Source organism: Hypomesus nipponensis, chromosome 13, assembly GCF_054491055.1.
Source record: "Hypomesus nipponensis isolate SF chromosome 13, ASM5449105v1, whole genome shotgun sequence".
Classification (NCBI taxonomy): Eukaryota; Metazoa; Chordata; class Actinopteri; order Osmeriformes; family Osmeridae; genus Hypomesus; species Hypomesus nipponensis.
The window spans coordinates 14,433,350-14,577,528 of NC_140373.1; the positions used below are offsets into that span (position 1 = coordinate 14,433,350).

At 42.2% G+C, this 144,179-nt stretch overlaps 1 protein-coding gene across 16 annotated transcripts; it reads left to right on the forward strand.

Moving 5' to 3' along the window:
* The first annotated feature begins 363 nt into the window (after positions 1-363).
* Positions 364-91,554, forward strand: tcf7l2 (transcription factor 7 like 2). Of its 16 annotated transcripts, none has more exons than XM_084669429.1 (15): positions 365-1,018; positions 1,191-1,257; positions 1,414-1,538; positions 31,689-31,790; positions 38,971-39,030; positions 73,583-73,715; positions 76,567-76,669; positions 77,644-77,730; positions 82,296-82,436; positions 82,520-82,715; positions 83,028-83,135; positions 83,794-83,857; positions 84,560-84,610; positions 85,806-85,878; positions 89,297-91,554. In XM_084669429.1, the coding sequence occupies exons 1-15, from the start codon at positions 830-832 to the stop codon at positions 89,763-89,765; spliced, it is 1,968 nt and encodes a 655-aa protein (XP_084525555.1). In that variant the 5' UTR covers positions 365-829; the 3' UTR covers positions 89,766-91,554. The 16 variants fall into 16 exon arrangements, with proteins under 16 accessions (XP_084525566.1, XP_084525555.1, XP_084525556.1 ...); XM_084669430.1 differs by lacking the exon at positions 85,806-85,878 and adding an exon at positions 86,435-86,507; XM_084669431.1 differs by having other exon boundaries at positions 83,809-83,857.
* The last annotated feature ends 52,625 nt before the right edge of the window (positions 91,555-144,179 follow it).

The window sequence follows — 144,179 nt, forward strand, 5'->3', positions numbered from 1 at the left end:
CTGCAATATTCCAACAAAAATTGAACGATTTTTTCCATAAAACCATTACACATTATGTAGTAGCCAACAAGTATTTTTTGTTATTTAGCCTAACTGTAAACAATTAGCCTACCTAGTTTATGGTGGTGAGATTCATAACTTAGTTGGGGATTGTGTGTTATTGCTTTTTACAGTTAAATTCAAGTTTGTTCTCAAAACATGCGTGGTAAACTTTGACCCCTAATTCCATGACATATCAAAAAAATCTACATTGGAGAAGAAAATATCAGCAAAGGAAGTGTCCTCTATTCATTTTCAGTGGGAGACCGCCCATATGTTTAATCCGCGTCTACAAGTAACTCCTATCTTCCGCCTATTTTGCTATTCCAGCACAAAAGCTAACAGGGAAGCTTCACTGTCCTGCTCCCAAACTACCTTCACTCGCTTTTCACTGCACACTCGTCCGCCGGCTTCTTCCAGCCTTTTTTTTCCTATTTATGAAAACGTCACTTCAAGTCCCTCCCTGTTTGAATCTCATTAGTTTCTTGTGTGTTTCTCCCTGTCAATAATCCTGAATCCAGACTCTCTCTATTTCCATCCCTCTCTATCTGTCAATCAGCGCCGCCTTTGAACTGAAAACCACTCCGACCAACTTCAACTCACTCAATCCGAGCGGCTCAGCTCCATCTCCGGCTTCTTTTTCTGCCAAGATTCCCCTCTTTTTAGTTTGTACTAACCGCCAGTGCTTGGAAAACGCCAATACAGACCCTAAACTTAAACTCGGATTCTAGATCACAAAGATCAAGGGTTTAAAACTTTGTGTTTTTGCCCCCCAAAATTGCTCGGGAAAATGCCGCAGCTCAACGGCGGTGGAGGGGACGATTTGGGTGCGAACGATGAAATGATTTCCTTCAAAGACGAAGGGGAACAGGAGGAAAAAATATCGGAGAACTCTTCGGCAGAAAGGGATTTAGCAGATGTCAAATCTTCTCTTGTAAATGAATCAGAAACGAATCAAAACAGCTCTTCGGATTCGGAGGTAAGTGACAAATAATCGGAATCGATTGTCCACTCTCGGTTACCTATTTCTTACAATTTTGCCCATCTGTAGACTATGCAAAATATGCATTGATCCGCGATATTAGAAAGTGTAATATTCCCCCATGTTTTACTTTCTTTAATGCAATCCCCATGTTTCATTACATTTCAAGGCGGAAAGACGGCCTCCGCCTAGATCTGAAACTTTCAGAGACAAAACAAGAGAAAGTTTAGAGGAGGGTGAGTTTGTGCTTTTTTGTTCACGGTCTTGTCTCTTGGATTTTTACACAATTACACCATCAGAGCGTGCCTAGAGTATTTCTCCAGGAATCTGAAATACATTCAAAGTTTTAAAGACACTTATAAAAGTTTTGTTCTTTTCCCCCGCCATGTTAGCTGCGAAACGGCAAGATGGAGGGCTGTTCAAGAGCCCACCGTACCCGGGCTATCCATTTATAATGATCCCCGATCTTACAAGCCCGTACCTTCCGAATGGATCTCTTTCTCCAACTGCACGCACAGTAAGTTCGTTTATATACACCTATGTGGATACATGGATAGAGACACACAATCTAATTTCAGCCGTACGCGCCTTATCTGGTTTAGGTAGGCTATGTTTTGGATGTTAAAACGTAGCCAAGGCAGAAGTTTCACAACTTCTTACGAACTGTACAATGGAATGCATGCCGGTTGCAACGTTGTCTGCCGTCGTTGTTTTGTACAGTAGTTAGCATGCTAAATATAAGGGATGTTTTATTGTCAAGATACATTTAATACACAATGTAATCTGCCTAATAACGACAGCAATTGTTCTTATAATTTCCGAAATAAATCATTATTAGTATTCATCTTAATAAGAATCGTTATTGGTTCCAGTTGTTACAAATAGGCTACCCAAAACAATCAGATTTGCATAGTCATTGCCTTTTTTTCAGTTGCATATCACAATTACCCCCAACACACTAAAGTGCAATCATACAATTTTATCAAGTTTGGAAATGAAAATACCAACCTAAATTCTTCTGGAGGGTTGACAATAGCATAGAAGCCTATAAAAACAAAATCGGTCCGAACAGTTATTTTATTACTCAATTTGCGCGTGTCAAAAAACCTATAAAAACATAGACAATGTCTTGCTGTACGATTATTTGAAACATTTACTTACAACATATATATATATATATATATGCAAATATTTGTTTACAAAAAATATATAGATTTACAATATTGTTGTAATCATACATAATGCTGCATTGTAGACGAAGCAGAAGCGTGTGGCCATGCACGGAAGCTTGTGGCATACATGTTTTTTAGAAGTAAATTCATGTTATCAGAGATAATAAACTCAGCTGTAATTATGCATACTTACTTATTTACTCACCACCACACCAGTCCCACCGGGCAATAGTAATGGTTAAGGACTTTGTTTTTGTATTAGTTTTTTATAACTCATTTTAAATGGTTGCAACAACCAGTCACTGTTCTAAGATCTCATTTTACAAGGTTAAGGCAAAGACCAGGCATTACGAAATATGATCTTATCCCCCATACAACTTCAGAAAATGAAAGTGATATTTGATTCCTCAGTTTAGAGCATTGTGTGCACCTTGCAATTAAACACATGTGATGCGCAATAGCCCCTTCCCTGTCTGTAACCTGTTTTGACCTTCATTTGAAGTCTGGATGTGAGAAACTAACATTTCTATGGAAAATTGTTGGCTAATAAACCTCTATATATTGGGAGCTCAAATTAATCAAATTTAAATTCTATTCCATACCATATTGTGTAAACATCTTTCTTCAACCACTTTTCCATTTGCATTTTTACACAATCCTTAACTTGAGGCTCAGTTCTTTTTGTATATACAATATATTAATTGCTATTTTCCTCAACATATAGACTACACCAGGTTATCTCTGCGTAGTCAACTGCTGAATATGAAAGCACATTGCATTGAAAGCACGGGTAGACAAAGAGTCTTGGTCATATTCTTCACTTTGTTTTTCCCCTGAAATTAAAGATTTTTTTTCTCTGAAGTTCCAAATGACCTGATTGATCAGTGGTATTTTTTTAATCTGATCCTTCTATATTTCATACTCTTAGGTTATTTTCGGGTGTGTTTTCTGTTGTAGGTTTATAAAACAATGAAGGATTGCAAGTGTGCAATCACTTTCCTCGCAAAGTGATGTTAACGTTGAGCTCTTTTTTCCATTGACTTGAGTGAGGACTATTCTGACCTGTGTTTTTCAGGCTTATATTGGAAGCATTACTGCACTAAGCAAGTCCACTTCATGAGGTCTGCTACCTTTTAGCATGTCTTTGAAGTGGGTGGCAGTTGTGTTCATAAATGTATTACTTTAGCCAAGCATAAATAATTCACCTATCCATTGATTACCTGTCTTCTTCTCTAACAAGTCATAAGGGTAACTGAATATGATTTGTGGGGTTGTTGTGATAAGAAGTGGCTTATTTTGCTCTATTGTCATACAGGGCTTTTATGGAGTAGCTGTCTATGTTTTTTTCTTTATGATAATCACAATATAATGAACATCCCTTTTTTGTCAGACGTCAATGTTCTGTGTTGCCATGCTGCCATGTTTCCTGTGGTTGAGTTATAGCTTGTCTTTTTTTTACAAACACGTGTGCGGAGGTTATTACAATTTGTCTGACCTCAGTGGGCTATAATGAGAAAGTGTTTGTTTTTCCAACCACCTAAGTCTAAATAGCTGTACAAAGCTGGGTATCATTTAACAATTTGACAAAGTTTTGCCCAGGGTATTAGCCTTCCTGGCCTGTCCTCCTCCCCTTTCCCTCCCATCCCTCTCACTCCCTCCCTAAACTGCACACAAAGACATGCTGGATCAGTGGGAGCAGGTTGAATTGGTGAAGTGGCCTGGGCAGCTCACCCTAGGTGCTCACCGTTTTGTCTTGCATCTCTCTTTCTCTCCCTCTCTCTCCCTGCGTTGTGCCAATGCTAATGCTTCATGGGGCTTGCTAAAAAGGCGACGGGTTAACTCCAGCATGGTAGGCTAATATCACACATCAACAGGTCTAGAGAGAGATACAGAGAGAGAAAGGGGGGGTGGATGGATGGATGGACAGTGTGTGATGGAGAATAAGGTCTGGTTGTCCCACTCTTTGGCATTGGGGCTGCAGGGCCAAAAATCTGCCTGCTTTATTTACTGCCTCTCAGACTTATGAATGTTAAGATATTTGACGCCACCCCTGGCCCCACAATTCCCCAGGCCTGCAGACTTTTGGCAGAGGTATTGGGTTTCAACGTATAATTACCAGTAGTTTAAAAGAACAAAAAAAGACAGAGATAATGCAACACCCTGTCTTCACTGCTTTATTTAAAGTGAAAAAAGATTATCCCGAAACCCGTGGCTATTCCCCAACAAGCCTGGCGAGAGACATTGTGTGGTTGAAACAATAGCTTTTTGACAAAATATTTTTCTGTTTGTGTCAGTTTTATTGTTGCACCAATGTGTCTCCTATAAAAAAGTGCTCCCAAACAGTCATTTAAACGGATTTAACATAGTTGTGGGTAAATGGTCGCATTGTGGGACAATTGCTGGAATGAATACCTGATTTAGTAGTAATAATTGTCACATTACCTTTTTTTTGTAGATATACTGCAATGGCCTGTATTTTACCATTGATAAAGACAGTATATTCATAATTATAATAATTATTTATTTTATGGATTATATGTGTTATGATTGTGTGTTGAATAGCTTTTGCCTGTGAGGTGACGGGAGATAGTTTAATGAGGATTTAGGGGATAGACCCACACCTTATCAAATTGGCTTTACATGTTAATAGGGCCTAATTGCTATCCACAGGGGGTTTGCAGCCGTACCCGGTCACATTTTGTGCTTCTGGCCGCAAAATGCATTCTGAATTTATTTAGAGGGTGGCGCTTCTTTTGTCTTGCAAATCACCGTTGTTTACAAAGTATAGCGGAAGCAGCACCACTCTCTCTGTTCCTCTTCTCTCCTTTTATTCTTTCCTTCCCTGTTGCCTTTCTTTTCCACTGCTCTGTTTCTTTTATACCATGCAAGGAAAAGAAAAGGTCCTTATTTTCCCCCAGCTCAATAAACACCCATAAAAAAATCCAATCTGTTTTGTATTTGAGTGCGTTAAGTTGGGCGAGCAAAGTTTGGCACCATTAAACAAAAATTGGGGCCTGCTAGACATTAGCAGCTCGCAGCACATTCTCGGAGCTTAATTAGTCCAAACTGTAATTGTTCACTGCCTGCCAATAGGAGTAATGCTCAGGAAAAGTGGAGTTGCACTAAATCGGCCCAGGGCTTTTAAAACAATAAATCACTCGCATATTTGTGCCGTGATTCAGATGGAGGCTCGACCTCTCCCATCTCGACATGTGGTAAATTGTAAAGTCAATGAATCGCAGATGTAGAGAGAAAGAAGGGAGGGGGCCTAGGGAGAGAGAGAAAGAGAGGAGAGTACAGTAAGGTTTTGTTAGCGCTTGGTGGATGAATGGAAAAAAAATTGAGCTGTAAATATTTACTGAGATTTTTTTCCCCTTCTCTTGCTACCAGGGCTTAATTGTCTTGGTAGTTGGTGTTGGCAGGCTGAGCTGTGTGAGAGTGTATGAAAATCGCTCTCCATCAATCTATTTGAAACACCAAACAGAAAAAAAGAATATGTCAGTCCAACATGTTTGTGGGCGTGTTCAAATTAGATTTTTAAATGTTGTGAAGTGAGTAGCTAGCTCCCTAGTGGTAATAGTAGCAAAGGAAGGGTTCACTACTAGAACACTAGTTTGCTGGTGTTCACTCTGCACAAACACTTGTTTTGTATGTCTTTATCTATAGTTGAATAACTGATCAAATCTATCTATGTAATTGTTTGTTAGTGAAGGATTTGTAATTTGATGTGGAGCTTCAAATAGTCTGTGGTTCTATATGCAACCCTGAAATGTAAACGTAACGAGTGTTCTTTTATAGAACAAGACAGTTTCATGCAACATGCAAGTCACTTTCAATACTGTGGTATTGAAAGTGAATCCCCCCCTCCTTCCACCCAACCTCTAATTTCCTATCTCTGGACCACAGTGCTGTGTTCTATTCTGTCTGGGGGAAAAGCTGCATTGGCTTAGCAGCTGTGGACTGGTGGCCCCCACACACAGCCCCCTCCACACACACACTCCCACATTCTCTCTCTCCCATGCATTTCCATACAGCTCAACACAAAGATCTTACTGTACATCTGGAATGCAACTTTTGTCAACTGTTAAATATAGGCTAGGTCTTCTGCATACCTGGGGCTTCTTTAAACATGGAAATCACATTATTCTTTATTATTTGTCTGTGCACATGTTGGACATACATTGCTGTACATTGTTGCTATATCCAAAACTGTATTAAGTAAGGGGGTATGTTTTAATCCACTTATTTTTGGAAAAATCTTACTTACTTCTATATTTTGCTTTCATTCATAAGTTTTTTTTAGCTCCTAGACAAAAACCCAAGTTGGTTGCATTGGTATGTAGTGCTAGCTAATACATATGTTTCCCTGAACTAGATGCATTGAACTAACTGCATTTTATATTAATAACAATAAATTCTACTGTGTAACTGAATTTTGAGAACTGACCAGAACACTGAAATGGACATGGACATTCACATTTTCAGCTATGTATTGATGAATGAAGGCCTACATTTTTTAAATACACATTTAATTAAAACAAACATTCTTGAACATTTCCAACACATTGCTAAGGATAAGACCTGTTGGTATCTAAGTATTTTTGGACTGTATGCGTAGTCTATTTAGTTAGCCCATTCATAATGCCGTGGTAGTGTTTGCTAGTGTGTGTGTGGGTGGGTGGGTGGGAGGGGGGAGGGTCACACAAAGGCTGGTTGAATAGGGCGCATAATTGCTGTTAATGCTGGGGCAATGAGAACAGCGACAGTTCCTGGTTAGATGTCCAAACAATAGTGCCCCCCAGGCCTCAAATTTATCTTCCCAAAAAAAAGCAGCGGGACCCAGAGAAAGTGGGCTGGGGGTGAGTTTATTGCCACGCTTGACAGACAGGCCATGTGTGTGGCTTTTTTGGCTAATGAATCTGGCTAGTTCTCTCCCACTATTCACCTCCTCCTGTGTCTACATCTCACCATCAAACTGTCCACCCTAAAAGTGTTGAGGAGACGGCAGTGAGACAATAAAGGAATTTGGCAGTGCCAGGTTGCCAAGTTTTTTGAACGGAGTCTTGGAGGAGGGTCATAGTGCACTGAGGCTGACGTTCTCTGTTGGAAACCCCCTTTATGACTAGTAATAGAAGTGCTTTAGTTTCAACTGATATGTGAGAGTGTGTGCCAGCACAAGCATGGGGTGTGTCGGCATGCAGGTGTGTTTAATGATCACGTTGGGCTATATGATGACTAGCAATGCCATTATCCAGTGAACACCTGTGGTAGGCCAACCTTTTTATGGACGTGGCAAAATGCTCTTGAATGTTGAATCATGAGAAAAAATACATGGCATGTTTGGCTCCTGTCATTACAATGGTAAATTTCACACAAAAATATGCAGTGAACATCCTGTTACGTTAATTGTTAGTTTGTTTTAATGAAATATTAACTATGTAAAAGGTATCTGCCTGTCTGTCCTCTTAAAGTGTTTTCTAATATTTTTATTTTATAATTTTCCATGTATACCAGTAATAAGTTAAAACATCTTTGGAAGCTCTTGCATGCATTAAGCACATAATTGAGAAGTGAAAGGTGATAAAACTATAGTCCATGTATGTTTAATCTTATAATTAAACTTTTAATTGCAAGGGATTAGCTTGTTTTTGTGCATGCAAGTATGTTTGTGTGTGTGTAAGAGAGAGAGCGAGAGAGAGGGCAGTGATAAGGTGATTGTCTGCTTGAGTTTTGTTAAAAGAGCTAGATTTCTGCTAGGAACAGGAGCGAGGTTTGTAGCCAGAGCAGAAATAAATGAATCTACTAATCTCAGGATTATTGTAGGATTTAGAACAAAATGTTGCAGAGATTACTGTATGTAAAAAAAATGCACAAGGCTAATGAAATCTAAGCCCTTTATAGGTCTACACAATGTAGATCATTTTATGCTTTGCGTACCAATTCCAGAATAAAATTACTTTCAGAATTTCATCTGTCAGCTTTTAAACCAAAGTGCTCCAGTTACAGACAATAGTATTACCACTCTTAAAACAGATGTGTGTACAGTAGATAACATTTTATGCAAATTGCACATGTTGTGTGTGCAGCCTATAGTGCACTACACTCCTAGGGTGCTGTGGCATACTGTAACAGTAGGCTAAAACATGTATGGGATTGTGGTGGTGTCAGGTTTTCTCTGTTTGCGTGTGTGCGCCTCCATAGAATGTGTTGCTGTAAGTCCTCTTCCAGCACCACCCCCTTGTTAATGCAATCTAGTCTGCCAAAAGGGATTGGTGTCAGTGGTGTTTGGGGTCAATTCCAAAAGTGAACAAATTGACTCCTGCCATTGAGTGAATTGTCAATTGCCACCCCCAAGGGGTAAAAGTGAATTGAGTGAATGTTTTTACAACTGGCCTGAGGTGAGATGAGTGGCCTGCGCTCTGCCGGAGGGGACTGATGCGGACGGGGCACCAAATGAACTGACGAGGTGCCAAATTAAACCTGCTGTGGTAGGGGGGGAGGGGATATTTGATTGAATGATGAGTTAGATGTATTGGTGGTTCATGTGTGGTTAGGTTGTATCAAGAAATGAGGAACAACATTTTGCGGGGGTGGAAGACCATGTGATGTACGTCACAGTGCCCTTTAGAACGAGGAGTTTCTTTATCTTGCTCTTACTGCCTTTTTATCTTTATGGGCGTCAGGCTTTGCATTTTTCAAATATCAATAAAGATAAATGGCTGGCTTTGTCATAACGTGGCAACATTTTGGGATGGAAACTTTTCCATTTTAACCCTTAATAGTCCAGGAAGCTCCCAATCCTATTTAGGTGATTAGCCTAGCTTCTTTAAAAACAACCATAACCATGTAACCCTAAATGTTATAATGAAGAAACCAATGAATGGCCATGCAGGGATTCCATTGTCAATTCAGTCCATTCTCTGTCTGTAAGAGCATGTATTTGACAACAGAGGATGACCCTTCTTATGTTAAGCCTAGAGTTCTCAGGTCAGGCATCTTGCTCAGACGTTGCATTAGAGACCAGCTGCTTTAGGCTGGGCCTAGGCGCTGGAATGCTCCGCTGTTTAAACAGTGGGTCATCTCAGCGCAGGCCTGAAGGACCGGAGGGAAGGAAGTCCCTCCATGTTTACATAGCTGAATTGTTCTGTGGGCCCCAGAGTGTCTAATGCACTACTGTTCAAACACTCACAAGTGTACGGATGACCCCCTCCAATAGCAGTGTTCACAGCTCTCGGAGAGCCCTAATCCCCTCTGTGAGTGTGTGTGCTTACACACTCACATGCCCTATTTACTTTTTAGGTACTACCGCCATTGGTTGTTGTTGCTTGAACCTGTAGGTTTGGATGATTGATATAGTACAATTGCAAGCCTCAATTCATCTCAACAAACCGGGGAGTTTGGACAGGGAGAGAGAGAAAGACAGAGAGATGGAAGGGCCTATATGCTCCAACTTATCCACCAAGCAGCCAGACATTGACATACGGTAGAGTTATCAAACTAATTGTTGTTTGAATTACCTGTTATGATCCGATGACAAATCTCCTCCCACTCCCATCACTGGAGCGGAAAATGTAGCTGGGATTGGCATGATGTTAGCAAGTGTGTAAACCTATGCTTCAACAAGATGGATAAATGCAATTATTGGTCAGACCTGGAGAGGGGAAAATCCATTTAAAGCCTGTAACACTAAGCAGGGGCCGTGGTTAATTCATTTGGCCAATTTACGGGTGATGTATGAGTGTCAAGGCACATTAGTCAGGGAAGGTGGGGGTAGGAAGGGGTGCAGAGAGGGTTTGGTGTATGTGTGAGGGAGGGGGAGACGGTGAATGTTTTAGGGGTGAGTGCCATAGAGATGCACTGCAAGCAAACAGCCTATTTGGGAATTAAACATCACCCCTTCCACCAGACCCCTTCCATCTAGCCTTCTCTTACCCCAGCCCTCTCCTTGCCATTTCGGCAGATAATACAAATGGAGCCTAAACAGGGAAATTACAAAAAGATGCACTGGTTGGCTGAAAGCAGGATTGCTGCGCAAATGAGGCAGGGAGAGGCGGATTTGGTCTGCTGGGTGGCAGGCTGAGCACCAGCAGCATGGCCATACCAGGGCGGGCCACATAGCTCAATCAGGCCAAGTCCACTGGCTCCAACACCCAGCCTGCTACTCTGACCCCAAGACCCCAACTATAGATAATAGCTGTAGTACTTGACTGCACTTTTCCACTGCATGGTACCGCCTAAACTCAGCTCGACTCCACCCAATTTTGTAATAAGGTTATTTGTTTTCCAATGCAGAATAGTACCACAAAAGCTCTCATCGATCAAGAATTAAATGAAAAAATCAAAAATAGTCCAAATAAATAGGGCCCTCTCTGGAAAAAGACATGGTTGTTTGTTTCCTTGTTGTGGCCAGTAATAGTATAATTTTTTATTTTATCAAATGAGCATAAGCCCTGTGGTCATTGAAAGACATTGTTGTGGGTGTAAGTTTCATACTTACACCCACATCAGTGCTATCAGCTGTAGCCGGTCTTGGACTAACTGTACGACTCAATTACACACACTCTGACCCAGATTGACTGATACTCCGAGTAAACTCAGGGGAGTTTACAATTAAATTACAATTATATAGTGGATGCTGATGTTTACTCTTGACAAGCAGTGCTCCAGCCTTGCTAAACTGCTTCACCTATTTGCTGTTCACTCTCCTCTAGATAAGGATACACATATACAACATCATTTTTTTTTTGGGGGGGGGGGGTGTTCAGTTCAGCCTGAAAGTATTTTTGTTTTTCCATTTCAAGTTGATTGGTGGTGGTCAGTTCTGTCCACAGTAATCCTCTTCTGGGACCAAAACACTCGACAGTTACGCAAGTTGAGCGGTATGCAAATCTGGTGGTTACAGTCATGTAGGGTAGCGGATGAGAGACTGGGGAAGTGTTGGTTTACAGCGCCTAACCACGGAGTGAGTGGGAGCCAACTGGGGGGGGGGGGGGGGTGAAATCAGAGACATAAAAGGGTTTGGCCCTTCTCACCATGATTCAGAATATTCGTAAGTGGTAAGGATCACACTAAATGGCTCTTGGTTTTAGAAGATCTCTACTGCTCTGAGTGTGTGTGTGTGTGTCCATTTGCTGTTAGTCGAAGTGTATGTTGGCGTTTGTCACCTGACTGCGAGGCAGCCAACTTCAGGAAACCAGAGTCAGTGTGAATGCTGGGACTTGTCAGAGACAGGTGTTGATGCTGCCGCCCACCCTGCCACTTTGTAGCAGCTGTGCAGTCAGTTTTTTTTTGCTCATAGTGTGGGCCATTGGAGAAATACTGGAGTAACATTCTTCTCCCTCCTCTGTGGGGACCAGTGGGAAGGCTTTGCTCTTGTCCTGCAGCTGAATGCTGTTAGCAGGCCAGTAGATGCTGTTACTGAATATTGGGCTTTGGCATTTGACTTGCTATGAAGGATTTTGTCTGCGTTTACTGTCATCAATGGAATATTCTAGAGGCAAATTTACAGCACTTCTTTAATTGTGACCGTAGCATGATCTCCTACATGATCCCCCTCTCATCCCCTGAAACATTGCAACAGGAAATGCTAACCTTCAGACCGGTGAGGTAGATATACTTGTGAATCTCCCTTTCAACTTCCTTTGAGCCTTACATTTGCCAGCGATGTTATGCGGCTTTCTAGTGTAACACCACCCTCCCCTACCCCGTATCCTGCAACTTGGCCTGTGGTATCGCTTTGCGGACCCTTGAATTCCCAAATCCCTGTTAAAGAAAGCACAGGTTTTTCAGTTGGCCATGTTGTCAGTAATATCCAGCCTTTTTTCTCAGTGATTCCCCCATTCCTCTTTTCCTTCACTTTTGCCCGCACACCCGAAGAACAACTATAGCCAGCTCTCTGTAGGCCAATGGAATTCCTCACCAAGACTCAAAAAAACAGTGTGGAAGTTTTCTGTATGCTTCTAGTATCGTTTGACAGAAGTAGACATGCCACTTGATACAACTGTTCCCATTTAGTGTGGGGCTACAGGTGTTATTAGTGTCGCCAGAGGGACACGTGTTTTTCACAGCCATTATATATGGATTCAGATGTAGCCTAGTCTTAAAAATGACTCAACTTGGCAGGCCAGTTTCAGCTTGACACATTTTCCTCCTCCTCCCATGTTGATTTAGCACTTAGTGATTCATTACAATGGAAGGACTGAGTTGTGTGTACTCGTTGTTGTAGTGTGCGCTTTGCGAGAATTTGTTTTGTGTTGCACTCCTGCGCTACTTGTCGTCCTGACAGTACAGATACATAGTCCTTTTACCAGTTCAATATGGCTCCTCCCCTTCATGGCATGAGGTATGAGCCTGTCATAGAATATGACACTCTAGGGTGCAACCAGGGACCAGACCAATCAGGGCAAGATATCTACCCAGTGACCAAACAAGTGACCAATCATCCCTGGGATTTACAACCAGTCTGACCCAAGCATTTATCTTGGCTTTTCTTTGGGTCCATATGGAAGGAACGATTTTTAAAGACATCACCGTCAACACCAGTGTCAATACATGTATTGATGTCTATAATGATGAGATAGTGTAATGGTGGTAAATTCTTAACTCGACTAAAATAAGGATCTGCATCAATATCAGCAGGTGTCTGGAGATCAACACTGGAGAACCATCCGTTTTCATTGTTGGATTGAAGTGTGCTTTGTTTCTTGGTTTCTGAGTCGACAGGCCAGAGATTGAGATGCTCGGTTAGCTTCAGAGATGTTGCTGACCTCAAATTGTACACAGAAGCAGGAATTGGCTGGAAAAGCTGGGAGGACCAACGAAGCATCAGTAATGGGACGACACTTAGTGGAGTGCGCTAGCTCGCTTGCTCTGGGTTTTTTAGAAAAAAGAGACAATCCCTGAGATTCTTCCAAAGACAAACTATGTCCTGGAGGAGAAACCCATAAATCAACCTCAGTTTCATTCTTTTTCAAGAGACAAATACTTTCCTCACTTTGGGTTTACCTTACAGGACTGGTGGGAGTGACGGTAGTTCAGCATGGGCCTCTTTTTTTGATCTATCAATGGGTTGGTTTTATTTGCAATGACGTAGTACTGTCAACTTTTTTGTGAGAACTAACACCAAACATGCATGTGTGTTCTTCTTGCCTTTTTGATCTTCACCACAGATGCTGTGCATGTACACATCTGCTTTTCTATCCCCCCCCCCCTCCCCCCCACTTACGGCACAAATCCTGTTTTGTGGTGTTTTTGTGTGCCGTAATTTAGCAAACAACATCAGTAATGATTCAATTGGGCATAAAGTAATGGAGAGGCGGCCTACTTGCCATCTGTTTGGTGAGATTACTGTTTCTGTGTAATTAAATGTCTGACCTTATGACCATGGTGGGAGGTATTTGAGGGGACTAGCAACCACAGGGATTGGCTATCTTATATGTGAAAAATTGAGATGATTAGGGACTGGGGGTTTGTAGAGGGTCTTAGTTGGGCACTAAAGATTGTAGTGTGAGACTAAAGTGGCATTTCCTTTACAAGCATGTGTGCTTTGGACATAAATGCACACTCACACAATGACACACACATACACACACACACAAAGGCCCAAACATTGCTCAATTTGACTAGGAAGAGGAGACGTGCAAAACCTTGGTGATCCCTGTGTGCATGTAGTGTAACCAGGAGTGGTGGGGAGATGTAGGGGATTGAGGTGGTGCCGATGCCAAAGGGGGGCTGCTTTAACTCTGATTTCACGTGTGGTTTTGTTTTGACTCCCGAGGTTCAGTTTCCCTTGGACAGAGTCCAGAGACTACAGAGCCTGCTTCTGCTCACTCCTCTCCTGCAAGCCCAAAGTGAAGGGCCTGTAAGGCCTGAAATTGGATTTCAGATTTGATCTGGTTGCGTGTAGTAAACAGGACATTAAAGACAAGGAGGAGGAACTAATGAATGTGTGTGTGTTCAGATTTTGTGTGTTGTATTCATATTTCCCATTGTGGTAATACACACCCAGTTCAGAAGAGGAACCAAAACAACTAAACCATGATTTCATACACACAAACACACAGGATGTGTGGCAGAAAAAGATATCCGAAAATGCTACCAGTGTGGTCAGGGATGGCGTCTGCAATACTTGTGCCAGGAGCGGCAAATTGGTTTGGAAAAAAGAGACAAGGGTCTAAACAAAAATAGCAGTTTTAATTACTATGGTTTGCTATGGCGCGGCCACAGTGTGGCTGGCAGGGCTAGTTTGCCACTGGGACAGGGACGTGGTGAGCCTCCAGGGAAATTACAGGGTGCTCCGGGTAAGAAATAGAGACAACAGCCTTCACTACCAACCTTCCACTGAAGTTTGCTCCTTTCAAACTAGATTTTTCAAGTTTGCTATCCTGTTTATTGCCCCCAGAGATAATTGGGTAGCCACTCCTACGTTCAATGTCAAGATGTATTTTTTAAGTCACTTACGAATACCTTGTCAATATTTCAGTCAATAAACTTGGGTAGAAGTAGTCGGTCACTGTGAAGAAAAAAAAACACTTTCCAAATATTGTATGATAGCAATATTTTAGGACATGACATTGACCTTTTTCTTCTTGCTTTCTTCGAGAGATTTTTTTCCCTATATAACTTTTCAGACTTAAGTCTATCCTTTCTCTTCGTTCTCTCGCCTTCTCAGTCTCCCTCCAAACATCTCCTCCTCACTCCCAAAATGTGCTCTGATTGCCTTTCCAAAATAGCAATACGTTGATTGCTTTACAGAGATGATGTAAGCCCCTGCCCTAGGGTACATCAGGTTGGATTTCTCCTGCTTTATCTCGTAAAGCCTAAATTAACAGCTGGTTTGGTTTGAGTTCTTCTGGATCTGACTAAAGGATTAAGCTTGGTTCTCATGTGAGTCAATCTGGTTTGATTTATTGCAGGTCTATCAAAAAAGATCAATGGGAGCCCTTTTGAAAGTAAATCCTTAATCGCACTTTGCACTTACATGTCATCGCAGTTTTTTTCTCTTTCTCTCCATCCTCTCCTTTCCTGCTTGTTCTCTCACTCCCTCTTTCTCATTCTATCCCTCCCCCCTCCTTGTCTAACGCCTTGGAATATTTTTATTTATTTTTTCTCTGCTCACCCTAACCCACGGCTGGTTGGGAGGGGAGCTCTAGCGATCGGGCCCTGTCAATGGTATTCTTGCTGTATTGCCAGATGGATTTTTCCCCTTGCTCATTAGCTATCCGTCACCACGAGGCTGACTGAAGCCAAGCTTTAGCAACAGAAGCCCCGATCACAACCGAAACGTGTCCCTCCTGCTCATTCTGTTCTGTTTTCTCAAGTTCATTCATCCGTGGCTGTCTTCTCTCAGTGCAACCATCGCTCACTCCTTGCTCAGGCTGTTTAATAAGATAGATTTCTTGCCCACCTTTCTTTTGCAAAATAATCAACCATTTGGAAATGGTTCAATGGATCAAATACATGGGCCTAAATCTTTGGAAATTACTGTTTTATAGTCTAACTTTTCCAGTGTGGCAATGCAAGTTGGCCCAATGTTTCCATCAGGATTTGTTTTGATTGTCCTTGAGAAGGGGACTTCATATCAGACAAATCTGTGCTTTCTGTCAACTAACCCCCTCATAGCATTCAAATTCTCAGAGTGACATACACTCAAATACATGAAAATTCCCAAACTACTGAGTGACCTGGCAGCTGTTGGGGAAACCAGATCCAGTCATGTTTTATATCCTCACTTGTCCGTTTCACCCATTTTCTCGAGCTTTACTTTCTCTCTCTCTCTTTCTCTTTCTCCTCTTTCTCTGCCTCGTCATTGTACCTCCAGCCATTTTTTCACAGTATTTGAATTTCCTATGCTCCTTCTCTACTTTTCTCAAGGCCATAGATCCAACCATAGAAGGACGGCCCCAGTGACATTGATACTGGCCGAGTATTTAGATGTATGTGTGTCGGATACGGCCACTGCATGTACATGGTGATGTGTTTGAATGCTCGTATGAGTCACAGTGTTGTAGTCAAGACCAACTAAACTGAGATCAAGTCATGACCAAGACCAGAGTGTTTTGAGACCAAGACTTTGAGGGGTCGTACCCGAGTCAAGATGAAGACCAAGGCAGGGCGATACCGAGTCAAGACCAAGACCAAGGCAGGTCGAGACCGGGTCAAGACCAGACCACTCAAAATACACAAACAGTAGGGTTTTACTAGGTACTTCACATCTCTCTCTCACCCAAGTGAAGGAGCGCAGTACCACAGTGTTTAATTTATAATTATTAAGTCGGGAGAGGTGTGAAGCTGACATGAGTTAACGTTGGTGTAACAACTTTTTATTCATCATTAGCTACATAGCTTTATATGGCCTTGCTCGTTACCACAAACAAAATCTGGCAAGCAACTGAAACTAACGCCCTGAAACATACAGAATAGTTTTGGTACAGAGGCAGATTGCAAACGTTAGGTAGCTAGCTTTGCTAACGTCACTTACGCCTAGATTACCTTTTTTTATGTTTTCTTTCTAAATGCTGGTACAAGTTGATGTAGGCCTAGTCCCAGCCGTCTCAGTGAGCATCTCTTTGCAGAATTTACACAAGCTGTGTGTTTTCTTTAGTAAGTTATTGTAAACTCTTTGTGGTTCAGGTAACCAAATTTAATTATAGCAGATTTGGCCAACAACAGACAGCCACAGTTTCACCCATCTTCCTCATTCACTTTTGGGGTTCGAGGAGGGGTTATGGGTAATTTCAAATGAGAAATTAGTAAAGTTATTGGTTGCATTTGAAGTGTGACGTTTTACATCCAATAACAGTAATGATATTAGTATAAATTAAACAATGCACAGGCAATTTAGTGATATTCCCACATTTGTAATAAAATCCTGAGTCCTCTTTGTCTGAGACCGAGACAAGACGAGACGACACCGAGACCTTCAAAATGTGGTCTCGACCAAAATGTGGTCTTGACCGCATTTTTACTCGGTCTCAAGAACTACAACACTGATGAGTGGTTAGCATTTGTCCATGGCCATCTACACCTAGTTGTCCCATGGAGAAGCATTTTAGAAGGCAGCTGAGGAAACTCGATGAAATGCCCTGAACCTAGCTCTTTCATCCTCATATGTCATACATCTTCTAGATGTTGCATGTCTTGCTCAACGAAGAGTGTGTGGCGTGGTAGCATGGTCGATGTCAAGTTCAGGTGTGTCCTCCAGGCGGGCTTGGCTAGCTGGCAGAGCAGGGTGGTGGGGTGGGAGGACTGTAGCAGGATGAGATCGACAGGATATGTGGGAAGGAAAGGCTTGCTGTCAGCCAGCTGGACCTCTTAATCCTATATCCTTAGGGAAAGGGTGTGTTGGTGGGGGGGGTGCGTGCACCTGTGTACATGTGTGTCTAGTAAAGGTTTTCAGTTTCAGTACACCTTGCTCTTGCACAGTGTAAGACCCAGCCACTCCTCAAATGTGTGTGTATGTACTGTGTGTCCGCAATTGTCCACACCTTTACTGTGAGCGTGAATGCTTCTGTGAGAGACACACAGCATTTAATCTCTACTGTGTTTACTGTAGTCCTCATTTTAACTGCACACTGTATATTTATGTACAGGCTCACTCCCTTGATGTTGGAGAGGCAATGGGGGTTGAAAGTAGGGGTAGGTCCCACACTGCTGTTGGGGGGATTGAAGGTACAAGTGGAACAAACACTGCCAGTGCCCCCCCAACTCTTACACTCACCCTCTCAGTATCACATACATTCTCTGAAACACAAACACACTTATTGTCAGCTAAAATAGGATAGCCGATTGCATCATCCCCATGTCATTCATTAGATGCAAAACATACTATTTAGCTACATTCAACCACATTCCATGCAAGCTTTCTCTCTCTCTCTCTCTCTCTCTCTCTCTCTCTCTCTCTCTCTCTCTCTCTCTCTCTCTCTCTCTCTCTCTCTCTCTTTTTCTCTCTCTTTTTTTGGCGTAGACTTTTGCATATATCACAGGCTGGCAGGCTAAGAGCCTGGGACTTCCCCACGCCACACTCCAAGCCTTTGATCCTTTGCTTTGGAGGTAACATCAAAAGGAGAGGCATAGAAAGGCAGCTACTACTGTGAAGTTCAATGTTCAACTTGATGGCTTGGCTGAGGGCTTTTTTTCTCTCTCCCCTCCTCCTGCTGCTCGCGTTGCATCCCTCAGCTGACAAAAACACACAGTTTATTAGCCACGTTTTTTGTCTGGTCTGTCTATAGTACACCTTTACTTTCATTGTGTCTATCCAGAGCAAAACAAGACCCTGAAAAATCTTGTACAATTCTTTAACCATTTTCATAATTACATATTCTTTTATTTATTTTTTATTTGTCTTGGGTTTAATTGAAGTTCAGTTTAGCCCATCTTCCTTAATGTGTAGATGACATGCAGCGCCCTATATTGCAGAAGGTTGCATCAATGCTAAGTCTTCTTGGGAGGACGGGTTTGGGGAGAAGAGGAGAAGAATATCACTCCATATTGTTTGCAACATGTGTGTTCCAATGGATTCGTCCGCCTTGTGTGTTTCCTGATATGAGTGAGAGAGCTGTCAGGTTGTGTTAAGGCAAGAAGGGAGCCCCCTCTGTTTTAAGCTGCTCCATTGACATGGATGAGAAGCCTCATTCCATTGTTCAGTGGAAAACAATAACCAAATTTATGATGGCCTAGCTTAGTTGGCTGGTGAATATATAGCTCAAAGGAAGTCCCTGCTACACACCCTAAAGAATGATTGAAGAATGAATACTTCCATTTCGGGAAATGTTTGTCGATATTGGGCAAGCGAATTGTGTGAACTTCCTGAAGTGGAATGAAATGACAGATTATGTCTTCCCTGTCTCACTGCGTGCCAATTAATAATAATAATAGATTTTATTTGTAATGCACTTTACATTTGAAACAAATGGTGGTGAAGTGCTGCAATTATTAAAGGCGTGTGGCCTTCTTTTTCCCTGTCACACACAGGCATCTCTCTCACTCTCTGTCTCAATCTCACACACACTTTTTACTCTTTACCCCCCCACACACACTACTAGGGGGGGAGGGGAGGTATATCATTAGCCCCTGTTTGCTGTAAGGCAGACAGGAGCCAAGCTCTACCTTATCTCCGTGTCAATTACATTGTGTGTGTGAAACATCAGTTGTAATGATCTCCATCCATCCAGCCTGTGTGTGTGTTCAACACCCGCCTTGCCCCCGAGCTGCAGTTCCCCAGCTAATAGATGCAAAATTAAGCTGATCAATAGATGGCCTCAGCCTCGTTATTGACGTATCATTGCGGCGTGGGATTTCTGTCAGACTGTATGGTAGGAAAAGATATGAGGACGAACCAAGGGAGGGCTGGCTTAGATGATGAGATGGCTTAGGCTCCATCAAGATGCATCTTGTATAAATTATGTAAACAAGTTGATTTAGCACACTTTCCTTATCTGCATATTAGTTTTCTCTATTTATGTCCCTTTGGACAGGACCAGTCACCCACAAATCTTTTTGGAATATGAGACAGGAGACTTGTTTAAATGACTATATTAAAGATTCAGCAATAATTGGCTTGTGTGCCCATGCTTGGTGTGTGCGCGTGCATGCTTGTTTGTGTGTCTGAGAGGGAAGACCATGCGATTGAGCTAACTTGTAATTACCCATGAGAGCTGGTATATTTGTGTGGCAGTGGTGTTTGTCGTGAATTGATTTGGAGGTGAGGTGTGTGTGTGTGTGTGGGCTGGATATGGGGGACACTTCTGCTGGATGGCCTATGTAGCTGCCTCCCTGACCCTCCTGGGGTCCTATTGTCATGGAAGCATCCTACATTTTAATGAGCTCCAATAACCACCTTATTACTCATGTATTTATTAAACCGTGTGTGTTTAGTGAAAAAGGGCTATTATTTTTATTTTTAAGGTAAACAGAATTATTTGTGTGTGTGTGGTTTCATTTTAAATTCCATCCATACCTGACCGCTTTTAGGGTTTAAATGTTATATGATGCCGTCTCTGAGGTGCAAGTCTTCTAGCAAGTGGCCTAAAACCATTTAGACTTTGGAGCTGAAGCTCTCGGTATAAAGCCTCTGACATGCTCAGGGAATGGACCTCATGAATATGGATGTTGCACTGCTTCCAGCTGTGTGTGTGTGTGTGGATGCCTTCATCTAAGTTGTACATAGGTGTGTGTGGTCAATGATTGTGTGTAGAGTGAAGGATTTCAAATCATTTGTGATGGATAACCGTGTGTAGGTGTAAAAAAGTTATTATTCTGGGCTTCACTGTAAGTGTATTATAAAGCACAAAGTCTCAAGAAGGGCTGAAAGGTTGTGAACATATCCTCTCTGAAGGCTTCTCCACATCAATACAATATTCTTGTACGATTCATGCAGCCAGCGAACATTGAACCAACATTCCCAACACAGGTCACTGGCCACAGCTTTGCCCCACTTGAGTTGTCTGAGCTATAGTTTTCCATTTTAACTTCCCCCTATAGACTCATGTTTCCTTACAAAAGGTACACCTATAATATACATGCTACAGACCTATGTAAGCTACTTTACTCTAACAGAAAGTACCTTGCGTAATGGACTTGGACATACCTAGGCCTGCTGTGCTTGCCCAGCTCACATAGCCTGTAAGTAGGTCATGGTCTACCAGACTCCTGACCTGGCATGTCCAGGATCTGACCTCCAGTTTCTTATCTTTGCCCTGAACTTGTTTTAGACTAGTCATCACTAGTAAGTAATAAGAATTAACATTGTACACTGCACATATAGGTGTTGTATATTAGCTATACGATATAAGATGATACGTATCAGAGAGAGAGAGTGACAGAGTGTGGTGTTAAATATGTTAGTGCTTCTGTTCATTAGTAACCCTGTTTTGGGATTAGCAGGCCTCTGCCATCTTCAGACTCACCAACCCTATTTAGAGACTGGACCAGCGATACTTTTGATGACAGTGAGAGGGAGTTCAGAATTAAAAGAAAGTTTTCTTTCTGAAGCTTTCGGATGAAAAGCCAATATGAGTTTGGAGCCATACTGGGATGTGTGAGACACATCTTTCAAATATATCGATCACATGGTGTGTCTGATGGTATGTCTGATGGCTTAGTGTGGTCAACTATTCTTTGAATAACTTTTGATTGGAGTGCTCCCAAGTTAGAAGTTGTTTTGATATTCTTTGATTCTGTTTGTTCAAATATTTTTTTAACAAACAAAAACACATTTTTAATCTGATTGTTAGATTATTTTTATTTTTAGGGGGGCAGTATATTGCTCAATTTCATGCAACCTTTCTGTGAATCAGCCACTGTTTGAATAACCCATTTGTCCACACCTACTAGGTAAACAGTGTCAGAGCGAGACCACACATCTCATGAACTCATGTTTGAGACTAGAGTTAACATCACCCGTACACAGATAAGCGACCACAATTTCAGTTACTTCATCACAGTAACAAAGGTTTCAAATGATATCTGTATACATACGGTATATATACCTACCGTATTTTTTGGAAATAAAGCTGGGGTTTATACCCCAATTTTAAATTTTTCTTGTGGTGGTCAGCCTTATTTTTTGATGCGGCTTATAGCAAGTTTTTATAACAAAACAACAGTAGAAACACTTTTTTCGTGAGTGCCAACCCGTTAAAGAGTAGCGACGCACATATGTGATCCCTCAAATGCGGGTCTCAGAGCGTAACGTCGCTTATACCATGGCCTGGGTGAATAATCGATTCCGATTGGCTGCAGGGGTGTCCATTATCCGGTGATTTCAAAGAACTATATTGACTTCTATACTCTTTGGCTGTGTTCACACTTGACTTATTTTTTCAGAAAAATGCGCTGCCTTCAGCGCCTTTTTACATGCAATCCTATGGGAAAATGAAAAAGGCAGACGCCTTTTAAAAAACTTCTAAAAAAGTGCTGCATCTGACGCCTTTTTGAGTTCAATTTTCTCAACTTTTAGAAAAGTGCTGATTGACGTCAAGTGCCTTTTTGACAGCTGACCAATCAGGACGAGGAGAGTAGGTACGAATGTACCTTCCCTAGTAACCTTCTAGTCGAGTCGAGTTACCTAGTTATGGCTCCTCAAACGCCTAAGCTAAAGCAAGTAATTGCATTTTATTGACCATAGTAGCTAGCTGTCGATAAGTAACCAACGGAAAATAACGGATAATAATGTATCGCTAGAATATGATTCCCGTTCAGGTTACAAAATTCTCGTCAGAAAGGCGCTTGACGTCACCCAGTGCTTTTCTGAAAAGGCGCTCCAAAGGCACCCAGAGGGCACTGAAGTCAGTGCTTTTTTCTAAAAAAAGAAATCAAGTGTGAACACGGCCTTTGGTGATAAACGGACACCTACTATGTAGTTGCAGCAAAACTGTCTGCTCACTGTTCTAAATGATTGTGCTGGCTATTATATGAACCTGTACAAAGTGTCTGAAATAAGTAGGCTAACCATAACAGGGACGGAGTCAAAGCCTCCATTTACAATTTTGAAAGACTTTAACAAGCTAACATGTCATTACAACAATGAGTGACATCACTATTTCTTTTAACCTATTTGCTAAATGTAACTTTTCTGAATTTTCAGTGTCACGTAACCGCTCATCTCACATCCCATTCGCTATTCACCTCGCTAGTAGGCTACTTCAGACAGCCGCTACTCTACACATGGCCGATTTATTTGATTTGTAAAAATCTTTATTTGATTTGGGGACAGACATGGCTGGATAGCTGGCTAGTCTTGTTGTTAAACATACTGTCGAATTATAATGACTGTTTGGCGAATATGTCAACTTTGATGCGGTCATCTCACATCCATTTGCTATTCAACTTGCTCCACAGGCTGCAGCTGTAGCCTAGTACTAGTATGGCCGATACTTTGTTCGTGAAAATCTTGATATTGATTTTGGGACAGTGACATGGCTGGTTAGCTAGCAAATCTTCTCGTCAAACATACTGTGAAATTATATTTACTGTTTGTCAACCGTACACAATGTTATTGCCTTTGAATCTTGCTAGCATAACATTAGCTTTCGGGCAAATAGCTCAACCAAAGGAAAGCCAGTGTTGGTTCAATGAGCTGAGCGGACTAGAAATATCAGAGTTGGCTAACGTAAAATAAAAAAACATTAGATTTCTATTCCAAAACGCCTGAAAACATAAATTAATGTTTGTAAAAAAAAAAAAAATCGTTGGCAAGTGACCATGGTATAAGCGGGATAATGCCCTTCGAGGTGTACAATATCACCTGATAATGGACTCCGCTGCACGTCGGACGGTTCACGCATCTGCATCGTCCATTATCAGGTATATGCATAGAGTTAATATAACTAGAGTAAGCTACTTTTGTCTTCCAAGATGGCGTCCCCATTCATTTCTATGAAAAGTGCTCAGTGAGCAGTGAGGCAAGCGAGAGCGCGAGACTGGACGAGGCCATCTTTCCACTTCCGTGTCTTCCGGTCCAGCTTTAAACAGTGGCTCTTTTTTTCCCTAGCTCCAAGACCTTGTGCACGCTTGCAACTAGCTATGCACGTCATACTTTGCAACAACCTGTAGCGAGCATAGATGTAGATGGTTACGAGCGTGTGAGCAAAGACATTGCAGTTGCAGAATCTATGGGCAGAATGGGGTACAAGTCCGATAAGAATCAGACACATGATGCAAACTTAACGGAAATGTATTCTGTCACTGTATTGTATTCCTTTTACTTGTTTTTTAGAAATAGACTATAGGGCTAAATATAGGGCTATTCTAGATGGAACTCATCGCATATGTTGCTTTTGTTCTTCGTGATATGAGTATGATTTCCAACGCATTGTATCGGATGAAATAAACTGTTAACATGAACAGCTCCGTCATTGTTCTCGCCAGGCAAAGAAAGCTTAATAGTTATTTTGGTAACCGAAATCTTCCATAATGCAGACTTACCATAGCTTACTGTCAACTTTATATTTATATGAAATGCCACAAAATTCACACTGCCTTCAATTTCCGACAGTGTCGAAATGTGACCTGTGTTTTATATGTTCAATCTAGAAAACCAAACGTCTATTAATGGATATAACGTGATCTAACAAGACGTGTTAATAATGTAATAAATAAAAGCTCAAGAAGTGTGTCTAAAATATACTTTATTGAACATTTGCCTTTGAAGTGTAAGTGTGTAAGTTACAGAACACAAAAATTAACATGCAATGTCCGCTCTGTTTTCTTTTTGATTATGGCATAAAATGTGCAGTCTTGAAGAAGAAAATGCAAATGCAAATAGGATGATTGATTACTAATTTCATTTATGAGTCAAATCATGCAGCCACATTCTTAAAATGAAAATGCATTTCTGGAAATGCATTTTCATTTTCAAATTTGAGTCCAATAATGCAGCCACATTCTTAAAATGAAAATGCATTTCTGGAAATGCATTTTCATTTTCAAATTTTACATTTCAAATTGTCGCGCTGAATTTGCAGGGAATCGTTGAATTTGCGTGAGTTGGTATATGTTTTCCTTTTTTAAGTGGTCAGAGAAGGAAAAAAACATACCTAAATAGTTTTCAAGTGTCACAATTATAAGATGGTAAATTGGATGTCTGTGGGGGGCTATTTCCTTCACTGACTGTCTGTGTACATTGTTGGGTTGAGTTTAGCCGTGAAAAAACAAGTTAGAAGAGGTCTTTGGAAAAGGGAGGAGGGAGAGAGAGAGAGGTGGTGTGGAGCAAGGTTTTGGAGTGGGTTGGCGCCCCGTGCTGTCAGGGCCGGTGGAACCCCCTAGCGGTTCTGGCTTTGGAGTAAATACAGGCCCAGCGGACCCCTGCCCGCCCCGGGGCACTCAAACCCCAGGCCTTCCCACATTCCACTTTTATTTTCCTGGTTGCAAAACGCCTCCGGCTATCAGAGCTGGTGGGGCTCTTTTTTATTTACTCATAAAATGTGTATTAGAAATACTAAAGCAGTCATGAAGGACGTCGACTCACTTTTGCCCAGTTTTTGGTCTGACTTCTCAACTCTTTCTCTTGGTCATTTGCTTTCACCCTCTCCTGCACCCTTTTCACCTCCACTGTCTTGATTCTAGACGTAAGCTATTTCAGTATGTACACACAGTTGTGTAGACACACACGTGTGCACATACACTTAGAAGTGCATAGAAGTGTATATATAGGTATATCCCAGTGGGATTTCAAAGGGTCTGGACTGCATTATATATTCCCCCCCTCACAATTATAGAAAATTGCCTTTGCCCCAACAATTGGGTGTGTCTACATGAGCATAAGTCTGTTTATGTTGTCCCGTGCACCTGTGGTGAGAACAAAGACACCCACCAATCAGGGGGAAAAAGCATGGCATTTTCTGGAACCATCTGAAATATGCAACCCCCCCTTAGCCGTGTATAATTGCTTGCCTCCTTCTTGTGAATAAAAATTGTAAGTGAGGTTATCCTGCTAAGTTTTGGAACCAAAACCTTCCTTTGACTGGGTTTTTTCCACTCATCTTGTTCATGGCAGACCTCAATAAAGCCCTTTATTACTGTGGATGTATTGGGTATAATCTGCAAGCTGTCAATTCCATCTCCCCAGAGATAGTGAACATGCTGATGGCTGGGTCAGTTGTCTGTCTGTTTGTCTGTCTGTGTCTGTCTGTCATTCTGTGTGTGTTGTGTTTGACGGTGAGTCTGTGTGAATGCACATGTGTTCTTCACTGTACATATGTGTGTGTGCATGTGTTTAACCCAATGCTCATGTGTGTGGGTGGCTGTGTTATGCCTAACTTATGAGGCATCCCCCCATAGCCACAGATGGGCTGGGGATCTGCTGGGATCTCAAGAGCAAAACCCATGCTCCATATGCCTACCTCCTCTATGCCCCCCCCATATCCCCCCATGCACACGCACACACTTTGTCTTTCTGGCACGCATACAAACTGTAATCCGTTTCCGTGTTTTTCTATCTGCACATCTACATCTTTTCTAGTTGTAGGCCGTTATCGGCGTTAACGTGCTGCGTTAACGTGAGACTCTTATGGGGCGATAAAAAAAATATTGTCGTTAATCTATTCTCAAAGTTGGGTTGGGAGCTGGGTCTATACTACGCAAGCTATGATAACTTCACCTTGATATTTTAGCACAGATGTATACCTAGCCGAATTGCACTGTAGGGGGCGAGAACGAGTCTTCGAACCTGTGTGTATGCCTTGTGTATGAAATTACCACATCAAACATGATGTGCAAACATGGATGCAGCTATGAAGCCACCGGGTTTGCTTCAGGGAAAAATTATTTTTAAGAAGCTTCCCAATGGAAACCTCAACAACACTAAGGTTGTTTGCACCCGCGATGCGGAATTAGTTTACTGTACGAGTTCTTCCAGTCTCAAATACCACCTACACGTAAAGCATCCATTAGCTAATGCGGAAGATGCTGGGCCAAGCACTGATGCAGGGGAAGAGTCGTTGTCACTACTATGTTTGAGTGCAACCGAGTTAAACCCGTCAGCACAGCTCTATCAGCAAAGCTAACAAAACGTCCTCGCTCACCTGGCTTGAGAAACACGTTCTCAAAGACTTACATTTAGTCATTATTTGGGAAGCACACATATTCTGAAAGCTTTCTCCGGAATTCAAATGAGCCCTTTTAATCTAGATTAATCTAGATTAATTCCAAGATTACAGTGATATTAATCTAGATTTAAAAAATTGATCTATGTCCACCTCTAATCTTTTCTCAATCTTCAACCCAACCTCTCTTGCTCATCTTTCTCTCTCGCCCCCCCCCCCCCCCCCTGTCTCTCTCTATCTCCTTCCCCGCCCCCTTGCTTACTCCCTTGTACATTGTTTACGTGGTTGGAATGCCAATGGTGCCCCATGCACGCCCCTGCAAAGGGGATTCACTTCATCCTTATCATCCCGCCGGGCCCTCCGGGGATGGGCCTGGTGTCATGAGCCACTTTGGCACATTAGGAGCCCTGTTTGTCTGATTGGGGGAGCAGCCTCTGCTCTTAATCCAAAACTAAACGAACAAGCTGCTCACACACCCATCCCTTGTGTTACAATGTGATAGAAACATCCGATGGGCTTTCAAATCAGGACAGGTTGCCATTGAGCCAACAGCAAATACGGCTCTATATCTCAATTTTAATAATTGTACTTTTGAATCACATTTTATTGTATTTTTTTATTACATATTACAGTTTTTCTGTTGTTTGGTGTAAGTAGTGTGTATTTTCACATTTATAATTGATAAGGTGTGAGAGGGAAGCTGGTTTGTTTAGGGTTGTGTGGACGGTATAAAATATCAGGGCCTGGCCGGAAGTATTTCATGTGAACTCGCCTCACCGTTGTCTGCCGAATGGTTAATAATAGAGGAGGGGGTTGTTGTGTAGACGTGTGAAGATGATGAGCGAGCGCACACAATGCCCTTCTCCCCGTCTCCTGCTGTGACCTCCCTCTGTCTAACCGATGGCACTGGCCTAGGCCTTGTCTTGTTTGCATTGTGATGACAGTTACTATGTGTCTGGGTCACGTTCAACAGCTCGCAACATGCCAAGCCGCGGTCTGGTGGCAGTCTCTCCAATATGGGCGAGCAGGCCAGCCTGAAGTGTCATGAAGAAGGGGGGGGGACTAAAAATAATAAGATGCAGTGAAATGAGTAGGCTTGGGGACTTTTCTGTAGAACTATAGTGGAGCCTCAGCCCTTCTTGTGACTCTGCCCTCCCACCCCCTCTCATTTATGTGTCTCCCTTCTGCTTGTCACTATGGGAAATTTCCAGGCAAAGGAGAGGGGAGAGGGTAAGGGTAGAGTGAGTTAACTCTGTGAGAGCCTTCAGAGGACTCCCTTGTCTTTCACTTCATCAGAGACAATTGAGTCATTCAGCTCCCATTGTGGGGCTAGCCTGGGCTGGGAGGGGGCATGGGGCAAGTATTTTTGGAGGGGAATGGTTACCCCCCCTTCCCCGGCAATACACAACGTACGGTACCCTATGTGCCTCTTGGTGGGCTGCAGGAGGAGGAAAAGGGAGGGAGGGTCGAGGGGAAGGGGTCAGGATGGGTGAGTTATCCTGGAACTCCAGAGCAATTTGTCACATCAGAATGGCTCTTCAGTTACCAGGGGAGGGAGTGGGAAGGGAGGGGCTTCCTCCACCACATTTACATTTAGACATTTAGTCATTTATCAGACGCTCTTATCCAGAGCGACTTACAGTTAGTACAGGGACATTCTCCCCGATGCAAGTAGGGTGAAGTGCCTTGCCCAAGGACACGTAATTTGGCATGGCCGGGAATTTAACCAACAAACCTTCTGAATAATAATGTAATAGCCCAACTCCCTAACTGCTCAGCCATCTGACCTCCACATCATAGCAGGAGAACTTTTTAGCCTGAGAGTGGGGAGGAGGAGCTGTGCTGCAGAGAGAGGTCAAGGGTCACGGCCTACTCAAGCCCAGGCGGCATGTCCGTCAGCAGGGGCTTGTAGAAGGTGGTTGGGTAGAAGGTACAGGGGCAGAGAGGGAGAGAGGAGCAAAGGAAGGGTTGGAAAGTTTGGCACTCGCCAAGACTCCCTTTTCCTTGGCATGCTTGTAAAAGCTGCAGGAGGGATTAGTGTGTGAGAACATTGCAATTGCAGGCTGAAGTGGAGATGACTGTCAGGACAGTTCCTGTAACCTGCTCTTTCCATCTCACTGTCTCTGTATCGTCACTCCTCTCTCTATTCCACACTTTCCTCTTCTGTCTCTTTCTTTCTTCCTCTTTCTGTTTCTCTCTCTGTCGCTGCTCCAGCGCCACACTCGGGTGTATCTTTTCACCCCTCACCTCCAACTCAATGGATGAGGTTTAAGGGAGGTCCCCTTTCTCTTGGCCTTCCTGCAGTTGTTTATATATTTGCAAGTTGTGTGCATTTGGGGTTTGTGCGCTCCCTTTGGACAATCATTCTGTTGTCTAGCCCTTCTGGCGACATGATGACATTCCCATGACTGAAGTCCGACTTTTAGATCCTCTTCTACCACCAGCATTGTCCAGAAGTCCCCCTGGCAGGCCCACCAGTGGAAGCTGTCTGGAATTACCTCACAGATGATGGTTCTGCAGCCACTCCCCCCCCCCCCCCTTATTCCTTCATTAATTTCAGTAATTAATGCTCAATGATGGGGGTCTTAAAAAACAATAGCTTAACGACTCGTCTTTTCCACTCATGGACACACAAACAGCAAACAGACCTAGTTGCAGAAAATCCCTCCTGGGGGTCAAAAATGAGTGGTGGTGGGAGCCAGGCAAGTTGAGTTTAACTATGCTGAGGCAGAGCAAGGACAGGGAGTCAATAACTCCCTCAAGCTCCAACCACAACCAGGCACCCTGTGGTGAACTTTTCACTAATTACCATTGATTTAGACACAGTCTCAGAAAGGGGTCATGACACACATAAACACAGATGCACGCACAGACATGCACTTTCACTCCCTCTTACTGACTTTGCAATACACTCACACACTGATGTACACAACAACACTCTTGTTTATCCAACATTCCTGGATGTTGTGCTTTTCCTCACACATTCATATTTAATACCAGTATTTTACATTGTTTCATTGTGCCTTAGGTAGGAGCCTTCACCCTTAGGAAAAACCACCTTAAGTGAATACAATATTGGAAATTGGGAGTGCCAGTTTTAACCAGTTTCAGAGATTTGTGATGAAATGGCCATGTTCTTTTTCTGTTTTGGTCATGCTGTGGGGGTTGGATAGAATCCCTGCAACTGGATAACCTGATAATTTCTGAGACCAGAATCCGGTGTGGTATAGGAGGTTGCTTTTGAGTTAAATTCGAATTAATTTTTCTATCTCTGGCTGTCATGGTACTGAGGGCTACATGTGTGGTCCCCAAGTTAGACAACAAACACAAAACTCCTGAAATCAAACCAGGCCTACTCTGCTTTCTCTAATACCTTCTCTTTCAAAAAGTTAGATTTTTGTCTTGAGTTCTTGCTTTAATTATTATATTCAGTTTTACTTATTCTATTTGCATTGGACAATTTAGCAGTGTTCATTTTACTCCCCTTTAATATTTTTAACAGCTGGTATTCTCATACTTAACTGGCATGCATGCAAATTCCGGGAACTCCCACGACTATCACACAGATTGTTTGAATGCCTATTTGAATTTACTTTCCGGTGGTAAGCGTTTTCCAAAGGTCAATGATGTTCCACAGTGTGACCACATACCGGGTTCTATTTTTCACAAGGGGACAATAAGGGTCCCTCTGACCTCCTCAACCCCCACCAAAACTTAACCAATGCTAAGGCCTCACTTAATGTGAGGTGCAAAGAACTTCTCTGGCTTGCAGACTAGGTGGCCGTGACATTGATAAGCGTGGCTTACAGAGCATAGCAGGGTCAACCTTACTGGATCATGGGGTTAGAATGGAGTGGGAGCATTAGGGATAGCCTAAGGACACATGCATTTACTCATAGAGGCCCTGATGTGCTGTATTTAGAAGTTGATTAAATAAGACGAAGCAAAGGATAGGCCCTATCTACTTGTGGAGTTAACATAAACTGTAGGTCCAGTATATCTATTTATTTCATATGATCCATTTAGTTTTCATAATATTATAGGGGAAATAACTTTGCTTCTTACTCTAGAATCAGTGAAGATTAAGAAATAATCTTGCAGTGTTGTATGGACTTTGGCATCCACCATATTTCAGTTCAGGTTATGATTACGAGACTATGATACTTAATTTTATTATCCCTTGCTTTTCCTTCTCATCATTGTATGGAAGGATAATTTATACAATCGATTATCTTCCAGAATAAGTCAGCATGTGTGTTATCGTCATATTTTGAAACGGCTCCGCCTAGTTTATGACACAGGCGAACAAATACATGTGTATTCACTGTATCTGTTTCTCTCCAGCTGTGTGTGTACATGTGTGTTAGTCCTGATAAAGGTCAAATCAATCATTCACTGGTACAAGTAACTCAGTTGGTTGACTCATAGCATGCAGAAACACCAGGGTTCACTACTTTATGGGTTCCAGGCAAAGCCAATAAAAGTCATACTCATCTCAAATAATCCCATGTATAACATAAGGAAATCAATGCAAAGTCATTTTCTTTTTTTTTTCTTCAATGTAAATTCCACCAATTGCCTTATTTGGAACTGATCCGGTTCTTCAGTTTCCCACACGATTAAAGATCAGAACCAGTTCCAAATCAGAACCAGACCAGTTGTGTGGAAAACATGACTTTGCATGGACCACAGGTTTACTATATAAACTCCTCTTCAATGTAAACTTCCTCAGACACTTGGAGTAACATAAAATATACATATGTATATTTTAGGACTGTCATATGCCTCAAGAATCCTTGTTTGCGTTGCTGTTGAGTTTTGGTTTTTGCTTTCTGCACCATGTGGTCATTAAGAGTCCTGTTTTGCTTTGATGTGTTTTTATATTATTTTGCTTTCTACATTGTTAACATGTTTTTTCTTTCTTTCTCCATTCTGTTTCTTTCTGTAATTCAGTACCTACAGATGAAATGGCCCCTGCTAGATGTTCAACCAGGAGGTCTGCAAAGTAGACAGACACTTAAAGATGCCAGGTCCCCTTCACCGGCACACATCGTTGTAAGTAACCCCCCGATTAGTACTTTTTACATTTCTCAAGCTTTTCTTCCTCTAAGAGGGAAAGAAAACCCTTCCTCTTTGTGTATAACTCTTTGGGAGTTACATACCCCCTTTTCCAACCAAAACCTGTTGTTGAATGGATGTCAGTGAGTAACTTTAAGTAGTTTTAGATGTTTGTCTTTCCTGCAATGATGGTGTCAAACCAAATTACTTGATTTTCAAGGATGTAAGTCCTGAATTAACAACACTATCTACTTTGAGGAAAGAAAGCTCACTGTAGAAGGGCTGAGTAGGCAGGAGCAGTGGAGTTGCCAAAATTGCAGGTGTCTTGTTGCTCTTTGGATGGCCATGCCACCACTGGATTAGTTTATAGCGACTATGGGCCCTACCCAGCGTTTTCTCATTACTTTCTGTAGTTGCAGATACAATTACATGAATGCATAGCTCATGATGACCCACACCCTCTGTGCTGGACTGAGTACATTTCGAGGGCAGCGTGGGTGCAGAAATGCCAGTGCAAACTTCAAAGTGCAAAGGCGAGACACCTTACTAGGCAATGATGAGGGCATGGAAGTGGCAGAATAGCCCAAATTTTATTTTTCCATGTTACCACCACCTTTTTAGAATATAGCTTATGATCTTTCACAGGTTTCACGGCTTTTTGGTGGGAAAGTGCAGCAAGTTGTATTTATCAGGTTAACAATGCAGCAGCAGTATGTGTAGAGGTTTGTGTAAACATACTGATCCGAAACAGCTTACCAACTTATTTTTATTGATGATTTATTTATGATTTACTTAATGTAAATCATTGTAAAAGAGAGTTCCCTCCACATGTTGCAGCTGCAAATTAATATTTGCAATAAAGGAAAGCAGACAAAATGACTGTCCATAACCCTGTCTAATGTCCATGGCACTACTGTAGTCTTAAGGTCAATTATTTACACTGTATAGGTGAAGACCAAAAAAATGTGGTATTTCCAGGATTTTTCCTGGGTCAAAATGGGTCTTCGGTGCAAAAAAAATAAAAAAAAAAAAATATATATATATATATATATATATAGGCCTATGTATATATATACCTTTTTTTCTCCCCCAACCCAACATATTTTTGTCCTATTTCCGCAAAGCAATAAAGTTAGGCTACTTACAGACACCTTACACTCAAAATATGTTCTAAATGGTATAAATGCTGCCAATTAATAATTGACGTAACAACTTACTGTAAATGGTCAGTAGCCTAGCCTATCGATAAAGGTTGGCCACTCTGAAGCATGTACACTGCCTGCTTCATTTGATCTTGATAGGCTAAGCATTCTGCAGCAAACAAAAAAAAGAAACCCACTTTTTATTAATTAAAACTACTTCAGCATAATAATGCACCTTGAATACAAACCTGAGCAAGGGCAGAAATCGCTACCGAATCAACAGACATGTGCAATTTAGCTAGCAGGGGAAGAATACATACAACGAAAATCACCAGTTAACTTGATTTAAACATGCAAGGACTATAGACTTATACAATAACAGGCTCACATAAACTGACAACATAAGTTATAGGCTATGACTTACAGTTCTCAAAGACGCACACACGCAATCTCAATTGCGTTGTCAACCGCGTGTCCTTGCAATTCTCCGACATGCACTCTAACAATCACTGCTGATACGACGGCCAAAAATGTTGTACAGCCTGATATCTGATACCGTGGCGGCAGAAATTTTGCCAAGGAGGAAACACTGCACTATATATTATCATTCCAGGTTAAGAATACCAATGGAGGCTGCGTTTGAAATCATAAATCAAACTTTTGTCAGCATTTTGAGTGGAAATTCTATTTGCATTTCTACAGGTGTATTTGTGCACGTCAGGCTGGCCCTCGCAGCGGAATGACAGTTCAGTGGCCACTCGGTCCATTCGCGCACCTCACAGTTGCGTATTGTTCAGACAAGAAGACACGCTTATCAACTCGATTACTATTGATCAAAACAGAACGAGGGTTCGGCTGTAGCCTGCTTGAAACATGCTGTTGAGAGCATATTCTCTGACATGCATTGCACACGTTTTTTTTCTTTTCATTGCAGACTTTTTTTTGCCTTTGGCGCTCGGGATTTGTCATTGGCGCTCAGGAAAACGGCTTTGGCGCGCGCCAAAATTTTCTCTATGCAGGAAAAACCCTGATTTCATAGGCCAGACAGTTTTTTTTTATGAGACCCAATAAATACAATTCCCTATGGTTTTCAGTTGAACTGCTAAAAAAGGCTGGCAGACCCTTTGGTCTTTTGCCCATTTTAGCTAAGCAGAGCTAAAAATAGGCAACAGGCCTGTTTATTGGAAACAGAAACCCTATCAAAAGTTATGTTCAAGACAAAGAGATGGCGATGACAGTGACAAAACAACCCATATCCAGCCCTCTTTATACTTCCCCTATTATGCCTGCATTTATATTTATACTAAGAAGTTAATGGGGCCTTTCTTGCTGTTATTGTAAGAAAAAGTAATACAAATGAACTAAAAGCCACCTCCCATAAAACAACAAAGCTGATAATACTTTTATTCTGTCAATACTCAAAATACCTGGAACCTCATGTCTTATGGTTGCTACTGTACCATCAAATGTCTTGTACAATTGCTGTGTACTTTTTGTATGTAAATTAATTATTTCATTTGAATTGATCAGTACTGTTCATGATTGTTTGATTAAGGACCATAGGGTATCAAAGAATCAGACAAGTTGATCAGTAGGTCATAAGACTGAGGGCCCTATTTTAACGATCTGAAACGCAAGTATCAAATGCGAGTAACTTTGTGGGCGGGACTGTTAGCGCTGTTGCTATTATACCGGCGGGATAAATGACTCTTGCGCCCGATGCAAATCTAAAATGATGGGTTAGTCTGAATTAGCTACATTACTCATAGGTGTGGTTTGGGCGTAACGTGCCATAAACCAATCAGTGCGTCATCTCACATTCCCTTTAATAGCCGGCGCACTTGTTCCATGGCGGATTGCTATTATAATGGCGGATTTGCCAGGCACACGCCAGGAGCGGTTCAAAGCCAAGGACACCGACGTTCTCGTCAAGGCTGTAAAAGATAGAGAAGTGACATTGTATGGGGATAGGAGAAGAAACCCAACCAAATTAGCTTTGGTTAAACAGGCGTGGAAGGAAATTGCCACAAATGTTACAAATCAAGTTCACATACATAGAGATTTCTCATGAAAATCTTTGTAATCATTGACATGAAAGAAATGTAACACAGCCATACAATAAATCAAAACAATGTAACACAGCTTCGCAGGAAGAAGACCTGGCCTCGCCAGCAGTGCCCACGGGCCAAGCATGCGTCCTTAAAACAGCATCTGAATAATACGTCACTGACTTTAGACTACATTTTTCCTGGTCTGTGGCAGAATTGTTTTATGAACCTGCAAAATAGCACCAGGAAACGTTTGCGCTGGAACACGCCTCCTCTTTTTGCTAAACCGCCCCCGGGAGCGCAATTTCATTCCCTAATTTACCGATGTGCGTCTGTGGAGGGAAAAGTCCTATGGGAACTACCTGTAAACTAATGGAGTTTGGATGATTAAAGGAACATAAGTGGTAACTCCACCACCTCGACCCCCTTTGTTGTATTTCACCATCTCAGCTCATCAAAGCCTTGATTTCATTTGGATTTTTTGATAACACAGATGATCAAAATGTTTCACTTTATGGGACCCTTATCAATAAAATTGTCAAAAAACGGTATTAGTATTTTTTCTCACTTCCAAATGGGGAATATGACCTAGGCACCTTGACCTCTGAAGGCTAAGAAAGAGCTGTCTGCACCATATTGATAAGACCTCACTGAAAGGATTGAGAGATAAGGAGAGTGATCCAAAGTTTAAGTGACCCTCCAGTAAACTAAACCAACAGAAAGTCAGGGACAGAGATGTATATAGAAAAAAAGGCACTGCAATGGAGAGAGACAAAAAGACTAAAGGATGTTGAAACAAAAGCAATAACTACACACAGTATGATATCAGGCAAGTCACAAGAATGGGAGACATGCTAGTAGAGACCATTGTTAACCATCTAATAGGTTGGTTAACAATGAGGTGTTCTGTTGTTGGAGAACAATTGGGGTCACCCATGAAGGGAAAAAGGAAGTTACCTCACGAAGGCTCGTCTTTATCTGGGGTGTGTGCCCTTCTTTGCCACGCCCTCAACATGTTGAAACCTTTGATGTGTCAGACTGCCCCAATGGCGGGCCCTAACCACTGCAGTTGAACTTGTATGCCATTGGCTGAAAGTTATTATTTATTTATATACCTATTGATGTGTTTTTTGAGAGAAAGCCAGGGAGAGACAATTTAATCTCATGCCTCATGTTTCTGTAGGCCTAATAAATAAATGTCGATAAACTAGAGCTTTCGAAGTAAAACACAAATTCTAAGTCCATTCTCCAAAGTGACTGAAAAATGTAAGTCAGATGCCAAAAATGTTGTCCACTATCTGTAGACTCTGCTTTCCATTTTACTGATACAGTTAGTTGAATGCATATGAACAGGATGTAGTTTAACATTGGATGTTTTTTACTACATTTGTGGAAAACGTTAGATTGGTTATGGTATGTGTTTGTTTCTTCTGGGTCCTGGTTGTGGTTTTTAGGAATGTCCCAGTGAAAGATTGAACAGAAGAACGCTTAAAACAGTACTAGGACACATTCTACAGAAGTAGCAGCATAACCCAAAATCACTTTGAAGTTTGTTATTGATAGACTTTATTACGAAAGTGATAAGGAAAATCTAGTCTAGAAGGATGCAATAATACTTGTATTTGAATATTTATAGTCCTTAACCGTTCAGAATTCTAACATTTTAACGGTGTTTCTTAAATTGACATGCTATGAACTGGGACAGAAACACAGACACACACATTTAAACATGCAGGCACATGAGCATGCACACACACATACGCACACACGCACAAGAATCTTTTCCTCAGTCTTGTTTGGGCTGGACAATGTGTCCATTGTTTCCTGGGTTTTCTCTGGCAGCAGGGGATGGTTAGAGTGTTAACTATTTCCTAACCAGGCCTTGTGTGTGTGTGTGTCAGAAAGGCAATGAGGCAAGTATGCGAAACTGGAAAAGAGAGGGAAAGGTATGGTCTTTTGTGCCTACTCCAAGTGCATGTTAATTAATTAGCTTTGGGGAAGTGAAGGAATCTGACTGTTTTGTGAGGTAAGACCTCCCACCTGAGGCTTTACAACTGACAAACACTTCACTTTCATTCAGTCCTCATGGATTCTCTATGGAAATTATATTCGATAGAAGGCCTCAAGGTTATCCACAAATGGACATCCCTTTCTATTTATGATTTTAGAAAAAACCAAACAGTTCTGTATTGTCTGTGACTTGTCCGGAAACAACCCACAATGACTTTTCAGTCGCCTTAGGTGGGCGAGCTGGGTTAACGTGTCACTTCCAGAAAAAACAGAGCAGGGGTCTTGTCCACTCCTCTATCTATGTTGGCTCTGAAAAGTGTCTTGTTGTCGACTCTGCACCTGGGCTGCCTGGACAATGGGTCTGAGGGGCTGGGAAGCCTGGTGTGAAGCCCTGGCCACCTCCACAGTTAATGAGCGCTCCCAGGGTCAATGACAGGGGGCACTGTCTTCTATGTTTGAGGAGGGAAGCTGCTTTCTCTATCTTCGCTGCTTTCTCTTTCTCCATTTACTCTACTATCTATCTATGTATCTGTCTATCCCTCCATTCCCTGTCCTTCCCCCCACTTTTGCCAGACAGGTGATGTCAGTAGTTGAGTTGAATGCTGTCTGTTCTTGTGGCTGTGCCCAATGTGTTGGTATTGGATAGTTAGGAGAAGACACTCATAGACATGGCCTCACCCTTAGACAGAGAGCTTTGTTCCCACCTACTGATGGCTCTGCCAGTCATCCGCTCTTGTTCACTGTCTCCGACCAGACACAAGTGCAGTGTCACGCTGACATAATTTCATGCTTGGTGGCAAAAACCTTGGATGAGATCAGTCATTGCAACAGAGTCAGAACCGGACTTTGGTTCAAATTACACTTGCTTGTAGACTGCTATTGTCTCTTCAGCACTGTCTGCTTGTTTTCATTTACATCCCATTTATTGTGACAGGGAAAAACACAGTTGTTTGGGTTTTGTTGGTCTTTTTGTTTTTTTTGAGGACTTAGGGACCTTGCTGCAACCAGCATTTTGCCATTGGAGGAAATCTGAATAGAAACTTTCATATCTGTGTGAATAGTTATGAGATCATTGTTCTTTTTACCTGTAAGAAGTATCCAGCCATTGCATAACCTCTGTTAACTTGGACCACTATATGTTATGTGCAACAGGGTTACAGACACGCAGACTTGAGGCAGCGTGTGTGTGTGTGGATGCGTGCGCTCACACAAGTGCTGATCACAGTATTTACTGTCGGCCCACTGATAGCAATTATCTTGTTGGCCACAGGGTCAAGCACAAATATGACCTATTGACCTGGATAGCTAGGAACATGTACAGTAGCCTAGTGTGTCAGGGCAGAGTATGCTGAACACTTCTGCCAAAGAAAGTTTTGGTGAATCAGTGAGGGTTGTGTGAGTGTGTCTGAATGACTGTGATTTGATGTGTGTTTGATTGTTTCATACAATCTCTTTCTTCATTTATCTTCCTTTACCTCAGTTTTTTCTTCTTCTTTGCATGCCTTTTATTTCCGATTACTGGAGTCATGTAAGAGCTGATTTGGCTGTTATGCGCTCATACGCAGATTAAAATCCTCCATGTTCAACCTCACCACCACACCATCCCTCCGGCCTTCTTTAGAGTCCATGTATGCTTGAGCCGCCAGCAAGGCTAGGTAGTACAAGGCTAACAAATAGCCAGATAGTGTAACAGCCGTGTAAACACAGCAGAGCCACAAACACTCATTCTCTGTGTAACATGTAGAATCCAGCCATGCACAAATCCAGGAGGAAAAACGCCAAGCCAGCGGAAAAGGAAATGGAAGGTTAAATAAATGAATAGGAAAAGTATGGACAGGAGTGAAATAATACTTTGCAAGGATCACATTTTCTTTTTGAATTCAGACCATAGCAGGCTAGGCTAAAGGTGTGTGTGATGTATGTGTGTGAGAGCTGATATAATTGTGTGACTCGGGAACATCCATCTTTGCCTTTCAGGGGCCCTTCTGCTTGGAATTCCCCGGACAGTCAGATCTGAGCCTTCACCAATTTCAGTTGGTGAGAGACCTTTGACTTCCAAGTATCTTGTAGCTGGTTGATGCCAACAATTAACAACTTACAATGATGATTTTTTATGATTAAAGTAATGCTTAACTTTGATCTTGATGATAATCATGCTATGCTGTGCTTTGTTGTGCTGATTGCGTGCTGCTGCTGTGTTTCTGACTTGCTTTGTTATTCTGGAAATGGCATTGCAAATGTTTTGTTCTATGATGGCTAAATCTACTCACATTAACAGAGGACAGTATAAGCGCAGGTCCAGTGTTCTTAGCTAAACAGTAGACAAAAATGTATATTTCCTTTGGGAAGTTTATGAATAACCATGAAGTGCGCTTGGTAAGCACCTGACCATTGTTGCCCTTACGTGGAGCTGGCTGTAGTTCACTATCATAACTTCAACTATGGTGCAGATGGTTTTGGATAGTTTTACTTCAAGGTAGGGCTAGGCAGTGGTCAAAAACTGAATTGACACTGAGCACTTACTGTATAACTGCACCAAAGTATGTTAGAGCTGTTCTGTTTAAAGACAGTTTAGAATTATACCTATCTGGAGACTTCTGCTGTGTGTGTATGTACCAATGCTTTCACAATCCCTCTTTTCAGATTTCTTTGTCATATGGTCACACTATTAGTGACTTATTTTTGCCATGCCTTCTCGTTATTCTGCTATTTTGTGTTCTTATTTGAATCTTCTTCCGGAATAGATATTTTTGTTCTCTGTCTATCTACATCTCATAGCAGCTGTCTTGAAGAGGATTCTCTTTATAATCAGCATCTGTGCTTGAATGCAAGCCAGTGTGAAGTTGGTGTGCTATTTTGTGTATATGTGTGTCTGTGCGTGTCTGTGCGCGTGTACATGCCCTGGCATCATGCATGTTTATCCATGTACGTAACAAACTGGTGTCTTTGTTGAAGATGAAGGTCGGGGAGTTTAGACAAAGCCATTTAGTTTCACATGATTTTCCTCAGGTCCTTCAACAGAAATATTGAAAAATATTCTATCTGATATATACCTTAATTTCCCTTTTTATTCCATCTTTTAGTAGGGTGGGACCACTAATGCCTTAATGCGCTGTTGTTCTCTCTCTTCACAACAAACAGTGGCAGGGATGGTGGGAGTGAATGGAGTAGAATATATTGTGTTATCCTTGATCCGCAGAAGTGACTTTTGCTGGGGAGATCAATGGGCAAGTGGTATTGCTTAGCTCATCGCCAAAAGCTTTACAGTAGGCTCGCAACCGAGTAGAAGAGGGTGCAATTGAAAATCAGAGAATACATTTATTTGCCTTCTTTTGTGGGGTCCCATCAATTAAAGGGAATGTTCGAATGTCCCCCCCCAAAAATACATAATTTTCCTCTTACCCGTAGTGCTATTTATTCATCTTGATTGTTTGGGTGTGAGTTGCTGAGTGTGGGAGATGTCTGTAATGTAAATGTCTGTTGTAGAGATGTCTGTCTTCCCTCCCTTTTTCCACGAAACTACACCCACCAACCAACATGTAGAAAACAAGTGTGCATCTACTCATGGACAAGAGGCTTGTAAGATGTAAAAATGTGCTTGTGTACTCTGGTTAAAAAACGGTTAAGCAACATAGGTTTTAATGTGTCCCTCATAGTCAGACATTGCTAACGAGATAACCATCCAGCTCAGTGGAGGACACCATTCATGTTTACATGCACTGTCACAAGCACCAGCCTCTCGTCCATGAGTAGATGCACGGTTCCAACTCACAACAAGGTCTAACAATTATCTTGAGTAACCGGCCCATGATTTCTGGACATTCCGAGACATGGCTGTTGAGTTTTTAAAATGTATTTTTGGGGAACTTTGAGGACCACAAGACTTATCCAATCTAGTTCCATTATCTTCAAGAGAAGGCAGACATCTACGGCCAATATCTCCAAAACTTTACAACTCGCACCAAAACAATATAGATGGATAAATAGTACTACAGGATAAACAACTTTTTAAAATGTTGGGTATGAACCATCCCTTAAGTTTAAATTTCATGGCTGATCTATTGTTTTTAGGTTCTTCCACTCTTATCAAAGCCATAGCTGTTATGAAGAAAGAGAATCTTGCATGGAAACATCTTGTAATTATAGCTTAATTTGGAGAAAGACTGCCCTTCTTGCATTTTTTCTTTTTTCTATTCCTCTTATGAAGGTGTTTGTGCCAGAACTTGTTTGACTAGATAGCTCTGTTGGGTGTGTCTGTGCATGTGCACCTTAAACATGTGTTTGTCTGCCTAAGGATTCCTGCATACTTTTGATGTATGTGTTTCTGTCTAAGGTGTGTGTGAGTTTGTGTGCCTGTAGTCTGAGGTAGGTCATATAGGGTTGTCTTGTATAGTGGGTTTTATAGATAAACCACCAAATCTACCAATTTCACTAAAGCTTACGAGTGTATGTGTTTGAGATATGAACTAAGCTTCAAAGACTGTCACCAGAGTTCAAACCTAACCTTAATTTATAACTCAAATGAATATATGTGACAGGTGCTGGTATTTTGGGTGTCACATTGTAGGTCACACTTCCCGCAGACAAGTAATCAGTGGAAACAGTAACTGGTGAACCACAACCATATGAACAACGGCGCTGCAACTGCGCTAGCTATCTTATGTAGCAAACAACTTGTTGGCTAAGAAAAGCATACAAAACGCATGGCTGTTGATTCTCTGCATGTTCAGCTCATAACAGCTACAGCTGAAAAACATGACACACAAAAACATGAACATGTTTGGCTACATATAACTAGATCAACTCACAGGCCCTAAACAGGACAGATGGATCGATTTTGAACTTACTTGTACTTACTTTAAGTACAAAACATAACGTTTCATGGCAGATGATGGTTTTGTACATTTGTTTATTTCCATTATGCATGTACTCCAAGATAAATTAGTCTATTAGATTTCCATTATCAATTGTCTTACCATCTGCGATACGTATATCACGTACGTATAATTAGTTGAGTGAAAATGGCATCCGCCATAGTAACAACCTTAGAGTAAAAAAACATAATGCCACAGATCTTTCTTTATGGGTGGTGGCTTGGACAATACTAAGTGACAAGAGCCAACAAAACCAAAGATGCTAATCCAACTCAACCTGCATCACGCTCCCAAAACTCGCATAGAAAACTGCCTTAACAAAGTTACTTTGCTGTTTGATTATTCAATTATCCTAAAATTGTTGTATATTATTGTGAGTGACTTCTTCAACACATGCTGTAATATAACTATAAGATTGTGATATAATATTTAAAAAAACACCAGCATGTGTCACATGAATTAAAATGATTGCTGTTGGATGAGACTGGACAGTCCATGCTTAAATATAGATATAGCAATGTTAAAACTCTTGTCTTCTACTTTATCCAGTAAAATGTTATCTCCTTGGCCGGCTCTGATTGGATTCCGAGGCTAGGCCCTGTAAACGATGAAGAGTGTGTTCTGTACACTTGAGGCCGCTTCAAACTTGTTTTGACAGAGCTCCAGGTGTCTCATTGTTGGACCTGCTATGGTTCAACAGATTTATCAATTAGCACTGGGGCTGGGGGCATTTTTGGGTGAGAAGTGGGGAATATGGGAGACGTAGGAGGAAGAATTTAAATGGGGAGGCGGGAGGTTCAACGGTAGGGGTAGTGTTTCTCCAAAGGAGGAGAAAAATTCAAAATTACAAGAAGGCAAGAGTAAAAGGACAGTGACAAAGACATTTGAATGGAATTGGCTTTATCATTGCAATGTGTCCTTTCGCTTGAGTGTAACTGTGGAGAGCGTTTCCACACACAGTCTTCCACTGGGTGAATCCTATTGGATCATACACATTGTTATTACTCTCCCAATATTTGTTTGTGTCTCACACAAGGCCTGCTCCATTTCCAAGAAGCTTGCATATTAACTTAAAAAAATGGTGTTTAGTGATTTCAATAAAATCCCTTGGGTCGTCTGGAAAGTTTATGGTAGTATGTCAGTATCACTGCCAGTATGACATTAATGAAGAAAAAACATAACTTATAGAAAAGGGTGCATGTTGGCTGTAAATACAGTATAAAGAATATTTATTTTTCAGTTTAACTGGAGACTTATTATAGTTTGGAGTCATGTTGCAGCAACAGTACACCAGTCAAGCTCCATGACACATGTATTATCTATAATGCATAGAACACTTTATTGACTTAAGCCTGTTTGTCTTGAAGTGGGGAGAGAATGACAAAGGATTTGTAGGAACATTTATTCAACAATTTCTACAATCCGCATGTGAAATTATACAGATTGTTATATCTTACCAGGGATGTAAATGATTAATTGAAGTTCCAATTAATTGTCAATAATAATTTGATTGACAGTAATTCATTTGATCAACCTAGGCCATTTCAATTTAGTATCACTAGCCGTATGGCCAGAAGGGTGGTTTCTGCCCAGTTAAGTTATTTTTAATGACAGTGTGTGGGCAAAAATGGGCTTTGGTGGGATAAACATACACACGTGGACAAAATTGTTGGTAGCCCTCGGTCAATGAAAGAAAACTCACAATGGTCACAGAAAAAAACTTTTATATGATAAAAGTAATAATAAAAAAAAATTCTATGAATGTTAACCAATGAAAGTCAGACATTGCTTTTCAACCATGCTTCAACGGAATAAAAAAAATTTACTCATGGAACAGGCCTAGACAAAAATGATGGTACCCCTAGAAAAGACTGAAAATAATGTGACCCCTTGTGACCAAAGGGACTTGTTAATTCAAGGTATGTCCACTAATTAGCATCACAGGTGTCTACAATCTTGTAATCAGTCAGTGGGCCTATATATAGGGCTCCAGGTAGTCACTGTGTTGTCTGTGACATGGTCTGCACCACACTCAACACGGACCAGAGGAAGCGAAGGAAAGAGTTGTCTCAGGAGATTAGAAAGAAAATTATAGACAAGCATGATAAAGGTAAAGGCTATAAGACCATCTTCAAGCTAGATGTTCCGGTGACTACAGTTGCACATATTATTCACAAATTTTAGATCCATGGGACTGTAGCCAACCTCTCTGGACGTGGCCGCAGGAGGAAAATTGATGAAAAATCTAAGAGACGGATCCAAATGGTAACAAAAGAGCCCAGAAACACTTCTAAAGAGATCTAAGGTGAATTTCATGGTCAAGGAACATCAGTGTCAGATCGCACCATCCGTCGTTGTTTGAGCCAAAGTGGACTACATGGGAGACGACCAAGGAGGACACCATTGTTGAAAACAAATCATTGAAAATCTAGACTGGAATATGTCAAACTACATGTTGACAAGCCACAAAGCTTCTGGGTGAATGTCCTATGGATAGATGAGACAAAAATTGAAATTTTTGCCAAGGCACATCAGTTTATGTTCACAGAAGGAAAAATGAAGCATATCAAGAAATGAACACTGTCCCTACTGTGAAACATGGAGGAGGCTCTGTTATGTTCTGGGGCTGCTTTGCTGCATCTAGCACAGGGTGTCTTGAATCTGTGCAGGGTACAATGAAATCTGAAGACTATCAAGGGATTCTAGAGAGAAATGTGCTGGCCAGTATCAGAAGGCTTCGTCTCAGTCGCAGGTCATGGGTCTTGCAGCAGGACAATGACCCAAAACACACTGCTAAAAACACCCAAGTATGGCTAAGAGGAAAACATTGGACTATTTTAAAGTGGCCTTCTATGAGACCTGACCTCAATCCTATTGAGCATCTTTGGAAGGAGCTGAAACATGCCGTCTGGAAAAGACACCCTTCAAACCGGAAACAACTGGAGCAGTTTGCTCATGAGGAGTGGGCCAAAATAACTGCTGAGAGGTGCAGAAGTCTCATTGACAGTTACAGAAATTGTCTGTCTCAAAAGGTAGTGCAACAAAATATTAAGTTTGGGGTACTATAATTTGTCTAGGCTGTTCCATGAGTTTTTTTTTTTTTAATAATTCCGTTGAAGCATGGTTGAAAAGCAATGTCTGACTTTCATTGACCGAGGGGTACCAACCATTTTTTCCACGTGGGTAGCATAGCAGACTCCACAGGTGATTGTGTGGTGCACTGTCAATAAAATATGGCAATTCTGATCATTAGAGGAAGCTATGTAATTGTTGTAAATAAAACTACATTAAAAAACTAGAGCCTTAAAATCAAAAGATGAAACGAGCAACTAGAAGTATGGTTTGAGATTACTTTAAAAAAAGTTAATGTTCTTTGCAAATACTGTGACTGTGTTAAAATATAACACCACAACTACGCCAATGATTCATCACCTGACAAACATACATCCTACCGCCATGTCTAGTGGTATGTCTTTTCAACTGATCATTACATTGATGTTAGCAGGAAAATACTGTGATGAACATCAGGCAGAGAGGATAACATGAGATTTGCCTGTTAATAGAGAAAGATATGATGCAAATAAATATAGTTGATTGTGAAGGTTTTTGGGGCTTCAGGAATTTGGTGGAGCTGGGATACAGCAATCCATTTGCACAGTCACTGGGTGCAGAGAGTTTCTGTCAGAGGCAACAACAAAAACCTTAAATAAGAAAAATCTATTGATTGATCTTTAACAATGGCAATGTTCAAAGCACATTTGCAACCCTATGCTACATCACTGTCAGACAGGCAATACACCATCTCACACAAATCCACTGCTGAAACTGGTACCCCCTTGTGTTCAAGCAATTATGCCGTGGCTTGTGTCTTTCTTGGGTGTTGTAGTCACAGTCTGGGGATTCAGGCTTGCTCCCCTGTGTGAAGACCCATATCTAGCTCAGTGTATTCCTACAACCCCTTTCTACAAAAACTCTTACCCTGAAAATAAAAATGTATTGTTACAGCTGACTACGCATTGAGAGTTAAAGTTAAACACCTTCAGTGACTGACTGAGTGACTGTGTGTATGGAATGCTGACTATTTCCTGGGAGCACTAAAGCTGCCCTGAATTGGGTTTCGTTTTAAGGCAAGAAAGCGACCGTTGGGAGGATTAGGGAACATTCGGTATCTGCTTTCTCAATAGTTTTGTATTGTCCTCTCTCTCCTTTTTTGTGCATTGTTTTCAGATGTTTGTCAGCCCAACCTATGCAAGACTAACCTCCAATATATTTCATGTTGTTCTTCTCAGCAGTTCCAGTGAAGACATCTCTGAAATGTATTTGCTTTTGAGTTTATGTATTTATTTTCTTTCCTCTCAAGCCAGTGTAATTAGTGCAGCCTCAGTGCTAGGCGACTCTTTTGTCTCTACAATTCCTAAATAAAGAAGGAATTATGGCATGCATACATTTTTTTTCTTTTAGATGGTGTCATATGTTTTATTTAGGGCATCTCCACCAGACAGGTGACGCTGCTCACATGCTGCACACATGCGTCTTGTTTATCTTAACAGCCTCACAAGAATCATATTGCCTATGAAAATGCCTTTTGGGTGATCATGAGTACTAATATAAAGGCAGGGCTGTACATTCCATCTGAATTGGTATGGCAGATAAGTTGTACAATACAGCCAATAAAAAAGCACCATTCAGACATCCAACTCTGGCCTGGGAGGTCATTAAAATCAACAAGGAAGAATTGTCTTCAGGGGAAAAAACGTAAAACATCCACATAACTATGTAGAAAAGCTTCTATATCTGTCAAAAGATACTTAGATTCCATACATTATTAACATTATCTAAATGCATTATTTGTGTTTTTGTTCATTCATTCGTCTTGTTAACATAATAAACAGCGTGGAGAAAGCATGGCCATTGTGGGCATTGTGACAGTTGTGTGCAAGATTTGAATAAAGAGCACAGCTCAGTGATTTCAGCGAGACGGGTGCTGTTTTGTGGCCGCACGACAAGTTCTCCTTCCAGAGCCTCATTAAGGGACAGTGACGCGATGATGTAGAAACTGTTATAGTTTTACCGACCTACCTTTTTCTTTGAAAACTGTCACCCTCTCATCTGCAACATGCTCTGTTCCTCTATAACAAGACGTCACACACACTTATTATTTTTGTGGCTGAAACCAATAAAATATGGCTTGTCCACAGGATTTTGGGAAGCTTTGTTGGAAAACCCACCTATTGTTTTTTTTTCTCCCCCTTTTCTCCTGTCTCTCTTCTTTGGCTCAAACATCATGGTGAATGGATATTTTAAATGGAACTTTTGGAACTGTCTCCATCTTGTGTTGACATGGCAGACAAGTGACTGCCTGGTGTAGTAATGGCAAGTTGATTGGTGTGTGGCGAGGCACGGATAAATCAACTGGGAGCCTCAATGGCTCAGTTGATTCTCACTAGTATTTATAGACATACCTGAATTTACCTCTTTTTCTAGAACTTTTTACCTGTTTCTAGCGAGAAATGTTGGCATGTTGGACAAAATACCTAATCGTTCTGTCATTTGACTTGACTTGGTAAAATAGACTTTATATCCCAAGCCATGCAGATATTTTTGTCTCAATTAACGTCATTTGACACCATTAATCAAAAGTTTTATCAAAGAGTTTTATCAAAAGAGACCCCTTTTGTTATGTTTACCTTCACAGCCACTAAAATATTAGCTAATGTCAGTTTGGATGCTCCATGCTCTATCTTATTGAGACAACATGATTCAGTTTGTCTGCAAAAGCACAGGGATGACCCTTCCCACACATCAGTCCATGTAGACTGTATATTTGTATTTGCTATAGACAAGACAGTGAGGATCTAAGTATAAGGGCTGGTGAGCAGGATCATATTGAAGTAATTGTAATACTTAGTGTTTTTTGTGTCTCTGTGTGAGATGGTGTCTCTTTCTGTGTTTCATTCCCTGTTTCCCTCTCTCTCTCTCTCTCTCTCTCTCTCTCTCTCTCTCTCTCTCTCTCTCTCTCTCTCTCTCTCTCTCTCTCTCTCTCTCTCTCTCTCTCTCTCTCTCTCTCTCTCTCTCTCTCTCTGTCTCTGTCTCTCTTTGTCTTTGTCTCTGTCTCTGTCTCTCTTTGTCTCTCTCTCTGTCTCTCTGTCTCTCTGTCTCTCTGTCTCTCTGTCTCTGTCTCTCTTTCTCTCTCTCTCTCTCTCTCTCTCTCTCTCTCTCTCTCTCTCTCTCTCTCTCTCTCTCTCTCTCTCTCTCTCTCTCTCTCTCTCTCTGGGCTGATGGGCAATGCTGTGTAATTTATCTGGAAGGCTGCTACTGAGCCCTTTATGAGAAGAAAGGACAGAAGCTGGGTCCTAGGTCACTTAGTGTTGTCCGGTAAATAAAACTCCACATTGGTATAAATCAGCAGTGAGAGAAGAATATGGAGAATGTATAAGTAGATAAATAAGTAGAATCTTTTTCACCATAGTCTCTTATGGAGTCCCTCCATTAGCCATGATGTGTTCTTCTTAACTCCATCAAGTAAGCGGACGTGGCACACAAACTCACTGGCGTATGCACGTACTGCAGTGTGGGCCTGCCTCTCTTGCAGTTTTAATTGTTATATCTCCTCACCCTTGATATGAGCAAAAAGGGAGGCCTCTGCAGAGCCTGGGACTTCAAAGGCTACCTCCCCCAGTCTTACAAGTTGCCCGTCTCTTTGGAGGAGTAGGCTCTAGAGAGCAGAAGGGGGGTTGGAGAGGTGGGTTGTAGAGGCGGCGCCAAGTCCTGGCTGGAATGAGTTTGATGGGCTAATTGTAGCCCCCAGTGGACACAGCTGCACATCACAGAGAGGACTGGGTAAGAGTGTGGAGCACTGGATGAGAAGCCATGGCAGTTCACAACATGGGAATGAATGGAGACTGTAAACGAAATAAGATATTTCTGTCTCCTGTTCTGTCTCCCCTTTCTCTCCTGTCCTCCATGTTTTATCTTCTGGAATAATTTCAGACTTACCATTGCAAACATTTACATTTATTCATTTAGCAGACGCTTTTATCCAAAGCGACTTCCAAGAGAGAGCTTTACAAAGTGCATAGGTCACTGATAATAACAACAAGATAGCCCCAAAGCAATGCGGGTAGCCAAAACAAGAAGTACACATTGTGAACAACCAAAAAAAACAAACACAATTTTTTTCCCCCATGTTACCTTTTCTTTTTTTCAGTTCCCTTCTCTTGTTCATTGAATAATCTTGCTCTTTTGTATGTTTTTTTTTTTCTGTGTATCTGCTGTTTTATATCTGGCAACAAGTAATGCATTCATTTTGTCTGCCATCCCCTATCCATGTGGATAAACAGTTTCTTCAGGCACAGTGGCACATGTAGTTGATTGCCCTATCAGCAGGCCTTCATACTGCAGCAGGTTAGTCACTGCATTTAATGAGCCCACTGACCGCATGCAGTCAGAGTCAGAACCAAACACAAACTAGAACAAAGGAATTTGTGTGACACAGATGCACACACAAACACGCGTTAGTCTGACGACTATTAGTACCACTACTACCAACTAGCGCTACTGTAGCGGTGATCAAAAAAGATTCTTCGCAGCTTTGAACCGTTCTCTTTTTTCACCCATCTGCATCAAAAAGAAATCAATAGCTGAAACTTTGAGAGAGCATGTATCATTTTTTCTTCTCTTTCTCTTACCCGCACCCCCCACCCCCACTCCCTCATTTCTGGTGGTTTGTACATTACACCACTAGAGTAAAGCACAGTTAAAAGGAGAATGGCGCTGGAGATGACACCATCAAGGAAGTTTCTCGTGTATAGAAGGGCCCCGACTGGGTGGAAGAAAATCAATGGGATGGAACACACTTCCACACGCGGAAACGGCACACTGGGAGGGAGAAGGAAGAGGTTAGGGAGAGGGAGGAGGGGGTGTTTTTGGACACACAAAAAAATGCATTTGTTTTAGCAAAAGATGGAAAAGAGAAGAAAGAAAATAAATATAACACTTTAGATCTTATGGAAAAAAGACTGCTTTGATGAGGTTGAGTTGAGCGGTTAAGGTTTGTTTTATCCAGCTGTGCCAAAGCGCATGTAGCTGTATTCCAGGTCTCTTTTAGTGTGGGTGCAGAAAGACTACTCAAGGCATGTTCTAGGGTATTCAGTGGACACACCACCCTGCATGAGGCAGAAAAATGGATCACATCATTTTCTGTACGTTTTTTTACTCTCTAGATATTAATTTGAGCCGTCCACACAACTCAGAATGTAAGAAACATTTCTCAAGTCAATAACCACTATTAACGGGTTAAACACAAAGTTTTGTAGTGGAACAACTACTACTGTAATTGCCTGATTCGAATTGGCTGTTGAACAATACAAAACGTCAATTACTGTTGTGAAATTCCAGAAACACAAACCAGTTTTGATCCCACATTGTATTTGTAGTAGTCACTGACACCAACATTTAAAAAAATCCTTGCTATAAGGCAGTGATATCTAAAAGGGGTTTCTTACAAAACCATGATTGCATCAAACAACAGCATAGCGTAAAATGTCATACATTTTCAAAGAAGGTAGCAGTATGTGCTAGGCTTAAGGCTATGGCAGGCCTATGGCAGAAACTGTTGAGGGAATTGGGAGAGGAAAAAAAAAATGTCTAGATCCAGAAGCTTGTAGATCAGGTAAGTTTGTCTAGTTGGTATCTTGGCATAACTGCATCATCCAACCCCCAAACAACCAAGGGGATATGGCCTGCTGAAGGGACCGAGAAGGAAATGGCAATTCTCACTTTTCAGTTTTTATTGTTAGGTTTCCTGTTTTGAAAGCCATTAAGGAGCTAATTTCCTCACAGCAAGAGAGGAGATAAAAAGCCCTGGCCTTTTGAAACGTGTCCAAGCGCAAACGTAAAAAAGATGGAACGATAGCTATCTGTAAACATCCCCGCCGAGGGGTCTGAGGAAAAGAGAATTGTGAGCAATGGCATATTCACACGCTGCACAGTTTTGATACGATGATGACTGATGAAAGACTTGCCGGTGTTTTGTTCCATCACAGCTGTATTGCTCTATTCAAACCCACACAAGGATCCCAGGGCAAGGTCACATGACTGCCCCCCCTTCCAAAATGCTTTGTTACATCTGCATTCAAACAGTCTTGGTTCCAGTTTGAACCAGTTAGCATTATTTCAAAACTGATGCATTTGTCTTTGCTCCTTCAATTTACCCATAAATCCTGTTTTGAAATGTATTTTATTTCTAACATTTATTTTTGCAGGGATAGCGCAATATTAAAAAGTAATTTTACCTTTAGAGTTAGCTAGCAGCTCATTTACATCTGTTGTCCCTTATACAGGTACATTACATGAAACAGTTATAAATAAAGTCCATGAATGTAAGATAGACAAATTCAGTATGTTAACTACAATAAATACTAGGCAATCATTGGTGCTAAGTGCTGACAAAGTTACAGAGTATATATATAGATATGATAGCAATGTAATAAGTAACAGGATCCCAGGTAATATACTGCATCATTTTATAATCTAATATGACCAGATATAATCTCTTGACATACTGGAACTGAGATTTGTGAAAAAGGGCCTAACCTTCTCACACTTGCTGCTACTTTCACAGTGACAAAGACTATTCCTTCCATCTATCTCTGAAGATTGACTGATGTCACCATGTACTGTACAGTTGACCTCTGTGACCTGCTGACCCCACCCTGCTCTCTGTGGAGCTTTGACAAGCAGCTAAAAAAACTTTCAAGCTTTTTACTTCAACCTTTTTATGAAGTTAACATTTATGGTAAAGACTGTTTAGTCTGGACATCTGTCAAATGTAATGTGTTATGGTTGGCTGGTGTCTGCTCCAATGTGCTTGTCTCCTGAGACAAATACCCCGCCTCCCACCCCCTCACACCCTCAGAAGCATGCAGTAGTTTGTTGCTGTGGTGCATTGTCCACGTGCTTCTTCCTCACTGCCCCAAAGGCTGGCCAGCCTTCTTCCTCTTAATAAAATTGACAGGCTGTAATTGGCAGTAATTGCACCCTTCGGGCATCGTCAAATGGGGGTGTTGCTAAACAAACTACAGGGACTGCAGGCTGGCTAGCTGTCTATGAGAGTTGAAAGTGGGTGTGTAAGATTGGCAATGTGAACTTGTCATTTGTCGGCCTGCATATGCATGATGCTGCGACATCCAGGGTATGCAAGTGTTATGTGTATGTGTGTTTGTGCCATTCCAAAATGTAAGTCATGATACCACCAGGCTTCTGAATAGACATTGATATGAACACTGATACACTTCTCACTAGTCACTTTACACACTGTCACTTTCAGCTTCTGGTTGCACTCAGCAATATTGCACTATTGTACTTCACTTGTCTTAGGTAAGCATAGGTTTATAAGGTTAGTATAGGTTATTATGTGTATTATGTGTATATAGAGGTTCAGTATATTGTATTGAATATTGTATATTATTTGTATATTACGTTTTCTATATTTGAGCTTATAATAGATCTAATCTATGTTCTGTGTACTTAAGTTATGTTATATGTGTTGTCTAGTCCTTAGAATTTCAGTACCCAGTCTGACCCTATGTTGTTCTGTGCATCTGGCAATACAGGACTTGAACTTGATTATTTTCTTCTTTTCTACACAAATATGAGCAATATGTACAATGTATGCACACTGAAAGTCTAACAGTCTGTGGCAACACCGTCCTTCCGCACAGTGAGCCAACAAAACAAGAGTCCACAAGCCTGAAAATCTCATGCATTCAGCAAAGCCTTATTACCTGGCTTTGAACATCTGTGTTCTCCGCTGGTAAATCGAGTTTGACAGTAAAGGTGTCTATTTACCTTTTTATCCCTGTAATATGGATGAAAAATAGAGACAATCCGGTGCATTAGATCATGTGTCACGGTGGGTGGAGGAAAGCCAAATCATGATGGGATGCTGATGTGGCAATGGCTATTTTAGACAACTTCATCCTTATGGCACCTCCTTCTGGTTAACGTGCAGGAGTGACGTACCAGCAGGCTTCTTCTCAGGGACATGTTTGGTTGATACTCTTCGCAGGGCCCTCCCTGGGGTCACTGAGCACTATCGATTGAGAGCTCCAGACACAATTCAATTATTGAAATGGCATGGCCAAGCATGTGTGTGTGGCACCAGTGACCTCAAAACCTGGTGGCGAGAAAGATGAATGGAGATAATCACATTGAGCGTAGCACCAGTCTTGCTTTTACGTCAGTGTGGGACTTGCTTTTGTGGGCATTTGTTCCTCTTCACCTCCTTTTCAGTTGTTTATTCCGTCATTTCACATTCCCATTATACTGGCCCAGTGGGTTTCGCATATTCTTTTTCCAGTGTTAGATGTTTGTGGGAAGCAGCGCATTATGTGGCTATCTGTGTCCATGATTATAGTTATTTTTTTAAATGATCTCCAGTACAGTTGTCTATGTTTGTGTTTGTGAGAGAGAGAGAGAGAGAGAGAGAGAGAGAGAGAGAGAGAGAGAGAGAGAGAGAGAGAGAGAGAGAGAGAGAGAGAGAGAGAGAGAGAGAGAGAGAGAGAGAGAGAGAGAGAGAGAGAGAGAGAGAGAGAGAGAGAGAGAGAGAGAGACAGAGAGAGACACAGAGACACAGAGACACAGAGACACAGAGACACAGAGACACAGAGACACAGAGAGACAGAGAGAGATTGCAATAATGGAGTGTACAAGACAGCCCACGGCGAGCGAAAGGGCCTCATTCTCTGACCTTCTGCTGCTCTGGGCTGACTCGCAGACTCTCATTCGACTGCTCATTCCCTTTTAGGAAAAGAACCAGAGCACATAATTAAAATATATGGCCCAACTGGGGCCCAAATATATAAACTTTTGAAAAATATAGAGTACCACCAGACCAACCTCCCTCAATCAGGGCCTGTGGTGAGTGATGGACTGCAGCAAACAAAAAACGTGTGTCCAACATCTCAGCAGTTTGAGCAGCATGCTATAAAAGGATGCAAAAAAACACTGTAGTCTCTCTGTGAGTCGGGGTCATTGTGGGCTAAGCACAGTGTGTACTACGTGCGTATTGTCTCACATATGTTACTGCTGTGTACACTGTTTGTGAGTCTAGGATGCTGCCCCGCTCACTGACCCACAACTGCCTTTCTTCACATGCACCTTTCAGTACCGTAATATATGACCACACTTTTAAAGGCAATAGTGTGTGTCAAAGAGGACACATTTTGCTGCTCCTCAACAATGGGACAAACACACACACTCACACCTCACTCGTTTCAGGATTTTTTGTCACCCTCTAATGATGACTATCCATCAATGAGAGGGGGCTGTGCTTGGGAAATGAAGATGGATTGAATTAGTGTTAAAATGAGATGGTTGCTGCGTTTTGTAGACCCCTTAATTACAGTGTCAGGGCAGTTGAAACCCTTCAGTAGCCCCTGAGAAGGGCAGAATAAAACATTTGCTCCAGTGATAATATTATTAAGGTATTTTGGCAGATTCACTTCATGTAGTTCCTAATAGCAAGTAACTGGTACTGATTGTTTAGGAGAGGTGGGCTTGTGTGTGTGGGAGAGAGAGAATGAGCAAATGGAGGATGAGTGGGGGAGTAAGTGATATATCTGATGAAGGGGAAACCATCTTCAAGATCATTCTGCACCCAGTGTGGACTAGGACGTTCATGGCTGTCAAGAATTATTGGAGGGCGAAACAACCAGCATAAACCAGTAAACAAACTTATTGAGTGAGTCAAACAAACAGATTGAGTTCAACAAAGCATCAATTTTTTGCCTTGTCTCTGTGGGAAATGGAAATTGGTCTGAAGTGTTTGTAATTAAATAAATCTTAGAAACACCAGGAAATAGCTTAATTTCATATTGAGACACATGACTCTGGGATCTTAGCAAACCAATTAACCCTGGCGCAGCTCATTAAAAAGCTACTTTCATGGCCAGGAGCAGCGACTTATCTGCCAACACGGGACATGAAAGCACACATTTGTAAATCCCAAACTCCTAAAGTAATTGGAAAGGTAGATACGCAGAATAGTAATCAAGTGACACAGCGAAACTTTAATGGACCTAAAGAAGGAGTAATTATAAAAGGATACAGACGTAGCCATTGATGGGCCCAGTTTTTACAGTAGCAACAATTAAAATCTATTGCTTGTTCAAACCCAGGAATATAACCTACACTTTTTCCTTAACCCTTAACATTGATGCAACTAAAGGTATCCTTGGTGCAAATGAAGGGAAAGACAGTACAACAGTACAATCCCCAGATGCTTTTTTAAACTCTTGAAACTGTTGTTTACATAGCAGTTCAATACATGTACAAGGTAAATAAGGTTGAACCGCATACAAAACGATTAACTGTTGGCTTTTAAAATGTTTTTAAGTGATTGAATGAAATACTATATAGTGTTTCTTTTATTGCAATTCCATTTCATTCATCCAAACAGGAAGAAAAGTTTATTATTTGTGTGTTTGATAAACAAATGCTGAAGCTTACTGGATATTGTAAAAATGATATATATAGACTATAATAATGGAGAGCACAGAAAATATGAATATTGCTGTAACATTCAGGTTAAGAAAGATACAGATACACTTAATTTGCCAGTTAAGTGACATCCATTGACCTAGCTGTAGCCGGGCCGTAGTTGTCCAGGGTTTCTGTATTTTTGACCTCATTGAAAGTCCATTAGTGTCAGGCCATGAGAACATTAGTCAGTCAGCATTTAACTTGGAGGAAGCGTAGTATGCCCAGACCTGAAGTGATATTACAAATCACTTACTGCTAGTTTTTTGTTAAAATAATCTAATAGGTTAATGGTACTAAGAGGTACCATTCAGCTTTGTTCATACATAGTTATTTGTGTTGCTGTGTGTTTGCTGGCTCAAACAATGAATCCAAGTCTCCTTTTCTCCTCTCGCTTGCTCTCTCTCTTTCTCTCTCTGCCACACACACACACACACAAACAATCTCTGTCATCTGCATCAAAATTATTACAAGGAGATAAACACCACCATTTTATAATTTTCCTGGTGTTCTAATCGGAAACAGGCCTGTGAAATTGCACGAGGCAGATGATCAAATCCCTTTTTAATGGGAATGATCAGTGTTGTATGTTCAGTATTCATCTCGCTGAGGTATTACAAATCCCACCTCTTATTTAGCCAGCTTGTTTGTTCTGCGCCATATTTCTTTCTATGGTTAAACCAAGCCAGAAATTGACCTAAATTTGTCACCATGCATTTATTTGCCACAACAGCTTAACTGATTGTTAAATCTAGGATTTACCATTTAGAAAGTTTATTTGAGGTTCAATGATACTGTAAGTTTTGATTGAACAGGGTAAGCATATTGGTTACTGTTATTTTTCTTTATGCCACCCGTTTTCCCTTGGCAAGAAGGTATACAGCATCCGAAATCTGATTAGCCTCCATTATAAAGGGTGATATTTTCATCCCGCTGATTCTCGGCACTGTGTCAGAGCACTCCGCCGCTTCAGTACCGGGAAAAGCCTGCTCTTCTGACAGATAGTAGATATCCCCACCGTCGCTTGTTTAGACATCCCTGTCTTTTGTGACACGGAAGAAAAGACAGGCTAGAAAATATAAAGCAACCAAATAATGTCAAAAGATCAGAAATCAATGGCTGAAGGAACGTGATCCCCCCCCCTCCCCTCTTGCATTATGAGTGTCTTTCCGTTGCCACTAAAGTTGCTTTTGTTCACCCTCTTAGAGATGTAACTCAAGCATGAGGAAGCTGTCTGACAATGTTTGGATATCAGCAGAAATAGCCTTTAACTTAAAGGTTACTATCCAAGGTTTATTGGGTTTCATGTTCATCACATTTAGGGGAAGGAAAGTTGGACACAGAATGGTTTATTAATGGACTGTTTCATATTTCTGTCAATTTTGTGATGTAATGCATGATTCAAAAGTAGGAAATGATCCATTGAGAGACTGTATTTAACATAGTAATAACATTTTTCAGTTACTTAGGAAATTAGGTGTATTATCCAGTGATTTTAGAAATAATGTGGAATTTGATTCTACCATTTCTTAGTACCAAGGACAATTACTTTTTCATTAATATCCAATGGTAAAAGCTAAAACTATTGGAACACAACACAAATCAGAATCAATACACCTTACATTACATTATTATTTTTTAGTTGTTTGTAATTTTTGGTATTTGGTTTAAATGTTGTAGGACATGTCATCATTTCACTTTAGGTCAGTTGGCAGTTATTTTATCTCTCTTTTCCCATCCTGACAAAATGTGGCAATTCTGGAAACATTTATTATACAGGTTGGGTTTGGGTAAGAGCACATGGTTTCAACTTCTGTAGCAGTTGTGATCTCTTATAATGAAAAAGAGGAAACATGGCACCACTATGCTTTGTGTTGTCAACTGAGGCCAAGAGATAGACACAGAAGAAAATAAAATAAAAAATTCTGGACATTTCTCGAAGATAAATTTAATTTATTTGCTTTTTGGAGGTCTTCTTTGAAAATCCAATTGTAATGAGCACATTCAGAAACCAGAGAATAGATTTACCCTCAGCTTCAAATAAGTCGGTGTTATCAGACTCTGTCATTCACTACTTCCCATTTTCGAGCTGCTAATTGATGTTTTTGATGTTGGCGAGAAAATTGAAGAAAATGTCATGTGTGAACCAGCGCGGAAGTTAATAAGATTGACTTCGTTGCTGGAATTCACAATGAGCGAAGGAGTGGCGTGTAATGGGGACCGCTGCGAATTCGCCCAGCCATCTTCGGGGGGATGAAATCGACACCCTGCATGGTATAGACCTAATGCGGTCGATATGGAGAATTTCGGATGGGTCGCCCTTAATCTTAATCTGTATTTTCTTGGCTGTTGTTTTTTTTTTTTTTTTTTTTACTTTTCTCTATAGATCTGCTGATTCGTACGCACAAGCAGCTGTTTATCCAGAGGGCTCCTGCCCTGGACCAGGCCCAACATTTCTGTGGAATAGTCTCCCAGGGTTACCTCCTCCCTCACTTTCAACAATTCTCATTCTTACTGCTGGTTTGAGTCTTAAAAGCCACAGAGCTAGAAAAAAAAGGTTAGATTAAGATATCTCTTAAGATTCACAAATATCAGTGTGGGTCATTGCATATGCTTGGGCAATGTGTAAAAGAGCTCAAACTCAAATCCCTTTGAATAAAAGGATAGAAGCACCACCATGGTAACTCCATCTTGAGCCATTTATCGAGCGTTGACTGAAAGCCGAGCGGTGGCCATTGTTCGCCATTTTATTTTTTAGTGCGTATTTTGCTTTTTTCCTTGCTTCTTGTGTTTTATAAATCCAAACTGTTGCGTAAATAAATAAATGATCTCAAAGTTTTTTTATCTAACTTTCTTTAAATATAAGTATTTATTTGCAGATTGCCATTACGGTGAGGTGTAATAGGGTTTTGAGTTTTTAATTAGGATGTGGATTAGTCGAGTTTGGTTCAGTGCATCTGATTATTTTCACCCAACCTTTAGGGTAGAGCTAAACCCTAATACGGCCAATACCCCCAAGCGTCCTCTTTTTGAAGACACTGAACAAAAAAAGTGGCCACCGCTAGCGTTCGGCCCTCCGAGGATCGTGGGTAAGGGACATTTATCTTGGAATAGCCAATTAATTCCGCTGGCAATGATCGGTTAGAGCTTCTTCCCCCCTATTCCTCTAAACACCCACCCTCAGCCCTCTACTCGCCATTTGAAATGCTAACACAATGAAATATTTTCTATTGGCCTGTGTCCCTCGGCTAAGCCACTGCCGCGGGCCGAGAATTTAATCGACTGATGAGACCAGAGGCAGGCCCGATAAAAGGTTACCTGTACGTGACATGCACTCCAAGTAGCTAGTACTACCTTCAACTTGAAAGTTCTGTAACTTTTATTTGACTTTTTATTGTTGGCAAGGACACTTGTGTATGGTCACTGAGGCTATAAATTGAGCAAGACTTCAGTCTAGTTTTTGTTAAAAATAAAATAAAAAATTGTATCACTGAAAACAAAACGCAACACATTTTGAATGAAGGAATTTCTTTTGTTTGAATTTTATTGTTTAACGGTCAGTGTTTTTTAGACCTCTTATAAATAAATTTTTCTGCTAAATCGTAAGAGGAATAAATCTAAATCTAACACAAATCGTTTCAAACGACAGCTGGATTTTATTAATTTATAAAATGCAGTTTACCAAAAGCTTTTATTAACTACAGCTTGAAGATACGGGTTTACGTAATGAAAGTGAGATAAACGAATACATTCTATGTTACGCTGTAACATGTATTTTATTTTCATCACCTACAATAATTGCTGAACAACAAATATTCTTTATGATTTGGTTAGTATTTTAGCTAAATTATTTTTGCATTAATTGATGTGAGTTTTGTGTGGCTATGCTCAGTGGGAATGGAACAGAACATGTACACCTGCCACAGTGTAAGACTTCAGAGGATAAATAAGGTTGACTGCACAAGGGGAGGAACTGAGGCCCTTCTCAAATTGTTAGTAAAAGATATATGAGCAGAGAATAGGTATAGATGCTACTGTATCCCCCAAACCCATCTTTCAAATACACACACATACACACGCACACTCTCTCTCTCTCTCTCTCTCTCTCTCTCTCTCTCTCTCTCTCTCTCTCTCTCTCTCTCTCTCTTTGCTGTCTACGAGGACTGAGGCAGGTGACTCCCCATGGCTGCGGCTTCATGACAACATGCCATTAGAAATAGCAGGCCTGTTGATCAATCCTGCCGACATGACAGCTTGCCGCGAGGCCTGGCTCTTTGAGTGCCGGTGCTGCAGCAGCTCCCACTCCTGTTTCTCCCCACTAATTGGTGAAAGTTCTCTTATATATGCTCATGGCGCAGGGCTCTTTTTCCCTCCACCACCACCTCTTCTCCATATCCCTCTTTTTGTTTTTTGCTGCCCCCCCCCCCCCCAACACACACACAAAATCACAATTTTCGTTTTTCACCTAATTATTGTCACAATGGATGTGATGATTTTTACTTAGATATTGCAAGTGAGTTAAAAAAGTCTGTGCCGGAGGCCTGGTTCGTTCTGCGGGAATACTAAAGCTTTAGATTTGACATTGACTCTTGGTAATGCCCTCCAACAAGAGATTGGAAGCCTCAAATAGCATTATTGTCAGGTTATAATTCAACAGCAACATCAAATCATTTGTGTGCATTAACAGAAAATATAGTGCGTGGAATTAGGGGTGTAGGTTTGTTTTAAAATGTGAGGAGGGACAAAAAATATATAAAACTGAGGATGCAGCCGTTAAACACAATTTTCTTGATAAAAATGGGGGGGGGGGGCAGCTTGGAGAATACATTTGTTATTTTATTAAAATATAATATATTAAATATTACCAACATAAAATTCAATACCAATTTAATTGTCTCGATCTACACAGTAAACTAAATATTTGCGTATTTTACCCTCTTGTTTACACAATTTGAACAGTGAGATGTCAAAACAATTGTCAGGAAATCTCTGTGTGCCTGCTGACTGTCACAGACTCACTGTAACAGAGCTGCATTCTAATCCAGTGGCATCTCTCCCCCATCAGTCTTTACCAACACCCACTTCCATTTCCTCTGAACTGTATAAATGGGTGCTGGGGGAGGGGGATAAACACACATTAAATGTTTAACTATGTCCCATTTGTCATCTGTTTACTATTAATTAAACGGCACTCCACGCGCTGGTACGCACGCTCACACACACTCACACACAGACCTCTCAAGCACTACTCTCTGCACAAACACTGTCCAGCCAATAATTCATTAAGGATTTTTTTTTTTCAGCCCTTTATGTTGCATGGAGTAGAAGCTAAACTCTTAGTTTTTGTATATATTGAGTATTGTAGTGGAATGAGTATAATGAGAAAGTTATCAGTAGGTTCGACCATGCTTTTGATATATGGTATTTTTTATTGCTTTGTATCAATTGGTTTACATCTTGGCATATAATAAGTAAGCCAAAAACATAAAGTACTACCACCACCCAGTGGCGTAAAGTGAAAAAATTTAACGTATATGATTGGCAGTGTGCTGCATCTAATGCGGGTGTGAATATTTCCCTTGAGGGGTGTGGGGGGCTTTCAACCACACAAAAGCATGACTACTTCTAGAACTGTTAGCATTGACAAAAACATACTCTTGGTCAAGAGCCTCCTTTTATCAACAATACATTTAAATGTCATCAGCTCCATCTAACAAGGACATGATGGATCATTTTATGTGTGAGTGTGCATTATTTTGATGCCTAGCCGTATGCGATGTGTAGTATATTGGAATACCACAGTAATGATGTGTTTGGGTTCATTGCACATTCACCACTCTATGCTACTGCATTCTGTGTTGAATATCCTCATATTGTAGAATCTGGTGTGTGTTTGTGTGTGTGTAATACTGTGCCAGTTCATGGGGTTGCTGTAAAGTGATGGAGAAAAAGAGCCGGCACTAAAACCCGGGCCTTGGGTGTGGGAGAAAGGAGAGGAGAGTGGAATTGGGGGTGCCTGTGAAGCCCCCTCCAGATCCGAAGCAAGGGTGGGGGGGATCAAAGCAACTTGTTTTATGTGGCTCGTGCAGTACTTTGAAGTTCCTGAGTCACCTACAGCACTCACTTCATCAAGTTCACTAGTGTCTTAATAGCAGATCAATAAGTTTCAAAGTCAGAGAGTTAATTTAATACTGGTGCTGATGTGATCATGCTGGGCCACAAAGCTGCCTGCTCGATGCTCTGCTCTCTGCTTCCCTCTCCATCTTTTCACCTATATTAGACCTGTTTTACACTTTAAACATGCGTAAGGCCTTGGAAGGCTTCTCAGCTTTGTAAAGACGAGCTTTTGAGAACACTTAATAGGGTTGTATTCTGTCGCATAAATTGTACATTATCCATAATTAACAACATTTTAACAATTATTTAATAACTAACTAATGATTATATACAAATTATTTATCAGACAAGTGGTATGTTCAGGTAATTTAGTTAAAATTATTTATAAAATACAAAATCTTGTCTAACCTTTAGAATGTACAGTATGTTATTCGCTCACTTTCATACACTATGAACTTAATTTAAACCTATGTATATTGGTTACATTTAGATGTATTTATTTTGTCAGATTGACTTCCCCAATTTGTGGTCCATTGCAAAATTTCTGTAACTTGTTAGTAGCAAAGTATTTTAAATTGTCAAATAATGCAATTTTACTCAAGTAATCAAGTAAAAGTATACAAAGTAATGAAAATCTGGAATATTTTTTAATTTGACTCCATAAAAAATTCTTGTTTTGCCGACGGCTTTTCTAGTGATGTGAAATTGTAAAACATTGAGCGGTCCTAAGCCGCTTTTTTATTTGTGGTTTAAGAAACTACCATCTGCATTTTAAACCATGGTAGGTTGTTGGGGTCGGAGTGGTACCTTGACACAAAAGCTCAATTTAGAATGTTCATTTAAGGGTTGCTAATGGTATTAGGGGTCCAACGCGGTGGTCGGCATGGGCAGTCATTCCAAGGTGCGCGCACAGCTTGACCCCCGACCTGGACCAATTCACAGGGCCAGTAGCATTTGTGCCCCACATCTGTCATATTCCATGCATGCCCCTCTAAAGCCTTTTCACAATATTGTATAGTTTTATTTTTCACAATAAAAACAGAGAAATGGTAGCGTGTTTAAAAAAGATTTGTATTTTGTGGCCCCCTCCTTTACACAGGAAAGAATACGACAAAATCTGGTCATTTAAATAACAGAGAAAATGACTTGAGTTGTGTGGTACAATGAACAGTCAGATGTTCATATTTATAGGTTGAGAGTTTGTAGAATGTTTATAGCATTTTTTTTTTTTAAATTATGCCATCGTTTTTATGTCTTTTATTAAGTGAAATGTAACTATATGGCAAAGCTTTTAACAAAACAATCAGGTAAGGATATTTCTGATCAAGAAGATCATTTAAGCAGACATTTTGAACTTATTGATCACAACTAAAAAATATTATTTCTGGTGATTATTGTCATGCCGTTTCAGGGTGTTTGAATTTGTACAGTACTCTCTGAATTCAAGTCAATGGGATAAGGTTGCCTTTGTTCAGCCATTATGGTGTTTTACTGTGGTATCCACTATTGGGGGGGAAAATTCTGAAGTTTGTGTTAAAATGCTGGTAGCGGATGGCACTGGTTAAAGCAGCCTGTGTGGTCTTCAGAGGTCGGCACTGTTGGGCTCTGCGGAGAGCGCTGGAGGTCCAGGGTTTTGATAAAAGTTTAATGGCAAATTTGAGCAGTAATTATTTACAGCACATATTCTCTATCTCTTATTTCTCTTTAATTCCTGTTAGAAAGCAAATACAGGATTACAAAATCCAGGCTTTAATCGATGTATAAAAAAAGGATTTTATAAAAATATGTTCTTGATAATACATTTTAAACTGTGGTCACAGAAAAATATTATCAACTTTAGATTTAAATCTTTTAAGTTAAACACCAAAAATAGGGAGGCATAAAATATCTATCTTTCTCTCTTTTTTCTGACGTTCCTCCAGCTCATGCACAATGAAATCTTGCTTCATTAAAAGTATATTAATCTTGTCTCTTGTCTCGGGGGGGGCACCTTAAGATGATGTTGTGTCTTTTCTTTAAATTGTTGGAGGAAAAAAAAGTCTCCCAGATTTGGTCCCTGTCAGTCAGAAATAATTGTGTGCTTAATCTTGTCCCTGATGGATGACTTGGAGTTCAGCAATGGGCCAGCTCCAATGACAAATACAATATTAATATTCATTAACTGCTTTGACAATGCTAATTTTGATGCAGTAGTAAAGGGCCTTCCAAAGTTAGCGGCCAAAGCATCAGAGCTGCGCAAGGTGGCAAGATAATTTGTGCTGGTTTACTGAGCTGAAGGCTTTTAAAGTCTTAAGCAAGGAAAAAAGCTAGGTACCACAAACAAAATAAAAGAGAAAGGGAAAAACTTCAGACGCATTGGAAACCAGGACTGCAGAAGTAATTTGATCAAGAGACGGCTGCAAAAATTTGACACCTCCGATGCTGCATCTTTGAGCGAATATTTTTTTATTTAAACCAAAACTTGCAACAAAAAGGAGCATAACATGGTAAGTCAGCACATTCTGGATTTTGTTTAATCTTTTTGATCTTTTCAATTATCGCCATTTGAAGATCAATAGTCATTTTTTTCTGCTATGGTTTAAAGGCTCACAGCGGTGGTATTCTGGATGGTCGGATCACGGCTTTAAGAGTGGGCTTCCTCTCTTCAAGCCACCAGTTGGCCGGGCTTAATTTTCTATTGCCAGTTCTCCAGAAAGCATACAGACTTGTTTCGATTTATTACAATTTTTTTAATTGATAGCTACTCTTGATGGTTTGTTGTCAGGCTTTATTTGGCTTTGGAGTTTGGACTAGATTACAGAGTTGAGCTGGCAAAGCTGGAAGATTGCGGCATGTTTCTATAGTTGATAAATGACTTATTAGCTCTTTTTCTGTGTGTGCAGTTGTGTTTTTGGGGTCCCTTCATCTAAATGTGGTGCTACCGATGAGCCAAGACTGGGGGGCAACATGGCTGCACTGCCACTTACTCGCTGCCCCGATTGGATTATTTTCCTAGTTTTTCTGTGACATTTTTTGCCCTGTGTTGTGTTTTTGATTTTGCGTTTAATTTTGTGCGACTAGCGGTGAATGGAGCCTGGGTAGTGTTGGGGATTAATGACATGACGAGGGACACCCCGCTGCTTGAGTTTAGCCAAGTTAGGGCAACTCCTATAGAAGACACTTGAGTACCTTTATGTCTGCCAAGCCGCGGAAGGAAAGCTCCATGCTCTTTCTCCCTCATACTCTTTCTTTCACTCTTTTTGTTATTCTTTCAACTTATCAAAGAGAGATGGACACAAAAGAGCCTATTAGAGGGGATATGAAGATGGGCGAGAGGGAGAGTGGGACTCCCGGTCAGATGCTGAAGAAGAGCAGCGGTGCCTGAGAGAAGAGTGTGTGTGTATTTGTGTATGAATGAGGGGGCTGAGTGTGAGCAGCCCGCTTTGGCTGCTCGTTGCCTGGCTCTCTCGATCTATCTTGTGCCGCTGTAGGACCTGGTTGTGCTTGCCTTCGCCAGCGCTCCATTCCTGCTTGACTTTCGCCTCTCCTTAACGGACGGTCTGTTATCGAATCAGCCGATCGGGGGGTTTGGGAAAGGCTGCCGTAGATGAGGTGCTGCCCCCCAGTGGATTAGTGGATGACATGGTGATGTGAGTCTTGTAGTCGGTGCGCTACCACAAGCGCCAGCATGCTTGTTTTAACCAGGAACCGAGCAGCATCCCAAATACAGCTCTTTTAAATGGTAAGACTTATACATTTTTATTACCTCTGGTGAATTTTTGTTTTGTTGGTTTAAGAGTGTTTGCTTGGCTTTAAATATATTTTCGGGGGGTGGAATTCCTGTTGTAGCATTCTGTCCTTTATTTATCAATTTATAACACTTAAGTTTCTAAGTGACAGATTGACAATTTCAGTAATGAAAGGCAGTGTTTGATTGCTTTGTCTTGACAGTCTGACAAGATTGTGTCAAAGTGGTTTTTCAAGACATCAACAACTTAAAACAATATTTTTGCTGTTCACTCTGTTAAATTATTTATGTGAACTACAAATTAATCATTATAGATATTATTTAGGTTATAAAAAATGACTTTTATCAAATATGTAGTGGTGAATAAAAGTAATTCAAATATAACTTATGTATTTTTCTTCAGCTGCTTCTCTAAAAAGTGAAAAACTAATTAGATTTCTCAAAAGGAATGGGAGAGTTTTTGTAATATATTTGTAAATACATTTTTGGCAATCATTTGTTATTATTGTTGTAATTTGTTATTATTATTATTATTTTTGTGCCAACTTTTCTGTATTCAAAAAGCATGCTTGAATCATATTAAAGTTTTACAGCTAAAAACACTATATTGGTGGTAGCCCTTAAATATGTGTGTACAGTATTTCGGTGTTTTAGTATACTGTCCTGATATTCTTAATTTATGTCAGCATTATGGGATTAGTAAAACTATTGTTCATTCCGGTCTCTTTCTTTTCATAATTTTTTTGCTTTTTCTTTTTTAATAGTCCTTTTTTGGTTTATTTTTCCAAACACGTTTTCTGTCTCGGGCAAATACTGGGGACGTTGCAATATTATAGAAAGCTTTTATTTTTTGTCTTGCTCAGAAGGGTCGTCTCTCCTGTTGGGCTCACTGTTTTTATTGTGTCCATTTGATTGGGAGCTGTCTATCATTTGCAAGCAACTGGCAGTTTACTTAAGAAAGTGCACGTGGGACAAAGGAGGTCGCAGGAGTGTGGCGGCCGCACTGAATGGAGGGAGGGAAGGCAATTAGCCGGCACGTTGTTTGGGCTCTTTTACTTGTCAAGCTTGAGCCTTGTTGCTTTTGTCAGAGCCGTGTAAAGGACATTCCCAGGTCTTTGTTTTGGCATTAAGGGCCTCAGGACTGCTCTGTGAAGGCCAGAGAAGAGCAGGGTGCAGAAAGGGAAAGAGAGGGTGAAAGAGAAAAAGCAAAGCCCAAGAAATGTACAAAGTACATAGGGAAAATATGTTGCAGGTTGAATTTAACAACCTATATAACAAAAATAATCTGTCTATAAGTATAAATGTGTTATTATATAAATGTGGTATTTTGTATCTTTCACTATGACCATTTAATTGTCATTCAGTAATTAATAATTATTCAGATGAATTTGTTATATTAAACATAGATACATTTTTTGTTCTACTTTCTGACAATTAATGTTCTCACAAAAAAAATATTAGTGAGTTAACATCAAATCGACAACTGCTTTAAAATCTAAGAAAAGACCATAGTGAAGGAAGCTAAGGTACACTTTTTAAATCCACTTTGCTTGTGCACTGTTGACTAGCTCCTCTCCAGGGTGTTTGTGCACAGCTCAATGGCCTTTTAGATTTGCAAAACACGTGTAAGTGGGGACATTCTGATGAGACTTAAGATTATCAGGTGTTTAAGAGGAAAAGGACATGGGAGTGTCGTAGGGCGTTGTTACTGGGCGTGAGGCCAGTTAAACAGTTGATTGCATCTCAGGGAAAGAACTCTTGAGAAGTCCTTTTCTATCTGTCCTTTTCTCAAGTATTATTGAGGGGGTGGAAAAAAAGTAGAAATGTCATGTGTATGTTAAAGTGAAGTAAAGACAAATGGCCTACCCACTAAATCATGGGATTTAAATGGGACTGTCACATTCATAGAGATAAGTGACTGTTCACAACACTTTGCTGAGCCTGCCCTCCATTTGGGGATATTGTTGTCTTGTTACTTTTGTTTCTCTCTTTTTCTTTGTCTCTATTCTTTGTCTCTTTCCCTTGCTTTCTTGGTTTACCTTGTTGTGGCCAAAACTTTTCAAGCTTCCAGTTCATCTCTGGGCCTCTGGAGGCTTAGCACAGCCCACACAAACAAACATTCTAACCCATCAACACGCTCATACACACTCACTCACAGGCTGAACCTAGAGTAGAATAGTAACAGAAATATTAGAATTTGATTTATTTTTATTTTTATGGTGAGACATTTCCACGCTTAAAATCAACACTGTATTTTCATGCCTTGTAATGCATTCTTATTTTAATTTGTTGTGATTTTTGAGGCGAGGAAGCTACTGGGGGGGGGGGGGGGGGGGGAGTAAACTAGGCCTCAAACCCAGATCCCCCTAGATATGCAGTCTATGGTAACTTTGGGGACAGAACCCTGGGGAACAATGCTCCACTCATTGCAACAGGCGAACGTGGCTCATGTGAGAGCGGGGGCGGTTCTACACGGGGGCCTACAGGACCAGTGCCCCTGTAAAAATGTCCCTGGCCCCCCCTGTGGCCCCCCTGAGCTGACAGTTTTTTTTTTTTACACTTTGTTTTAGTAGACATCATGAATTAAGGAATGGACATTGCAGCCATTAAATAAACATTTTTGCCCCAGTAAAAAAAAAAGTGAGAGAAACATATCGAGGTAATGACAGAGCTGAAAGAGGGAGAGCCAGAGCTGTTTGTAGGATTTTAATGTAAAGCAATTTAGGATTTAATGTTTAGATATTATTTGTTTCCGTTTTTTGTGCCCTTCTGATTAAACTACACCACTACCCCCCCCCCCCCCCACCCCGTTGGCCCCCCCAGTAAAATTTGTCTAGAACCGCGACTGTGTGAGAGGGTTATGACACCTGCACAACCACACACACTGGCAGTTTGGAGGACCAAGTGGAGGCAAAAATAAACACAGAAGAAGTTAAGGCAAGAATAGAAGGAAAAGGACGTTTTTTCAGAGAAGAGATTTAGGGCTGGCAGGTGGATAGAGAAGGTGGGGGTTACAGCGGGGGTGGGGAGGGGGGGGTCATGTACTCAAGGGATGGTGCTTTAGTGGGGCCGGAAAAGAGGGGAGGTAAAGGAACTTTGTTTCTGCCCCCCGGGATCTCACTCTTCCAGTAGGTGGGCTGCTGGCATTTCAATATCAGCGGCTGGTTGAGTAACACACCCTGCCTCTCTTTAACCTACCTTCTCTCTCTACTCCACTCTGCAATTCAGTTGTGTTATTGGTTTATTGTATAAGCCTTTTTTAAACCATCACAATTTAACTTTTCCCATAACATATATTATCATAGACGTGAGGTTGACAGGGGGGGTCTCCTCATCCCCCTACTATTCATAGGCTGACGGTCATCTGCTTTTAAGTGGCTTTAAACACTTCCTCAAACAAATCTCTGCTTTTTTTGTTGTTTGTGCGAAGAGGACATCTGTTCCAGATGCAAATGTGCTGTATATGCAATATGTTATTGCTTCATGCACAGGACATTTGTATTCATCAATGTAGTGCTATTTGAGTCAATTTAGCACATTCTTTTAAAACTTGTTTCAGTTTACACATTTTGCATTGGTTTTCTTATTAGATCATTGTAACTGGTATGTGCCTTATTTGAGCATCCTCATCTCTTAACCATGAAATTTGAGAAAGAGAAGAATAATGAATACAGCCCCTGTAAATTTACATATTCAAATCTTAATTTTGCTGTGTAATCAAATTTTGTATTGCCTTCTTTCAACTGGAAGTGCACAAGGCTGATTGCATTTAAAAAGACGATGCTCAGCTCAGCTTTCTAGTATTACCTTTCAGAAATCCCTTCCACTCAGGTGTAGACACAGTTATGCATGTTGACATGCATTTCAGTTTTTCAGACTCCTTTTCTAAAGCCCCTTCAATATTTAAGCAATTGAACACAATTTATTTATCCAAGTGACAATAGGTCTTGATATTTAAATAATCTATCAGAAATGTTGACATCAAAGACAATGCAGAATTACATTTATTTATTTTTGTTAAAGAAAGCCTTCTGTGTGAATGAAGAGAGATGAGAAAAAGAGCAAAGACTTTTGCCCAGATAATATTTTTGCTCTGCCCCTCTGATCAGCAGCTATTATGTCACTGCAGCAAAGTGAATAGATTAACTTTTAAATATACTCTTGTTGTCATGAGCCAGATTCAATGGGGTCTTTTTCTGGATGTCTGCATCCTTCATATATTTATTTGTTGTAATATCAGATAACTATTGTTATTAATGTTGCATAATAATATTTTACAAATCCCTGAAAGGCAGTTCAAGACAGAGCTCATTGCCATTGTGGGTTTTCGCTGTAAGCAAACTCAAAGCGCTCGCACTATTAACACACAGCTAAAAGAAATACAATATTGCTCAGTAATGTTTTCCAATTATTATTTGTTTGGGTTTGTTTAGTTTTATGAAGTTTATACGCCCAGGCTATGATACACATTTATTAGTAGTTTACTTGCAGAGGAGAACAGTTGGGCAAAATACAAAACTCCAAATAAGCCATTATTTTCTTATTTGTAAATATTTGGCTGTTCCGTCATGACACACTTTCTCTCTTCCTGTTTTCTGCATCAAGTTACTCTGTAAAGGCCACCGGCGCATGTTTTGGGAGCGGTTCAGGAGGTTCTAGCTTTTTCTGTTTGCTCTGGAATTTGTAGGCCTGAGAGGACCCCAATCCATCATCGTGGTGTCACCCCTCCACTTCTAACCCCCCAGCCCCGACCCTCCGCCTCAACTTCACTTCAGCTCATTAGAGCACTACGAGCGGTTGTGACAACTCATCATATCATGACACAAAGTGTAGAGGGGCACTAGGAGCTCCAACCCCCCCATCCCCTCTGGACCCACAAGGTCAGCACCTTCACATGTAGGCCTCCGATTGTCCCTTGTGAGGTGCCACCAAACGGAAATGGAAGGCCAACAGGCTTCCCTCATCCAGTTTTCCCCTCTACACAGGGCCACCCCTACACTGCCGTAGTGTGTCTTTCTCTCTGTTTCTTTCTCAATTGTCAAAGAACGTTTGGGCTGTTTTAAGTACTCAATATAATATAATATAAGTAATTAAAACATTTAACAATGTGTTTTTTCGCTCATTAATTGTCTATTGTTACTATTGTCCATTGTATGTAGCCATCAAAATATTTAAAACCAGCTGTAGATCATCGTTATGATGGTCAGAATAATTTTCAGACCAAAGACTGTGGTTTTATCTCAAAACCTGTACTGAGCTTGCCTAGTATACCTACAGTCATTTCTAAGTGATCCCTTGATGGGAAGACTCAGGGATTAAGGGGTCAGTGAGCAAGACAGCCTCTGATGCTGAGTGTGTGTGACACTTGTCATGGTAACTGAGAGCCTTCACACACAGACATTTTTTCCATCCACACGGCTTCGACAAAAGTGGGACCACTGCCAGGCGTCAGGACCCCTGATACTACTGCTGATAGGCACGTCTAGGGGGTTTGGCATGCATACGTGCACACTATTGGCATGCACCACCAAGCAGACGTGGGATTGCTCTTGGAAGTGTACTCAATGATTATCTTCTTTCGTGAGAATATAAACAAAATTATCCAATGTGCATTTACACGTCTGTGTGTGTGCGAATCCATATCCTTTTAGTGCAGATGTCTTTAAAGTTTAGTCATTCATTCATTATGGGAATTGTTGAGTGTTCATGGTCAAATAATCATATGAAAGTTACTGAAAGTGTGTGGTTGTGTGTACATAGTAGAACACACACACGTTTCCTCTATGATGGGTCTCCTGTTATCTATTGTAATAATGAAGGTAGTGGGAGGGATAGAAACTCTGGGGCCAGGAAGTCTGTGTCTTTCTTCTGCCTTGTAGAAAGGAGAGAAGAGAAAAGACTCCCACGTTGTTTCTTTGTGTGTGCTCTTTGCGTTTGGCTTGTTTGAGGAGTCTGTGGTGATTCCGTCAGCGCCTACACAAGGGTTATTTTAGTAAGCAGGTGGATTTGTATGGTTTGTGCAGAGACTTGGCTTGGCTCATCTTAAATTGGGCTTTGTGTGTGTGTGAGGGTACAACAGCAACAATTAAGTCTCAATGGCCTAATGTAGATTGTGAAGACACTACAGTAGAGTAGCTTCAATCACCTTTCTTCTAGTTATCTAGAGTTCAGTCATAGTTGCTCGCATGGTGTGAACCAAGCAGCAGGTGCACTGACAGCATGTTTTCACCAACCTCGTAGTCTGAGTGGTGTTGAGGTAGACAGCACCCCAGTACATGTGGGCTCTCCGCATTGTTTATGGGAGGCTGTGATGGCTGTCGCTGTTGTTCTGTGTGGGTCTGCAGAAACTTGGCATGACAGTGTGTGTACACTAAATTACACTAAATTGTTAGATGGCTGTTTTACACTAGGTAAAATGTGGTGGTAGGCCTGGTCTGGTAGTGATCTAGAAGCCACATTAAACGTGAGTGGTTGGCTGTTTTTCCTGCTCGGCCCATTTAAAAAGAAAGTCTGTCCTATCAAAGAGGCAGCAATGACAATGATATAAATTGGTTGGCTTGTCCACTTGCACACTCTCTCTCTCTCTCTCTCTCTCCCTCTCTGTCTCACACACATACAATAACTTTTTCTCCCCCTTGCTCTCCTCCTCAGATTTTATCTGTCACTCTCTATCTCCTCTCTCTAAATGTGGACTCAGTGGATGGGCATAATGAACTGTCTTCTCAATGGCGGGGTCCCTGGACAAAAGAATTCATTAAAATGGCCACTAAAGCCTTTCAGTGAGGGGAGAATTGACAACATTCTTTCACATCATTACCGAAGGGGGGTGAAGGGGGAGGCAGGGAGGAGAGAAGGCCATATGGGGGCAGCACGGTCATTCAATGGCCATCTCATCAGCTGTTTGGCAGCTGTCAACCCCCCCCCCCCATCTCTTTCATTTACCTCTATTTCAGATTTCCAGATATGACAGGGAGACTATAGAATGAGAAACATGTTGATTTGTATTTGGTATTTGTCTCATCAAGTTGTGTTCTTCCACAAACTTACCCCCGTTCCCCCCGTCTTTTCTTTACCCCCCCCTCACTCTCTACCCCTCTCTCTACAGTCTTTTGAGCTTAGGGCTGTGAATGACTCCCCAGAGTCTCTCCCTCTTCTTCCTAGTTCTACTGGGTTCATTAATCTTTCATTGGGACCATGGCAATAGGGAATGCTCCTCTCCTCTAATGCTACACCCTCCTATACCCTCCTCTCAACCACACAGAAGGTATTTTAGGTATACATGTAGCTACAGGACAGGAGGATTTTGCTGATAACCACAACTTTCGTTGTTTTTGTAAACAGAAGGAATGGTCTTTTTCAAGTATTGTTTAGCCTTTGCTTTTCCATAGTAATTATTGGTTTCCAACAATGAATTCTGCATATTTTTCTTCTTTCTGTAAGTGGCCAGTCACTTTAACACGATAGACACCTGCAAACATATACACACAGACACACCATATTATCCCCATCCCTCAAACACACAAGTCATATTATCATAAGCCTGATTAGTTATGCTTCTTTGACTGCTGGGGGCAGAATATTAATGTGGGTATAAACCTTTGCCATTGGTTTAATCTAGACCAGAACCTTAATCTGGTTATATAAGGTATGTGTGTGTGGGTGCACACAGGAGAGATAGTGGAGCTGAGCTGTGGTTAACACAGAGCCCATAGCAGTCCACCCCCTAAGCCCAACTGTTATCTTTGAGTAATTGAAAAAAGGGAGCCAGCACCACTTAGGAGCACAAAGAGCAGATTACATAGCTAAACCTAATTTGGCAAAAATCTTGAAATTGATTTTCTAACCCTCCTCCCCCCTCCTCACCATCTCCCTCCGGGTGCTACACAGAGGGAGATGGCGAGTGGGGGAAGTGGTGGAGCAAGGGAGGTAGAAGAGCAGATGAATGGTGTAATGAATAAATGGATGAGTGCTAACTGTTGTTTTAATAACTGATTTACAAGCACTGGCTTGATTCGCTTGTTTTTCACTAGATCGATCCAGCCTATATAACAGGATCCTTATGTATTCCCGCCCATCTTAATGCAAGATGGTTGCCCCTTTGGCATTTAGATGGTAACACTTGTCACTGCTCCGTCAACACAGAATCTTCTTAATTACCGACATCACTATTTTTTCTGTGGTCTGGTAGTTTGGCGCCCAAAGTGGGTTTTGACAAGTCTTGTTAGCTAAGCGCTGATAGTTTGCTACTGCAGTGCTTGTGATTTACACCCTTAGTCCAAAATATTCACACTACACTTTGTGTTCTTTGTCATCCCTCTTTCTTTCTATTCAGTCTAATAAGGTCCCTGTGGTACAGCACCCTCACCATGTGCACCCGCTCACACCTCTGATCACCTACAGCAATGAGCACTTCACACCGGGCAACCCCCCACCACACCTACAGACAGATGTGGATCCCAAAACAGGTAAGAGACTAAATACAGACACACACATGCCTACAGATATCCATTTTCACCTCAGCAGTTTTTTCTGATAATAGTCTTTGACGTATGAAGCCGGAACACAGCGACATGACATCTTAGCCCATGGGATTCTTTTCAAAACAGTTGCTTTCTTATTGTGCTTTTAGAGTCAAGGAAGATACCAAGTCATTAAACATTCAGAGTTAGGTGATAGATACATCATACACTTTGTTTAAACTAGTGGTTCTCAATCTTGGTCCTTGTGCCCCCCTGTCTTGCATGTTTTAGATGTTTCCTTGCTCATATGATACATTCATATGAATGTATCATTCATATGAATGTATCATTATCAAGCTCAGCAGAAGCCCGATAACAACCCATTCATCAATCACTGTGTTGGAGCAGGGAAACATCTCAAACATGCAGAGCAGAGGGGCATGAGGGCCAGGATTGAGAACCACTGGTTTAATCCAAGGACTATCCAGGGACTGAAGAAATTTCCATAAAATGTCTACAATGTTTCATTGTATGTGTCCATGTTCCATTGTAGACATTTGTCAGGATACAAAGGGGAATACACAACATAGTCCTTCAAAAGCCTGTTTATTGAAAACGGACATTACAGTTTACTAGGTGTTGGTTTTTCTCCAGCACAACATAGAGATTTTCATGTTGTGAAATACCCACCCCTGGCATGGTGTGACGGGTTATAAAGTATCTCGTCCTGTAGCCAGGCCATGGCTCCTATAACAAAGATCTCTGCTAATGTGTCCCTGGAACCAGCGCATATTTACACACACATTCACACACATGCATTTACATGTATTCATTTGGCAGACATAAACACACATACACACACACTCTCTGGGTTCTGGCACGGAGAGGAATGTCCTCTCTTCTCCCAATTTAGATGAGGACATTTGATGACTCAGTCAAACCTCCACACACACCCAAAACCAGCCAGCATAAAGGTCCACTTTTACACAGATTGTATGTAATATTACTATAAAAGGAAAGACACATGGTAAAAAGACTGGTAATATGCTACAGCAAGATGTCTACTGCAAATCTTTATGTTCATTTTAACCTACCATTTAATGCACTTCTCTGTGCGTATTTAATTATTTCCCTTATTTGATTGGTCTCTGGCGGGCTATGTTTGTGTTTTTAGGTAATAATGTTCCGTTATGATGATCGTCCTTACAAAGGGGTGATAACAACCCAGCTGCTGTTTAATGTGTCCCTTAATGGTGCTGCTTAATTAAGCTTTGTGTTTAATTAATTAGCAAGCTATATTAAAACTTGAGCTCTAGATGGCAAGGGGCTAACACTTTCCTTTCATAAGGACTTACCACATTCAGTACAAGTCTCTTTCCTTTTTTAGTCCTGAAAAATAAAATATAAAAAAATCTGGACCCCCTCAGAGATGTTGTCTGCTTGGAGACACTAATGTTTTGCTGGCCCCTGTCAAGCAGCGATGACAGTACCATTCTCAAGGGTCAATTTCCCACAGATCTAGTTCCCTGTCATAACTCTGGGTGTGATACCTACACTATTGCTGTAGGTATCAGGACAGGGTCAGTTTTGCAAAGCTCTTCAACTAGGTCCATTGTGGCAGTATAGGCACAAGTCCAAAAAACACTCCATATGCACAGTTGAACAAGTATACTAGCCAGGAAAAACGGTACAAAATAAAAGTCACTCCCCACTTTGCCAGTGTCCCTCCTGACTTTCCTGTCTGGTTAATGGCTAATGCTCCGAGGTGGTTTGTCAGAGGTAACATTTTTTGCCTGTCAGCTGCCACCATGTCTGAAGGCAACATTGAGATACCCATGATCATGTGGCAATGCCCTTTACACAGACTGTCCTCACACAGACATTTCTGTCACTGTTCATCTGATGGAAAAAGGGCCTTCCATCCCAATACTTTACATGGACAGTAGGCTTTATGTGGCCTGATTTACAATGACATTAGCAACTCTAATTACAGCCATTCCGAAGAGCCATTTAAATGATGATTCTGAACAGCGGACTAAACACTGCAGTGTCATCTTTAGATTTCAGTTAGGTGTTCAACAGTTTGCAGTGAGGCTTATTATGGTTGTTTACCAACTTCTGTTGTTGTCTACCAACTCCTGCTGCGTATACTGTTACGATTGTTGCTGGCAGACGGCATTATGACATGCTTGTTTACAACACAAATTTCATTAATGTCAGTGAGCCTTTGGTTTTATGAACAACTAAAATACAATCAGATCCCGATGTGTAACAGACAACGTTTACATATGAGCTGTAATTGTAATTATTTTTCAATCATAGGGACGGATCTCATTGTATTGTGGTGAAATGGATCCCATCCCTAATATATGACACTACCAGTCGGCGCACATGCCACAGCGGCATTTGTTTTGTTAACTTCTAAAACCTCAATTATTGCCTGTTGTTAATCCTCAGATTCAATAGACAAATGTAACAGGATCGTGTTGTTTCCCCCCCTCTCCCTCTATCTCTCAATGCATTCTGCCAGCGTTGCCTCACAGAGCTTTGATCAGGACAAGTGATTTAGTTCTGTGTACAGTACATGGGATCACACACACCCTCTACCTCCTCCGTACTGAGGTTCCTGTGATGTTGACTAGTTCAGTTGTGAAACTCACAAAGGATGCATTTAACTGAGACTTCAACCAAATGAGGATATATTGTCATATAGGATTACTGTTCGCTCTCCTCTCTTTCTCTATTTGTTCATCCTTTCTCTCTTCTCTCTCTGTCTAATTGTTCAACTTGTCTTTCTGTTCCATCCACTCCTTCACCCTTTTTCTTTCTGCATGGTCTTTCTCTGTTTTCTCCTCAGGAATACCAAGGCCTCCACATCCTCCAGACATATCTCCCTACTACCCTCTATCGCCTGGCACTGTCGGCCAGATTCCCCATCCACTGGGATGGTTAGTTCCACAGTAAGCAACCCCATTATTACTCTTTTTCTCAACTCATCAGTAGTACTTTACTGTACTGAAAAGTACACATTTGGCATATTCATTACTTGTAGCAATAGTTATGTCAAAAGTTAGGGTTATGCAATGGAAATGTATCTTGCAGAACTCAGTCAAAATGTTTCAACTAGTGTGTTGTACTGGTTTGTTGTGGTTCCACAGATGTTTTCTGAATTTCCTTGACTGTTGGCATCAATAGTTCAGCACATTGGACTAGCTTTCACTTGGATATCCCACTCTGTGTCTTCCTTCTTCTTCAAACCACCCACCCTACCCAACCCTGACTTGATATTTTTGGCAAATGCTATTTTGCATGTCTCTGTATTGTGCAATTACAATAACGTACGATGATTGCCCCTTTTTTTACCCACAATTCCACATGGGGGCTCTCCCCTGCTAAATCTTGTCAACACTTGTTAATATGACAAAAGCCTACAAATTAAGCTCTGTTAATTTAATGTTTTCTCACCGCGATCTAAATACCGGGAGAGGCCCCTGGCGCAGCCGCAGCGCCCTTTGATTCGCCGCACTTTATTTTGGTATAAATTTACATTCATTATTGTTTGTCTTTGGATGTGTAGACCTCAATTAGCGTGATGGCTCCATTAAAGAGTCCCGCGCTTCGTCTTTAATTATCACAACAAAACACCTAGTTCCAGCTTGGGGAGGAAGGGGGCCCCACTCCGTCGACACCAAGCGAAGGGTTATGAAATTTAATTAGCCATTCCTATCAAGATTTGTGGCATTCAAATTGTTCAGAGTTTGCCTCCCTTTGATCCGCACTCTGCAATCCCCTAGATTTTTGTCCTGATCAAATGAGAATAAAGAGGCCCACAACAGGGAGAGAGAGAGAGCGAGAGAGGGCTTTGCCTCCTCTTCTTCTTCTGTCAACCCTGTTCCCTTACCTTTCCTTTCTTCTCCCCCCCCCTCCTTCTCAGGCAAGGTCAACCTGTTTATCCAATCACGACAGGGGGTTTTAGACACCCCTACCCAACTGCGCTCACTGTTAACGCATCCATGTCAAGGTGAGTTTGAGTCCTGGGAAATAACACCTACACACACACAAGCGATGATGCAAGTGCATAAAAAGATGCACACATTGAGTCAGCGTGAAACTTTCCCTTAAGGAAAGCATGCTCCCCATCTCCATGTTCAAAGGGCCAATTCTCCATTGTGCAACCCCAGCTAACATCAAATATTAATTATATTTATCATTTTCTAATGAGGCCCCCGAAGAACAATTACCCCAGCTGCATGTCAGGCAGCACTCAAATCAGACTGGTCATGTCCTTGTTGCCATTTTCTAACATGCATAAACACAAACTCTTTTACATGAAGTGGATGATGTATGCTGAAGTTCAACACTTACACGCCAACATTTTAGTTGGAACCATAACAGCTCAAGTGGAGCTCTGGGCACAAGTACATATGTTTGTTTGCTGTGTTTTTAACTAGTTATTGCTCCTCTGAGGGGGCCCCATTTTTCTGTATCGTGTTGCAAGCGGGAAGGACAGCAGATGACAAATGGATCATAATATTTTGAATAATAATAATAATAATACACCAAAATACTTATGCCCCTCTCTCCCCCATTTCAGTAATTCCTTCCTTACAATATAAAGCTATTGCATTCACAAGGCATTTCAGTGCAGAGCATATAATGATTACAGAAGTGGCTGGTTCATGGTTTGAAGGCAGAGCGTGAAGGGGTGAGAGGCTCCGGCAACAAGTCTTGGCCAGACTTTATTTTAATTACAGCATTATTAGCAAAACAGCTCAACTGCTCAATCGCTCTGACATTGGAGGGTGTGTGTGAAAAGGATTAGGAAGAAAGTCCTAGAATACGAGGGTGAAGCTAGACGAGGCTAAAGCTTAATGTTAACACTTCCACAGTTGACCTGGCTACATTATCCTTGCTAATTTGATCTTCACATCTTCAAATATTATATTATATTTTTTTGTGTATAACTAAGGATACTTGCATCCCCACCGGCCATACTTCCTTTGTTTCTAGTCCTTTCCTCATTATTATCCTTGAGAGGTAGCCTACTTGGCTTCTCCACGCACATCAAATGTTTGGCCCTTGGAAGCACCAGGTTTAAGTGGCTTTTCACCCATCTTTTTTTGAGACATCTGGAACAAATCATGGCAGCCACCTAAACAACATTTTGCCCAGCCCTGACCTGGTCTGGTCTTGTTTGTTCTCAGGTGTGTGTATGTGTGGTTACTGTATGTCTGGCAGTAGCCACACCCAGCAGACCTGGTGCTTTAAGTGACAGCTAATTTCCTCCTAATGACAAGCTTTACATAGTGATCATCTTATTTCCAGGGTGGCTAATTGAATCAGCTGCATGTGGGTTTGGAAGGGGATTGGGCATGGGGCTGGCTGGAGCTAATGTCTTCTGATGAGACCCTAATTGAATTAGCAAATCTGAAAAGGTGGAGGGAGGGTCGTGGGCTGTCTGGAGAAAGAAGGTTTAACACATCCCTGTTAAAAACTGCACTGGGGGATTTGACAGAGGTAAGGGAGAAATGGCCATTTGGTTTGCCAGTTACTTTGGGGGGAGAGTTTGGGCTAATTGAGTAAACATCTGGGTTTTTGCAAAGCTAAGCAGCCATGGAACTTGCTTTAAAGCTACATCCACCTGAAATACATCAGGAATTATCTATCTACAAGGCCATGTGTAGTGACAACATAGACAGATGAGATACAGGGCTTGGTGTTAGTATGAGTATGTTAGTAAGGACCCAATGCATTATTCCACAGGAATTAGGACACAGCCAATGAGCCCAGATCTTGTGCCTGGCAACCCCCTCAATGAACACCTTGCACCCATATCTTAAAAAAAATAATTGTCTCATAGAAAAAGTATTTGAGAGAGTAAGGAAGAGAGCGGTGGTCATATGGCTAAATTAAATACGTTATTTTGATGATGGGGTTGCAACTATTTAGGTCCATTATCCACTGTGTGTTTGTGAGAAGTGAGAGGAAGTGTAGGCCCCTAGCCCCCTATGTCCAAGTCTGTCCTTTGATATGTTCTCTCTTTCTGTCCTCCCCTGCTCCCCTCTCTCTTTCCTCCCCCCCTCTCTCTTGGGGAAAGGAAGAAGTATGCCGGCCAGGTCATTATACATTAAACAGGCACGGGGGGTACCGCCTCACATTGGCAATTAAATGGCACTGCCTGACACCAGGCTTTCGATGCATCAGTGACCCACCCCTACCCAACCATCCCCTACCTTTCAGATTGAGACATATAAGCCTGGAGGTTGTGGGTTGGAGGAGGGGGAGACTCTGCCTCCGTCTCTGTCGGCTAAATTGGTCCAAGGCGCTGCTCTGTGCTGATGAGACTGGAGGATGATGATGATGCCCCCGCACATCAAAGGGATGGCCGTCATGTTTAAACCATAACCTGGACCCGTGCAGTGGCAGTGGGGGAGAAGGGTAGGGGGTTGTGGATGTGGTGAGGGGACAGGAGGAGGGATAAAGGGAGAAGGAGGGTAAAAAAGGATGCTGGAACAGAAGACATTTTAACAAGTGTGCCAAGAGAGAAAGAAAAATGAAGAAGAAAAAGAGAGAGAGGGGAAGTGCAGCTGCTTAATGATTGCCTATCTGCAGCCACTGCTGTGGTTTCCTCAGCGAATGACATGGCACAAACACAAATGTGTCAGTGATGAAGGAAGGAGTGGAGGGAGGGCACCATGTGAGAGAGAGTGTGTGTGTGTGTGGTGGTGGGGGGGGGGGGGCATACTCCACTGGGATTGCCTTTAACAGAAACTAGTTGTTCCTGGCGAGTTTATGCTCATCATTATATTCTGGCTTGGAGCCATGCAGCCAGACATAGCTAGATAATGAGCTGTTTATAAAAAAAGGGAAAAAAAGGATTATTCCCTCTGTTTTCCTCCTCCTTCATCCTCTTTACTCTTTTCCTCTGATTTGTGTATGGTCATATGTTCCGGAAATATACTGTAGCCTACTGTAACTCGTCTAAGATGCACATAATTAATCTCTTTTGAAAAATGCACATACACACACAGCAAACACTGGGCTTGTATTTGTTATGCTCTGTGAAGTGAATCGAGGCATGAGGGTTATTGTGCTCAATGAGTTTAGCAGTAGGAGATTATGAAATTATTATACAAGTGTTGTGAAGAGATAAAAATTAATGATGATAATGATAATGCCATTTATAATACCGGCCTTGTGGAGGAGGGAATAGAATGATGGAAGGGGTATGCAAACAAAAATGCAAGATGTATGTAAAAAACGTTTCAAATCCAGGGGGAGGGAGGATTGGGAAATATGGTGACACTTTATCTTGTCAGACCTCACCTCAACTTATGCTTTTGCTTTACCACATACTGTAACCTAAAGCCATGCAATGTTTCATTGAAATTTGCACCAAGTAATTAATTATCCACTTCATATAAAACCTGCAACAACTTCCCTAATCCTGTGCGGGCAGCTGTGGCTCAGGGGGTACAGAGGGTCGTCTGTTAATCGCAAGGTTGGCGGTTCGATCCCCGACTACTCCCAGGCCATGTGCCGAAGTATCCTTGAGCAAGACTCTGAACCCCAATTGCTCCCGATGGGCAGAGCAGCGCCTTGCATGGCAACTCGCCACCGTCGGTATATGTGAGTGTGAGAGTGAATGTGAGGCAAAAAAAATTAAGCACTTTGGGTGCTACTAAGGTAAAGAAACGCGCTAATAAATGCAGTCCATTTACCATCCATTTAATCCCCATTACAGGTGTATAGTTCTAGAATTATGGAAATGTTCACCCTTTCAAAGTAGGGTTCAAACCACAAAATGTCCATCTATCCAATTCTATCAGTTTAGGGGGGGCTAGGGTGGAGAAAGGAATGACATTTGTTTCGGAACGGCCAACCAAATGTCCAATTGGTTCAGTCAATGGCACTAGTTAAGAAGCTCAAGGTATTCAAGGCCCATGCTTTGACCCCAGACAAGACCCCTTTCTCCATCAAATTTAGCTCAATCATGGCAGCAGTTGGGACGTTTCATAAAACACATTTCAAGGACATATTTAGTTTGAAGTGTCTCTGTTTGAGGTTTTAAGAATGGCCTTCGGTTTAAGAGCTGGGCCGTCCTTCTGGATAAGCTGAATAGAGCCGTTCCCGCACCAACATAATACAGCTATTTCTATTTTAAATCTGTCTAGCTTTTACAGTGTGATTAAGAAAACGATTCTGTGTTATGTGCCGATTAGAAAGAAACATCTTGAGTTTCACTGGCAAAAACCCTTGACTTATGCCATTGTGATGAATTGTTAGTGATAAAGGTGTAAATATGGATACTCTGAAGTCTGTGTGTTTACAGTGCTTGCTTGCATGTTTGTACTATATGTTTCAAGGCTGGTTGTCAGTTGCATTTCAGTTCTCACTTCTTGATTATGTCCTCTTCTAAGATACTCAGATGTACTTCTTCCATAGTTTCTTTCACTATTTTTTTTTTTACATTGATTATGAAATTGAAATTAAACTGACTCCCAACCCTTGTAAAAAAAATGAATAGCTGTAAAAGTATGTGTCCATCTCCCATTTCACCCGTGTCCACTCTGACGATTTACACAGTCTTCTCTCCTCCAGATTCCCCCCTCACATGGTGCCCCCCCACCACAGTTTGCACACCACGGGCATCCCCCACCCAGCCATTGTCACACCCAACGTCAAGCAGGAGTCCTCACACAGCGACATTGGCTCCCTCAACAGCTCGTGAGTACCAATAGCCCCCATCATTCCCTCCTGCTTACCTGCACACACAGTCACTTTTGGCCAATTTCAAGTAATGAATGAAGTTTCCCTCTCCCCCTGTCTCTCCTGCTCCACAGGAAACACGCTGACTCTAAAAAAGAGGAGGAAAAGAAGAAGCAGCCACACATAAAGAAGCCTCTGAACGCCTTCATGCTGTATATGAAGGAGATGAGGGCCAAGGTTGTGGCTGAGTGCACGTTGAAGGAGAGTGCCGCCATCAACCAGATCCTGGGCCGAAGGGTGAGACACAAACTCACAAAGTTACTTAGTGGGAGATTCTGCACACACTGACCACTACTTACCACCAGACAACTATTTTGGGAAGTTGGAGGGAGTGGGGGCATTCTATAGACACAAATTGTCTCAATTTATCAACAACTTGATTGCCTGAATGATTCCCCATTCTTTATTTACTTATGCTGATGCTGATGATTTGATCTGTTAACAATCTGTTTTATCAAATATAAATGAGTATATAAGTGTTATTACTTTGTCATCTCCGTGAGCCCACTCTGTCCTTGTATGTCTGTCCGTCAATCCGTCTGTCTATAGTGGCATGCCCTGTCACGGGAAGAGCAGGCCAAGTACTATGAGCTGGCCAGGAAAGAGCGACAGCTTCACATGCAGCTCTACCCAGGCTGGTCAGCACGAGACAACTATGTAAGTTTTTAAGTTTACAACACGGAACACCCTGTACTTGTCCCCCTCTCAAGGACTTGCCGGGGGACAAGTGTGCTTTACTGTAGATCTGTTGTTTTAGAATGACTAGTTTACCACACGATAACACAGGAATAAAGTCAGTTTAGTTGAGCTCCATTCTATCACCAAAGGTGGTAGAGGCGAAAAAGCTGACCTTTTTTAATCCAAGTCTTATTTATATATGTTTCATAGAAGCCACATGTGATTTTTTCTCACACACACATATACACACCAAGGGTCCTCTCTTCAAGGTCTTCAAGGACCTGACTGGACCACTGAGATCACACCTTTTAGGAAGCCTAAAGGATCTCCCATAAACTCCCAAACTAGTAACCATCAGAGCTCCTCTACATGTTCACAAACGAGGGGAAAATAAGACTAAGATACAAGAAAAGAACAAAAAAAGAGGGGGAATAATAACTGAAAAAGAAAGTTCTGTTATGGCCTGCAGTGGTTGTTTAAAACCGGAGGGCAGAGACAGACAGAAACCAAAAAGGAGAGAGAATGAATGAATGAATGAATAAATAAACAAACAGTAAGATGGGCCCCCGTTTCTATTTCATGTCTCGGGTCTTCTGCAATATAATAACTAAGGTTCCTGTCTATTTCTCTTTTTTTGGCGGGTAACCAACAGGGGAAAAAGAAGAAGAGAAAAAGGGATAAGCAGCCAGGAGAGGGCAATGGTAAGTGAGCGGCAATTATATCTCATATTAGACGAGCCCCATCATGTGTCAGGAGTATGTGACATCTCACAAGATAAAAGTCAAGCTTTTTTCTGTCTTTTTATTTTTTTGTTTCCGTTTTTAGTTTTATTTGCCTGGCCCATGTTTTTTTGTAGCAACCCAATGCAATATTTAAATGGTAGACTGCCTTGTAACACCCCTCATCCAATGCCTTCCCTAGCTAATAATATTGAATATGCATGACCCCCCTAAACCTCATCTCACACCCATGATTCCCCCCCCCCCTTACTTTGCCCCCAGCATTTATAATACTGTGATGTGTGTTTTGAGAATGTGAAATTTAAGCATTGTGAGAGCCATTAACTTTGCCAGTTGTGTGTGAGTGTATTATATTGCCAATGCCCTGCAGATAGTTTGCGCTTATGTGTGAGTGAGTGTGCGTATGTAACTTGGGCTGCCCCCATCCTTGCTTGTCTTCATGCATGCTTTTATATCAACATACACAAAAAAAGTAATCACCCGCATTTAAAAATTAAGGAGGTTTGCTAATTTTTCCATTCATACATTTATTTTTATCATTAATATTCTTCTGATTTTAATATTGTTGAGAAGGACGGATGCAGAATTTATAAACATGTATTTTACGCTCGTACTCGTGACGGATTCCCTCTTGAAGGCCTCTCTATCTGTTCTTTTTTTCAGAACACAGAGAATATTTTCCAAACCCTTGCCTTTCACTTCCTCCGATTACAGGTGCTAATGTCATTTTGAGTCTTAAATTACTAACTTGTTTTTCCTCTTTTGATTTATTATGTATTTATTTATCTATGAATGTGCAGTACATTATCCTATATCCGATAAGTCTTCTGGGATATAATACAGTATTTCTAAAATATGTTATAATTTTGCTTTGTTTAATGCATTTTTTTATGCTATGTTGCAATTTTACTCAAGTGATCATGTTTCATTTTAGTTTATTTAATTAATTATGCTTTTATGTTAAAGTCATTCAGTCTATAACAACTTCCCTACTTAGGCAAAAATCTATGTGCAGTATATCTAGAACTGAATGTTATAGGTAAAAGAGTCAAGAGATTTAATGCCAGGGTAAACCTCCTTAATCTATATTATTTCGTAGCTGTGCTTTTCTGATGGCCAGCATGAGTTTGACCTTCTGTCACAAACAAGGCCTGGATTTAAACCCCTCTACATACAGTAGGATTCCTCCTTCGACCTACCAGACAAAGTTTACTTTACCATGGTACAGTTCTGCCAAATAGGATGGACATATAGTTTTTATATTTTGGGGTGACAGGTCAATTAGAGGAAACTGTGTGTCAGGCATTGGAATCCAGGTCTGACTATGCATTTCCCCTTGCTTCATCCACTAGGCTTTAACCCCTTAATGGCTACCCTGCCTGAGACTAACTCACATCTTTCATCACCCTCCATCTATTAAGACCCTGTACCTGACAGTTATACACTTATCCTTTCCAAATACACTATCAATGACGCCTAACACAACACTGCGTTTCCCCCTGTCTATACTCTTCCTTTAACATACAAGCATTCAATTTTTTATTAACTAGTAAATCAAAATGGCAAAGTTAAACTGTTCTACTTTATCTTTGGATCTGAATGAAATATTTTACTTTTTGCCTGCGGTTTGATTTCACTAATGTCTGAAACACTAACCGTGTCCTCTGACTGTCTGCTCTATGAACAATAAAGCATGACTCTACATCTGCCCATTAAAAGGCTGGATAATGTGCCCCAATCCCTAGCTTCACAGATTCACTGGTTTTCATTTTTTTCTCCTTTTATTTCTTTCCTTCTTTCTCTTCTCCCTCCCTCCCCCCCCCCCCCCTTTTTGGGGTTTCCTTTCTCCTCCTCTGCCCATCTTCTCTTCCTCTTCTCTGCTGGCTTTCCACCACTCTTGCGGCATCAGACCTGAGTGCTCCTAAGAAGTGTCGAGCGCGCTTTGGGCTCGATCAGCAGAATAACTGGTGTGGCCCGTGCAGGTGTGTATGGTGTGTGCTTGTACAAACGCTGGGGGCCAGGTGATGGCTGTGCTCCACTGAGCTGAGATCTCCTCCTTCCCTTCCCTCCATCTCTAGCGTTCACTCCTTCTGTTTTGCCAAGCTGTTGCCCACCTCTCAACTTTCTTTGAAACTGCCCGGGCAGTCTCATTCAATCTAACACAGGTGTATGGGATAGAGGAAATGCTGCAAAACATGTGTTTGTGTATGACTGGTGTGTGTGTATGTGTGCTTTGTAGAAGGCACTTTTTTTTTTCAAGTGATCTGAGCACAGAGATTCGAGGGTGGGTGTGGCTTCAAATGGGAGTTGATGGAAACTGGCCAGTGATAAATTTGGGGTAGCAGCAATAAGGCAGCGGGCTGGGCATAATGGGATGCTGGAGGAGCGGCACAGCCTGGTCAGTATGGAGGAGGTCTCAGTGAGGACAGCCTGAACCTCAGCCCTTGGCTAAATGTTTTGTTTGTCCAATGACAATGTTCGTTTTTTGTTTTTTTGTGTGTGTCTTTTGTTATGTTTGTCTACCTCTTTGGCTAACAGATGCAAATACCCCTAAGAAGTGTCGTGCCTTGTTCGGGCTTGACCAGCTGAATTTATGGTGCAAACCATGCAGGTATACTCTCACTGCAGTTTCTATGAGAGGAGAACCATCATGACTTTTGCCTTTTCCTTGATACAAATCCTCTTTTTCAAGTACACTATTTCCTGGGATGTTCACTGATGGAAGACACTTCATCTGTTCCTCTTCCTGATGCGAACCTCCTGCTAGAAATTTCCAAATTAAAGCAGGTCACAGTTGTCTGTTATTTAAAAAATGTATACCCAGTGGCGGAAAATGGATTTATGTCTATATATACAAACATACTATTGAGGAGACCTGTCTATTTGGTGTATATGATTTTAATCCATTTTCTACCCAGTGGATCTAGACAGGAAGTGTCTGTCATTTAATTGTCTTGTTTGTCTTAATTGGCCCTTGATAACCATGTGGTGTTCAGACTGTCCCTTTTTCTCTGAGGGCCCACAGTGACACTTTTCTCTATGCCCTCTTCCTTCTCTTTCTCCACCTCCTCTTCTTCCTCCAAACTCCTCTCTGATAACCCTTACTTAGTCCCTACCTGTTGTCTTTCTGTTCTGACACAAGCAGTCTTTGAATTGGGAATATTTTCATGGTAGGTATTTGTTTCTGTTAAGTAATACCCTTCTCTGTGTCTGACTTGCGCTGTCCTTTCATCTCGAACTTTCTCCACAACCTTAATGTAGCCCATCGTGAACCATCATCATTTGGTATCTGTATATCACTGTGGTTAAACCAAAGCATGTGGCCAACATCCCATTTTTATACATTTGTTATTATATATTAGATTATTTTCAGAGAGCTAAATCTTTTGGTGTGTTTCCTTGGGGTGAGAAGTTACAGTAAACTAGCATTGTTACGTGTTAACTAAATACAAATTCAGGATGCATTTCTACTTTGAATAGGCCAATATATTACTGTTTAAACTATTTAATATTTTTATCATAGATAGTTAGTTTCTCTTCAAAAGACTCACCGGCTTAAAAAATTTACTCTTCTCAGTCATTCAGGATGCCTAAGGAATTAATAGGGGGTTGATGAAAAACCAGGTGGGGTATCAGAGGAGCACAGACTGAGAACCAAAGATTATTCCAGTTTCGCTTAAGAAGCCGAGAGGTTAAAATACCTCACTCGGCTCCATTTCCTGAAAGCTGTATCTGGCATAATTCCCCCAGAGGCAAGGAAATCAATACCATACACAGGCACATACTATAAATCAATACACGTGTTAAAAAATGGATATTAGCTCATTTGTAGCAGTTTGACAGGCAGTTAGCACTTGACAACATACTGTTGCATGACACACTAAAAGCTGGTACCGGTGAAGAAAGAGCAGTCTACATCAGTTTACAGGTGTGGCTGAGAATCAATAATCTGTTACAGAAAGCACTTGACAGCTCAAGCCAACTCTTCTGCTTTTCATGTACTTTCCCTATTGTTTACTCTGTGCCAGATTTTGGGGTTAATTGTCCCGCCTTTCAGAAAAGCATGCCTTTCTTTTTGTTCAAGCATCCATCAACGTCCAATGGTTTTGTAACTATACCAAATCGTTCCTGTTTGCCCTTTCCATTTTACTGTCCTAACTCACTGATCAGTCTCTCGTCTTTGCCCCTTCATCTTCCTCGTTGACACAATATTTTGTTGAAAAACCTTTACCTACCTGCATAAGTACAGGCAGGGGTATGACTTGAGAAACAGGCCTTACCTAGGCTATCTCAAACAATAACACACAGACACTTTGCATTAAAAAGATTGGCTGAACTAAAAACCTTGCTTCTTTCAAATCACTTTCTTCTGCTACTACTCCCTTTCAAACACCTCAGTTTTCTGTTCTTTCTTTTTCCTTTCTCCTCCTGCCCATTGTCCCTGTGAGCTAGCACACAGTCTGAAACAGTTCCCTTGCCCTTGAGGCAGGCACAAACCTTATGATGCAGAGGGAGCTGAGGGGAAGGGTCAGTGCAAATAACAAGGGGTAGACAGAACACTCCTATTGGAACACAACATGTAGACAGCACCGCCCCCTATTTTATGTATTTGTTGACTGTGGGTCTGGTTCAGACCAGTGGTGTTGGCTGCAGGCATGCTAGACGTGTGTGTGTGTGTGTGTGTGTGTGTGTGTGTGTGTGTGTGTGTGTGGGGGGGGGGGGGGTAGGGGTTACAAAAACACAAACATAATGCTGTGACCCCGCATGCACATCTTAGGGGCACGTGTAGCAACCCAGCATGGCTCCCTGTGACATTTTACCTCTGCATCTTAACCCTCCACTCCCTCAGAAAACGATAGGGAAAAGTCTGAATAGTAAAGATTTTACTGTGGGAAGAGAGGGTCGGACTACTTATTTGCTGTAAATATGTGGGCTATTCCCAATCGTAGGTCTGGAAAGTCTTTTTGCAAGTAGAGATCAGAAGTCTTTCAGGACAATTATAAAACCACTGCAATAAAAGATATGTAGTTTAGGTTTTTCCGATTTCTTCTTGTCATTTTCTTCACTTCTCATTTCATTTCATCCCATGTCTACTCTTCCCCAGCTCTTTTCCTCTGTACCTGTCTGGTGTTGTGTAGTATTTTGTGGATGGATACTGTGAATCCAAAGTGTACATCTGGAACTGCTGATGCTGTCTTAGCACCTACTTGAATACACCTGCTTAATAGCCTAAAAAGGGTTTAGACGGATTTTAGACATGGTATATAACATGACATTACAACTGCTAAAAATGGTGTATTCAAAATGCTGCTACAGGTCAGCAATTGTACAGCAGATGTTGTAGTCAACCAATAAGCTTGTATCCTAAACAATGTGTTTCTCTCTACCCCACCCCTCCAGGAGAAAAAAAAAGTGCATTCGCTACATCCAAGGTGAAGGCAGCTGCGCCAGTCCTCCGTCTTCGGACGGAAGCTTACTAGACTCCCCCCCTTCCTCCCCTTGCTCGGTGGCCCCCTCCCCCTCCTCTAAGGAGTCCAAACCTCAGACTGAACAAATGCAACCTCTCTCACTGACTATGAAACCGGCCCACCAACCTCTCCACCACCCGCACCTCCTGGCTGGGCTCCCCCCTCCTCCTCCATCTTTGGTTCTTCTGGAAAACACCGCTGCACCTGTGGCCCAAAAAACGCCCAGTGCCACCCACAACGGAGTCCTGGAGCACAGTGACGTCTCGTCCTCGCGGCCGCCGGGCTCCTCAGTGGTGTCCTCCCTGGCCCGGCAGTCAGCAGGGCTGTGTCATTCCCACTCACTCCTCCCTAATTCTACCATCCCTCAGCCTCTGTCACTTGTGACCAAGTCTATAGAATAGTATCTTCCTTTTCACATGTCCCGTTCCCTTTTTTCTAACTCTGCACAGCTCTATCTGGGCCCTCTTTCCTCTTTGTCTGCTCTGTTCATAATCTTTATTTCGTTTTTTGGTTTCTGTGCCATACGGCTTTGAAAATGTCTTCTTATGTTATCAAAGTTCATTGGTCAATATTTGACCCATCATTGAAAAATTATTATTATAAAGAAATAAAACAATGAGCTGTAGTGTAGCTTGGGAATTTGCCAAAATGTATCTTTTTTTTTTGTGTGTGTGTGCAACAAAAATGTTATGTAGCTCAACTTAAAATAGGTTTAACAGACTGATATAAAAAGGTAGGCTAGATTATTTGATGAGCCCTTTTCTTGAAAGAGTTGGTTCTCCATCATTATTTGTATTAAATACGAGCTTTTGAACCAATTATTTGACACCTATTCAAATCCTGGAGGGCATGAGTATCTCAACGAGGGCACGAGGGCACCTCTCAACGAGGAACAACTTTGTGACATTAATTGTTCTTGTTTAAATGTACAGAAATATTGGGGGGGGTACTGTGTTCAATATGCATTGTTCCATTGCGTTGTCTTTTTTATTTTTGTTGTTTACCTTTGGGGATGGAGTCAGGGTGGGTGAATTTGGAGAGAAGGCCAGGGGGTGGAGATGTTGAGGGTGGGTGGGGGTCGTGGGTATTCAATACAAAATGTCACAACGCTAGGACCAGTAGTATTTATTGCTTTAGAGATTGCTTGTTGTATCTTGTATGTTGTCCCTTTTTAAATATTCTTTTCTTAACACATTGTAAAAATATTTTTTCTTAACGTAAGCAACTTATATATCAAATGATCCATTTTTATGAGGACACAAATTACAAGTTCACTTTCTTCACTGAAAACTTGGATTCCACCCAATGTACTGTGTAGATTTTGCAGAAGTATGCACAACTTAATTTCAAGAAATACGTCTATAAGCCATTTTACAAAAGAAGAAAATAAATCTTGAAACAACAGACAGTGGGTACCGTGTCTTCAGTAGTTGGGAAAGTGTTCAAAGCCCTTCTTTTTTATTACAGTCCATCTCTATCAGACTGTACAGATTTGTGTACAGATTTTCCGTGCCAAATTTTGTGATAATTTCCTCTCCCCTTCTAACCACGTTGTCGGGTTCTTTTTTTTAGTTGTTTGTTTTTTTATTTTACACTATTCTTTGCTGTGACGTTACATAGATTGCTATGTATGTAGTATAAATGTTGCTATAACAAATGTGTTTGGTAGCAGATTGTCAAATATAAAAATTTAAACTGAATAAAAAGGCGGACTTGATGCTGTATAAAACCCACAAGGGCCAAATTATGTATATTAGGAGGTTCATAAAAAAATTCAATAAAAACAAAAAAATACACAAACTGCCACTTTTAAGTACACTACTACATATAGGTAGATAGAAAAAAATAGGCATGTTGATGTTGCAAGAGGCTGCAAAAAAATAAAAATAAAGCTACAAAAGAATCACACCCGGTGCCATTGTAGTTGACATGACGCAACTGTAACCTGTCAATTTCTTCTCTGGTTTATTAAGATGCTAATGATGAATAGTTTGAATGTTTCCTTAACGGCTGTGATGTTCCTGTTCTATTTTATGCTCTTTATCTTCTTTTGTTTTGTTTCTATTTTTTCCCTGTTATTTCAAATGGTTCCAATACCATGTTTTTGTAATGAATAAATGTTTATGCTGTACAGTCTCTGTAGCATGCAGTTCTGTATTAATAAAAGCGACTTAGTATGTGCAGATCAAACTGTGTCTACCTCTTTGTAGTAATTGTAGTACATTTGGAAATTATCTAACCTTTAAGACCAGCCAAGTCTATATTGTGCTTGGTCGATCTTAGTCAACCTTGTTTTTTAGTAATTTTATTCCATTTAAAATACTTTTCATAGAAAATAAAATAGGCGTATTCATATACAATGAAGACATTACCACATTTGTAGGCACTTTTCCCTTTAATTACTAGAAGGGAAATAAAGAATGCTAGAATTTATTATATAATGATTCAACTTCTAACAAATAGGTTGCTCTTATACCTGCTTTTTAAAATAATTGACTGGCTGATAAAGACCAGCCTATTTGTTAGAAGTTGAGTATACATATTTTATTAGTGTCTTGTGAGCAGAAGTCACAGAAAGTGTGGCAACAGTGTCAGCATCAAGGGGAGTCTTTCACAATTTATTCCTATAGCCTATAGTTGTTTTTTATATTAAAGCTTGCAACTTCCGACTTGTTTCTGTTTAGAGAAAGAAAATAGTTCCATCTCATAGTACTGAAGCCATGCAGGAGATTGAGGGCCTCAATTACTAACAGGATTGCGCCCATTTCAGGTGTAATTAAAATAAATTTACATATAGTCATTTAGCAGACGCTCTTGTCCGGAGCGATTTACAGTAAATACAGGGACATTCCCGCCGAAGCAAGTAGGGTGAAGTGCCTTGCCCAAGGACTCAACGTCATATTGGCACAGCGGGTAATCAATCCGGCAACCTTTTGATTACTAGCCCAACTCCCTCACCGCTCAGCCATCTGACTCCATCTGAAAATAGCAGGTAAAGACATGAAACCATAATTACAAAGGCAGCGCACTTGAGTAAAAACGCAGATTACCGCTGCTGGGAGGGTATAAGGGTGTGTGCCGCAAAGAGAAGGGAGGAGAGGTGTATTTCTTCTTTGCAACATGTTAATGTTAGCTGTAACTTTGTGAACCAATATTTCTATCTCCTGTTCGCTGAACCTTCTTTTTTTTTCCTCGAATCACATATGGTGGCAGTAACATGCAGGCAATTTCTCCCGTATTTTAACGGCGCGCTAATGAACACTGAAGGGCGGAGTAAGGCGCTGATTGCCCGACGAGGATTTGGTTTGATAAATACCATGCAAAATGCCGAAATACACCATGCGCTATTTCCGGTTGGGCAAAGGCGCAGATTAAGCTGCGGTCACAATGTTAGGAAATGAGGCCCTGAGTGTGGCTCTGACGGCAAAATAACATTTGAGTTTATTTGAAAACATTTAAGTTGCTTTGAACGCCCGAGTGCCTGATCCACTTGCAGACTAAGGCAGTAGAAAATTGAGATTTCTGTTTGATTTTGACGCTTTCAAGCAGACAATTATTGACAACTGTTTGTTAGTCTATTGCACAGTGTATATAAATTAGGCGACCACAATGTTCCATTATACACCAAAGACAATAATGTCTACACTAGACTACACATTTCTATACTAGAAATATAATATATATACTACATATATGCTCTCACACATATATGTCAGACTAATGGGAATGTGTGGTGTGTTTTTTTGGGTGGAAGCACTAGTGTGTCAAGACATTCATTTACCTTGATTGCTGTGGTTGCACGTGTGAGTGTGTGAACATTTCAGAAAGGCTTCCTATTGGTTTTGGCAAATTGCCAATTCACTTGGACCTGGACAATTATCATATTGGCCTATCAACGGGCACCGAGGAGGCATAAAGAGAGGACGATTAGACAGAGGGGGGGGGGTCAAACGGACTAGAAATGGACGACCACACGACAAAGAGCAACCACACAGCAGAAAAATAACCCGACAGGACGCGCACTGTGGACATTGATTCTGATCCGAGGATTGCTGGTTTTTCCCCCTTTTTTTAACATAATTATCGTTGACCCTTTTTTAATGTAAAATTAAACTTACTAGCTTTTTTTATTATATCTCGTCTTTTGTGGTTTTCTGTGTCCTGGGAATTTTGTAATATTAAGAGGAGGAGTCATACGGCTGACACCTCGTTTTTCCTGGCGTAGTCGGCAGGATGCCCAGTGACACAGAAGACCACTCGGGCTCGCCCGATAGATCCAATATCCCAATGATGCCATGGCTCTACAGTGCTCCCTGGCTTCCAAAATTCAACAGAGAGCGGCGGCGATTTGGGTATTGGCGTGCTCAGGTTCAGGCTATGCTGCACGCACAACCCCTTTTGGATGAACAGCAAGCCAACTTCGTTTTCAGCGCCTTGGAGGGAGAGGCCCGACGCGAGGTGGCATTGTTGGATACGGCACAAGGCAACACCGGCAAGCACATTCTTTCCGCTCTAAAGGAATTTTATGGAGAAACCCTTAATGCAGCGCAAGCAAGAGCAGCCTTTTTCAAGTGCCGTCAAAGCGCCGAAGAGAAGGTGAAATGGTGGGAATGTCACGCAAAGTGGCGACAGCTTGACCGACAGGCTGCGGGGGAGGAAGATGAGGGACCAGTTTGTGCTTGGCATGAAAACGGGTCCTGTGAGGACGGAGTTACAACGCCACCTGCGGCGACAGCCTCTTCAAGGTTTCAAGGCAGTGACTGCAGAAGCCCGGGCCCTAGAGGAGCAGCTGGGAAGTGGCACCGAGAAAGCCCAGGCAAGTGCAGTAAGCCGCACAACAACCATGATGGAAAGGAGAGAAGAACCAGCTGGACCGAACAAGAACTGTCAGAGCAGGTGAAGGCCCTCGGCCGACCAGAGAACAGCCCCCGGGAGCAACCACAAGAGCATTTGATCCCCCCCTCCAAACCAGACGGGCCCTAGCCATGCGCCGAGTTATCAGTGGGACCCACAAGGCCGAGCCATCTGCCCTGATTGTCGGGAGGCTGGTCATGTACGGAGGAATTGCCCTAAGCGACAGCGACGCACAGAGGGTTTTCAGAATCCCCCACCACAGCAGGCCGACCGGTGGGGGTGGTGAAGGACATTTCAACTCCCTCCCTGTGGCCTGCTCTAGTAGGTGAGTCTCCAGGGGTGGAAGTGGAGGTTAATGGACAAATAATACCTTGTTTGCTTGATACCGGTTCACAGGTGACCCTGATGAGCCAGACCCTTTTCAAACAGTGCTTGGGAAATGTGGGGTTGGAAGGAGGAGAGGAGTCACGCTGGTTGACACTGAAAGCTGCAAACGGCCTACAAATCCCATATATTGGTTATGCCGTACTGGACTTAAAGGTGGGTGGTGTTCAGCTGCTAGCCTGGCTGCCAGCCCAACGTCGCCCCGCCCACAACAAAATGTGGTCGGGAAGTTGGGTCTGGAGGGTCTCGTATTGGGAACAACTATATAAAACCAGGATCTGGGCGGACCAATGAAATTGCCAGGGCGGGCTTTATACGATGATGGACGGATGATCAACAGTAACGTAATCAACAACGTCACGAAAGAGCCCTTGGGTTGAATTCGTTTTCAACAAACAACATATTACGTTTCTCTGATTGGTTGTAGGTCTATCCAATTGAGCGAGGCATTAGTCACAGCCCAATGGAGAGTTTTATTAGAGAGTTTATTCTGACTAGAATTATGAGTATGACAACGTCAGGCTATTCAGCTGCAAGATAAAGGAGTTTTTATTGTGAATGATGACTGTTTAGGCACAGAACTGGCCATCTTGGGGATGAACATTATAACAGACTGCTGGCAAGAACTTATGCACGGCCTTCATCCTGGAGAGACGGCTTTCCGGTCCCAGCTTCCACCTCGAGCAGAGTGGGATTTGGGAAAAGCATTTGCTGTCTGCCAGCAAGCCACCATGGGACCCACCCCGCATTTCCAAGGACACGTAAGACTCCCAAAGTCAGAGACTATTGTGGTTCCTGCAGAATCCGAACTCTTAGTGAGGAGGCGGACCAGTGAGGATTCGTCTTTGTCCGGACGCACCCTATTGGTTGAGCCATTACCCCAACATGATGCAGAATGGCAAGTGGGGAGGGCCTTAGTCACCACAAGGGGGGGTTATGTGCCAATCCGCCTGTGTAATCCCCATCCTTATGTTGTCGAGATTGCCCCCAGGACAGTCCTTGCAGAACTCCAGGGGGTGTCAGCAGAAGATGTCCAGGCTGAACGGGTGCTCCGCCTGCATGGCGAAGAGACCGGGACTGTTGAGGTCGCCATCCATCGCATTAATGGCCTCCAAGTCAGTGATTCCATAGCGTCCCCAGTGCTGGGGGAAGGTTTGACAGCAGGACAGCGGCAAAGACTGAAAGGCCGGATGGACCAGTGGACAGCGGTGTTCGCACAACACGAGGAAGACTTTGGGCGGACAGGGGCCATTCAACATCAAATTCCGACCGGTTCTGCACCACCCAGCTGGGAACGGTATCGGCCGGTGCCGCCCAGCCTCTATCCCGAGCTCCGCAGCCTTCTGAAAGGCATGCTGGAGTCTGGGGTAGTATGGGAGAGTTCCAGTCCATATGCAGCTCCAATTGTCCTTGTCAGAAAGAAGGATGGCTCCTGGTGCTTCTGCGTGGATTATCGGAAACTCAATGCGGTAACACACAAAGACGCTTACCCATTACCACGCATTGAAGAATTACTGACCTGCTTAAAGAAGGCTGCCTGGTACTCCACTCTGGATTTAGCCGCTGGCTACTGGCAAGTCGAGGTTGATCCGAAAGATAGGGAAAAGACCGCTTTCACGACCCCTATGGGGCTAAATGAATTTGACCGGATGCCTTTCGGTTTGTGCAATGAGCCTGCGACTTTCCAGCGGCTAATGCAGCGGTGCCTGGGGGGCATGATTCACGAATCCTTGCTAATCTAGTTAGCTGACGTGATCGTCTACTCCTTGGATTTCGACAGCCATTTGCGAGACCTAGAGACAGTGTTCTGATGCCTGCAGGAGATGGGGCTCAAACTCCAACCCAATAAATGCCACCGTAACAGTCTTCGGCCGTGCCCTGTAACTTTCCCCCAGGAACCTACACCGGCAGCGGAACCCGAACCACCACCAAGGCGAACTGCAAGCCAGTGCGAAACTGGTGTAAACCAGAGGAGGACCTACTGGCCTCTGACCTTCTATAGACAAAGACCTACACCTCCACAAGAGCCCGAGCCCCCAGCAATCCCTGACGACCCTCCTTCTGGGCCAGATAGCCCCGCATGATGTGCCAGCCAAGGCCGATCCTGAGCTGTCCGGACCCTGTGTGGCTGCCGCTCCCCGAGGTGATAATGACTTACCCCTGCGCCGCTCTACTCGTGCCACTCAAGGTAATAAACCTGACCGGTATAGTCCATGCTAGTCGGGACAACTATGGTCAAAGTGGGGGGGATAATTGTCAGACTAATGGGAATGTGTGGTGTGTTTTTTTGGGTGGAAGCACTAGTGTGTCAAGACAGAAGCGCAGCTTGTTCTGGCAGGGCAATCGGGCAGCACGCGTCAGTCAGTCATCGGGGGCGTAAGGCGTCTTACTCCACCTGCCTTACTCCACCCACTACCACACCCATGTTAGCAGCGCATATCCATTGGGCCACGTCCGATAAGGCGTCTTTAAAAGACGCACGGATATGCACTCACTCATCCCGGTCGTTGTATGATCAGTGCTGCTGCCACCCTCCACCGTCCCCTTCTCCCCCATGCTGTCTGTATATCTATCCAACAGGGGGATGATTATATCTCTATTGCTCCCTGCCTCATATGTCATGTATGAATGTATGTGTTGCATCGAGGAGGCAGGGAGTGCTTCCCTTAGATCATCCACTCCGCCAAAGTAAATCTACATGTCCATGTCATGTAACAATAAATGCTCAAATCTAATACCTGAAATTAATTTCCCTTGATTGCTGTGGTTGCATGTGTGAGTGTGTGAACATTTCAGAAAGGCTAAAGAGAGGACGACGCGACAGAGGGGGGGGGGGGGTCGAACGGACCAGAAAGGGACGACCACACGACAAAGGAAAGAGCAACCCACAGCAGAAAAATAACCCGACAGGACGCGCACTGTGGACATTGATTCTGATCCGAGGATTGCTGGTTTTCCCCCCTTTTTTTAACATAATTATCGTTGACCCTTCTTTTTTGTAAAATTAAACTTACTAGCTTTTTTTAATTATATCTCGTCTTTGGTGGTTTTCTGTGTCCTGGGCATTTTGTAATATTAAGAGGAGGAGTCATACGGCTGACATATACACCACCAGTAATGACAACAATGGAAGAAACTAAAACATGCATCAATTTCCCAGGAAGATAGCGATGCAACGACTGAACTGTCATACATAACTTATTTCACATTTTGACTATTACTAACAAACAGTGATAAAAGTGACACTTACAATGTGGCATGCCTGTGATCCCTTACAAAAGTGAAGTATATTAAAGTGTACTGAAATATGGATAGTACACTTAGCTCACTTTTGATATACTTAAGTATGCTTTGAAAATAATTCACTTCTGTAAGAAGTATACTTAAATAGTTCACTTTTGATATACTTAAGTATCCTTTGAAAATGGTTTACTTTTGTAAGAAGTATACTTGGAAAATAGTTCACTTTTGATGTACTTTTAAGTATGCTTTGAAAATAGTTCACTTTGTAAGAAGTATAGTTAAATAGCTCACTTTTGATATACTTAAGTATGCTTTGAAAATTGTTTACTTTTGTAAAGTATACTTGGAAAACAGTTAACTTTTAATGTACTTTTAAGTATGCTTTGAAAATAGTTCACTTTTGTAAGAAGTATGCTTTGAAAATAGTTCACTTTTGATATACTTTTAAGAAGTATGCTTAGAAACTTTTATACATTTCTTCTGGGGTAGGATGTACATTTTCTATTATTATACAGCAAAAATAGTCCAAATATGTACATTACAGGTTACATTTTTTAGATCCATCTCATTCTAATTATTAATGTCTATGAAAATCCATTATGCATTGCACATTGAATCTTTTTTGGTATTGAAGCTGTAACCTTAATTACTGCCAAAACATTCTGAAGCCCTATAATCTTATACTAATAATTATCAATCGGAGTATTAATGGAAAAAAACGAAAAAGCTACTTGAGAAAGAAGCAGACAGAAGGGTTGCATTATGCATTTGAAGGTTATACTGTCAAACTGCTTGAAGAACGAAATAACAACGTGAAATAATGAAAATAATGTGGCTCATTAGCTAGTCAGTTCCCATGATGCAAGGTGGTAAATAGTGTTAAAATTTGCTGATAAGTTTGCCGTTTGTTCGAAATACAAATGTAACTTCATGAATTTTGTTTTTTAAATAGGTCTGCTTAGAATGTAGTGTTTTGTTGCGTGGTAATTGTCATTGTTGTGCTGGTTTACCATTGTAACTGCATTTCATAAGAACAGCTGGATTCTTGCAAGATTTATGCTTACTCAGTGATTAGCTTCTGTCAGCTAAGAATCTGCAGTGAAATGTTGCGAGGGCCCAGTTCTCGCCAAGTGACTTAAGATCTGAGGCGTTTGAGGGGCCCCTAAACATTTTAATACATTAAAAAGTAATAATAAAAAGTAATAATAACATTAAATTTAAGTACTTACATTAAATGAAAGTGCACTTGAAAGTATTGCAAAGTATACTTTGAGGGTCTTTAGGAAGTATACTTGATGAATTGAAAGTGCACTACACAGGCTACTTTGCAGTATTCAAAAGTAAACCTTGAAATACACTATAAGTGTACTTTAAAGTGTACTAAATGACTTAAAAAGTGGGCCAATTCAGTTTACTTTGTACAAAAAAAGTATATAAATAAGTACACTACTAGTATACTTTAACCCGTTAATTAGTAGCGTCACATTTATGTGATCGTTCGAAAGCGGGCCCCACAGAGTACCGTCACATATATGTGATTCTGAACATTCCAACCGACTATTTTCCGATAGACAAAAACTATATGACAAACGCTACAGTATGGCTTCAAAATGTACAATTAGGAGGCTAACAAGTAACACTAGCAGGTAGTAGCATTGCTACAAATATTATGCTTGGTTGCTAGGTAACGGAAGCTAACTAAAGCTAGCTAGCTTTCGTTTCGAAAAAATAACTCTGTTGGCAGTGTTGGTAATATTTAGAACTCACTCCTCTAAAGGTTAAGTAACATCATAATAGTATACTTTTTATACTAAGTCTACTTTCAAAATAAACTTGAAGTATACTTCAAGAAATCTGAATCCATTTTGCTGTAGAACTTTGAGTTATCCATTGTGTACCGAATGGCAGACGCTGAGGAGGGCAATACGTGTCTGGCATGACTCCCCATTAGCAGAAAGCTCGTACCGTCGTTGCCATAAAATAATATGTCTTATTACACGGCTGTTCTTAATGCTGTAGAATGCTCCATTCACTTGAATGGGGCTTCCCAACGTTCTGCAGTGAACAATTTTCTCATATTTGACCGTTTCTATGCATATTTGACCGATGTCAAGGGAAGTGGCCTTTTTGCCTCGGATTCCGCAAGTAGTCCAGTAACTGTTAAAACCCAGCGTACTCTGTTGCTTAGCGATGTCAGCTGATTTGAAGCCTAAATAATGCTCTAAGTCTATGAAGTTCAACGTCTTTGGCGAACTATTTCTCTGCTGATCAACAGTACGAATGGTAACAAATACATTGTAAAAAGACACTGTGTTAAGTTATTGTTGTTGGCAAGTAGCCTTGTAATAAGCGGGATAATGTACGCCGGTCATTATCGGGGAAATAAGCCCCTTCATTGTGCAACAAAACTGGCGAAACCTCTGCTTCGAGTCGTGCCTAACAACTCCCCTTACCTGTTCTAAAATCAGCGCAAACCACGGCCTCTTGGGGCTTATTGCTTAATTATCCCTTACAAAAGAAATGTTCTAATTTCCTACACTTTCAAACAATCAGTGGAGTGTGGATAGCAACGGCAGCTAACTTGCCTCTAGCAAACTGCTTTTGAATTAGCTATGTCCCCTAGCCTGGCTGCCAGCCCAACTTCTCCCGCCCACAAAAAAAATTGTTCGGGAAGTTGGGTCTGGAGGGTCTCGTATTGGGGACAACTACAGAAAACCCAGAATCGGGACGGACCAATGAAATTGCCAGGGTGGGCTTTATACAATGATGGACAGATGATCAACAGTAACGTAATCACCCACGTCACAAAAGAGCGGTTAAGTTGAATTTGTTTTGAACAAACAACATTACGTTGCTCTGATTGGTTGTAGGTCTATCCTATTGAGCGAAGAGGCATTTGTTTTCCAGGCTCGTTTGAAACACGCCCCGTAGTCAAAGCCCAACGGAGAGTTCTCAGACTCATATTCTGACTAGAATTATGAGTATGACAACGTCAGGCTACATGTCCCCCTAAATTAATATCGAACTTATTTACGTGTTGGGGGGCTTATTTTAAGTAAGCAGACGGTACTATTTGAATCGCAATTCCATCTGAAATACTGCCAGTGACAACGTTGTTACAGTAGCTCGTTTCAAAGGGTGTTCTTAATGAATTATGCAATATGAGTAGGCTAAATAGCCCACCTGCATCTAAAGCAAGCAAGCACATCCAACAATTTCCCCAGAAATTGTAGTGCTACCTTCTCTAGTTTTATTTGTAATGCACTTTACATTTAGCTAAATCTCAAAGTGCTACAGGTTAAAAACAACAAAGGGCGCAAATAGTGACAGTTTTCCACTCCACCGACTTTGTTTTGTCGCTAATACCTGATGACAGGCCGCTAAACAGGGCACATTTTCTGGCCTCCACCTCTGTTGTTAGAACCTCGATCTCACAGTCACCATATTTCATTTCTTTGTCTGAATTACTGTATTTCTTCAAATAAACGCCCCCCTCAAAGAAACGCCGCACCAAACATAAATGTTAAACGCTGTGGCGTTTATTCGAGGGCGAAGAAATACGGTAATTCAGACAAAGAAAGTACCTCAAAAGCACATTTATAACCATCTGCATATTAATTTATGGGAGGAGGCAAGGCGGGATCAGTGGCTCGTTCACGTGCGGTCAATCCCACGTTGATTGTGATTTATAAAGGAAAGGTGCGCAGGACCTGGCGTACGACCGGTTTTATACATGTGAATATTTCTGTGCATAGGATCTTCCTATTCTACCAACAGAGGATAATTAAAGAATTATATAAAAGAATATGGATTCAATTCAGTTTCATTTCATTCATTTTACCTTTAACACTGGCACTGACAGTATCAATGTCTGAGAGTGAACCTTCAAATGGCAAAAGCCTTTTGATTTCTGATACTGATTTTCCATGATAATCCTCCTTTTCCAACACAATCTGGAAATCTGAATACATGACCACAGCTAATTCAATAACATTTACATTTATGCATTTAGCAGATGCTTATATCCAAAGCGACTTCCAAGAGAGAGCTTTACAAAAGAGCATAGGTCACTGATCATAACAACGAGGTAGCCCCAAACATTTTAAGCAGCCAAAAAATGAAACATACAATACCTCAGATTGTTACTCAGATTAGTGGTAAATACATATAATAATACCATTACGGCAAGTTACTCAATGTTTTGTACTAATATCATGTAATGTGTAACAAGGTTTATTCCAGTACACTGTTATAACAACTGTTACAGCACTGTAGCTGTGTTGGTCTACTATACTACAACCTACATACTGACATATAACAAAAACCTTGTTTGTGTATAATTTGAGTTGATACTTCATCATTTGAACTTATTTCGGCCTGTGAGGCTGCGACATTCACAGTCCCCAGCCCTTTGGCTACCACTGTTCATACTGACATCTACCAACTGACCCAAGTTGAACAATGGATTTTGGTGTTTCAACACCAATTGACACTTCCCTGCTGTATGACTATGTTAAGCCTGTGTTTTGCTCCTCTCTTTCACCAACCGTCTCTGGAGAAGATCCCTCACTGAATTGCTCCTCCCAAGGTTTGTTCCATTTTTTCTCCTCTAGTGAGTTTTTTTGGGAGTTTTTCCTTGTCTTCCTTGAGGGTTTAGGTTGGTTGAGGGGCAGTTCTATGTGCGCATGTGAAGCCCTCTATGACATGCTTGCGTGTAAAAAGGGCTATACAAATACATTTTTATTTCATTTGACTTTCCTTTGAGGCTTTTCACAAACCATAATTCACCAAACATGTGAATGTATATAGTAAAATACATACACACACAGTGCTTAACAAAGGTATGCAGAACATTGACCAATTATCTCATATTGAATTAACTGAATTGAATTAAATTAATGGTATTGAAAAAAAACTGTTAAAACACTGATTTAATCTTGGGAAACAGTTAAACAAAAGTAAAGTTATCTTGCTTGCATATTAGTCAGTCGCTGTGCTCTGGATGCAGAATTTACACTTATTAAACCCATTTCCCTAACCAGGACACAATTACCTCCATTGACAATATTTTTCAATCATAACAATCATAACAAAACTAGCAGAATGTTTCATAACAGTGTTGAACTACCACTAATGTGTAAAACAATTTTGAAATGTATTAATAGGTGGTACAGCCAGTTCCAAACACTTGAATGGGGCACAACTTCATAAATCAGTGAAAGATAACATAAACGTCACTAACTTTTCCTAAACACAAATATTTACATTGAACTAAGTTTGTAAACATTTCTTGAAATTGGCCAAAAGGGGGTGCCACAAACCAATTTCCCTATGAGCTTACAGTATAGTATTTTTGTGGAGCTTTTAATTTGAAACTGGGTCTTTGTTTCTGGGGTTGTTTTTTTTACTGGGCCAGTTTGAAAATTTAGAAAAATTCCAAACATGTTTAGATGGAGGTTGTGGTTGTGTAAAATTCAGCATACCATTTACTAGCACGTGGAGGTTTGTGTGACCCCCCACGGATATGCCTCCTCTGACCATCTCTGACCCACAGCCACACCGGTCAAGCTGGATGGTGGTGCAGGTAGCATAATGTTCACTATGGCATCTCCTGACTCATGACACACGAACCTGTGAAGAGAACGGGGCACCAATGGCAGACCTGTCAATTCTAGTGTTCTCTGTCGAATGCCAATCAAATTGCATGGTGCTGGGTTGTTAGCACAGCTCCCACTACATAACGTCAAGCCCTTATGCCACCCTCAAGGAGTTTGTTTCTAACAGTCTATTTTCCTTAGTTTGTACAAAAAAGTCAGAAGAAATAATGAAGTTAAAATATACAGAAAGGTATTGATACCCCAGTGTAAACAATAAACCCAATGACAAGGAAGACAAAAATGTGGGGCATGAAGTTAGGTATACTGTAGATTGAGGGCATTGTGATCATTGTTGCTACCTACTGACACTTCATCCACACCTGGCCTCGAGCAGATATCTGTCCCCGAGAGACAGAATACTTTTAACCATATGAAAAGTTCTAGTGTTTGTGTGTGAGAACATGCAAGTTAGTCTCGAGAGGAGTCGGAGAAAAAGACAAGGTAGAAATCCCAACGAGACACTGGAGCTTTCTAATGGTTTGCACAATGACTTTGCTGGAGGCCCCTGAGTCCTAGATGACATGATGACTTGACTTTGATTGGAGGCAACTACTGTGACATTGAGGAATCTTGTGACAGCTTAGAATGGGTAACGTTCTGTGTGTATGTGTGCCCACATGCTTATGTATGGTTATTTAGTAGAGTTTGCTGTAAGAGACACAGATTGTGACTGTGGCGTTTGTCCTAAATTTAATTCAAGTTCAGATAGTTTAGATAGTTGATCCGTGTTGCAAAATCAGTGTTGGTAACAAATAAAAAGCGGTCTTCAATTTGACCATTCCTCAATTTTGCCAACTTGTGCTAATTTGCCCGAAACACTCACATTTGCCACACAAGATATTTATTTATTCGTCAAGTGGACACGGAACACAATTGGGGATATTTTTCAATTGAGGCTTTGTCCTCAGAGGCTGAAATTCATTTCCATCGTTTTTTCCACCTCAACGAAACTTCAATTAAAATCAAACCAAAAATGGTCTTGCAAAGAACAGTTAGCCTAGCTCTGCCCTCCTACGTACATCCGCTCAATTTTCATTGTGCTTATCTACTGCGTCTGGGCTTGAGGTGTATCGGTCAGATGGCTCCGGTAAAAAAAGATTCGGTCCCATCAGCGTACAGAGGTAGTGGCTGAGAACAACGTTGATGTCCTGCGCTAGTTTGAGTTGTAATTGCGTAATGGCGGCGGAAAAAAGATGCGAGCAAAGCCTTTATGTCCGGCGTTGTGGCAACGCTGCCGAATATCCAGAAGTTAAAGCCGGAGGAAGAACAATGTTTGACTCCCCACGGGGTTCGTTTCTAGCTTTCAGTTTCAAGATGGAGGAGAAACTAATTGCCTGTGTGGCTGCATATTCAGTCCTGTACGATACGTCTCAGTATTTTGTACAGATACTTTAATAAAAAGAATGAGGCCTGGTGCAGGGTTGCCGACGTTGTCGGTGCTCCTGGTGTTTTTTTTGTACTTTCAAATTCAGTCTTGTCACATTACGTAACTTTGTTCTGTGGTAACTAGACGCTAGCTAGGATGACTGGGACTCCCTACAGTAGTCAGATTGACAGATTAGCAGACTTCGAGTAATATAATAAAACGTTTTTAGACATGTCAACGTGTATGTCTATTAAACACTTTTGTATTTTGTATACAAGTTGTATTTTGATCGATGTTGCAAGTACGTATACAACAACGTATGACAACAACAGCGACTTTCGAGAACTACAACTCTACATTAATCTGATATGCCCCTGAGCGTGGTGAACTGTGGGAAGGCGATAGATGGCAAGCGATTTGGCATCGCTGCAGTGTGAACTGTTATATACAGTAGACACAGTGAGCCTGCTCTTTAAAGATGGCGTCCCATTCATTTCTATGGAAAGTGCTCAGTGTCGCAGTGAGAAAAGCAGGAGCGCGAAACGGACCGCGCCATCTTTCCAGTTCCGGCCCGTCCGGTCTTGCGCAGAACAGTGGCTTGCCTTGCTCCTAACACCGAGGCTGTGTTCGAAAACTTAGACAGCTGTCTTAATCCTTGATGTGTTACTAGACAGGTGTCTAACGAGACAGCTCTCTTCGGGGTAAGGTATCTTAAAAACCGTTGTTTTCGAACAGCCTATTAAGACAGGATGCACGTCATCGCGCTTCGTGTACTCGTGTACTGCTTGCACTTGCGCACTTTGTCAGACGGCAGTCAATTGCATTGAGTTTGTTGTCACACTAAGTCAAGTTAAGCTGTATTTAAACTTGTGTCAGATATAAGCGCAAGGCTCATAACATTTGTGTTTGTATTTCACTCAATTGATAGGATTATGATTAAACGCAGCAACTAGTGTCTGCACTGCACTGCGATGCTAGCTACTGTACGTTATCGAAAAGTCGGAGCAAATTTACAAATTAGGAGTGTTATCAAAAAAATTAGTATATTTTCAGCAACAACACTGCCCAATTCTCGATACAGTTTTATTCAGATACTGATTTATAAGTACCGTTTAGCTGAAATATGAATTGTAAAAACGTAGAGCAATGGCGGTGAAAGGATTCTGTTTAACTTGTTTCCTACGGTAACCCCGCGCACAGAATTATGGGTAATACGTGCCGCCATTAAGACAGCAAGGCAGCTCAGATGCTCTCTTAAAAAAATGACCGTTATGTGACGTATTTCAAGGTATCTTATTAGACAGGAAGAGAAGATTTAAGACATTTCGAACATACCTCGCTGTCTTAAAAGGAAGGAAGGACGCATTTTAAGAGTTTTCGAACAGAGCCCGACACTCTTGCAGGCTTGCAACTAGCTGTACACGTCATACTTTGCGAAAACCTGTCGCGAGCGTGTGAGCTAAGGCAGAGAATCTCTAATATAGGCTATACCTCTCAAAATCCACTTTTCTCAGGATATCATCATCATTTCTATTCTATCTATCTAGTAATGTTGAATTCGAAAGGGGAGGCAAACAAATTAACTTTTTTAAGGCGCTTTTTTGTTCTAAAAAGACTTGGGTGGGTAGAACGTTAAAATACAGCTTAGCAACCAAACCATATCGCGATTCTACTCGGCTTCAGTTAGCTAGCTAGCTCTAAATAACTTGCTGAAAAATAACATGACCAAGATCTGAACAAACATGCATCGTGAATTGTAGATTTACATTGCACAGGTTATTTATTTGAATGAAACACAGTCAGGAACATGAATCAACGTTAGCCCCATTGCCAATAAACTAGGCTAAATTATCACACATTCTACCTATGCTCTTGCGTTAGCAAGCTAAACTTGTTTACATGCCTACAGTCTAGGTGTTACTAGTAACAGTTACTAGCAATGCTACCGTATCCTGTATCTCTCCAGTTCTTTCAAATAGATTATCTAGACAGGCGTTAGCAATAAGCCAGACTGCTGTTCGTTTTCTGGCTATTTTTCGGAAGCTTCCCTTCTAATGCCGACTACAGCTAGTCTAGCTAGAGTCATTTGATGTGTAGAAACGTATTTAGCATTCTACCTGGTATGCTTTATACAGGAAACATTAGCATTGCTAATAACTGTTAGCACAACACCATACTGTCCTTATAGCTTGCGGTTGCAATGAGCATACGGTCGCAACAGCACCTCTTTCCAGGTTCAGATTCCTAGCAAATTCTGCTTGAAATTGTCCAAGGTTGTCAAAACTGTCTTGGGTGAAATGTTCAGAACAAATGAATGATTGAGTGTCGAACTTCGCCGGGATGTTCTCATAGACAACAGCAGCCATGCCTGTTGAATGTTTGGCTCCATGGGAAGACTGTGAGTGTTAGCCTTCCCTGTTCAGCCTGGAACACAGCATTTACGACCGTGGTCCATTTTCAATATCCTTGTTATAATTCAAAACGTTCTTCTTTGTAATTCCTTATAAATAGCCTACACAGAGCAGCGCGCAGCTAAACTAGTATCGGAGATAGACGCTACCTCGGGCTGGTCTGGATGTAAATTCTGGGGCGTGACAAAGATACAGACCAGAGCCAATAAGAGGGCGATCACCGGTCCTACGTAGGACCTTTGTTGAAAAGTTAGCGTTTTACAGCCATTTTTTTTCTTTTTGGGATTTGAATAGGAAAGAGGTGTCAATGGACTTTGATATTCACGGTATGTTCAGTTTACCCACCAAACTGTCGTTATTCAACTATGACAAGGTAAAATCTGTTTTGCAGTCAATTGCCCCTTTAAATATGTGGACTAACTATACAAAAGGAGCAAAGTCTAGCTAATACTAAGGGGGGTCTAGTTAATACTAATGGGAATAAAATATATGTGGCCCGGTAATAGTCAGACCGGACACAGGAATGTAAAGATTATTTTTATATTTATTTGTGGGTTTGATTCCCTGACTGCACTTATTAAGAACAGTATTAATCTTTAAGTTTTGAGGAGATTTCCAAACAAAAATACTTATTTCCTCACTTAGCTACATTTATACAATAGGTACAAAATAGGCAACAGTATAAGCAACAGTAGTGGCTCTTCTGAATAATGAAAGAAAATAAACAAAAATACAATGGTTGAGCCACACATTGGTACACATTAGAGAACATTGGTAAATTAAAACATTTTGCTGACAATTAACCATCGTTCATGACATTTCTCTATATAGACTCACTTTCTACTTGTGTACAGTCTGTGCGCCAAACCACACATGGAAACCCAAAAGACACCACCAAAAATATCTCCCCTCTGGAGTAGGCAAGGGCATACCGATTAACCCAATTTATTAGTATACACAGATTATTCAATATTGCATTGTTATGTGTGAAATGTGTGTTTAATCGCGTACGCTATTCTGCTGTTTCAGCTCACACGCAGTCACCATATGACGGAAGCTAGCTCTTCCAGTATTCTACCCGCGCTAACTTTATGACGTGAAACGTGATTTCACCACCCTCGCGAGCTAACCGTGAACTGCTCTTAAGGTGACAGTGTAACCGCAACCAAGAAACCCCTATTTAAGCAAATAAAACAAACAATAGTATTGAACAGGTCAAAAACAATTCCTACCCCTTGTTCACCTGGTTACATATCAGAATTAATAATTTACAATCTAACCTAAAAAAACAGATAGTGCAAGAGAACGATACAATAGTGCAAATTCAAATGTGCAGGTTGTCATTGTGCAGCTTGTGATTTAAAGTCAGTGTGAGTCCTTGGCCTTATTAAAGTGGCCAACAGTGGATGGGAAGAAACTGTTCTTGTGGCGTGAGGCTTTCGTCTTGATGGACCGCAGCCTTCTGCCAGAGGGGAGTAACTGAAACAGGGAGTGTCCAGGGTGGTAGGGGTCGGCCACAATCTTCCTCGCTCGCCTCAGGGACCTTGAGGTGTGCAGATCCTCGAGGGAAGGCAGATTGCAGCCGATCACCTTCTCAGCAGTGCGGATGATACGCTGCAGTCTGCTCTTGTCCTTGGCAGTGGCAGCAGCATACCAGATGGTGATAGAAGAAGTGAGGATGGACTCAATGGTGGCTGTGTAGAAGTGCACCATCATTGTCTTTGGCAGGTTGAATTTCTTCAGCTGCCGTAGGAAGGACGTCCTCTGTTGTGCTTTTTTGGTGAGGGAGCTGATGTTCTGTTCCCACTTGAGGTCCTGGGAGAGGATGGTGCCCAGTAAGCGGAAGGACTCCACAGTGTTGACTGGGGAGTCACTCAGGGTGATGGGGGTGAGTGGGGCTGTGTTCTTCCTGAAGTCCACAAACATCTCCACTGTCTTAAGAGCATTGAGCTCTAAGTTGTTCTGGCTACACCAGGTCACCAGGTTGTCAGCTTCCCACCTGTAGTCAGACTCGTACCCGTCAGAGATGAGCCCAATGAGGGTGGTGTCGTCCGCAAACTTCAAGAGTTTGACAGACGGATGACTCGATGTGCAGCTGTTGGTGTACAGGGAGAAGAGCAGAGGAGAAAGGACACAGCCCTGAGGAGATCCGGTGCTGATGGACCGGGAGTCGGAGACTTGTGTTCCCAGCTTGACGCACTGCTTCCTGTCAGACAGGAAGTCTGTGATCCACCTGCAGGTGGAGTTGGGCACGTTCAGCTGGGAGAGCTTGTCCTGTAGCAGGGCGGGGATGATGGTGTTGAAGGCAGAGCTGAAGTCCACAAACAGGATCCTGGCGTAGGATGCTGGGGAGATGCTGTAGGGTGAAGTGGAGGGCCATGTTAACAGCATCATCCACCGACCTGTTGGCTCTATAGGCAAACTGCAGTGGGTCCAGGAAGGGGTCTGTGATGGATTTGAGGTGTGCCAGCACAAGGCGCTCAAAAGACTTCATTACCACAGAGGTCAGGGCGACAGGTCTGTAGTCATTAAGTCCTGTTGGCCTTGGCTTTTTGGGCACAGGGATGATGGTGGAGGACTTGAGACAGGCTGGCACATGGCATGTCTCCAGGGAGGTTTTAAAGATGTTTGTAAACACAGGAGACAGCTGGTCAGCCCAGTGCTTGAGGGTGGCAGGAGAGACAGAGTCCAGCCCAGCTGCTTTGCGGGGGTTCTGCCTTTTGAAAAGTCTGTTAACTTCATCTTCCTGAATGGAGAGTCGTCACTGTAGAGGGGGGAGGGGGGAGGCCTCATGGATGGGAAGGGGCAGTTCAGGACTGTCCACTTGTCTTTCAAATCTGCAGAATAACTTGTTCAGGTCGTTGGCCAGGCAGGAGTCATTGGTGGATTGGGGGGCTCTGGGCTTGTAGTTGGTGATTTGCCTGAGCCCTCTCCAGACAGAAGCAGAGTCGTTAGCAGAGAACTGACACTTCAGTTTCTCAGAGTACAGTCGTTTAACCTCTCGCACCGCCTTGCTAAACCTGTTCTTCGACTCCTTGAATCTGTCTCTATCCCCACTCCTAAAAGCTTCCTCCTTCTCTGACCTCAACCTTCTCAGCTCTGCTGAGAACCAGGGCTTGTCATTGTTGAAGCTGGTGCGTGTTGGTATACAGCAGTCCTCACAGAAGTTGATGTATGATGTCACAGCCTCAGTGAGTTCATCCAGACTATCTGTAGCAGTCGATTGAATTAACAGACAAAACGAGACAAAACAGAGCGCACTTAACCACCACGGCCACCCTCACCGGCGCCATCTTTCTTACCTTTTATTATATAACATCACCCCTTTTTCAGCTTGTTTCTTTCTCTCAGAACAAAACAAGACAATTACATTTCCTGACTGAACATTCAGAAGATACTGCTTTCATTAAATCAGAAAGACACTGATATTACTTCATCTTATCAAACATTAACTCATCAAAATCTGAGCATTTTATCAAGTAGATCATTAGAATATTATCTCATTTCGCAGCCTCAGTAAACTTTTCAATTCACAAAATCAACAACCTTATTTTTTTTTTCTCTTTCTTTTCTTTCCCCTCCCCATAGTCCATAGCTCAATTACTGAACGAAATAACAACATACAGCACAGTGAACATGTGAACATTTTTTTTTTTTTCACAGATTTAGTCTTTCCCCAGGTTTACTCTGTCTGCCAGACCGGGTATGAAACAGTCCATTCTGTGGGTCTGGTGGTTTGACACTGACTGCTGGTGAGGTAGTGTTAGTCGCAACTGGAGGGTCGGGCTGCTGTGCAGCAGCTCCCTGCTGTAGTCCGTCTGGAGCTAAAGGGTGTGCAGCTCCAGCTGTTACAGGAACATGTTGCAAGTGACAGCAGTTGTACAGTGTTGCACCCTGGGGTGTTTCAATGACAAAGGAGCGAGGTGTGATGCCTTCTCCAGTGACAATGGCGGGTGTTTTCCAGGACTTCTGATGGTCCAATTTCATGAGGATCATCTGGTTTTAGTGATGGTAGGGGTCTGTCTCCATGGCGCTGATTAAAGTAGAATGCTTGTTTTTGTTTTTCCATTGCATCCTTATTCATGACTAATTCCAGATCAGGCCATCGAGGCTGAAGATTGGCCTCCAGAATCGGAAAAGTTATGTTGATCTTCTAGCCCATAAGCAGCTCTGCTAGGCTCACGCCTGTGGTGGCGCAAGGCGTTGACCGATAGCACATAAGGGCGAGCAGAGGATCTTTTTTCTGTAGGATTCTCTTTGCAGTTTGTACTCCTCTCTCTGCATGTCCGTTCCCTTGTGGGTAGTGTGGACTAGAGGTGATGTGCACAAAGTCAAACTGTCTTGCAAACTCTTGAAACTCTTGGCATGAGAACTGAGGCCCATTGTTTGAAACAACCTCATCTGGACAACCAAATCTTCCAAACACTGCTTTCAGCTTTAAAATCACCTATGAAGCAGTGGTTGTTGATAGGTGAAGTATCTCAAGGAACCGTGAGAAGTAGTCCGAGACAAGGCAAGGTAGATGTGTTTGTTATGGTCACACGGGTCAATGGCAAGTCTCTGCCGGGGTCTATCAGGTAAAGGTATCGCTGTTTTTTTTTTTTTTATCTCGCTGTGTGGGGTTCATCTCACGGAATACCTGACAAGACAGGGTTTTGTTTTTAATTTCAGATGAGACACCGGGCCACCACACGGACGTATGGGCCCGCTCTCAGCACTTTGTCACACATGTCTGTCATGTATTAGATTCAGGATGTCTTCTCTCATAATATCAGGAATCACCATGCAGTTTCCTCTAATGATGATCCCGTTGTGTTAAGACAGTTCATTTCTGATGGGAAAGTAGTCTTTAATCACTGCTGGAACATTGCCTATATACTCAGGCCAACCTGATCTGACGTACTGCAACACTAACTGCAGATTGTTGTCAGCTGCTGAGCGGTCTTTATGGTCATCAGTTTCTGTGGAGTAGCTGGCTTATTATCAACAACAGGCCTCCAGACTAACTTTTTCCCGTGGTTGCACTGGTGCACCTAACTTTTTTATTTAGGTGCAAAAAGACAAAATGTAGGTACACCCATATTTTTCCTTGCGTCGACACAATTTCAAGGTCACCTTTTTATCACGCTCCATAAACATTCATATATCGTCGTCGTCATCTGCCGCTTGTCCGGGGATCGGGTCGCGGGGGCAACGACCTAAGCAGGGAGGCCCAGGCTTCCCTCTCCCCGGCCGCTTCCACCACCTCTTCCTGGGGGACCCAGAGGCGTTCCCAGGCCAGCCGAGTGACATAGTCCCTCCAGCGTGTCCTGGGTCTTCCCCGGGGCCTGTTCCCAGTGGGACGTGCCCGGAACACCTCACCAGGGAGGCGTCTAGGAGGCATCCTAATCAGATGCCCGAGCCACCTCAGCTGACTCCTCCCGACGCGGAGGAGCAGCGGTTCTACTCTGAGCCTCTCCCGGATGACCGAGCTTCTCACCCTATCTCTAAGGGAGAGCCCGGACACCCTGCGGAGAAAGCTCATTTCGGCCGCTTGTATTCGCGATCTCGTTCTTTCGGTCACTACCCATAGTTCGTGACCCTAGGTGAGGATAAGAACATAGATCGACTGGTAAATAAAGAGCTTCGCCTTTCGACTCAGCTCCTTCTTCACCACGACGGACCGATGCAGAGCCCGCATCACTGCGGACGCCGCACCGATCCGCCTGTCAACCTCGCGCTCCATTCTTCCCTCACTCGTGAACAAGACCCCGAGATACTTGAACTCCTCCACTTGGTTCAGGATCTCCTCCCCGACCCGAAGATGGCACTCCACCCTTTTCCGGTCGATAACCATGGCCTCAGATTTGGAGGTGCTGATTCGCATCCCAGCCGCTTCACATTCGGTTGCGAACCGCTCCAGTGAGAGCTGAAGGTCACGGCCCGATGAAGCCAACAGGACCACATCATCTGCAAAAAGCAGCGACCCGATCCTGAGGTCACCAAACCGGACCCCCTCAACACCCTGGCTGCGCCTAGAAATCCTGTCCATATAGGTAATGAACAGAATCGGTGACATAGGGCAGCCCTGGTGGAGTCCAACCCTCACCGGAAACAAGTTCGACTTACTACCGGTAATGCGGACCAAACTTTGGCACCGGTCGTACAGGGACCGGACAGCCCCGATCAGGGAATCCGGTACCCCGTACTCTCGGAGCACCCCCCACATGAGCCCCCGAGGGACACGGTCGAACGCCTTTTCCAAATCCACAAAACATGTGTAGACTGGTTGGGCGAACTCCCATGTACCCTCCAGGACCCCGCGGAGGGTATAGAGCTGGTCCACTGTTCCACGGCCAGGACGAAAACCACATTGCTCCTGCGACCGCCAAAGCCGCGTTCCGCTTGGCCTGCCGGTACACATCAGCTGCCTCTGGAGTCCTACCAGCCAATAAAGCCCGATAGGCCTCCTTCTTCAGCTTGACGGCATCCCTCACCTCCGGAGTCCACCACCGGGTCCGAGGGTTACCGCCGCGACATGCACCGACCGCCTTGCGGCCGCAGCTCCGGTCAGCCGCTTCAACAATGGAGGCCCGGAACATGGCCCATTCGGACTCAATGTCCCCGGCCCCCCCCCGAGACATGATCGAAGCTCTCCCGGAGGTGGGAGTTGAAGCTCCTTCTGACAGAGGGTTCCGCCAGCCGTTCCCAGCAGACCCTCACATTACGTTTGGGCCTGCCAGGCCTGACCGGCGTCCTCCCCCACCATCGGAGCCAACTCACCACCAGGTGGTGATCAGTTCACAGCTCCGCCCCTCTCCTCACCAGAGTGTCCAAGACATGCGGCCTCAAGTCCGACGACACGACTACGAAGTCGATCATCGAACTGAGACCTCGGGTGTCCTGGTGCCAGGTGCACATATGGACACCCTTATGCTTGAACATGGTGTTCGTTATGGACAAGCCGTGTTTAGCACAGAAGTCCAACAACAGAACACCACTCGGGTTCAGATCTGGGGGGCCGTTCCTCCCAATCACGCCCCTCCAGGTCTCACTGTCATTGCCCACATGAGCATTGAAGTCCCCCAGGAGGACGAGGGAATCCCTGGGAGGAGCGCTTTCCAGCACCCCCTCCAGAGACTCCAAAAAGGGTGGGTACTCTGAGCTGCCGTTTGGTGCATAACCACAAACGACAGTGAAGACCCGTCCCCCCACCCGAAGGCGGAGGGAGGCTACCCTCTCATCCACCGGGGTGAACCCCAATGTACAGGCGCCGAACCGAGGGGAAACAAGTATTCCCACCCCAGCTCGACGCCTCTCACCAAGGGCAACTCCAGAGTGGAAGAGAGTCCAGCCCCTCTCAAGGAGACTGGTTCCGGAGCCTACGCTGTGCGTCGAGGCGAGGCCGACTATATCTAGCCGGAAACTCTCTACCTCGCGCACCAGCTCAGGCTCCTTTCCCGCCAGCGAGGTGACGTTCCACGTCCCTAAAGCTAGCTTCTGCAGCCGAGGATCGGACCGCCAAGGCCCCCGCCTTCGGCCGCCGCCCGTCTCACACTGCACCCGACCCCCATGACCCCTCCTGCGGATGGTGAGCCCACTGGAAGAGGGTCCCACGTTGTCTCTTCGGGCTGTGCCCGACCGGGCCCCATGGGAAAAGGCCCGACCACCAGGCGCTCGCCATCGAGCCCCACCCCAGGGCTTGGCTCCAGGGGGGGGCCCCGGTGACCCGCTTCCGGGCAGGGGCAACTGAGAACCATTGTTGTATTTCTTCATGGTTGTTTTTTTGAGCCACGCTTTGTCTGGTCTTTCACCTGGAACCTGTTTGCCTTGGGAGACCCTACCAGGAGCATAAAGCCCCCGACAACATAGCTTCCAGGATCACTAGGACACGCAAACCCCTCCACCGCAGTAAGGTGGTGACTCAAGGAGGGGCATTCATATATATTATGTAAATTATCTTAAACAAGAATAAGGGGTAGGTAAATATTGGTTTTATTTGAAGCACAATTAAACTGTATATAAAAAAACAAATCTTGTGATCAGGGCTTCACTGAGCTGCCAAACTAAAACATTTCAAGCAAAATAAAACATTTCAAAACTCTACATTCTGTATCAACCTTCAGTTTTTCATTTTTGAGGGCTAACCAACAGCTAACTCTCCTGTCGGTGAGGTTGCGCAAGCGAACATTTGTAAATCACCTGATCACTACATATTTACTGCAGTTCAACACATTTATTTATTTTAAATTTTTGCTTTACCTCACGCGGGCCGGATTGGGACAGCCTGTGAGCCGGTTGTGGCCCGCGGGCCGTACAATGCCCAGGTCTGCCATAACTTATTCTCTGGTGCTGAGGTCGTAATTTCAATCACGCAGCACGGAGCAGTGTAAGCCTACAGGAATATCTGGACCACAGCCAATCAGAAGCAAAGACCCGCCCCATCTCTGTCTCTGATTAGTTTAGACCACGATATGATCCAACCATGAGTGTGAGTTCCGTTATAGAAGAAACAAACAATTTGTTCCTGCAGAGGCAGCGGAGGTTAAGTGCACCGGTGCGACCTAGGAACATTTTTAGTCGCACCCGTACAAATTGATCGCACTCTAGAGCTCTGAACAATGACTGCTATGTAACATGCTACATTAGAGTGAGTGTCAGTCTCTCTTTCTAGGCACTGTAGCGGACTTTGCGAGAGTGTATCTGCCACTGTCAACGTCTTTCCAGGTGTGTGTTCAGCTATTGGTTTAAACCTCATCAGTCTCAAGAGTAGCCTTTGGCATCGTATGGGCACATTGTCAAGGTCCTTTTTGTTCATAAGTGGCACCAAAGGTTTGTGGTCTGTGACCAACTTGAAGTTTTCAAGGCCACAGAGGTACTTCTCGAATCTTTCACACACCCACACACTAGCCAAACATTCCTTCTCCATTTGGGCATATCTGGTCTCGGCCTCGGACAGACGACGCGAGCAGAATACCACTGGGGTCCAGTCCTTGTCGTGCAGCTGCAGCAGTACCCCGCCAATGCCATAGCTGCTGGCATCAGCTCATATAGCAGTCGGTCGGTTCACATCATAGAATTTCAAGACTGGAGAGGTGGACAGGATGTCTTTCAGGCGCTGGAATGCCTCCTGTTGAGAATGGTCCCACTTCCAAACTGACTTGGATCTCAACAGATCGTATAGTGGTTGGCCCACTGTTGACAGGTTTGGGATATATTTCCCTAAGTAGTTAAACATACCCAGTACACGCCGTAGGTCATTCACATTCCGTGGTGGAGGGAGCTCACGGATTGCTTTGACTATCAGGGTCCGGCCTCATTTTTCAATTACCTGGCCCAGGAAGTGAAGCTGGTCTTGTCTGAATTTACATTTTTCTTTGTTCAGCTTCAGTCCGGCTGACTCTATCCTCTCCAACACCTTGCTGAGACGCTGATCGTGCTGCTCAGGAGTGTCCCCATAAGATTGCCACACCTTCCAGGCCGTTGAGGGTCTCCGTCATCTTGCGCTGAAAATTTTCAGGCGCGCTTGTGATACCAAATGGGAGTTGTTTGAAGGCATTTCCCAAAGGGCGTTATGAAGGTGGTTAAATTGGTGGTTAAAAAAGCCAGAGGCGGCATCCAAAGATGTGAACTTGGTTGCGCCACTAAGTTTTGCAGTGATTTCCTCTGCGGTAGGAAGAACATATCTCTCTCTACGTTCACCTTCATTTAACCTCTTCAGATCCACAGAGATATATACATTTCCATTTTTCCGTCGGACTGGCACCATTGGTGCACACCAGTCTGTAGGTTCAGTCACGGCTTCAATCACATCATTCTCCTCCATTCGCTGCAATTCTTCTTTGACTTGCTGCAACATGGGCAAAAGGATGCGACAGGCCGTGTGCACTGTGTATGGCTGTGCGTTCTCTTTTTACAGGATTTTAACAGGTTCTGTTTTCAAAGTTTCCAGTTCACTGAATGCTTTGTGAACTTCTTCAGTGCGCTTCACAAGCCCCATCGATGTTGCTGTGTCTCTGTTCAGCAAGTTATTTACATTTTTGCCACTGATGACATACACAGGAAACGTGTATGGCTTCCCTTTGTATTTTGTGCTAGCTCGAAATTTCCCTAAACAGTCCAATTGACCACCTGGGCTACACAGTGTGATATTAGATGGCTATAACTTCTTCTTGGGAGTTAATTTGTTAAATGTCTCTTCTCCCATAATGTTTGCATCTGCACCTGTGTCGATCTTAAATTGGACTGCTGCTCCAATTGTTAACTTTATAGTCCATAGTTCGTCATTTCTGTTTGTGTTAGTGACTGCACCCAGGAAATACGGTCTCTGTGAAACTGTCTTAAGTTACTTCTCTCACTAATTTACTATAGCATTTATTTTCCCAGGTACCCACCTTTTTGCTAGCCTGGTCCTAACCAGACTCTCGTACATTTCATTTGTACAGAGAGTCTGGCCTCGCTCCATTGACAAGCATTGTGTAGTTCCTTGCACTCTGTTGAAATTACTTGAACTAGTGGATCTGCCCAGAGCCATTCTGATCTGCCATAACCACATCGCAAGTGTTCGCTTTAGCCAATTCCTTCACCACTACTGTAACCGAGCTAGCTGCCGTAGCTGGAAAATCAAACTGTTCCCGAACCCCATGGGGAGGAGAGCCACAACATCATGGCCACCAACAAAACTCTGCAAAGATTGTTCTTGCCGGCTTTAACTTTTGGATATTGGGCAGCGTTGCCACAACGGACCGTTGGCCATTTCCGAACTACAACACAAACTAGCGCACGACATCACCGTCATTGTTCTCTGCAAGATCGTCTGCTAAATGACTAAATATAATGTAATGTAAATATAATATACCGAAAGCCCAGACACTGTACAGAAGCAAAATGAAACTTGAGCGGAAGTAGGTAAGAGGGCAGAGCCAGGCTAGGACCACAACATTGACACACAGAAAAAGCCGTCCATGTTTCATTGGATCACTTCTTAGCTAAAAAAAAGATATAGACACAAACTGCAAGTGTAGGGCACTTGCGACCCATATACAGCACCCACTGCCGTATTTCTGTCCCTAAAAACGCAAGGTTTTTATATATGTGATGACTGTGATATAATTACTGTAAACTAGGTAACCCCTCTCTCTCTTAAACAACTGCTAACTATTAGAACGGAATGTCAACGTTTCCTTAAATGTTTACTTAGGCTATTACAACCCCAATTTCCAAAAAGTTGGGATGCTGTGAAAAACGTAAATAAAAACAAAGGACCAAATGAGAATGAAAAACCAATCAGCAAGCCTCACACATTGTCTTTGTTTTACATTCAGTTGAATATCGGTGTCAAGGGATTTCCAAATCATTTAATTTCAAATGCATTTTAAGTTTAGTTGTCTAACACAACAACCCGTTACAATACAACACTGCATAAAGATGTGTTTTATGGCAAAAAAATACCATGATATGTATATTCTTGTGTCTTTACTTGAGCTTAATGAAGTGTTAGCTGCAAATACGTGTATATTTGAACGGCTGGCATTGTTTGCCCTCCCCGGATACAGAGGTAACGTTAGGCACAAATCCACAATCTCCTTCTTTCTGGGTTTTCTTTATCCAACAAAATTCTAAAGAAAGACAGCCCTTGTCTCTTCTTCGATTACTGCATCCGAGAGAACAAATATCTGGCATTTTGGCAACACAAAAGCAACAGACTCAAAGAAAATGTATGACTTTATAATGGGTGGAGGGCAACGGAAAGTCTTTTTTGCCCTCCAAGGGGGCGTTGCCCCTTAGAACGTGACGTCACCTGAAAACTGCTTACTTGCGTAATAAACACTGTGTTTTAATTTAACCAATTTAAATAACCCTTTTTTGATTTTGTTGATGTGGTGTTTATTACACAATGTTCATTTTTGGTGCAGCGTTTATTCGAGGGCGGCATTTATTTGAGGGCGACCTAGTCAAGCGAAAGTGAATGAGGTAAACAAATCTTTTCTGTTTCCTCTTTTGAGCCTATGCAGGTCACATGAAAAATGATCCAAAGACCTGAAAGGTACCTGAAAGAAGGAACAAATCATTCACCTCCCAACCGTGCCATCGGCTAAAACAGTGATTCTCGCGGCCCAAACTTGCGGCCAAAACTTGATGCAGACACCCCCCCCCCCCCAAAAGACAAAATTTGTGCTGAAATAAAATCTCAACCTAATTAAATACGGTTTTGTAAATGGAGGAAGAGAGGCAGTGCCAAAAGCCCAGTGTGTGGAGTGTGGGCTAATGCTGTGTAATAATGCTTTTGAATACAAATCCAACCGAGAGTGAAGTCAATTAAACCTATACATAGTTAATATTTAATGGGCCCTAGCCACTTTGTACTGTAAAAATTCGGCCTCAAGGTCAACAAGGTTAAGAACCCCTGGGCTAAAAGATTAGTTCATCTGCCAACAGAGTCTTTAGGTCAATGATTAGTTCATCTGCCGACGTGTCTTTGGGTACGAGTCTTTGGATAATTTCTAACGTGACCTGCATAGGCTCAGTACTGGTAGCTAGAGGAAACAGAAATGATTTGTTAATTTCTGTGTCTTTGGGTATGAGTCTTTGGATCCTTATTCACGTAACCTATCGTCCAGCATACTATGTAGGTCACGTGAAAAAGGATCCAAAGACCAAAAAAGAGTATTGAACTGGCTTTTGTTGGCTATCTTTAAATCAAGGACATGAATATTACCGCCCTTATTATGTTTAGGGTTCATGGACATTTATGTGAGCCTTGTTGGTATTGTGTTCTGGCTCAAGCTCGTACTTGTATGTCAGTGAAATAACTGTGGGAAAAATACAGTTGTGATGACAACCAAGTATTTTTTCATAACATAATTTTTTCCATGTGATTTTCCAGGAAAATGGGAAATCTAGGGGAAAAAAATTCAATTTTACATTCTGTGTAACCAACTGAATAGGCACAGTAAAAAAAAAAAAGCTAATTGGGGTATATTCTGTCTACAGAATACATTTGAAAAGACCCAGCGCTGACTGACAACATAAATATTAAGCAAATTATTAAAAGTACATACATTTTTATTTTCATTTTTTTGGAAGTTGAAAATTCTAGTTGTACACAAAATATTTAAGAAAACTCATGCTCCTAACCTGAACAGTTAGTGGTGAAACTATGAAGATAAATGGTTTGTTTTCACAGGTTTCACAAAACAGCCAGACATTCAAAGGCTGACAAAAAAAGAGCATTTCCATTACACTTCAGAACAGAAAAAAGTGATCAACATAAGGCCAAATCAGAAGCACAAACCAAGATCTGGGGATAAAACCAATAAAATACAATATTAACCCTTGTGCTGCCTTCGGGTCACATTACCAAAAGGTTCATAACGAACCATCGTTGTGTTTACCCAATTTTACCCAATACAAAAGCAAATAAAAATAATTTTCTTTTAACCTTCGCAATGTGGGGGTCTGAGACAGCCCAACGGTTAAAAGAAAATGCTTCATTTTGTTTTTGTATGCGGTAAAGTTGTTGCAAACGACGGTGGGTCACATTGACTGATGGGTCAGAATGACCCGAAGAGAACACAAGGGTTAAATAGAGACAAAAAAAACACATTGGTAAACCAAAATTGTCTCTCCATGGCCCACAGCATGGATATAAATCTGTTCAACCATAATGCCTTGGTTAACGACTCTCCTAAGTGAGGTCCTTCAACAATCTACCACTGAAATCTGAAAAACCAAAGCTTGTCACAATCCTTCAAGCAGATGAAAGCACCAAGCAGCAGGATTGATTAGATACCTGTAAAGTGAAAGATGCCATCAATGGGAGCGTGCCAAAAAACTTATATTAGCAGAATCAAAGTGGATGACTATAATGCTGCAATAATACTTATCATGTAACTATAATGCGAATACATTAAGTATTTCATCATGTTTACAAATCAATAGGACAATATGGGCAGGCAACCAGCTGGCCATGTACATTGCAATAAATCTTTTTCTTCTTGGATGGTACTTGTCAACTAAAGGTCAGAAAAGGTATCCTGTGATAAGACCTGCAATAAATGTCATTTTGACCCAAGCAATTAGGGAATTCCTGCCTTTGTCAGATCTTCATGTATGACAGAACCCCACTCTCCACCATTCTTTGAGGACATTAAAAAAGCAACCATCAAGTCCCGCGGGAGGAATCAACCAAACAGGTCACAGAAAGGTCACTTCAGCTCAAAACCAAAGATGGCCAGAACAACACCATGACTCAGAAGAGACAAACCTACATGATAATCATACTCAAACATGAAAAAGATGAAGGATCCCAGATGAAGTGTAAATAAACTATGGTCCATTTATTACACAAATGAAAACGGAGTTAGTGATATTGCAAATATATAAAATAGAATAATTTTATGCTTCAAATTAGTAATAAATGACATGTTTGTCCATCACATTAAAAGAAACATGTTATAAGACTGTACCCACAAACACATTGACACATTCCAAAAGTACAAGTGTGAGTATACAAGTTTAGCTGTTCTCCGTGTGTGCATCATCCACACCTCAGTGTACTGTACAGTATGTGTGTGTACATGCACGCGCATGTCACCTTCTCAGTGCCTGCTCCACTCCCTAATGATGAGGTGTATAGTGAGCTAACTACCCTCACAGTGGAGCGAGCCCCCAGGCTAGTGCCACATTTCTCCGTCAAGGCCTTCCTTCATCCCAAGTTACACAGGCCCTTTCCAAAGAGACACACACTGCCAATGACAAATAATTCATAATATGACCTGCCTGGAAGTTTGCCATAGTACCTCATTAAGCTGGTTATTGTAACTTGGTGACATTCTCACAGAATAATGTAAGTGGTGGAGTGTTTTTGAAGGGATAGTTTGTTTTTAAATTGTGTTCATCACCTTCAGAATTCTCAAGGGCATTCATTTTGACAGTGATATGTGAGTAAATGAATGGCACCATGAGAGCCTTTACATAGAGCACAATAAATGTAATTCAGCGTATGCATCGTGTTCTTTTTTCCTGGTCATCAGCACTGTGAAATAAAATAGGGAGCCTGCTACACAAACTTCTTGTAGGGTAAATTACAAATGCAAAGTCAATGTGATAAAGTTAGGATAGTTCACTTGGACATTTGTATTTGTTTTGGATTGCAAGCACAGGGGCAACAGTACTTCAATACAAACCTTTAGTGTAGCCCAAAACAAATAAAAGGATGGTTACAATTCATTTTTCTATCTAGTCATTTCAGAAACAAATCTCTCCAACAAATCACATCTTTCTCAACCTGGACAAGAGTCTTTTTTGTCGTAATGAAGTCATTCAGTCCAAGCCTTCATATTGAGTTTAATCTCCCACTTAGGAGCCACATCGATTTTTTTCTCCTTTAGCCACAGTCCAGTGCACAACTTCAGTCGCGGCAGTGAAAATTAGTCTCTTTGATATTTATCTGTAAAATTTAAGATGAGGGGAGAAGCGGCTGGGTGGGAGGAAGGGTGAAGGGGGCAGAGGGGGGAAAGTGAGGTGGTGGAGAATTTGGTGAAAGGGTGTGAAGTGGATAGAAGATGGTGAGGATTACTTGATGTGTTTACTGATGTGTTACCCTATTTGCGTGTATCAACATTAGCAGTGGAATGGCAGTTTTGCAACATTTTCTTCCATTTCTTATTTTCTTAAGTATTGCAATCAATCCACTTCACAGGCTTTTCGCTTTGAGCTAGCCTACCAGGCATGTGAAATAGTGCTCTCTGTCCTCAGGGTGATTCAAGGACATTTCTAACTTTTCTAGGGTATCGGCATGGCGTGGGAGTGGAAAATAAACTAGGAAACTGAAAATGTGAATGTTTGTTCGGAATCATGCTCTCTAAATCTGTCAATATAGCCCAGGATGTTTCCCTTTACGATTTTGTAAATCATATACACAAAAACATAATCAGAACCTATCCCTATTACATTACTATCTATCTAACCTCACTAACTGTTACAGATGCACAATAGAGAGCATTCTGACTGATTGTATTACAGTGTGGTATGGCAGCTGCACAGACAGGGACCGCAAGGCCCTACCAAGTGTGGTCCGTTCTGCTGAGTTCATCATCGGCAGGAAGCTCCCAGCCTTACAGGACATCTACCACACACGTTGCCTAAGGAAAGCCGGCAGGATTCTAAGAGACTGTTCCCACCCATCCTTCAGTCTCTTTACCCCTTTGCCTTCTGGCAGGCATTACCGCAGCATCCGGTCGCGCACACGCAGATTGGACAACAGTTTCTACCCAAGGGCAACCAGGCTTATGAATGGACATTGATATGGACATAGATTATTTACTGCACACTAGTCACTTATACACTAGTCACTTATACACTTTCAGCTACTGGTTGCACTATCAGTAACATTGCACTACTGTACCTCACTGTACCGCCACCAGGCTCCTGTATGGTCACTGACAGTCACTGATCTGCAATTTTGCACTATTGTACTGTACTCCACTTAGGTTAGAATAGGTTATAGGGTTTTAATAGGTTTTATGTGCATTTAGGGTTAGTATAGTGTATTATTTATTGTTATCTGTAATTTAGTAAGTTTTAGTATTAGGGTTAGTATAGTCGATTATTTATTGCTATCTGTATATTTAAGAAGTTTCACTTAATTAAGCTCAGCATAGATGTAAATTCTGTTCTGTGTACTTATAATTTATGTTATGCAAGGTGCTTGCGTTGTCTTGTCTTAAGAATTTCAGTGCCCAGTCTGACCCTGTGTTGTTCTGTGTACCTGTCAAATAAAAGACTTGAACTAACTGACTGTAGTAAGTCTGGGAACATCACTAAGGTGCACATATACACTAAGGTGCACATATACAGCAAAGCAACATATTTTGTGTGCGCAGTACAAGATAAACTTGGAAATGGAAAATAATCAATGTATGCATTTGCATCAGCAGTCAGGTATTTGCATTTGCATCAGCAAGCCAGACAGAAAGGAAGAGCAGCTACTAAACACGCAAGGCCCTCTCTGGCAACAATATCTGCTGCCATTGTTCAACTGGAAAGGGCTGTTGAAAATGTATTTGGGCTGATCATCAATAAAACAGTTAAACCCCTATGCTTGTCAGTCATGTGTTGATGCCTTGTACACACAAACACATCCTCACACACTTCTCTATTAAGAGACTTAGCATTATTGACCACTTACAGAGCTTTTAATGTACAAAACCTAGATCTCCAGAGTACCTCTGCCCCCCACCCCACAATTTAGCAGATGTACATTTCAGTGATTTCTATATTAAACAGCAGGTCTACATGAGATAGGAGCCTACAGGAGCTGATTCCATTTATCCAACTGCAGACAAGGATAAGTTGCCCGCATTGATAAACTTTGGGAATCCAAATTTGGGAGAATTACAGAATGAACAAAATGAAATTGTGGGACTCTTCAAACAGGAAACCAGTAGAAAGGGCAACACTGTGTTTTATATCTGACTGTGTACCAGAGCCTTATGCTACTCATATAATTATAGGCAAAGAAGATAAGTTAGAAGTGAATGTGCAAGTCCCCAGAAGACCTACAGTAAAATGCACTGACAAAGTGAATACTGTAAAGCAAGTACTGTTTGCTAATTAAACAATATGTTCTACAATGTCCAACCTGTACACTTAGATCCAATAGACAAAAACAACACATTTAAATCAACCTGTTGTGTCCCAATCAAACCATTGTTTCGTTTTTGGAGACAGTGTGAGGCGATGGTGAGCAATAGGCATTTAATTCTCCTGAACAAATTTGGCTTAACAAAACAGATTTTCCTAGTAGTTATTTTGCAAAGTCAAAACAACAACAACAAAGCATCTCAGTGATGTTTTTCCTAACTGCCTGGTTTATAAGAACAGTGGATAATTGCCTGGATCATCATGTAATTAAAGTCAGATTTATGTTTGTGGCATAAATAGAACTGTTGTGTTTGTGTGCATTGCCGCCTTGGAGACATGCAAAGATTGCTCATTTTCCCACCATAGGGGACTCACAGTATGCCTCAACAAGACCAATGTCTTTTGCTAAGGAATCTCTTAAAATGGAGACAGGTTGAAGTGTAATTGTAGAAGAGTCCTTTTTTATTCTATCAATACTTGCAACAAGCTTACAAGGGGGCTAATACTTAGTTACTTATCTGAAAGGCATGTGACTGCTGCAATGGAATAAATGCAGTTGCAAGTTTTGTATAAAAACGTAATCAACATCACTTCTTGATTGTTTCCTGTAGCAGTAAATACAGTAAGGGCAGTCATATCATTTAAATGCATTCAGACAATTTATTGCTTGAACAAGTCAAAACATTAGCCAAAAACTGCCGTTCTCAGTTGAACAAACACAATGTCTCCAAAAAGTCTTGTGTGTCTAAAACAAAATACCCCCTAATTATATAACAAGCATTTAACTATTTTAAATGTGACAGAGATTGTCATCACAAAATCTATAATATATTTGTATTACAAAATGATGCTTTCTGAACTTGGTCTTTTCAAAACAAATTAAACTGTGCTCATCAAATAGGTGGAGGTGCACCATTTTAGATATTTTGTCTGAGTGAGTGTTTTTTTGTGGTGAGTAAAGACACTGGAGGAGAGACAGACGTGCCTGCACAGAGTGAGTGGGGTTCAACCCCCTCACATCAAAGCTTTGCCCACTGGCGATGTCTTGTGATATTTATTTATTGAGATGATTTTGCCAGAAACCCACTGGCCTCCCTGTGCCCTTACACTCTTTGATATGCTGCTTCATTCTTAGCACAATGTCCTCAGAGAAAGAGGGGTCAAAGGTCATTGGAGAGACCTCCTGAGTAAAAACCAGGGATACTACAGTGTGCACAAACACACATACACCATGTCATGCATGAGGAGACAGACAGTGAACATTTATTGACATACAAAAGGGGCTATGGTATGTTTCATACTCCATTTTGAGGAGCAGGGTTCACGTCTAAATAAATCGACAATTAGCTCATTACAGCACAAGCCCTTGCTTCAGTTTGCGTCAAGACTTGCTTAATACAAAGAACCCTCTGGGTTTCTGTAGGCCCACACTGAGCTTAAACTTTACATTGTGGCTTATAGAAAATAAACATGCCCTAAGACTTGATTTCTCTCATTAAAACTTCCAGATACAAAACAGGTTTACACCTAGAAGGGCTAATACACAGCCATGCCATGCATGCACACGCACACATACACACACAAATCGAGGTAAATCACCAGTTCAGGGACCTCACAAGCCCACCCAGCACTTGAGTCGATCACTGATACTAACATTACCTAGGCAGATGAGCTAGCAAGCTAGGCTTGTAGCATGACACCAACCTCATTACCATGTGGGATTCATCATCAGCATAGCTTCATTGTTTCATGTGGTTCCCATTAGGCAACACGTCAACCGAGCAACCGAGGGACAAAGCCAGTGACACAGCCAGCGAGGGCTTGGGGATAGATCAGGATTGTTGTGTTTAAACTCGTGGTGGGCATTGATTCTTTTTTAAAATCTAGATTAATCTCATTGATATCTTGGCGTTAATCTAGATTAAAATGGCTCATTTGAATTCCGCTGAAGGCATTCAGAATATGTGTACTACCCAAATAATGACTAAAAGTAAATCTTTGAGAACAGGTTTCTCAAGCCAGATGGTGCATTAGACCAGGGGCTCATCTCCTGTTTCCAAAATGCATCACAAACTGCTTGAGAAAGCTGTTCTACTATAATAATTTACATTTAGTAATTTATCCAATTGGTGATGAAAATAAATTATGTTCAATAAGATGTACTTGTGTTTATTAACTGTTTATTAGTTAGCTTGGCTGATAGAGCTGTGCTGACGGGCTTGCCTCGGTGCACTCAAACCTAGTAGTTTGACGACGACTTTTCCCCTGCGCCACATCAGTGCTTGGCCCGGCATCTTCTGCATTAGCTAAGGGATGTTTTGCATGGTGGTATTAGAGACTGGAAGAACTCCTACAGTAAACTAATTCCGCATAGCACAAGGTGCAAACAACCTTAGTTTTGTCGAGGTTTCCAGTGGGAAGCTTCTTAAAAATATATTTTCCCTGAAAGGGGCAATTGACTGGGTTTTTTGGGTGTTTCACACTGTTCCTTAAGGTCTCCGAATAGGGTATGTAACATTGGTTGGGTTGAAAATGGCCCGGGTGCTGTTCTATGCCCTCTGACAGATCCTCTGAAATGTTCCCGGGAAAAAACACTAGCTTTTCTCCTTTTATGGTATGTTCATTAATATTTAGATAAGCTGCGTGCTGATTGGTTGGTTATCAACAAGTGAAGCTGGGAGCAAAAACGCAACACGGCCAACAACAGCAGCACTCGCTGAAACACCAAAGTTGGAGACTTGAAATAAAAACGCGCAAATAAATCTATTGTGTCTACACAACACTGTTTTCAACAGATTGACTATATATAATTTGAAATGATAACATTACTTGTTTCCACTTCTGTTGTTGAAGCAAACTGGATTGACTTAGAACGTTAGGCTACAGCTTAGCAACTAAACCATATAGTGATTCTACTCGGCTTCAGTTAGCTAGCTAGGCTAGCTCTAGATATCTTGCTGTAAAATAACATGACAAAGATCTGGACAAACATGCATCGTGAATTGTAGATTTTCATTACACAGGTTATTTATTTGAATGAAACACAGTCAGGAACATGAATCAACGTTAGCCCCATTGCCAATAAACTAAGCTAAATTATTACACATTCTGGTTGTCAAAACTGTCTTGGGTGAAATGTTCAGAGCAAATGAATGATTGAGTGTCGAACTTCGCCGGGATGTTCTCATAGACAACAGCAGCCATGCCTGTTGAATGTTTGGCTCTTTGGGAAGACTGTGAGTGTTAGCCTTCCCTGTTCAGCCTGGAACACAGCATTTACGACCGTGGTCCATTTTCAATATCCTTGTTATAATTCAAAACATTCATCTTTGTAATTCCTTATAAATAGCCTACACAGAGCATCGCGCAGCTGAACTAGTATCGGAGATAGACGCTACCTCGGGCTGGTCTGGATGTAAATTCTGGGGCGTGACAAAGATACAGACCAGAGCCAATAAGAGGGCGATCACCGGTCCTACGTAGGATAACGGCTCACCACTAGTTTAAACTCTCCCATAAGACATGCCTTTTTCTAGCTATTCTATTGAACTGCTAAGATGCAGAGTAAGAGCTTATTAAATATCCAGTAGAGAGACTAGTGCACATAAAGAAAATTTAACTTTTTGCTCATTGATAAACAAAGAAACATAAAAATGCATGCATATTTAATTAATACTATGGCGGTGGCTAACTAGTGCAAGCTGCAAACTGTCTACAATTAATTGAAAGGGGGTGTGGGGTGTATGTGTGTGTGTGGTGTTATGTTATTAGGTGTAGACCCTATAACTAAAGTAGAATGAGACACAACGCCGGGTTGGTACAGATGACTGGAGCTTTACTGAAACATGTTCATCCGTACTTCGTACAACTCCCAACCTCCCAGACTCTAGGGGGCAGCATTCATTCACTAACATAACATCCCCCTTTCTACGTTCTGTAATAACCATTTAAGCTAAGTATCAATAATTATTTGTTTTACTGTAAACTCGTGATTGAACTCTTTCTTCCTTTTCTTCAATGACTTGATTCAACCTGGATTTTCTGTGTGGGTATTATAATTAAGAGACACAATTGAAGTTCATGATTTTATATCAGGCTGGATGTTGATGGCATCAAGCTCTTAAAAGAACTCCAACACAGAAAAGAAAACAACGAAACATAAATATATAGGATATAGCTTTGCCAGTTGTTCCACGTCTTCCATCGGTCTCCGCTGCCCTCCGAGTCTGTCTCAACTCAATTGGTAACAGTAACTGCCGATTTTGGCAAAGGAGAAGACAAGTTTTTACAAGTTTCATAAGCACTTGCTCCATACTGTTCCTCCAACGAGCAACTGAGCTTTTGTTCTGAGGTAAAGTTCGGTCGTTCTGAAATCGTCTACTTTTCCCTGTGAAAGCAAGCTGTTTCACCTTTGGCCTATTTCAGACAAAATCTGAATTTCCGCAATCTGAATCTGAATTTCAGCAATCTGAATTTCAAGAATCTGAATTCCTGCAATCTGATTTTTTGAAATGTGTATTTTTGGTTTTTGGTGTTCATTTAGTTTAATTAAATTCGGCATACAAATAATCAGTGGCGGTTCTAGACTAATTTTACTGGGGGGGGCCAGTGTTTAATCAGAGGGGCACATTAAAAACGGAAACAAATTATATTTAAACATTAAGTACTTTAATTTTGCTTTACATTAAAATCATACTAAATTCCCTCTTCCAGCTCCTCAACTCTCTCAACACCTTAATGTTTCTCTAACTTTTTTATGATGTTTCTCTAATTTTTTTTTTTTAAAGGCTGCAATGTCCCTTCCTCGGTTCATGATGACTACTAGAAGAAGAAAAACGTGTAAAAAAAAAAAAGCTCAGGGGGGCCACAGGGGGGGGGGCAGGGACGTTTTTACAGGGGCACTGGCCCCTGTAGGCCCCCGTGTAGAAACGCCCCTGCAAATAATTCAGATATTATATTAAACAGCAAAATATTTCAGTTTTATGAAATTCGACACACAAGTATTTCAGATCTTTCATATTCAAATTCAGATACTTTTGTCAGCTTTCTAGCTCCATAAATCTGTTGCTTTGGATCCTCCGACGGATGATCTGGTGGCCTACGCCGAACAGCTCTGCTATGTCCTTTATTTTTAAACCATTTAATAAATAGTTTTCGATGGACTCGAACGGGATGTGGATGGTTGGTCGTCCCCGTCCCATTCGAGGCTTCGCAGCATCCAGCCGTTCCAGGACTGAAGAGAGGTTTACTATGGCAACCTCATTAATGTGTACGTCTGTGACCATAGACATATATATGTTTATGTCTGTGACGGCAGAGTATGCAGCCAAGCTCCCTGTGACTTGTTCTACTCGGTCACGGGCATCAGACTCAGATATATTATTAGTTTCTACCAGCTCAGCTAATTCTATCAGTATGTAGCCGACTGTTTGGGTTTGTTTATGTTGCATTAATCATTAGAGACGGACACGGTCTTTGGGCACACTTTGTACATCTTTACTGTATCTCCCCCACACATAGCATTTCACTCCACTCACTTTCTTTCAAACGTCAGAACCACACACCCCTGTCACAATAAAAGCCCACAAGAAAATACCTTACAAGTATCTGCACAATTTGAGGGAGCGCCATAATCTGTGATGCGTCCTCCAAAGACCCGGCAATTCAGTCAATTTCCCGGCAAATTTTGACATGTAATGCAATGCATATGTGCACACCGCCCCCTACCGAACAAGATGGGTAGCTCGGTCAGCAGGGAGCTGAAGAAGAGAGACTACTGACGTCACTCTGCTGCGCCTCAGAATGCATTTTCGTTTTCGAATTATGGGCAGTTCTTTGCGGGCAGAACACGAAAACTAAAATGCATTTCTGGAAATGCATTTGAATTTGAATTGTGGTCACGATTTTGCAGCCATCTTCTTGAAAATGAAAATGCATTTCTGGAAATGCATTTGAATTTGAATTGTGGTCACGATTTTGCTGCCACGTTCTTAAAATAAAAACGCATTTCTGGAAATACATTTTCATTTTCGAATTTTACATTTCAAATAGAATTTTGGTATCTATTTGCTGGGGCATATTTTGAAAATTAAATTTCAAATGTCTTTTTCGTTTTCATTTGAATTAAGTGAAAGAATGAGCAGTCTTAAAGAAGAAAATTAAAATGCAAATAGGATGATTGATTACAAATTTTATTTATGAGCCAAATAATGCACCCACATTCTTAAAATGAAAAAGCATTTCTGGAAATGCATTTTCATTTGAATTTTGGTCACGATTTGCTTCCATACTAGGTGTCTTGAAACCCAGACATGATCTCCAGTGTTGAGCCCAGGCAGATGGTGAGCTCTATGTCGTCTGTTGAAGTGAAGCTGCTGTCTCCTTTTGCTGTCTTGCTCCTTTTGTCTCAGCTGCTGCAGAATCGTCCATCTGGGACGGAGAGAAGATAGTACAACAGGCAATATGGTTCTAATGCGTCTACCCATCAGCAGTTCAGCCGGGCTATGACCATTGGATAGAGGGGTGGCTCGGTAGGTCATGAGTGCTAGATATGAGTCAGACTCCTTCTTCAGCATGTGTTTGATTGTTCTCACTGCTCGTTCTGCTTCCCCGTTACTCTGAGGGAATCTTGGGCTTGACGTGATGTGTCGAAACGACCAGGCGTTTTGCAAACTGACCGAAAAGATCAGAAGAAAACTGGGGACCATTGTCCGTTCTTACTGTCGAGGGGATCCCGTGTCTAGCAAAAATAGACTTGAGATGCGCTATGACAGCCGCTGAAGTAGTGCTGGACAGTTTGGCTATCTTAATGTAACGGGAAAGATAATCCAGAAAGATAGGAGGTATTGGTGCTGATTCCACTCAAAAAGGTCGGCTCCTACAACTTCCCATGGTCTCTATGGGATGTCAGAAGGCATCAGTGGCTCCTTATGGTGGACACTGTCTCTCGCACAGGTGTCACACGTTTCTACCAGTTTCTTGAGCTGGGTGCTGGAACCTGGCCACCAGACTGACTGTCTGGCTCTGTCCCGGCACTTGACTATGCCGAGGTGGCCCGCATGCAGTTTCTCCAGTATGTCGGCCTGTAATGTTTTCGGTATGACAAGTCTTTTATTTCTCAGTAACAGGCCTTTTTCCACTGTTAACTGTCCTGCAAATGGTGCATACTGACGAATTCTCCCCTCTATTCCAAATCTATCAGGCCACCCTTCATGGCAGTACTTTTTCACTTCCTGTAGTACTTCGTCTCTGTCTTGGTGTACTTTGATTTCCTGTAGTCTTGTCTCAGTGGCTGGCAAGCTGGACATGATCATGTTGTACACTGACTCAGGGAGAACCGTTACGTCTGCCCCTGTGTCTATCTTCAGTTGTGTTTCCTGCTCGTTGATCTTAAGATCTGTCACCCACCCATTGTCTGGAACTTGTGAATTACCTAAACCCAAATATGCAGCCTCTTCATCTGAATCACTTCCAGTAGCTGCTTCAATTTCGCCTACTGTTCTGTTCAAGCACACCCTGGCATAATGACCTTGCCTATGGCAACTATGGCACGTTTCATCGCGAGCAGGGCATTGCTGTGTGCTGTGTGCTGGCGCTCTTCCGCACTTCTTGCAAGCACTTCCCTTGTCGTGTTGCTGTTTTGCTACATGCATATTTCCTTTTGCTTGCCATCGTACTTTCTCTTTGTTTCTAGTATAGCCTTTCTGCTGAAAACTAACACTGTCTAAGTTTGCAATTGTGTCCGGGCTGAAATTACTTTTCATTTACTCTTGCTGCTTTTTCACTCTTTCACTCTGACGTGCACAAGTGACTGCTCCGTCCAGAGTGAGCTCTGCATTCATTTGAAGTTGTTCCGATAGTTTCTTATCACGCAGTCCCACGACGAGTCTATCACGTATCATCTCGTCATGTAAAGCACCGTAGCCACAGTGCTCAGCTAAGCAATAGAGTGCAGTGATAAAACAATCTACAGTTTCTTTCTCTTCTTGGTGTCTCAGGTTAAATTTTGCACGTTCAAAAATCACATTCCTTCTCACCACAAAGTAGCGTTCTTGCCGCTCCAACACAGTGTGATATTCTGCAAGAGCCTCCTCCGTAAGTTGAAGCAATGTCACTACATCCTCGGAATCCTCTCCCATAGTGTACAACAAGGCGTTTACCTGGTTTTCATCTGGCTGCGCATCTAGCCCCGATACTATCCGGTATCTTTCAAACCTTTTCTTCCACTTGGGCCATCCCTCTGGTTTCGAGACATCAAACTTTGGCGGTGGGGGAATCTGGAATTGCTCCATGCTAGGCAGCACTTTTCGCGCCCTTACCTATGAAGCTAACTCCGTTCGTTGCTTCTCCTAAGAACTTCAAAACAGGTCCATTCGAACTCTAATACACTTCTGTATAATACCATGTTATGTTTTTAGGTGTAGACCCTATAACTAAAGTAGAATGAGACACAAAGCCGGGTTGGTACAGATGACTGGAGCTTTACTGAAACGTGATCATCCGTACTTCGTACAACTCCCAACCTCCCAGACTCTAGGGGGCAGCATTCATTCACTAACATAACATGTTTGAAGGGGGGGATGTAACTCACCCCACGCCAAAGACCATAATTTCAGCCACAGCGTTCCCACTTGCTCCTCTTTTTTGTGACGGATTTCTAACATAATGCATTGTCAAATAACTCTTAATATTACAAGGGTGACACAACGGTTTGACGTGACGAGGTGGGGCACTCTCAATATTCCGATTTTCTCTGGCTCATAAACTAACCATTCGGCTCTCCCATCAATCAAGTCACCCCTACCCTCTTTCTCACCTGTCAACACAATTCAATATAAGTTGGTGCATGGATGGCTTCTGCAAATCAGCATATGGGAGAATGAGGCATTGCAAAACAGTAATGTATTAGGGGCCTATAATTTTGATTGAGGAATATGCATAGCTCCAGAGCCAAACGGTGTGAAGAGTTGTGAAAAGTGTGGATCATAGGGTTTATGACCGTTTTAATGTTTTGTAGGGTACCACTGCCCATTCCAAAAATAAAATGTTTCCAATCCTGCTCAATGAAAGATTGTCAGTGTTCAACAGAAGGAAACAGACAGACGAGCGCTTTTTACTCATTCCTGTCATGAAACAACTGTCTCGACTGGCGCATCAGTTTCACATGCCGACTGTCTCTGATTGTCCGTATGAAGGTAATCAGACCAGCTCCTGTCTGTCATGGCCTGTACCAGATAAAGATGGATTGTGTGTGTGTGTGTGTGGGGGGGATGGGGTAGAGATGGGCTGGTGAAGGTTCTTGTCCTAAGATATTCAAAGTGAAACTGATCAATTGTAAGCACACACTCAAACAAAAAAATTATAAATTATATATATATATATATATATATATATATATATATATATATATATATATATATATATATATATATAGGGGTGGGCTCTTGTTTGGCATACATGATCAGCACATTGGCCAAATGATGTCATCCATCAGAAAAGACATTGCAATTTGTCTGCTATTTCCTCATCAATCAAACTTGAGCATTTGCACAGAGGGAGTGTGAATGTATGTGTCTGTGTGCGTTGGGGGAAACAGAGATGGACGGATCATTTGAGTAGCCTCAGCAACAAAGTGCAGCAATGCGTTCAGCTCAAACAAGAACCTATAGTGCAGGCTGTGGGTCAGTTTGATAGCAGGCCTCCGTAGCTTTATGCAGCTTTCTGTAAGGTGTACCAACACTCAAGTAGTCATCATTTCACTTCAATAACCTGAATTTCAGTATTCCTTCATCCTCTCCTGCACTCAGTTCCACAACTGCACAGACCTGTAAAAATTGTTCCATGTTTCACTTAGAGGCCAACTTTCTCACTAATATCTGTTATATTTGTTTTCCCTCTGTTTCATAATCGGATAATTGTCTACTAAAGGGATGTAAACAATATAGCTCATTCATTACCAACCCACATCAGCACACTGTCCCTCCCACCCCTGCCCACCAACTGGCAACATGTGCTTCTCATAATACAGCTCAACCATTACAGCCCCTTCTACCCCTTACTGGTTTAACATAGGGAAGATTGGATTTATGGGCCCTGAAAATTGAACCTGAGTGCTTGAGATATTCAACACAATCTGAAAACATATCATGTATTGGTGGATTTGTTTATGATCAACTGATCACGTATAGATATACATTTTACAGTTTATAAAGGTTGATCAATAATGTGGATGATCACATCAAAATGCCAAAACCCCAAACGGGAAATGCTATATAGCCTTCTGTTTAATCCGCCACCACTTAATAACTAATGTTAAACTTGAGGGTGTCAAACGACAAACGACAAAATCACTCAGGAAATGCATGTCACGCTAACTCTATAGCTGCCATGCTGTAACAATTCGCCACCACTCGTTTCTTAATTTAAAGTTTACATCAGACCCATTTCTTCTTTATTTCCGCCATGGTTCAGTTCTCTGAACCCACAGCATTTATGGCCCTATAATCAAAATAATGATTTTATTTGTAATGCACTTTAAATTTAGCTAAATCTCAAAGTGCTACAGGTTAAAAACAAGAAAGGGCGCAAATAGTGACCGTTTTCCACTCCACCGACTTTCTTTTGTCGCTAATACCTGATGACAGGCCGCCAAACATTTTCAACAACACATTTTCTCACCTCCACCTCTGTTGTCAGAACCTCAATCTCAGTCTGGGATTTTTTGTTGTTGTGCGTGTTTAGCCATTTAACCGTATTTCTTTGAATAAACACTGCAGCGTTTCTTAAATAACGGTCATTTTTGGTGCGGTGTTTATTCAAATAAATATGGTAATTCAGCCAAAGAAATGACCTCAGGATCTCATTTATAGTCCGTCTCCATATTCATTTGAAGGGGGGAAGCAAGGCGGGGTCAGTGGCTTGTTCAATCTCACGTTGATTGTGATTTATAAAGGAAAAGTGCGCAGGACCTGGCGTATGACCAGTTTTATACATGTGAATATTTCTGTGCGTAGATACTTTGAGTTTAGGCTATACGCCTAAACTCAAAGTACGTGGTATGAAAGTACGTTTAAACTCTGTATGCCTAAACTCAAAGTATGTTGTATGAAAGCTATGTAATCCTTTATACATGAGGCCCAGGGCCGGCCCAAGCCTTTATGGGGCCTTAAGCAGAATTAATTTAAGGGCCCCCATATGACGCAAATATTATTAACTAATTGTAATGCTTGATTATTTGCACACTATTAATCTAATGCACTAATTTGCAATGGTATTAGTTGTGTTGCTTACATGATAACATTGATTTATTTCAACCTTATACAGTTTTTAATTTTAACAGAAGCAAACCCAGATTGGTCTTGTGATGATTTGAACTTTTAGTATTCAGTCTTACAGTACGAAGTGGTGTACCTAATGTGGTGTACTGAAAAGTAGCTAAATAAACCAGACAATGCATCTATTGTACACAAGTTAACCACTTTAATAGCTTATGGTTTAAACTAGCAATGTGCAAAAGTGCAAAACATTCAACTCCAAATAACTTAAAGATACATTATTTTCTTATTTCCTTATAAAACTGATATTAAATTAAATACCTACAATATATACTGATTTGGGATTGTTGAAAACGGACCTGTTGTATCATCAACTGTAGCACTGGCACTTCTGGGCAGGAGGCGTTGGTTGTGGCCCAGCTCTAAAATATTTCAACAGTGCTCCTAAGGAAGATTCATATGAGTAGCCTACATAGTAGCTAGCTAGTCTAAGTGTTACACTAAATGATAGCTAGCTAGCTCTAGCTAACATTGAAGGCTTGTTTTACGCATGTATCTCTAGACAGTAAATGTTTTTGGTTAAAAACTAATTAATCATTCAAACATACCTTGATCTTGCAGTTTTTTCTCTTCCTCTGTTTTCTTTTCTCTGCACCAGAGGAATGTCTTTTTTTGTGACATTGCTTTTTGCCATGTCAGATTGCCGACTGATCTTTTCTGTTCGTGAACAATCGACAATGTTGTTGTTGTGTACTAGTATGAGTGCTGACAAAGGCAGGTAGGGTTGCCAACTTCCTCAACCCCAAATGCCCCCCCCCCCCCCCCGCGCTAATGTTTGCAAATTCTGTGCCTGATGGGATGCCAGTTAGGGATTTCCATGGTTAATGCTCACGTTGTGCGCGAGCGAATTTTTTGCCTGATTTCAGCGAAAAATAGTTTTTGGAGCTTGCAACAAACAAACATAGCCGTTTGTCCAATTTGTAAAACGTTGTCTAGTGAAGGTAATTACGTTTACGTGTCTTAGCCTGGTTTTCCATCTTTATATTGTCTCAAATTAGCTTTCGATCTGTCAGTGTCACTGTTGTGTGTAAGCGGCACTAATTAAGGGCTGCATACGTTCATTTGGAATTTTCCACCGGAGCTTTAGCTAGCTGGCTAACGTTGCGTTCTCTCGTCCTGTGTTCAATTACTAAATTCATCAAGCTGTAGCTAACGTTAGCTAAGTCTATGTCAACAGAGCTCCTGGGTAACTTAACTTAAATATACCAGAAAATATAAAAATTATTGAAACCATCATTCACCAAATTCAGTCAGGTAAATCGCCGAGGCCAGGAGTGTTTTCAGCTTCTGATGGTCGTCTGCACTGGTGATGCAAAGCCCTTTGCGTTAATATTTCCATGCACTCACACTCCCTTCTGACACGCGCACCTGTTCGGAGTTCACTGAATATGAATACCGGCCAGCAAGGCTGTGATTGGAAAACGGGACTGGACCTGTTCCGGACGGGACAAATCAAAATCACCCATAAATCGGGATGTCCCGGACAAATCGGACGGTTGGCAACCCTAAAGGCAGCCCCCCAAGATAATTTATTAAAACAGTAGTAGTAGGCTATTATCTTCCTTGCCAGCCGGTAAACATAATATTTAGGTTATTGCAAATTTGTATAATTACCATTAACATAATGTAATTTAAAATTAAGCTGTAACTTAAAGTGGTGGTCATGGGGGCCCCAAGCAGCCGCTTAATTCGCTTATGCCTTGGCCGGCCCTGCGGGCAGGGCGGAGTTTGTACAACTTCACGCCCATATTATGGAGGCAGTAGCTCAAACACCACACCGAGACACGATTCTTTATCACCAACTCTGACTAAATTATTGAATCGTTTCATCAGTATGTACTCTGTCCATTTTTATCACCAAAGCCACGTTTGTGGAGTTTAAAGTTAATTTTAATTATATTAAACGTTACAAGGTGCGCTGGCATTTGAAATAGCCTACTAATTTGTGACTAGGCGTGATAAAGTTGATCATGATCCCAAGGTTTCTAATGGTAATTTACCACATGTGTATCTAAAATGATACCTAAACCTTTGCAAGTGGTTATGTGTTGCTCCCCCTCACCTATGAATGCAATTTCAGAAGTTCTTGTCTTTTTATCTGCCATAGAATTTATTTTCTTGCAAAATTGATTGCCAGAAAGAAAGAATATTTGCGCTTTTAAAAAATGTATTTGCATAGCATTGATTTGCTCCAATTTGTGCTACGTAAAGAATTTATAATACATTACAATACAATTCTAGAACTATAATCATTAGCTGTATCACGGGCATGGCACTATCTATAATCCCAGTTATAAATATTTGTGGCAACTCAATCACCAAATGCATCACGGGCACTGTGCACTATATAGCAACGGGAACAATGCTCATAAGACTTTATAAAGGATGCATGTATTAAAATTATGTATTGTGCTTATTAAATGTATGTCTTATGAACTTAAGTGTGCTCAGGCTTAAAACATTGTGTCTCACACAGGGTGTGGGAAACAGGCTGTATTTTGTGTTGTTATCTCTCCATTTCAGAAGCAACCTTGAATCCGGGCTGAGAGAGAGCCCGAGCAGGTGGGATGCGTAAGGATACACAACGCAACTCCCTGATACACGAGAGAACAAGCTCAACCCTTTTTTGATATTTCTCTTTCAATTGCACTGTATAATATATGCTGGGGCAGGGACAGATAGCCAGTTGGACTTCGTGAACCAACCCAAACTCTGTTGCGGGTAGGGAAGCGTAGACAGCCCCAGAGCTCTGTACTTGTTGATTTCCAACTGCTGCATTAAAGCTGATATTATCGGACCTCTGGACTCCAGACCACTCTTTCTAGAACACAGACTTGTGTCATTGAATACCATCATTACATATTGGATTAGACACAAAGTTTTGAATCCTTCAACTGGTGACCCCGACGCTGAAAAGAGGGAGTCCGGAGGGTTCCATTCCGGCCCGACCGACAGATCGGGAGAGACCCATACACCGGTACGAGGAGGCAGACGTAATTGTCAGAGGCGTCTCAACATAAAAAAAGGTAAGCATACACCTGTTAATTCAAAGAACTGCTATTCGGAACTGAGAACCAAATTTAGACGATTACTATGTTTCATCGTACCTAGTCAAACCAACAGTGGTGGGAAATCAACGACTGTATGTTACTAAGGGTTGAGAGGCCTTGAGATGAAATTCCTCAAAAAGGGTTAGAGTCCCACTGTATGTTACTAAGGGTTGAGAGGCCTTGAAGTGAAATCCCTCAAAAAGGGTTAGAGTCCCACCGTTTTATGTGTTTTAAGGGTTTGAATCTGTGTACTGTTTTGTGTGCCAAAGGTGTTAGAGTCCCTAAACAGGGGAGTCTTTGTCAGGGGAGGTTAGAGTCCTCTCCCGGGGTTAGATTCCCTAAACACTGTCTTTGTCAGGGGAGGTTAGAGTCCTCTCCCGGGGTTAGAGTCCCTGAACGTGTAATATTTGTGTGGAGTCAGATTGTGTTGAGAGGAGTGTGGTGTGTGTTATTTCTTTGACCAAGAAGTTAAAGAAATCCGAGGAGAGATGGAGAAAGGTGGGGGCTAAATTCCTGTTACTTGAGATCTTACAAAGGTGATCCCAGAGGGTAGTTCTGCATAATTATGTGAGTATTAATGCTGAGAGATGTGTTTGTTTATATGAATTCCAAGTTTGGTGGTAAACAAATGCGTGATCAACATTTGTTCCTATTCCTAGCCAAACAGGGAGGTTTTTTGAAACCTTTCCGACCAGAAATAAGCGGAGCTAGTTCAGGCATGGAACTCGGGCAGCGCGCGCCATATCACCCATCGCCGTGTTCTCAGCCCATAGGCTTAGCTTGATAGGCGGCGCTATAAAGTTGCACACATGCACACACACGCGTCCTCGCCCCCTTGTGTTTTGCGCTGCTGCCATTGCAGTACAATACACTCCCGACTGCTCCCCGTTCTGTGTGTTGTGTTGGCCTGTCTGTCTTGTTTCCCTGTCCTTCTCTTCAGTCCCGGCCGCCGTGTGCGTGTTTTGGGGGATCTGAACGAAGGTTTCGAGCACCCGATGATTCGCCGTACCATCCGCTCCCCTGCATGCTGCCCGGGGAAGGCTCCGGCGAAGGGCGGCTCCGTTTCCCGTGCTGCTGTTGTGCTGTCCACGAGCACTCGCGGCATATCTGAGGAGCCGACTTTGTTTGCAGGTACCATCGCGAATCACGTTCAGGTTTTCTCGGTGCACAGACCTGTTGGATTAATGCTTGCTGCATAAGCCCGCATTTGAAGAAGCAGCCAGAGTTCGCTAGGTAGCTGCTAGCCATTAGTAGTGTTTACTGTTGTTAAGCCGCCCTGTTTGTCACTGCTTGACCGAGCCGAACAGAAGTGCTCGCTGTATTTGCGCCGTTTAAATTCATTGTTAGAATTGTGGAGCACATCCAATCTACCCGCTCGCGTTTGCAGACGTTCTTTCAATTCCGTGCAGCTGTATTATGAATACAGCGGAAGCACTGGAGTACATCGTCCTAGTGACATTTTAAGTAGCCTAACGATGGAGACGGCAAAAGTTGTCAGTGAATAGCAGTAAAAGTTTACTAGGATGCGTCCTGTAAAGGAATGAATACACGATGCTAATCCTGCTGCAATTCCATATACTACTAGTTATGTCTCTTACTTATTAGAGACGCATATAAAGTCCCATGACATGCTGTTTTGGATGCTTTATGCAGGCCGTAGCGGTCCCCTAATATTGTAGCCTATCTGTATGTTGTCTTGTGACATCCTAAGAGCAATGTGTTTAATTGGAGCATTGAGCTGCGTTTTCTCAAGGCAGAGAAGAATACCCTGGCCCGGTTACTCCTGTAGATATACCAGTGTGCACTGACAATGCTGAATGTGTGTCTATTGTAATCAATGTGTCAGAAATGAGTAAGGATAATGATGAGCCGAGAAGCTTTTGAGACAGTCCGCACAAAGCCAGCTATACTGATTGCAATAGGTATCTGCATGCTGCAGGTAGCCTGCAGGGCTTCCCCGATCTGTGCCCTCGTCAAAGGGCAAGTGAATACCGTCAACCCCTGCCTAGCTTCGATATTCTTATACATACCTTGATGCGTTCTCTGCGAGCCCTCTGCCTGTAAACTTGTCTGTGCTGTGCCCTTTGCAGGGTGCACCGTTTCGAGTCCCGCAAGCTGCAACCGTGTCCATCAAAGCATTGGTGGCAGGTGTCCAGTTGTACGTTCGGTGTGCGGATCCTTCATCATGCAGCCTTCTGGGGAGCCCATCTCTCCGTCTTGTAATGAGCGGTTCACGGAATCAGCGGGCCGAAAGCAGACAAACGTCTTCCTAACACTCCACCTTTACTGCACAAACTACCACTGAGACAGGGGTGCTTCGTGCTAAGTCGACACCCTGCTCGATAGTGTTTCTCGGGTGATGCGGTGTAAAGGTACCCCACTGTGATGGTCCACACTAACTACCTTTTGTCCCCTCTCCTTCATGCGCCAGTACCTGCTGTGCTGCCCCGGGCGACACCCGATGAGCCCTGTTTACCAGTGACGCAGCCGGCAAGGCCACAACTAGATCGTGGCTCATGCAACTCCACTAAGTTCTGTGCGAGTGTCATGGCCTGTCCCCGGAGCTGTATACGGCATATTCCGTCCGGATCGGCTGCTTCTGGTGTCCACGTCCGCGCTGGACGTCGTGGAAGCGCAGAACTCATGAGCGCTTGAGAACAGAGACCGGGACCGTGTCGGGCGATGCTTGCAGCCAGTACACAAGAGGCTTGCATTGGTTAACGCTCTGCGACTATCTACTCTAGGCCGAGCAGCTGAGCAGGCGTTCGGGAAGAAACCGAGCAGGCGTTCGAGAAGAAGCCGAGCAGGCGCTCGAGAAGAAGCCGAGCAGGCGCTCGAGAAGAAGCCGAGCAGGCGCTCGAGAAGAAGCCGAGCAGGCGCTCGAGAAGAAGCCGAGCAGGCGCTCGAGAAGAAGCCGAGCAGGCGCTCGAGAAGAAGCCGAGCAGGCGCTCGAGAAGAAGCCGAGCAGGCGCTCGAGAAGAAGCCGAGCAGGCGCTCGAGAAGAAGCCGAGCAGGCGCTCGAGAAGAAGCCGAGCAGGCGCTCGAGAAGAAGCCGAGCAGGCGCTCGAGAAGAAGCCGAGCAGGCGCTCGAGAAGAAGCCGAGCAGGCGCTCGAGAAGAAGCCGAGCAGGCGCTCGAGAAGAAGCCGAGCAGGCGCTCGAGAAGAAGCCGAGCAGGCGCCCGAGCAGAAGCCGAGCAGGAGCTCGAGAAGAAGCCGAGCAGGCGCTCGAGAAGAAGCCGAGCAGGCGCTCGAGAAGAAGCCGAGCAGGCGCTCGAGAAGAAGCCGAGCAGGCGCTCGAGAAGAAGCCGAGCAGGCGCTCGAGAAGAAGCCGAGCAGGCGCTCGAGAAGAAGCCGAGCAGGCGCTCGAGAAGAAGCCGAGCAGGCGCTCGAGAAGAAGCCGAGCAGGCGCTCAGGAAAGTGAACAGGCGCCCGAGCAGAAGCCGAGCAGGAGCTCGAGAAGAAGCCGAGCAGGTCGCTCAAGCTGAGCAGGTCTGAGACCTCCGGTGACCAATGTGGTCCGCATGTATCTTGTGGTTGGGTGGCTTCATACATTGCAATAGTAGTATGTCTCTTCGGATCTCCATGCAGCCGTGGTTGTCCACAGATGTCCTCTGATGCGCTTACGTCACCATCAGAATCCAGTGTCTACATGGGGACGTCCGTCCAGATGCCCTGGGAACAGCGGATGCACCGCTGATTTGTCTCACACATAGTTTTGTTGCTAGTAACAGCGGGATGTCATGTGGTCCTCCTGAGGCTCAGGAGGCGCGACGCTCCGCTCTACACATAGTATAGACTGGCTGAGTGTCGGTGTTTTGGGGTTTTAACTTGTTGCTCTCTGCCTCATGTCATGCATGCTGCAGTGAAGGCAGGGAGCGCTTCCCCATGTACATCCATTCCGCAAATGGTGTGATTTGTCATGTGTATGAATAAATGGTGAAATCAATCACGCAAGTGTCTTGACTGAAATAAGCGGAGCTAGTTCAGGCATGGAACTCGGGCAGCGCGCGCCATATCACCCATCGCTGTGTTCTCAGCCCATAGGCGGCGCTATAAGTTGCACACATGCACGCACACGCGTCCTCGCTCCCTTGTGTTTTGCGCTGCTGCCACCCACCACCATCCCCTTCACCCCCATGTGGTCTGTCTGTCCTCCCCGTGGGGGATTTAACCCTTGTGCTGCTTTGGGTCACATGACCAAAAGGTTCATAACGAACCATCGTTGTGTTTACCCAATTTTACCCAATACAAAAGCAAATAAAAATAATTTTCTTTTAACCTTCGCAATGTGGGGGGTCTGAGACAGCCCAACGGTTAAAAGGAAAATGCTTTACTTTGTTTTTGTATGCGGTAAAGTTGTCGCAAACGAAGGTGGGTCACAATGACTGATGGGTCAGAATGACCCGAGGAGAACACAAGGGTTAACTTGTTGCTCCCTGCCTCATGTCATGCATGCTGCAGTGAAGGCAGGGAGCGCTTGTGAAACCAATGTGAAACCATTTGTCATGTGTATGAATAAATGGTGAAATCAATCACGCGAGTGTCTTGACTGAACTTGTATTTATAAGCGGAGATGTGTGATGGTATTCAGTAAAAATGCAGATATTAAACCCCTGGTTTTTAAATTGGTTCTAATTTCACTAGAGTGAAATTAAGTGAAGAGATGGTAAATGCTAAACAGCTGTGTTGTTCAAAGAAAAAAAAGTTGTGCCAGCGCGCGTGTTTTGTTTGATTCTTGTTTGAGACGCACGCTCATAGGTTGTCTATTTGAGTTGATTCATTGAGTAAAAACTCAGAGTAATTGAGAAAGTGAGAAGAGTATTACATTCAACCATATAGTAACTACAAAATATGAAAATGAAATATTTTCATTAGGGATCTATGGGTCCGCA

What these genes read in the sequence shown, in the direction of transcription:
- tcf7l2 (XM_084669429.1), top strand. Translation starts at nt 830, where the DNA reads ATGCCGCAGCTCAACGGCGGTGGAGGGGACGATTTGGGTGCGAACGAT. An exon ending in GTTAACGCATCCATGTCAAG is followed by an intron (nt 77,731 to 82,295) that starts GTGAGTTTGAGT and finishes CGATTTACACAG; the next exon opens with TCTTCTCTCCTCCAGATTCC. An exon ending in ATTGGCTCCCTCAACAGCTC is followed by an intron (nt 82,437 to 82,519) that starts GTGAGTACCAAT and finishes TAATGAATGAAG; the next exon opens with TTTCCCTCTCCCCCTGTCTC.